This window comes from Cupressus sempervirens, chromosome 1 (genome assembly GCF_028749045.1).
Source record: "Cupressus sempervirens isolate cs-2001-9-10 chromosome 1, ASM2874904v1, whole genome shotgun sequence".
In the NCBI taxonomy this organism is placed as follows: Eukaryota; Viridiplantae; Streptophyta; class Pinopsida; order Cupressales; family Cupressaceae; genus Cupressus; species Cupressus sempervirens.
This window is the reverse complement of record NC_143118.1, coordinates 892251029-892387804: the sequence shown is the minus strand read 5'-3', so window position 1 is coordinate 892387804 and position 136776 is coordinate 892251029. Positions and strand designations below refer to the sequence as shown.

At 34.1% G+C, this 136776-nt stretch overlaps 1 pseudogene; it reads right to left on the bottom strand.

Moving 5' to 3' along the window:
* Positions 1 to 37018: 37018 nt before the first annotated feature.
* On the bottom strand, positions 37019 to 97272 carry LOC149580726 (ATP-dependent zinc metalloprotease FTSH 2, chloroplastic-like; annotated as a pseudogene).
* Between the last annotated feature and the right edge of the window lie 39504 nt (positions 97273 to 136776).

Here is a 136776-nt window from a genome sequence, read left to right as displayed (position 1 = left end):
CATGTTACATGCTAGTTTACTAAACATGAGTCATCTAATCTGTAGTCTTTCAAAACATAAAAGGGGGCCCAAAAAAATTGCTTAGACTGAGGAGAATGTGGGAGCATATATCAGAAAAATATTAAGGTAAATATGTGGGGACACAACTTAGAGTGATCAAATCTAACAAAGGGGTGCAACTTAAAAATGGTAAAAGGGTTTTTTGAAACTAAGAAAAATGGTAATGAAGAAAAAGAATGACTTGGGAAAAAAAATATAACAAGGGTTTTTCCTTCTCTAGGGTTTAAAGTTAGGGTTTTTTGATAAACAAGACAAATTTTAAGGCCAATACTAAGGAAAACTCTTCTAAAAACAAGGAAAAACTTGCAAAAATAGAGAAGTCACTAATAGTAGTAAGGTGAAGCTATTATACAATATTGTAGAAAAATAAAAGAAGTAGTGAATTCTATTAGAGCATCTAAAGGAAATATAACTAATGGGACTGTAATACGTAAGGAATTGAGGACTTTACTTCCTACCTATGAAATTAGAGTATCTAAAATTCAAGAACTGAGATGTACACTTGGTAATGACTTGACCTTGGATAGTCTTATTGGTAAACTAACTACATTTGAATTATCAAAATTGATAATTACTCCCTTTCTAGTGTTGATTTGACATTGAAAGCACAACTAACGGTTGATGGATCTAAGAAAAAGAAGAAAAGAAAGTATGTAGCAAGTGATAATGAGGTTGATAATGACCTTGTTGAACTTGAACCATTGTTAGTAAGAATACTTCCTAGAGGAAAAGGAAAATACAAAAGTAAACTTCCTATTATCTATTTTACATGTAACAAAGTTGGTCATATTGTAGCTAGATGCCCTAACAGATCTATGACAAAGAGGATAGGAAAGATTTGAAGTACAAAGGAAGAAGAGATGATGGAAGTAATAGAGACAAAAGAGACTACAAAGATAAAGGTAAGAAATATTACTATATTGTTGAAGAGAATGGTTTTCACAGTAATTATGATGATCATGATGAAGAAGTTGTTTATCTTGCAATGAAAGATGATTATGTTGTAGATGATAAAACTACATTGATCTCACATGTGAATAGGAATGATAGATGGATAACTAATAGTGGTTTCTCACATCATATGACTGGTGATACAAGTAGGTTTTTTAAGCTAGAACATTATAATGGAAGTAGTGTTTAGTTTGGTAATGATGCACCATGGTATGTGAAGGGTAAAGGATCAATTAAAATGGATGAAAAGATCAAGTATGACAATACATATTAGGTTCATGGTTTAAAATATAACCTATTGAGTATAGCACACTTGATAAGGTTAGGCTATAGAGTTGAATCCTAGAACAAGAAAGCAAAGATTTATGACACTACTAGTGAACTAGTTGGAAGTGGAGAGAAAATAAGAGGTAACTTGTTCTATCTAGACCTATCTGAAGATACTTGTCTATTTGCACAATGTGAATATTTTTGGCTACAAAATAAGAGGCTATGTCATGTGAACTTTGATAACTTGGTAAGCATTAGTAACATGAAAAGAGTTAGAGGGTTATTAAGACTATGTAAACCTAATAAAGTGATATGCAAACAATGTCAAATGGGTAAAATGATAAAGTCTATTTTCAAGAGAAATACATATTCTTCTAATGAGATTTTGGATTTTATTCATAATGACTTGTGTGGTCCTATTGGGGTATAGAGATATTATGGTGATAAAAACTTTGATCTATTTTTTGATGATTTTTCAAGAATGGTGATTGTGTTGTTTCTTAAATAACAATATGATGCATTTTAAATGTTAAGTGCTATCTTGCTAGAATTGAGAAAGAAATAGGTAAGAGTCTAAAATGTATGAGATTAGATAGAGGCGGTGAATTCATTTCAGATGAGTTCAACATATCTTGTAATGAAAAATGAACCAAGAGGAAAATGAGTGCACCAAGGACACCACCATAGAATGGTATAGCTGAGAAATGGAATAGATCAATTATGGATTTCACAAGAACAATAAATATGGAGAAGGATGTTTCACTAAAATACTAGAGAGAGTTTGTCAACATTGCAGTCTACACTCCAAACCATGTGCAAGTGAAGAAAGGAACGAATAAAATACCTTTTGAATTCTAGTATGGATATGCACCAATTTTAAAGTCTTTGGAAGAAGAACATGTAACAAAAGGTAAATTTGATGCTAAAAGTGATGAAGGTATATTCCTAGGTTATTCCACTAAGAGAAAAGCTTATAAGTTTTTGAATTCTAACACTAACAAAATTATGGAAAGTGAAAACATTAGAGTTGATGAATTTGAAAACAAAAAAGAATAAAAATACAAGAAAGAACCTAAAGATTATAGAAAATTTGTCTATATTTATGAAGGAAAACCTAGAACCTTACATGAACTAGAAAATGTGACTTCCAAGCATTGACAACTAGGCATTGTTGAGGTTCTACAAAAGAGTTATGTTGAGCATCAACAATCTATTGAGCATTAGGCTAAAGGAGTTAAGTCATAGACTATGACTTCCAAATAGTAAAAAGAGGAAGACAAGTTGCATCCAAAGAGAACAAAAGATGTTTAATATGCAAAATCTAGTGAACAATAACAAGAGGAACCAAGATATGAACCTATTTTTGCAAAGTATGTGAGAAGACATCATGCACTAGATCAAATTATTTGAGATATAGATTTAGGAGTCATGAAAAGAAGAAGATTGAAGAATGACACATGCTTATAAGTTATTATGTGAGTTTGAACCTAAATATGTCAAATATGCTATATTAGATGAAGGAAATGAATGATGAAATTGAGCAAATTGAGAAGAATAAATCATGGACATTGGTACCTAGACCAAAAGATTAAAATGTGATTGGAACTAAGTGGGTATTCATAAAAAAACTAAATCAAAAAGGTAAAGTCACAAGGAATAAAGTAAGAATAGTTTGTAAGGGACATGCACAAGAGGAAGGGGTTGACTATGGTAAAATATTTAGCCCAATTGCAAGGTTGTAAGGAATGAGAACTTTCTTGCATATGCTGCTTACATGGGATTCAAAATGTACCAAATGTAAAATCTACATTTTTAAATGAAATTTATGGAGGAAGAAGTATGCATTGAACAACCTAAAGGATTTGTTGATCCAACCAAAATAAATATGGTATGTGTTAGTTAACAAATTTTTCTTTTACAAAAGAACCTTAAAATGACTCCTAAATGCCCAAACCAGGAAGACAAACACATGAACCTCATAGATGGATCATTTTTCAATTGAAATACATAAGCATCCTCTAAATTGTCTCAGTATAGCTCCCCATACAAGATTTGCAATGAATTCACAAAATAAACTATAGAGATGCTTTTAACCTAAAAGAAAATAAAGTATAGAAACATCTATACATAGGAGTAGAATAGATGTGAAATATTTAAATACAAACAAAAGGTGAACATACGAATTTGATACACAAATGACTTCCTCACATCAACAAACTAGGATTAATTGAGAAACAATAAAGAGTCCATATCCCTTTTCAATGAGTGGTTTAATCTGAAGACAAACTCCCAAAACCAGCTGCATATCAAATATATACAATGATACTAGAAATGATTATAAAAAAATACAACTTAACATAACCCAAAGTAAACAATAATGGATGCACAGATGCATAAATTCTTTCTCTTTTTATTCAATAGCAAGAAAATGAGCTAACAGACTCAAAATATGCACGATAAATTACATTGAAAAGAAATACATATCCTCTCTATTACAATAAAATAAAATAAGAAACTCCCTCTTCCTATAGCTCATAGTCCCCATAAAAAGAAGTGGAAACCCTTGTCTATCCCTCTTCTTAAAATAAATAATCATGAGCAACTCCATTTAGGTATTGAATCTTGAAATTACATGACTCTTTTAGTATTATCTTTTATTTCCTATGATTTTCTATTCTTGGTTTTTTTGATTTTATTATAATGTTGTATATATAAAAATTCTTTGGAGTTTTTAATTACAACTTTATAATTACCTCTTGAATTGTATTCATGGTTTGGGGGTCTTGAGTCACCTTTGTATTTTGAATTTAAAATTGGATCTACACTTCTAAACCAATCAACCTTGAACCATGCCTTCAGATCATTGAACCTTTGAACTTGTTGGATTCATGAACCTCTTTGAACCATTTAGAATTTAGTTGCACATAAATAAACCTATTGAACTAGTTTGAAATTTATGAAGCTATTTAGACCATCCCAAACTAGTATATACTAGTGTGAACCAATCTGAACCCTTTGTACTAGTTGAACCAACTATACCCAGAATGAGGTGATTCAAAAATTGTTGAGCCATATTGATCCAATTTTTAACCATTGAACCATTTTGGACTCTATTCAATGTAAGAATATGCATTAGGGTAGAATTTCCACAAGAAATAAGAACTCAAACACAAGCACAACTGTAGACCAAAAAATGGAGAGAGTATGATCAAAATAACAATGTATTTAATACTTGATGCTAGAGTACACTAGGAGCTCCTGATTATAAAGGCTATAGGAGAGCTTCTAGAATGCATAGAAGTTAGCACCATGATGTGTCATACAACCAAGCACATGTCCACCAGATATGGATTATCCTCCATTAAGCAGGAAAGTAAGTGCGCTGATGAGAGGATAAGCCTAGAAGGATGGGACATGCAAAACAGTGTTGTAGACATCATGTGCTCAAATAGAGTTGCATACTCCTATGTTGTCAATATGACAACTCACAAGGTTGCACAAAATCCTAAGTGTCTCATAAATAAAAATAATAAAATAATGCAATATAATTAAATAATGCATTAACCTAAGTAAACTTAAGTAAGTGTAATAAGTAAATACTTATTTACACCAACACCCCCCCTTAAGTGCAACTTAGGGGAATGCCCTTAAGCTTATGATCTAGGATGGAGATGCATAATGGGTGATGCAAGAGCATCCAGAGGTATAAGGGCAATCCTATGTCACCCAAAAAAATGTACTTAGACTTAGTTTATGTTTCATGTCTTTACATTTTTGGATACCCATTTGGGTCAAATAAAGGTTCCAACTCTCACAGTTCCACTATCAGTGTGTTTGAAAATCCCAAAAAAATAGGAGCATGCAATTTGGCCATCATTTTGGTGACCTAGAAGGTGTAAATTGGCCAGATGAATGTAATTGTGATTTAGAGCATTCCAGAAAAAGAATCAGGTCAAAAGGCCCCACGGTTTGAAAGTTATTGCAGTTTTTCGAGTTTTGGAGACCTCCTAAGAATGCTTCAAAGTCAAGTTTTGGGCATTAAATGACCTTGAAAAGGGTCAAAAAATGGGGGACAAGAAAAGCTGGTCCATAGGGCTATAGAGCGCTTCGAGAGCTTTCCAAAAATGTAAACGGTTTGTCAATCAAAGCTACGGTCCAAAAGTTATGCCTCCCGAAAGTTCGGTTACCATTTCTGGATTCTTCTAGATTTGCACCGACTTCTAACGCAGCTTCCAGAACCTTCTATTTGGTTGGTGGATGCCTACTAGCACTTTCTAGAATGTACTCCTAGTCCTTAACCCTTCAGGGTCTATTTAAGGAGATTTTTGGCATTGTAAAAGGCAGTTCAGAGTGGAGTTTGAGAGGAGGTGCTAAAAGGAGAAATATTCTCTAAATTTATGCTATTGTAAGTCCTTAGGGCATGTTCTAAAGTTTATTTTCTCTATACTATTTGTACTAGCTTAGTTTCTCAGTTAATATAATTTCCCTTTTTCTATTGTGTCCATTTTGTTCTTGGGTTGTGTCCCCATCAAGTGGTATCAGAGCGGGTTTTCCTGAGTGTGTAGACAGAGCGCCGACTGTGAGGCAGTTTGCACCAGGACTGTGTGGTTATGGGTTCGAGTTAGAAGATGCCTCCACAAAGAGAGCATGGTGGAAGGCCCAGAGCTATTGATCTTGAGGAGGTTAGAGCCCTCCAGAGGTAGGTACAAGCATTGCAAGAGGAGCTTCGTAGAGGAGCAAATGTTGCCGCAGGTGACAATAGTGAGGATGACAATGAAGAGGAAGTAATGGGACCAGAAGAGGAAGTTGATGGGGAAATTTTGAATCCTGTAGAGGAAAGGCTTTTTAGGGCCATTACTAAGTTTGGGAAAAGACCTACAATTGAAGTGGGTATATTTTCAGGAAATCTGAAACCAGATGAGTTGATCGATTGGATCAATGAACTGGAAGAATACTTTGAGTATGAGGATATAAGGGACCTAGATAGGGTTAAGTTTGCAAAGGCCAAACTGAAAGGCCATGCCAAAATCTGGTGGCAAGAGGTTCAACTAGAAAGACTTAGAAGAGGAAAGGAGAAGATCACAAGATGGGATCGCATGGTGGACAAATTGCAGAAGCAGTTCATTCCTATGGACTATGAGCTTGATTTGTTTAAGAAGATGCATGGATGCAGAAAGAGGAGAGACCTTGGTAAATGAAAGAGTCCTACTAAGTGGTGAGAATGAACCAGGACAACAGAGGAGTTTTTTCCATACCAGATGCAAGTGTGAGGATAAATGTTGTGATGTGATCATTGATGGTGGTAGCACTGATAACTTGGTATCAAAAGAGATGGTCTCTAAGCTAAAGCTCAAGAGGGAGAAACATCCCCAGCCCTATCGGATTTCTTGGGTAAAAGATGATCATAAGGTCCTAGTAAGTGATCAATGTTTAGTAAAATTCAAAATTGGGAGTTACCATGATGAAGTTCTCTATGATGTTATTTCGATGGATGTTTTCCATATATTGTTGGGTAGACTATGGCAGTTTGATAGACATACAATACATGATGGACATGCAAACACATACTCTCTGAAAAAGGATGGAGTTTGCCACAAATTGAAGCCCATGAAAAAGGAAGGTGAAAAGGTATGTAGCAGTGCTAGGATTTGTCTTGTTGATGGAAGGAAGTTTTTAGATGGCATGAAACATCAGCATATGTGCTATGCTTTGATTCCTAGGAAAGATAAAGAAGGTAGTAGTGAAATACCATTTGAAGTTTTAGATTTACTAGGGGAGTTTGGAGATATTATCTCTGATAATGTTCCAGATGGATTGCCACCAATAAGGCAACTCAGTCATCAGATAGATCTGATTCCAAGAGCTAGTTTGCCCAACAAGGCTGCTCATAGGATGACTCCTAATGAAATAGAGGAGCTAAATAGACAAGTTTAGGAGCTGTTGAGGAAGGGCTTGATTCGAGAGAGCCTAAGTCCATGTGCAGTACCTGTAGTACTTGCACCAAAGAAGGATGGAGAATGGAGGATGTGTATAGATTCTCGAGCTATAAATAGGATCACCATCAAGTATCGATTTCCTTTGCCAAGGATGGATGATATTATGGACTGCTTGAGTAGAGCTCAGTACTTCACAAAGATAGATCTGAAGAGTGGTTATCATCAGATACGGATTCGAGAAGGAGATGAGTGTAAAATAGCCTTCAAAACCAAGGAGGGTCTTTATGAGTGGTTAGTCATGCCCTTTGGATTGACAAACGCCCCAAGCACCTTCATGCGGCTCATGAATGAGGTACTTAAGAAGTTCTTGGAAAAAAAATTTATTGTCTATTTGAATGATATTTTAATTTTCAGCAAGACTTTGGAAGAACATTTACTACATATTCGTAGTGTCCTTGAAAGGCTAAGGGAAGAGAAACTGTTAATTAATCTAAAGAAGTGTGTCTTTGCAAAAAGGGAGTTATTCTATTTGGGATTTGTTATATCACCTAAAGGTCTCAAAATGGATCCAGAGAAGGTAAAAGCCATCTTGGAATGGCCTACTCCAAGGTCTGCTACTGAGGTAAGATCATTTCATGGTCTAGTTAGTTTTTACAGGAAGTTTATTAAGAATTTCAGTGGCATATGTGCACCCCTAACTGATACAATAAGAGGGGATAGAAAAGAGTTCAAATGGACTGCAGCAGCTGTGAGAAGTTTTGAATTGCTAAAGAAGAAGGTGACTGAACAGCCTGTGTTGGCACTTCCAAATTTTAGAAAAGTATTTCAGGTGGATTGTGATGCTAGTGGTAGCACTATTGGGGCTGTATTAAGCCAAGAAGGTAAGCCTATTGCATATTTTAGTGAAAAATTGAATGATGCAAAGAAGAAGTATTCTGTTTATGATCAAGAGTTCTATGCAATAGTTTAGGCCTTAAAGAAATGGAGGCATTATTTATTTCAAAAGGAATTTGTTTTGTATACTGATCATCAGGCATTACAGTACCTAAATAGCCAAGGTAAATTGAATCAGAGGCATATGAAGTGGGTAGAATTCTTGTAGAGTTATACATTTGTGTTGAAGCATAGAAGTGGAAAATCTAATAGGGTTGCAGATGCACTAAATAGGAGACAGTTGTTGCTTACAACAATGCAGGTTGAAGTAGTTGGGTTTGATGAACTCAAGAATTTGTACCCCAAGGATCCTGATTTTGCTGAAGTATGGAAAGCTTGTAAAGAACCTGTTGATGTAGATAGAACCAAGTGGTTAGACTATTTGATTCATAATGGCATGTTGTTCAAAGGTAGTCAATTGTGCATTCCAAGGAGTTCCATGAGGGAAAATCTGATTAAGGAGAAACACAGTGGAGGGATGGCAGGACATTTTGGTCAGGATAAGACCATTGCCATTCTTAGAGAACATTATTATTGGCCTCAAATTACACAAGATGTGAAGAAGTTTGTACAGAATTGCCAGGTTTGTCAAGTTGCCAAGGGGTTTAGTCAAAATACTGGCCTATATCAGCCATTTCCTATTCCATCAAGGCCATGGGAGGACATAAGTATGTATTTTGTTCTTGGATTACCAAGGACAAAAAGGGGTAATGACTCAGTATTCATGGTGGTTGATAGGTTCTCCAAAATGGCACATTTCATTCCATGCCACAAAACTCATGATGTTGTCCATATTGCTGACTTGTTTTTCAAAGAGGTGGTAAGACTACATTGTCTTCCAAGGAGTATAGTTTCTGACAGAGATACTAAATTTGTGGGGTATTTCTGGAGGACATTGTGGAAAAAGTTGAGAACAGACTTGAAATTCAGTTCCATGCATCACCCACAAACTGACGACCAAACAGAAGTGGTAAACAGGAGTTTGGGCAATTTGCTAAGATGTTTAGTTGGGGATAAGCCCAAGGGATGGGATTTAATTCTACCATAGGCAGAGTTTGCTTATAATAACTCTATAAATAGGAGTACTGGAAAATCACCATTCCAAATTGTATATGGGAATAGCCCAAGGACTGCACCAGAGCTGAGGAAGATAGAACAAGGGGAGAGGACAAGTGCTGAAGCTGAGGAATTTGCTGAACATATCAAGTGTCTACATGAGGAGGTTCAAGAACACATTACCAAGATGAATCAAGAGTATAAAGCTAGGGCTGATCAAAGGAGAAGACATAAGGAATTCCAAGTAGGACATTTAGTCATGGTGCACTTACGGAAAGAAAGATTTCCAGCCGGTACTTACAACAAGCTAAAAATGAAAAAATTTGGCCCCTGCAAAATTCTGAAGAAACATGACTCAGGAAATGCATATGAGGTGGAGCTACCAAAAGATATTAACATTTCTCCCATCTTCAACATTGCAGATTTAATAGAATATCATGATGATGGTGCAGACAAGGAGCTGGTTTTAGAGCCATGTCCAATTCCTGCTTCTAAGAAGGAGGAGATAGACGACATTCTAGATCATCGTGTGGGTAGGAGTACTAGAAATAGGCAGTATGAAGAGTATTTGGTGAAGTGGAAAGGACGTCTGATCGAGGACTCAACTTGGATTTCAGCAGCTGAGGTTTCCCATTTAGGATTTCCTCTACCATCCATAAAGTGATAGGGTCACTTTTCAATCTACCCTGGGTGTCTGATGCAGGAGCATCCAGAGGTATAAGGGTAATCCTGTGTCACCCAAAAAATGTACTTAGACTTAGTTTTTGTTTCATGTCTTTACATTTTTGGATACCCATTTGGGTTAAATAAAGGTTCCAACTCTCACAGTTCCACTATCAATGAGTTTGAAAATCCCAAAAAAAATAGGAGCATGTAATTTGGCCATCATTTTGGTTATCTAGAAGGTGTGAATTGGCTAGATGAATGTAATTGTGATTTAGAGCATTCCAGAAAAAGAATCAGGTCAAAAGGCCCCACGGTTTGAAAGTTATTATAGTTTTTCAAGTTTTGGAGACCTCCTAAGATTGCTTCAAAGTCAGGTTTGGGGCATTAAATGACCTTAAAAAGGGTCAAAAAATGGGGGACAAGCAAAGCTGGTCCATAGGGCTATAGAGCGCTTCGAGAGCTTTCCAAAAATGTAAACGGTTCGTCAATCAAAGCTACGGTTCAAAAGTTATGCTTCCCAGAAGTTCGGTTACCATTTCTGGATTCTTCTAGATTTGCATCGACTTCTAACGCAGCTTCCAGAACCTTCTATTTGGTCGGTGGATGCCTACTAGCACTTTCTAGAATGTACTCCTAGTCCTTAACCCTCCAGGGTCTATTTAAGGAGATTTCTAGCCTTGTAAAAGGTAGTTCAGAGTGGAGTTTGAGAGGAGGTGCTAAAAGGAGAAATATTCTCTAGATTTATGCTATTTTAAGCCCTTAGGGCATGTTCTGAAGTTTATTTTCTCTATTCTATTTGTACTAGCTTATTTTCTCAGTTAATATAATTTCCCTTTTTCTGTTGTGTCCATTATGTTCTTGGGTTGTGTCCCCATCAATGGGTCCCTGCTACCAGGCCATGTTAGGTACCCAAGTACATAATGAAATGCAATCTCCTATAAAGCGAGGAAAGAGGGAAAACCTCATGGGAAAAACCCTCCCCCAAAAAAAGAGATAGAAAAGGATGCATCGATGGATGGAGTAATCAAGACCCCCCATTATGACATACATCTAGTATAAACAAAAGAGAATAAAAGAAGGAAGAGAGACAGAATAGGCTCCCCCCCTAAAAGAAGAATACCAACAAGTGAAAGCTCCTCTGATGAAGAAGCTAGTCCATGAATGCAGAATGGTGTTCCTCCCCTTAGGAAGAAACAATGCCCAAGGTATAGTCCTGAAGATGTGTGCTGGCCTGAAAACCTACTCAAGTATCCCTGTACTGATGCTAAAGTTCACCCCATCCAACTATGCTGAAAAGAATGAATGCAAATTTGTCAAGGATGTCTGTTGAACCTATTCCACTAAACCAACTATCTCCTCTACTAACAAAGAATTGTCCACTAATTTCTATTCATAAGGATCCACAATCATGCCAACCTGAGTAGATTGATCATGTAGAGAATGGACATGAGGGTCAAAGTGAGCCCTCGCAACAACTGTAGAAGTATCATCATCAATGAGAAGATGTGTGTCCTCAAGTCTGTCTCCCATCTCAAATGAAGCTGGAGCTTGAAGACAAGATGTACCATGCTGAGATGGACCTTTCACTGTGGCAATATAGGCATGTGGATCGAACTGATGTGACCTCTCACTGCAACTGTCGATAGAATCCCACATGTATGAAGCTATTGAAGCTCTATTACTGGTGTCACTATCAGTTTCCATAGTGTATGAAGTGTGGAGAATTTTTGTTAGGGAAAAATTTCCCCAAGAACTAAGAACTCAAACACAAGTACAACTGTAGACCAAAAAATGGAGAGAGTATGATCAAAATAACAATGTATTCAATACTTGATGCTAGAGTACACTAGGAATGCCTAATTATAAAGGCTATAGGAGAGCTTCTATAATGCATAGAAGTTAGCACCATGATGTGTCATAAAACCAAGCACATGTCCACTAGATATGAATTATCCTCCATTAAACATGGAAGTAAGTGCGGTGATGAGAGGATAAGCCTAGAAGGATGGGACACACAAAACAATGTGTGTTCAAATAGAGTTGCATACTCTTGTGTTGTCAACATGACAACTCACAAGGTTGCACAAACTCCTAAGTGTCTCATAAATAAAAATAATAAAATAATGCAATATAATTAAATAATGCATTAACCTAAGTAAACTTAAGTAAGTGTAATAAGAAAATACTTATTTACACCAACATTCAAGGTTGTCTAATGAAGTGAATTTTCTCATCAAACGTGAACTCTAAACATCTGTACTAAAATTCTTCGATGTAGTGCCTTTCATTTTTTCAATCTTTACCTTATCTATTTCGATTCAAGAGATACTTGATACTCTTTCTTTATATGTACTTTGAGATGACCTGAGGATTGGATGTTATACCTTGAATTAGTATCATAGATGTTATACTGCTATGTTGTTTAGTTTATCATATTTGCATGTTGATGCCATTTTGGGATTAAAATAGATGTATGATGATGTCTAATTATCTAATATTTGGACATATTTTCTAATTATTTTATGTGATGGATTTTATGCTATGGTTATTTACTTCATTCTCATATCTTTGTTCTTTATTCTTTATGCAAATGTGAGTGATGTAAATTGATTAATTAGTTATTTAATGCATTTTTCTTTGGCTGTGATATTATATGCTATTGCATTTGATTGTGTGTTTTAGTGTGCATGAATTATATCACTGGTAGTGGCACATGGAGTTAGTGACTCAGCTATTCATATTTTATGTAAATCAGTTTCTGGATTAGATTGTGTTGAGATTTTTACCATCAACATTTTGAATCACACTACATGATCCATCATCACTTACTTTGTTTGACATCTCTTGCTCTCTCATCTTGATGACTGATTACGTAGTGTGTTTCAAAATGTTAATAGTAAAAATCTCCACACAATCTAATCCATAAACTTATTTACATAACTATGATGGATTGTGGAAATCTGATCGCATTAATATTCATATTTTACCAATGTTATCATTGAATGGTTGACATATCCTTATTTTAATTCTTTAAATTAAAACCTTTTGATGATCATTAAATTTGAACTCATCTGCAATATGCGATTAGACTAGTGAGTGTGTTTGTACATTTATAGGTTCACATTGCTAGGAAAGTTGTTTAGTGATTCCTATGATTTTGGGTTTTTGGGCTTTAAATCTTCTCGAATTAATTTTTGGTAGCCTTTCCTTAGGTGAATTCCCATTATGAGGAATAACCTATTTCCATTTGGCTTCATTTAGAGTCTAGCTAGTCTAACTGGCTATTTACCCTAATATACTATTCACTTGAAAAGTAAATAAGTAGTGAAAAAGGGATTTTATTATTCATTGCCCACTTTTTGAAATTAGAAATTTGAGAGATTTTTTGGAATCCTCCTTCTAAAGGATTGCTTTCCTGCTCATTCTAAGAGTTGTGACCATGGGATATTCATGGGGTCATTCTTGTTGGATCTAGCTCAGGTGGACCTTGCTTTGTCATGATTTTTGGCAGCTTTGGCAAGTGTTTTATTTTTTTGTGTGGGTTTTGGTTTCTACCCCTTTTTCTATCAAGTAGGGCCTTCCCATTTTCTTTTTTCTACTTCATTTTAACTTTTATTTCTTGTTGTAGTTTGTTAGGAGGATGAGAACTAGTGTTCCCCTTCATTTCTGTTTGCTAGTTCTGCTCGATTGGTTGGGTATGAACATTTTCCCAATTTTTGGGATGGGGGTTTGGGGTCATGCCATTATGCTAGCCACATTTGTATACAATGTCAAAACCCAAATATTATTGGATTTTTAGGGTTTTTTTCCCAACGACCAAATGAGTTTTAATTTCCAAGTTTTTCAATTTTTAGGGTTTTTACCTCATTTTGCATGCCACCCTATTTTATCTAATTTTCTTAGCATGATGTGGGTCATGGACCTAGATGATCCATTTGGATATCAATCAAACCATTGTTACACTTTTATGTTGCATTGGGATACATGCCACATCTATCATGATGATTATATTTTTAGTTGAGTGATTTTTATCTTTTTGCTCTCATCTAGTCCTTGTGTTATGATCTTCATGATGGTGGTGCGCCGCACATGAGTACATGTGCATACATCTATCAAGTGACTTGCAAGGCCCAGTTTTCTATGGTACTTCTGGAAGTTATCATCATTGGGGTTGGGTTGGAAATTTGCATGCCTACAAGCACTCATAATGGATGAGCATGTGTAGGGTAGGGTAGCATATGGAGGGGGCTTCTATCTCACAACCTGGTGATCATGGAGCCATGGGTTGGCAAGGACCTTTATATAAGTGATAACTAAAGAAAATACACAGTGTTAGAGCCTTTCTTTGAGGAGTTGAATCAGCACAATCTGAGCTTGGGCTTGTCAATGGAAAGCAACTCTCCATGATGTCAATCCATACTTAGTAGCCCATTGAGTGTCTAACCAAGACCTATAATTTATGTAGATTCATTCATCATATTATCTAGTGTATGTGTTAGCCATGGACATTTTCTTTTTTTGTGTTTGTGGTTGGATCATTATCTCCATCAACATAGTTGGCATGGACCTATGCGTGCCACATGGTTGGGAGGCATAGCTACCTATAACATTTCTGGGAATTAGTTTACAGAGATGATCTATTGTCCTAGTGTGACCTTTGCTAGATGTTTTCACTTAGTACTTTGCATTCTAGAGTATGCTTTCTTATGACTCATGCTTTCATTGGGATGGTTGTATATCATGTTTAAATGATGTTAGTTATTGCTGCATTTCCTTATTATGATGACTAGCATGTGATAGATAATGTTATTCATACTCCTAGGATTATCTTATGCTTTACTCCTAGCATGTTAGATTTCCTTATGCTTATGTTGTAGCATGTTTTAGTAGTGATGTCATTATATGATAGTACCAATGATCTGATCGACAGCTTGGGATGTTATGCACAGAGGATGGATAGGGCCCACGATGGTCTTATGATGCTATTATGGTTAGAAGGAACTACGTACTTAGTTTGGTTGTACTTCTCATTGTGATGTTATTTCCATTTACTACAATGTTTCTGTGGTACTCTACAATGTTCCCTTTTATTCTTTCCCTTTGTTGTTTGATTAGATGGTTAGATGTAGTTTCTATCTTTTTTTCTTTTAGGTTTTATTCAAGTGTTCTTGCCTCGAGATGTGGTTTTGGTACTCTAAAATGTGGAGAAATTTCATTTCTAAGTCTTTTTGCATTTTTGATTCTTATGTGTTGTCTTGGGATCTCGTGCAAAATTACACTTTCTCACATGAGAATGCAAGATCTTGCATGATTCTTTGGGTTTCTTCACATGGACTTTGGCATGTTCTTGCACAAAACCCAACAACAATTGGTTGTTTAGCCAATTACCTTCTCACATGGTGTTTCACACGTTCTCACATAGAAGGCATGTTCTTGCATGGTGTCTTGCACATCTTTGTGCAAAAACCTATCAGTTTGTGGTACTCACACAAAAAATAGGGTGCATCTCCATTGGTTTCCTAGCATCAATTTCTACTGATTCTATTACCCTTTGGGATTAATTAAATTACCATTCTATAATAGATCTTATATTCCTTGTATTGTTGTCATTTTAGATTTTAATTTCCTATTGTGTGTGTGTGTGTGAGTTTGGGTAGTGGCGTTTGGATATTTGTTGGTTTCTAAGATGGTGGTTAAGTCTTCCATTATGATCTATATGGTCTATGTATGATGTTTCCATGTAATTTCATACTTGTTCAAAAAAAAATTATCTTGGCTTGTATTTCATCTTTGTTGCAAAGATCTCCAACAAAGATCTCCATGCAAGGCACTACATCTAAATTTCAACTTGACAAACCTATGAGCCTATGAACCTATTGAACTTGTTTATACCAATTTAACTAGTTTGAACCACTAAACTTTGCCTTCAAAATTGATCACTAAATCACTAGACCTCTAAACCCGTTAAACCTTATGAACCTATTAGTACCAATTGTACTAGTTGTGACCATTGAACTTGGCCTTCAAACTTGATCTTTGAATAACTAAACCCGTTGAACCTTCTGAACATGTTTGAATCTATTCAAACCCTTTAAACCAATTCAAGGGGTTCCATGACCTGTGTTTCCACTTAAAAATAATTATGAGCTTCTATTTAACAAGAGAAATAGTTATAGGGGTATAATGTGTAAATAAAGGGGGTTCCTTTGTATACCAATCTTTCTTTATTCCTCACAACCTCAACTTGTTCATTCATCTTATTTCTGTAAACCCATTTAGTTCCTATAACATTCTTGTCTTTTGGTCTATGAACCAATTACCATGTCTCATTCTTCACAATCTAATCTAATTCTTCCTTCATTACTTGAATCTAATGATCATCCTTGGATGCCTCATCTGCACTCTTTGGTTTAACTTGAGAAATCAAGTACAATTCATCATGTACTCTATTTCTTTTCATAACTCCTTTGTCTTTTCTTCCAATAATCTAATTCATAGGATGATTATTTGTCGAATTCTTATTAGTTGTAGGTGTACTTGTTACAATTCTTATTTCTTATCTAGGTTTAGATCTTGGTTCTTCTCTTTGTTCAACAATTTCAATATCATTATGCAAATCATTGTTAGTCTCAAAGAAAACTTCAATATTCTATCTAGTAGATTTAGGATTATCTTCTTTTTCATTAGAAATATAATCTAGCATTTTCTGTTTAACTCCAATTTTTTCATTCACTCAAAAATTGTCTTAGTTCTTTGATAAAAAAATCTATAAGATTTTATTTTCAATGAATAACCAAGGAACATGCACTCATCACTTCTTGTATCAAACTTACCAATATCATCATCCCTCTTTATGTAACACTTACTTCCAAAAATTATGAAATATTTTATTGAAGGTGTTGTTAGAAATAGATAATACTGTTGGGAGTGGGGGGGGGGGGGGGGGGGGGGAGTGAATCAACATTCTACAAACTTTTGCCCACAGTTGAATCTTGTTAATTACTTTATAACTTGCATATGAAAGTAAACCAACAATGCTAAATAGTAAACGTAACCATATACATAGAGAAATCATAACACCTTTATTTCTTAACTAGGGAGACCCTAGCCAAGGGAAAAGCCTGGTGGGGATGATACCCACAAGATTATTCACTAAACAATAGGATATTGTTAAGGATATTAACCTTTTTGGGAGTCTCTGAACTACATATAGTGTCTCAAGTCCTTATTAGAGGACTACACCTTGTTAGAAGCCTCAACCTTGTTAGGAGTTTCTTCAACCCTATTAGGAGTTGGTAGATAAAATACAAAGTATGCACGAAGAGCCCACTTCCCTAACATGCAATTATACAATTCAATTCTTCACAAGAATAGATATACATACAATACATTTTATATGTTTTATTTTGCACTTTCTCTAATCATACATAAAATTTAGTTCGCATATCATCTTATTAGCTTCACGTCAATCACAAAATATTGCATAGATCATACATATGTCGCACACGTGTCTTCGCAAGATAATATCTTTACTTATACCTCATACATTCATTATTCACCTGCTTAGTCAACCTTAATTCTTGCACATGCTTGGAATAATATAAAATAAATTATGGAATAATATCCCCATATTTGGATCATCAAGATTTAGTAATTATTTTGTTACCAAAATAACTCCTCAAGTCATATAATCTAATTCTTTGCTATAGTTTGTTTTGCATTGTTTAATACTTGTACTAGTATTTCAATCATATCTCACATCATTCTATTTGTACACACTTGTACACCAATATAGATAATCATGACACTATCATAGAACTTTCTCCAACTACATATAAGATAAATCACAATGAGTCATCTGTACACATCACACATGCTCTTTGTGTTGTTGCAAACTGTCTAACACTTTGTCAATTTTATATCTCTAAATGCATAAATAAAATGTTGAATATATGTTTCCATAAATGAATACTATCAAACATGTATCTAACCATATTGCCAACAATTTCCCCCTTTGGCATTGATGGCAACATTTGGGAAAATTGGCTAAGTCCCAAATTTATGTCATAAATAACAAAAACAAATAAAAGTAACTATACAAAATTTCCTTCAGAGTATAACAATTTTATTACAATTTTATTCATGTTCTGATGGATCATTACATTCCTTATATCTCCTTTACATTGATACATAAGTACATAAGTGTACTCCCCCTTAAATATACATTACATAAATTTTTCCTTTACATACTACTCCCCCTTTGACATCAATGAAAAATGTATCAAAAACTGTATCCAAAAACTATGTGGCCTATTGTTGATTAAATTGTCATTCTAGAAAAACAATCTACATAAACAAGTTTAAACCTATCCATTTCTTTCTTCCAATTTTCCTTTACTTAATCAAAAATATTGATTTGTGTGCATAGTGCATATGATGTCACTTCAACTACACTCAAGTATATGCAAACTTGTCGCAGGAAGTCTTAGTTGCAAGATAGTCCTTTAGTTGCCTCTTCAAAGTGCTTATCTTTGGTGATAAAATTTCTCTAAGACTAGAGAATCTATTTTCTTCCTTCTCCTTGTTAGATTTTAAGCCTCTTATTACACTGTAGATCTTTTCCACTTCTATTCAACAATCTCTAATGATGGTCTCTAGGAGCTGTAATTTCATAGTGAGTTCTTCAAGATCACTCAACTTACCCTTTATTTGACTCTCAAAGTTAGTCAGGTACTTGTATGATAGCATGCACTATCCATAGAACTTCTTCCCTTCATCAATGTATTTTCTGAGTTCCTTTATGCTTCCATTAGGTTCTTTCAAGTCAATTCTCACATTAATGCATATTGTATCAAATAATGATGCATTATGCTTCGCTTGTGCTTGCATTGAAGCTACTTCTACTAGAGTTGTTAAATCTTCATCAAATATATTCACCAACTCCTTGGCCTTTAACTGCAAGTCTGGATTGGCTATAGTTGCAGTAGTTGTCTTCTACATTTTTTCCAAGACTTCAGTTAGTGTCTTTTCCAAAGACTTTACTAATTTATTATTTTCAAATAACCTTCTTAGTGGGTTCATTAATCCTTTTTGATCATCTTCATCATCTGATGGAACTGACATTGTTTCTATTGATGCTACTACTAGGGTTACTATAGGAATAGTTGTAGCTACTTTTAGTTCTGTAATATTCTTCTCTTCCTTAGCTTTCTTCTTCTCGTCTTCCAATCTTTTTGCTTATTTCCTTGCATCTTCTTCAACTTTCTTCCTTTCCTCTTCTTCTTTCTTCTTCTTTTCTTCCTCTTCTTTCTTTTTATTTTCTTCTTCTTTCTTTTTATTTTCTTCTTCTTCTTTCCTTTTCTTCTCCTTTTCTTGTTTATTCTTCTCTTATTCTTCATCCTCATCTAAGTTGGTGTAAGTTGTAGCAATGCTAATATTGCCAACAATATTTTCTCTATAACCTACAAAAGGATTCTCCTTTGCATCTATAGTTATATATGTACTATCCACTTGCATGGATTCAATACCCATTACAATATGTGGTGGTGAGAGTGCCTATTGTGTTTCTTCTACTTCTTCCTCGTTACTAGAAGGTGTGTTCACTTGTACGTACACTAGGCTATCATGATTTGACTGTGCACTGACCTTAGGCATTGTAGTCATGAATTTTGCAATTTTATCCTCTATTTCCTTCCCAATATCCTCATAATTTACTCCCATTAGAATAATTTCTCTTCTCTTGTTCCTCAACAAGGGCTCAATACCCTTCAAAATTATGTCTAAATCCTCCTTAAAGTCAACTTCACACAGTTTGTTTATCATTGTGATCCTCAAATTCAAACCTTCTTCCAATACTCTCTTTTTCCTATGTATTTTCCGATTATATAGGTCTTCGGGTATCTTATTTTGAATTTTATCAAACTTCTTATATCTTAAAATCATGTTCCTTACAATAGCATTTTTGAATTATCTTCTATCCATGTTACTATACAAGTTATAATACTTATTTAATTGAACAAAATTATCATCTTTTATTATTTGCATGTTAAGGTTTTCTACCTTAGGCTTCCATGCTCTCTTTCTAGTTGTTGTTCTACCTTCTTGTGCATCTTGTTCAATTGGTCTATCTTCATCTTCTTCTTTTGATTCCTTAGAATCACTTATTTGCATCATTTTCCTTCTCTTTCTTGGTCCATTTGTGTCTTGCTTGACCCTTTTCTTGGTAGATGGTGTAGGTTCTTGCTTAACCTTTACCAATCCCTCATATTTCCTCTGTGATGTAGGTGCTTCCACCTCTTGCTACTTCCTTGGTTGATCATTTATTATCCTCACAGGTTGCACTTATGCAACTTCTACATATGGTGCAATGGGGATCTACACACATGGTTTTTTTATTGCCACACCTTTTGAAGGTCCTACAACAACAATAGGAGTTGTTGTTATCACTTTAGACTATCTTCTTGCTTTCATTTCTAGCACAATGCCTTTAACCTCATTAAATTCTTCTCTGGTCATGTCTAATTCCTTGAGCATGGAATCTATCACCTTTTCCACTTTCATCTTCCTTTCCTTGTTGTGTAGTTTTGACTGAACTATTCTCATTTTATCCTCATAGTTTCCCCATCTAGGGCACTCTATGTCCTTCTCTAATTGAGTATGATTTGTGCATACCCTTATATGAGCTTTGCACTTATCTCATATCCCATGGATCCTATGAACTTAAACCTTGGTACAATAGCTTTCATATAGGTGTTTTCTATCTCCACCATGAAGTATTACTCTTTCTTGTACTTTTATACCATTGAGGGAAGTATTCTATACCTCTATTTTATTTCTGACTGGAAACTATTCATCATTATGTCAATGTTATCATCTTTGACATTCTCCAACTTTAATTTGTAGCATTGAGTCACCACCTTCATTGCACACTCATTGCTATACCAATTTTTCATATCAAGGAACTTCCTTGAAGCATAGAAAAATAAATGAGTCAGCAGGGACTCAAATCTAAAAAATTGTGTTCTTTTTTTTCTTCACTTTGGTAATATTATCCAATTATTGCAGTCTAATAATCTCACACAGATTAAATTTTCTCCCTTGAATGACCATTACATAAGCCACATGTAAAAATCTAGTTGGTACAGATTTAACCCTTGATCCATGGTTGAACTTGTACCCTAATGTCTTTCTTAATAACTTTACTGCTTTGTCTTGAATGGAGTCTACCTTCATGTTTCTTCCATTAAACCTTGTACTGAAGTTTATTTCAACCATCTTTCTTACATTCTTCTCATTAATAGGGTTACATCCCTCATTACTCAATCCTATGACCTTATGAATTAGGTCATTGTAAATAATTATTTGGGCATCACCTAGCCATAACAAATCATTGTGTACCCTACTCAAAATAATTTGGGTCCAATCATGATTACCAAACTCTGTACAAGATATATATTTTACTAAACTCAACTCACTCAGGTGTCCACACATGGTTCCCAAATATTTGTGAATATCTTCATCTCCTATGCTTTCAATCTTATAGTGGATATAACTTCTAATATCCTCAACATGAAGCACATTCTCTAGAACTTGTGAAAATGTGCCCAATGAGTCATCCAAAAGTGAAATAAATAGATGTTTCTTGAACATATATCATTGTCTATCACTCACATCATAGATTGTCTAACTAGCCATTGAATAGTAACAAAAGGCACTTAAAAAATGAATTCAAAATTCATAAAATAACTTAAAATTATTTTTTAGGACTTCTACAACTTCACACTTGAAATCCCTATCAAATTTCTCTTCAATTCTCTCAAGACACTTCACATGAAAAAATGGTACACACAATCTTGTTTATGATCCTTAAATTATTTCAAATTGTACTGCACATTAAATGTGTATTTACCACAAATTCAAATATTGTCTCTATTTACTAGTAAGCTTGATTTTTAAATTCCTACTCATTGTGATTATATCTAGACTTACACACTCGACCATAGCTTTCTCTCTATGTCCTTTACCTTCTATTAACTATGCAACTTCCAACTCTCTCTCTAACATTAGTTCTCACCAACTGATGCTCTATGCCTTCTGGGATTTCTTAATTTAGGTAGGACAAGTCAAAAATAATCTGTGACCTCATTTTCTCATCAGGTGCATTGAAATAATATTCCTCCGAAACTATATAAGAGATTTATGGATCCTTAGCTTTCACAAATGCTTCTTTGAATTCATCAATACGTTCCTTCACTACTTCCTTCTAACTATTATCACTACCATTATTATTATTTCTATCATTTATATTGTTGTTCCTTTTGTAGTTGGGATTCCTATTAAAGTTATTTTTGTCCATTCTATAGAACATTTTTGTGTATCCAAAGCTATTGCATAACTAACATACATGTTCATTTCTCCTCTGATTGGTTCCATTCTAATTCTTAGGTGCTCTACAATTCCTTGCAATGTGTCCAAGATGGCTACACTTGTAACTTATAACCTATTTCCTTTCACCATTAGGTTTCTCATCATCATTGGATCTTCTCTAGGATCTACCTCTTTCATTACTTGTAGGGGTATTATTCCTAAACATTATACTATTTGCATTATTATCATCAAACTTAGGTTTCTTACACTCTACTACTCTATGTCCATAACCATGACAATTATAACAAGAGAAATTAGTAATATTTTTAAAACACTTACCTTTGCAATCTCTTTTCATTTGTCTAACTTTATCACATATGAAACATCTACCTCTAAACTCATGTCTTACTTCCTTGGGCGGTTCATCTTGCTTAGGTTTATCAACTTTCTTTATTTGCTTGGTTTCATCATGTTTCACTAATAAATCAATTAATTTAACTTCCTTTGATACTTTAGTAGATGTGTTTGATTATATCTTACTTAGACCAGATTCCTTAGGGGATTCGATAACTGGATATGCTTCTCTTATGATTTCAAATTTCTTGGTTGATTTCTCTCCAATAAGATATCCAAGTCCTATCTTGTCATAAGAAGGTCTCTGGTAAAATATCCATTCATCTATCTTCTCACTAGTAGAATAAAGTGTCTCTAACTATTGCTTAGCTTGTTTCAACTATCCTTTCACAATGATAATGTACATTTCCAATCTTGCATGCTCAATCTTGATAGTATATAGTTTAGATGTAACTTGACTTAACTAGGATCTAATGTCTACATTCTCAATTTAAGTTAATGTTCATTCTTGCCACCATTTTTCTTAAGACTCAACTTAAACTCAACAATTTTTAGTTCATTTTCTTTTTGGATATTTCTTACTTCATTTTTGTCACTAGTTTGTGCAATTGATTCCTTTCTAGATTTTAGATCATCAATCTTGCCTTTTAGTTTACCAATGAAAACTTGTGCATCTGAAATATCTATCTTTTAGGTTATCTCTTTATTGAGTAAGAAGGTCAACCTGCTCAAGATATTCTTGAAGGTTTTTCTTCAACTATTCCATATCCATAGAGATCTTACTCAAGTTGTTAAACTTCTTTAGAGTAACTATAATCTGATACCAATTTTTAGAAATAGATAATACTGGTGAGGTGAGTTAGTATTTTACAAACTTTTTCCCACAACTAAATACTTGTAATTAATTTATAACTTGCATATAAAAGTAAACCAATAATGTTGAATAGTAAATATAACCATACACATAGAGAACTCATAACATCGTTATATGTCAACTAGGGAAACCCTGGCCAAGGGAAAATCCCAGTGGGAATGATACCTACAAGATGATTGACTAAACAATAGGATGATGTTAAGGATATTAACCTTGTTAGTAGTCTGTGAAGTACATATAGTGTCTCAACTCCTTGTTAGATTACTATGCCTTTTTACAAGCCTCAACCCTATTAGGAGTTAGTAGATCAAATACAAAGTATGTAGGAAGAGCCCACTACCCTAACATGCAATTACAAAAGTCAATTCTTCACAAGAATAGATATACATACAATACTTTATGTTTGTTGTATTTTGCACTCGCTTTGATCATACATAAGATGTAGTTAGCATATCATTTCATTTACTTCACATCAATCAAAAAATTGCACATAGATCATACATATGTCACACACTTATCTTCGCAAGATAAGATCTTTACTTATACCTCACACATTCATAATTTACTATTTAGTTAGCCTTTATGCTTTCACACACTTGGCATAATATAAAATAACTTATGGAATAACATCCACATAATTGACTCATCATGTATTAATAATTATTTTGTTATCAAAATAGTTCTTCAAGTCATACAATATAATTCTCTACTATACTCTATTGTACACTATTTAATACCTATAATGGTATTTCAATCATATCTCATGTCGTATTGTCCATACACACCTGCACACTAGTATATGTCATCATGAAATTATCATAGAACTTTTCTCAACTACACATAAGCTAACTCACAATGAGTCATCCATTCACATCACATCTTCTCTATATGCTTCTGTAAATTGTCTAACACTTAGGCAATTTTCTATCTCTAAATTTATAAATAAAATGTTGAATATATGGTTTCATAAATGACAACTATCAAAATATCTATCTGACCATATTGCCAATAGGTGCATGTCCAAACTATATCTCATAGGGAGTTTTTTTTTTTGCATTTTCTAATCTACACTCAGTTCATGGTGTATAGTATTGTGTTGAATTCTTCTCTCCAAAATGCATTGGATACATCATTTTCAAACATCATGGCTCTTTCTTCTTTTATTACAAACCTATTTCTTCTTTCAGCAATCCCATTGCTCTCAAGAGTCTTAGATGTCGATAGCTATCTCTTAGAACCATTTTCTTCACAAAAAAATTTAAACTCTCTTGAAGTAAACTCTCCACCTCTATCCAATTTCATATATTTTATCTTTACACCAAATTCATTCTCAACTCTATTCTTGAACAACTTCGACTTTTCAAATTCCTCAAACTTTTCTTTAAGAAATGCTACCCACATCATTCTAGTAAAATTATCAACAAAAATCATAATGTACCTCTCACCGTAGAATCCTCTTGTTCTAGTAGGACCACTCAAATATGTATGAACAATCTCCAATTTTACTATTGTAGTGAATTTCTTGCTAGGAAAAGAAACTTTCTTATGTTCAGCCATAACACATTCTTTACAAACAACATTAGTAGGGTTCATAATTCTTGGTAAATTTTTGACAAAAAATGGACTACTATCCTTCACAATGTTATCAAAGTTTATATGACAAAATATTCTATGCCATAACCAACTATTATCAACCTTTGCAACCAAACAAGTCACCTCTGTAGGGTACAATTGAAACACATTACCACTAGATCTTGTATTATTTCCAATCAAATTACCATCTTTATCCTTGATAAGGCATTTCTTTTATGTGAATTGCAACATTTAACCTTTATCAACCAATTTTCCAACACTCAATAGATTGTTCTTTAATCCATCAACAAAATAAACATGATTAGAGTTAGTCTTTCCATGAAGACTAATAGATCCTATTCCATTGACATTTCAACTTCCATTGTTACCAACTCTATCAATTCCTCCATCATGATTACTAAACTTAAGAAATTTATTCATGTCTCTAGTGATATGTGTATATGAACAATGTTAGTATGCTAATAGAAACCAAATTTAAATAAAGCTTCTACAAACTAAACAAAATTCATAAACTTCAAGATAGACTAAGATGAGCTCTCAATTGAGAATATGAGCCATTAATGGACTCTCTCAATAAGAAGCTCTCTTGTTGAGTGGCTTTGTATAAATAGATAGGATGTATGCTCAAGCTTATGCTTCAAAAATGGCTTCAAATAGAGTTGGAATTTGGGTGTGAGTGTATGGTTTTGATGTAAAATGGCTTCTCAAAATGGCATTATGACTTTACTTCATGGATTTTGTTATTTTGAAAAGGAGAAGGATCCAATTTATAGGCAAGAGGCTTGAGGGATTGAGGGCTAAGATGCAAAGATGGGAAAAAGCTTATGGAGGGCTCAGATTGCATGAGAGGAGAGCACATGGATTGTGCTTCCTTACAACCAATCAAGGAGTGACACATGTCACATGGTGAGAGGATGGAGGAAAGGGGAAGGATGAGTCAACAAAAGAGACTCAAGGGATAAGATCTTCATAAAGACCCTCATAATGACTTGTAAGAGCAATAAAAGGGCTTGGAAGAGTCATTTATGGCCTAGTGGGCTTCATAAAGTTTTATGGTTGAGATATTTTGAGGGTGATGAGAGAAATTTCGACTTGGACTTGATTAGGAGGGTTTTAATCTTGTTTAGGCTTGTGCAAATGATTAGAGGATGGATTAGGATGGTTTAGGATTAGCTTAGGGATGGGCAAGTGGACGGCATTTAATGAGGGTGGGTGAAGGAGGAGATATTTGTTAACTTTGGCTTGGGTTAGTAAGTCTTAACCCATGTTTAGGGAATGTGACAAGGTTAGGAGGGGATCAGGATTAGGTTTAAAGACATCTTCTAGAAGAGTCTAGACTTTGGATGAGGATAAAGACTTTCTAGAATAGTCTAGAACTTTCTAGGATGAGGATGAAGACTTTCTAGAAGAGTCTAGAACTTCTTAGGATGAGGATAAATTAGATTTTTAGGAAATAAATAAAGTTTTATTTATTTCAAGGGTTTGGGTTGAGGAGATATTTATTAAAACTTTTTTAATAAACATGAGGATTAATATTTAATCTTAATTAAATATTTTGAGTTGAGATTAGGGGTAGGAAATGATGGGATTAGCCTTTAATCAAAATTAAAGAAGGATTAGAAGATTTTGGAAGAGGTTAGTGGTTTTAAGGAAATTGGCCAAGTTTTGGGCAAAAAATAATTTTTTTATTTATTTTGGGTTTTTTGGTCAATTTATTAATTAAATAATTAATAAATAAGGAAATAATGTTTAAATAAGATTTAACCATTTTTGGGAGGGATTCCTTAATTAAATATTTTTAATTAAGATAAAGGGATTTAATGGCATAAAAATAAATTAATTAATTAAATAAATAAATAATTAATAAATGATGATGTCATCAGGACTTTTTTAGAAAATAAAAATACTTTATTTTCTAAAGGTTTTTAGGTGTCTACAATATGATGCAAACATCCACTATCTATAATCCAATTAGATTTCTTTTTATCTTGAAAAACTAGAGACTTTTCTTCTCTAATTCTTTTTTAGGAGTTTCTTCTTTTATAGTCAAAGGTCAAAATTTATCATCACTTTTACTTTGATTTCTTTCTTCAAAATCGTCATCTTCATTTGCATACAAACAATCTCTAGGTCTTCTAGGATTGAAATTTTTCTTTTAACTTTTCTCTCTTTTAGGACACCTAGAATCATAATGACTAAATTCATTACAAGTACAACATTTAAAAATTCTCTTACCATATGGTTCTCTTCTTACAAGTAGGGAAATTCCTTCTTTAATTATTCTATCATCCTCAAATATGGATCTTCTATTGCTAGCATAATCTCTACTAGTTCTTACATTTCATGATAAAGAAGGATGGACAATCAATGCACAAAAAGCTATTTCCACTCTAAGAAGTTCTCTATATTGCTTCAATCCCACTTCTATCACTCCCAATATTCCAACTAATGTCTCTCTGGTAAATTTCTCAATGAAAGGTATCACTTGCTCAATCATTTATGTTGTCTATCTGAATGGTGTCGTCATATTTTACAAATCTTCCATATAATCTCATATTCATCTTTAGATTGCTAACAAGACTTAATTCCTACAAAAATCCTTGATATTATTCCAATATAGCTTCTCACAGATTCATCTTCCATCATTTTAGCATCTTGAAACAAACATATCCAATTATGTTGGCTGAGTCTTTTAGAAATCATAAGAAGATACACATACACAATAACACTAGATATGTTAACTAGGGAAACCCTAGTAGGGATGGTGCCCACAAAATAATGTACTAATCTAAAATTTTCTTGTAAAATTACGGACTCTATTAGGAGCCAATGAAATACATTCAACACATATCAGTCCCTATTAGAACTCTTTGAATCCTTGTTAGGATATTCTAACCCTATTAATATTTTTGCCAACCCTGTTAGGAGTTGTAGAAGGCATATGGATCCATTATCTAAAGACCTTCAGGAAAATATCACCAAACTCACCATCCAACTGATCTCTATATTATTCTTTGTAGAATAATAGAAATGGAATAACTTCAACTCCTTTGTCCTCTTGATTGGACCAAATTGCTTCTTATCTCAATACCATATCACCAACTTTGCATCCAAATAATCCCTTGGATGGCTTACACGCATTTACCAACTTCACATATCACTTGCACAATTTGCACTTGCAATATTTCTCTCATCAATTGCATACATCATGAAAAGGAAATTTAACTTCACTTATATCATATCTTCAAAATAATTCCTTGAGTCATCCTTTAGGATTTCTTAATTTATTATAATAGGACCTTATTAAGATATTAAAAATAGTACATCCTTTTGTAATTAGAAGTCATTGTCAGCTCACAGTCTTAACAACTTCTCATACGTGTGATCTTTGACCTTGCACACTTATTTATGTCATCATCATACTATCTTCTATCACTATCTAACTGCACTAAAAATGATTCTATCCTAATTAAGAGATACACATCAATTATTAGAAGCTGGTTATCATGTACTTTTTTTACTTACTATCTTCTATAAATCAAGCATATCTTCTACATTTATTCAACTCTCTGTATGTACACTTATCAATGTCGTCAAGATATAGTATAGAACAAATCATCAACCATGCTTGACTTGATCATCAATACATAGTCTGTACAACCTTATTCTCTCTCTGTTACTCTATTAGTTTGCATAGAAATAATACTATGTTGACATCAATGACTAACATAGTCATGAATGGAATATGTTAATTATGTTTAGACAATCTAATGCTTAAGATACTCCTACAAGGAAATGCCATTAGCATTTATGCTAAAAATATCCCCCTTTCACATTGATGATACAATAGATGAAAAAATCTAAGTTCCAAGAATACCAAATCAATCTCTACTATTATTGCTAAAAAAAAATTCAAATCCCCTTCATCAATCAAATTTGAAACTTATAGGAACACTGCTCTATCTATTCTTTCTCATTCTTAGGATTGACATTAGTCATTCACACTCCTCCCTAATTGATATTACTCAATGTTTCTTCCCATTGATATCAGTCACTCTGAATAGTGCATCTCCCCTATTGTTGTAAGCTCTCTCCTCCATTATAAAACTTCTCCCCCATACATAGGAGAATTTTTTCATGCATACTTATCCCCTATTGAAATCAATGACAAACACTTCATTATATCAATCATTTTTTCAAAGTCTTCAACTAGCTCAAGTGTCTAGAGATATTATTCTATAATAATTACCAAGATTCATTGATGACTCTTCTCATCTCACATACTTTCCTATATAGGAAGCATCAACATTTAGTTTAGATAAACAATAGTTCTCTATACGACTAGATTGATGCACAATCTACATCATCTACTCAAAAGTAGGAAGGGGCATAAACCCAATCATACATTTCAAATACTCAAATGTATCTTTAGGAAAAGGCTTCCTAAGGACATATGCAATCTACTCTTTTGTACTTATGTACTCTAATCTAATCTCTTCCTCTACAATTTTCTCTCTCAAAACTTGATACATAATAGATGTATGCTTAGTCTTAGAATGCAACACAAGATTCTTAGACATATTGTACTTGTATTATCACAATATATGATAATAGGTTCTAAAAACTCTATCCCAATGTCCTTTAACATCTTCTTCATCCACATGATCTAATTAAAATTGGTTTTTGTTTCTACATATTCTACTTCTATTGTAGTTTGTGAAATACAATCTTGTTTCTTTCTAATCCAAGAAACCAATTTTCCTCCAAGGAAAAATGCTCCACCATTAGTGCTCTTTCTTTCATCTATACTACTTGCCCAATCTACATCAATATATGCACAGAAAGTCAAATGACTTGATCTATCATACCATAGTCCAAAATTAGGTGTACCCTTCAAATATCTAAATATTCTCTTTATTGGTACATAATGTGATTCATTAGGATCATCTTGAAATATTGATACTATTCCAACTACATTTTCTATATCTAGTCTCATGTTAGTCATATATTACAAACCTCTAATCATAGATCTATACTTCTTTTTCTCAATTGTAGGTTTTTCATCTTTGCTAGATAATTTGTGACTAGTTATCATAGGTGTACCAACAATGTTACAACTTTCCAAGCCAAATATTTTCAATAAGTCTTTCAAATACTTATCTTATGATAAAAAAATAACATCACTATTATTTACAATTTTTAGACCCAAGACAAATTTCATCTCACCAATCATAGTCATCTCAAATTCATTATTCATCTCATCAACAAATTTATCACTTGCTACATTATTACATTTAAATATTATGTCATCAACAAATATCATAATGATCGAAAATCCATTCTCAATTTATTTTAAATATAAATTTCTATCTGTCATATCTTAGCAAATCCCAACTTTGCTAAATACTTGTCCAATCTTGCATACCAATTTCTAGGCACTTTATTTAGACCATAAAATACTTTCTTTAATCCACATACCATGTCCTTTACTTTTGTAAAAGGAAATCCTTAAGGATAGTCAATGTAGAATTCTTCTTCAAGTTCTCCATTTAGAATTGTTGACTTTACATCCATCTGATACACTTCAAACTTCGTATTTGCTACATAGGCCAAGAACATTCTTATTGCTTCAAGTCTGGCATTAGGGAAAAATGTTTCTTCATAGTCTATGCCCTCTTGTTGTGAGTATCCTTTGCATACCAATCTTTCTTTATAAAACACAACCTCCCCTTTTTTAGTCATCTTGTTTTTCAAAACCCATTTATTTCCTATAACATTCTTCTCTTTTGGTTAAGAACCAATTCCAATGTCTCATTCTTCACAATCTATTCTAATTCTCCCTTCATTTCTTGAATCCAATGATCATCCTTGCATTCCTCATCTACACTCTTTGGTTCAACTTTAGAAATAGAACAAAATTCTTCATGTACTATATTTCTTGTCATAACTCCTTTGTCTTTTCTTCCAATGATCCAATTCTTAGTATGATTCTTTGTCAAATTCATTTTCTATGTAGGTGTTTTTATTACAAGTCTTACTTCTTCTCTAGGTTTAGTTCTTGGTTCTTTTTGTTCAACAATTTGAACATATTTCTAAAAATTGTTGTTAGTCTTGAGAAAAGAAAACTTCAATATTCTCTCTAGAAGATTTAGGATCCTCTTATTCTTCATCATAAATATAAACCAACATTTTATCTTTAACTCCAAACTTTTCATCCACTTTCACATTTGTGCACTCAACAATTTTCTTAGTTCTCTGATTAAAACATCTATAAGCTTTGTTTTTCAATGAATAACCAAGGAACATTCCTTCATAACTTCTTTAATCAAACTTACCAATATCATCATCTCTCTTTATGTAACACTTACTACAAAAAATTCTAAAATATTTTACTAAAGGTGCATGTCAAAACCATAATTCATAGGGAGTCTTGTTTGTGCCTTTTCTAATCTGCACTCTCTTCACGATCAATAATTGTGTGTTGATCAATTCTCTCCAAAATTTCTTGGATACATCATTATCAAACATCATTGGTCTTTTTTCTTCTACTACAAACCTATTTCTTCTTTCAGCAATCCCATTTTTCTTTGGAGTCTTAGGTCCTGATAGCTATCTCTTCATACCACTTTCTTATCAAAATATGTTAAACTCTCTTGAAGTAAACTCTCTACTTCTATCTGATCTCAAACATTTTATCTTTACACCAAATTCATTCTCAACTCTATTCTTGAACAACTTAAACTTTTCAAATGCCTCTAAGTTTTCTTTAAGAAATACTACCCACACCATTCTAGTGAAATAATTAAGAAAAATTGTAAAGTACCTTTCACTATAGAATCCTCTTTCTCTTGTAGGACCACTCATATCTATATGAAAAATCTCTAGTTTTGTTGTGGTAGTGAATTTCTTGGTGGAAAAAGGAACTTTCTTCTACTTAGCCATAACACATTCTTTACAAACAACATTAGTAGGTTTCATAATTCTAGGTAAATCTCTGACAAAAAATATACTAATAGCCTTCACGATATTATCAAAGTTTATATGAAACAATATTCTATGCCATAACCAACTATTATCCACCTTTTCAATCAAACAAGTCATTTCTATAAGGGCCAATTGAAATACATTACCTTTGGATTTTGTACCACTTCCAATCAACTTACCATCTTTATCCTTCATAATGCATGTATTTTTTGTGAATTACAACTACTAACCTTTATCAACCAACTACCCAACACTCAATAGTTTATGCTTTAATGCATCAAAAAATAAACACCATCAATGTTAACCTTTACATTAAGAGTAATAGATTCTATTCCCTTGATATAACAAGATGCATTGTTACCAACTCTAACAATTCCTCCATCTTGATTACTAAACCTAACAAATTTATTCATGTCTCCAACCATATTATGCAAACATCCACTATCTATAATCCAATCATATTTCTTTTCAACTTCCAAAACTAGAGATTTTTCTTCTCTAATTTCTTTTTAGGATTTTCTTCTTTTATAGCCACAAATCCCAATTCATAATCACTTTCACTTTGAACTCTTTCTTTAGACTCATCATCTTTATTTTCCTACAAAAAATCTCTAGGTATTCACATTTAAAAATTCTCTTACCATCTGGTTCTCTTCTTACAAGAAGAGAAAATACTTCTTCAATTCTTCTATCTTCATTAGAGCTAGATCTGTTGTTGCTAGGATAGTCTCCACTGGTGCTTGTACTTCTTGATAAAGAAGTATATCAAGAAGTATAAAGACTCAAAGCATGAAAAATTATTTCCACTATGGGAAATTCCCCAAATTAATTCAAGCTTACTTATGTTGCTTCCAATCTTCCAAGTAAAGTCTCTCTAGTAAACTTTTCAATACAAGGTATCACTTGCTCAATCATCTGCATTATTTTTCTAAATGGTGGTGTCAAATTTTTCAAAATATTCCATATAATCTCATAGCCATCTTTATATCCCTAAAAATACTTAATTCCTACAACAATCTCTAAAATTCTACCAATACGGCTTCTCATGGATTCATCTTCCATCATTTTAGCATCTTAAAACAAACATATCCAATTATGTTGTCTGATTCTTTTATCATCCTTATCACCCTCAAAAGTAGATTCTAAGGCTACCTAAATTTCATGAGATGTCTTTAAGGATTTTACCTAACTATATTTTTTCTCAAGAAGAGCTTACAATAATGCCTCTCTAGAAATAATATTACACATAAACATATCTCTTTCAGCTTCACTACATTCCTCAAGTTTTCTTTCTTCCACAACCTAATTTTTCTTTTTGTCATCAGCCAATACCCTAGACCCATACATAGAAAATGAGTCTTCATCTTCTTCTTCTAGATGTCATAGTTAAATCCATGAAATTTAGGAGTTTGTTTTTTGAAGTGACCAACCATTGATCTCCTTAAGTTGTTAAGCTTTTCTTCTCAAAGACATGATGCTCTAATACCAATTGTTTAAAAGTAAAGTCCACCAAGATAATTGAGAGAGGGGTGGGGAGGGGGGGGGGAGGTGGGGGTGAATTAGTTATCCAACTATTAAAAAACTCATTGACCTTATTAATCCTTGACAATTTGAAAAATATAATTAGCAACCATAAGAAAACATATATACATAATAACACCAAATATGCTAACTAGGGAAACCCTTGATCAGAAGGAAAACTCTGGTGGGGAAGGTGCCCACAAAATGATGTATTAATATAAAAGTTTCTTGTGGAATGATAAAAAATTTTAGGAGCCAATTATATAAATTTAGCACATATCATTCCCTATTAATAGAATTTGAACTCCTATTAGGAGATTCCAACCCTGTTAGAATTTTTGCAAATTCTACTAGGAGTTGTGTAAGGCATATGGACCCATTATCTAAACACCTTCATAGAAATATCATTGAACTCAATATCCAACTAGTCTTTGTATTGTTCTTTGCAGAATACTAGAAATGGAATAACTTTAGCTCCTTATCTATCCTCTTGATTAGACCAACTTTTGATCTCAATACTAGATCACCAACTTTGAATCCAAATAATCACTTGGATTGCTTACACACATTTACCAACTTTGCATATCACTGACATAATTCCCACTTTTACTCTTGATCTAATCAATTGCATACATCATAAAAAGGAAAATAACATTCATTTGTATCATATTCTCAAAATAATTCCTTTGGTAGGCCTTCAAGATTTCCCAATTAATTATAATAGGACCTTATTAGGATATTACAAAAAATTACATCTTTTTGTAATTATAAATCATTGTCATCTCATAGTCTTAATAACTTCTTATATGTGTGACCTCTGACCTTGTGCACTTACCAATGTCATCATTAGAATATCTTCTATCATTTTCTAACTACACTAATCATGATTTAATGCCAATTAAGAGATACAGACCAATCATCAAAAACTACTTATTAAATACTTTGTCTACTTACTATCTTCTATAAATCAAGCATATCATTTTCATGTGTGACTCTCTGTATGGGAACTTATCCATGTCATCAAGATACAATATAGAACATATCTTCAACTATTCTTGACCTGATCATCAATACACAATCTATACATCCTCATTCTTTGTCTAGTAGTCTACTAGTTTTCATAGAAATAATACTACATTTACATTAATGAAAAAAAAACCACGAATGCAACATGTAAATTATGCTCACACTCTCTAATGCTTAGGATACTCTCACAAAGGAATACCATCAACATTCATGTTAACAAGGTGCACTATAATAAACCTATCGAACCAATTTGAACTTTATGAACCTATTCAGACCATCCTTTACTAGTATATTCTAGTTTAAACGAATCTGAACCCTTCATAATAGTTGAACCAACTATACCCAAAATGAGCTGACTTAAAAATTATTCAGCTATATGTATTTGCATTGATCCATTTTTTTATAGTAGAACCATTTTGAATTATGATCAAAGTATTTCAATCAAGTGAAGTTGTTCTTCAAACCTGGTCTCTGAACCTCTACACTGAACTTGATTGTATTTGAACTCAATGACCCTATGAACCTCTTGAACCTATTTATACCAATTGTACTAGTTTTACCCACTAAACTTGGCCTTCAAACTTGATCTCTAAATCACTGAACCCCTTGAACCTTCTGAACTTGTTCATACCAATTATACTAGTTTGAAGCACTAAACTTGGCCTTCAAACTTGATCTTTGAATCACTAAACCTATGAACCTGTCAAACCTTTTGAACTTGTTTGAAACTTCTTGAACCTATTTAAACCCTTTAAAAAATTTCAAGGGTTTTTATAGCATCTAATCCCACTTAAACATAATTTTGGGCTTCTAGTTAATGGGAGAAATGGTTATAGAGGTAAAATATGCAAATAAAGAGGGTGGACTAGAATTTGAAATTATGAGGCCATATGAGGACCTAGCATTGGCTCTATTGGGGGACTATTTTTATACAAAATCAGAGAACTCTAGAATCTATAATCAAGGACTAGTGCTAAAAACCATTGCACAAATAGAGTCACCAAAGAAACTAAAACATGGAGTTGCTTGTAAAGAGGTGGATGGGTGATTGGAAACACAGTATAATCACAAAAAAAAAAAAAAAAAACTAGAAATAAAACCAAACTAACTAACACTAGTACATCATAGGCCAAATTTTGACTTAAATTTTTGACCAACATATGACGAGACTTATTCAATACTTTTCTTTTTTTTAATGCCTGATTTGGTCAAAATTTTGACCAACTTAGGGTTGCCCAATTTGGTTGAAATTTTGACCAACTTGGGTTCAAATAAGAAAATAATGAAAAGTTTATTTGTTTGTTATTTCATTTCTATGGTGCTATTGGAGCTAAGGATTGCGGGAGCTATTGGAGCTAAGGATTTTGGGCATATCTCATGGGAGGTATGTGGTCGATTAGATAGGATTCATGCTTCTAGTGGATACAAATCAAAGGGTTCCACAAGCAAGCTATTCTTATTTGCATCTCCATTGAGGAGTACAAACCCCCTATGAAGAAAAGATCTCTTCCCATTAGCAATAGGTAATCCCCCTATACAAAGCCATAAGAAGGGATCTCCTACTGAATGATAGGCCTAGCTAGGGAGTTCTTCTAGTTGGCATTCATTAGTCCAAGAGAACCTGGTTGATTTCCCAACAAAAGAGTTGTTTAGTGGAAGGAAAACTCTATAAGAGGTATGGAACTCAAAATTGAAAGAATAGAAAGTGATTTTAGTTTTCCCTATTCTCATTATCCTATGAAGAAATTTTATTTGAATTATCCAAATTCTCATATATTTATATGAGAGTTAGATCTAAGATGGAATTTTTTGATTATGAAGGAATCTCTTAGATAAAGAAGAGGGATTCTTTTTTCTTTTTTAAGTTATTTATTTCAACTAATTTTTTCAAACAAAAAACAAAAAAGTGAACATGCAATGACCTATAGGGAAGAAAAGAAGGAAGATGATCAACCCATCATTCTATATAATCAATAGCTATATCCATTAACATATGGGATAATAGATAATACATGGTCTAAATATTCAATAAAATGACCACATAATACTCAAAGAAATTTAACTCCAATCCTAAGTTTTCTCAGTCTCATGCTTGTAAGAAATATAAGTTGTGTTGTGAGCTAGGAAAAGGCCTTAACTTTGGGAAGAAAACTAGCTAACCAAAATAAGATACATGGAATGCTAGAGTGTTTTATGGATTATATTTCTACTTAATTACATATTATAGAGCCACAACTCTCTATAAATCACATATAATAATATTTATGTTTTTATTATAACAAACTCTAAACATACTATACATAATGGCACATGTGTCTAACAAGAGACACAAAATCCCTCTACCTACCCAAAAAATGCAAGAATTCTTGCATCCCATTTCCCTATATAAATTTACACTATAGTCTTAGAATCTTCTTATCCATATCCATCAAGCTAATGCTAGTTGAGGAGTAGACTATACATCCTTCCTGCTAACTAGGATCTTTGTAAACTTAGATAGGATGGCCCTAAACTCATCCCCTAAAAAGTGTCTCTTTTTCTAATAAGATCTCCACAATATTATCCATTGCTGCCTGATTACTCTTGATGTGATTCTTAGCCACCTCATATGCTTTGTCTGAAATGCCTCTCACTGCTCTATCAATGTATTCTACTAGCTTCTCTGATATCGAATTCCTTGCCATCATGCATAAAATAATATCACCACTTTGGGCTATAGGGTCCAATAGATCCCATGAACCAATTTTAGAAATTCCAAACCTTGTAACTATCTACAAGTTATAGAAAAAAATACTAAGTTTCCCATTTGATGCCTCATTATAGAAATTTTCAAATAGCAAGGATAAAATTAGAGTTGACCTATGTTACTAGAAATGAGAAATGAGAAAAAAAAAAATTTAGAAGCATATATACCTACATACATACAGATAGATAGATATAATTTCATAATACATATATATATATATATATATTCATATTTTTAAAAAATTAGTTCTAGAATTAATGATTAATAGATTTTAGCTCTAGATTTTATCTGCATTTGGAAATGCTTTACAATCTCTACTTTAAAAAAAATACCTATTTTTTCATTTGTGTTGCTTGTTGCAAGTCATTGGTTGCACTTGATGTGACCTCAGGTTCACCAAATGTGACTTCTTCTATAGCTCTATCACCAAGAGCCCCCAAACTCCAAGCAAAGACTTGCTACTTGGTAATAAGACTTGGGTCATCTCCACAAAAAACCCATGTAAGACCACGTGCTTGTCCTCAAGGTACAAGAGTAACATTTTGAACTGGATCATGTCTAGGGGTCATCATGCTAACCTTGTAACAATTACCAAAAAAAGATTTAGTTTTCTCTGAAACACACATTGATATCATTATATTATTGCAAATCAAACTTCCATCTTGTGGTACATACACATGTGAAGGGTATACATAAAATCATACAATAAAGTACCAATAGATGTTTAGTTTTGGGTATTTACACACAAATTGCATGTCCAACTTCATGGTAAGCTACCAAACTCTTATTCTTTCCATCAATCATTGTTGTAACCTCAATACCAACAACAATCATGTCTATTCATCATCTATTTCCTTACTTGATATGTATTGTTTGCCTCCTCTTTCAGCAAGAATTGCTAATTCATTCAAGAGATTTACATGATCAACACCACTAAACTTGAGTGTTCTTGTGGCAACAACATCAAGTAAGACATATTTTCCCAAGATCTTGTTGCTTGCATGAACCTTAAGAATGATTGTGCAACCATTTATAATAGGAACATCAATAGTGACCTGCAAGTGATAGGTAGATGATTTTTAGCATTAGCATCATCATCTCTAGCTTCTCAACTATTTTGATAGTATTGAATGTCGTTGGAACAATTGCATTTTTTGAGGAATCCTATCTTTCTATAAAATGATCATCTAGATAGAAAAATCTAAATTCCTCATTTCATTAAAGAGTTTTTTATTGAGAACTAAATTCAAATTTTCTCATTTAAAAAGATGTGCAAATTGGTGAATGGAACAATAAAGGAATGCAAAAGACTTTCCATATTTTCTAAAATAACTTGTCCCTCATTAAACATATGTTCATATCATGTTCATGATGGATCACTAAGTATGATCTAAACATCAATAAAACATGCATAATTGATTCCAACAAAATTAATCTAAATATAGAATATATCACCTATGAACTTCCCCCCATTGATGATATGTCGGAATAACTCAAGGAGTTATATTGTGTCCTAATAGTGATGAATTAGAACTCTCTTCTATATACATTCTAACAATATCAATGGCATTTCCATAGAGTAGCTTATAAGAAGTGCCTCCAATCCCTTGGGCTTTAAAGTAATTTTTTAATTGTAGTGGCATCCACCATATATCTCTTGCAACCTTTGAGAGAAGTAATCCTAAACCAGCTAAAGCTAAAGCTACAACCCAAAAAACCCATTTCATGATCTTAACCAAGAATATTTTTATTAATAAAACCAACACTCTAAGTTCGTTGTCTACTTCAATTTAGTTTTCTATCCCCCAATTCCTAATTCTAAAGTGATCACTGAATATGCACGATAGACAGAGGAAAAAATGTGTGGATGGACTAGAAACCACAAGAAAAAGCTATCATCATCATGATATTGTATCATAAAAAGAAATCAAGAAGGCTTAGCTAGTTGGTAACAGAATCTATGATATTGACAATAGTATGTAAACAAGATTATGTTGTAAAATAAGACTTTTATATATTGATCATTGCATTACATCTAAAATGGATCTTTATTTGTGGGCTTAAACTCATTTCTCATGCTAGCTATCTTGAGGACATCCATAAATTTTTATTACCAAGATGTAAGTTAAAGCCTAGGGTGGGTCTATGAATTTTCTTTCATCCCTCCTATAAATTACATATGAAAATAGGCTCATAAGTGTTTCATCAACATTATTTTTTCATTTGGATCTTAGTAATTATGTGACCAATCTTTTCCTTTCAAACATCTTCATAGAAGTGGGTAGATCATATGATCCAAAAGAGTTTGAAAATTAATAACTTAAAAAGCTTCTGAGATGTAGTTGGATTGAAAAGGAGATAGATGACTTTTAGTCATAGTTAAAATATGTAAAGTTAAGGAAACAAGTCTATTTTTTAGTGTAAGACATTCATTTGGTAGGCTAAGTATAATTATAGAAAAAATTTAGATTATTTGTATTAACTTGATATTAAATCAGCTCTTCTCTACGAATTAAAATTTATTTTATATAATGATTTTCTATAAATGTTATGTTTCTTTAAAAATACATGCCAAATTTTTTACTCTATAATTTGGTTACCCAATTAAATGATCAACTCACTCTCTATAAGAAAGCAAGTGAAGCTCAATACTTAAGAATTAATTTAATCAATGGCATCCCTTTTCTCTTAAGATGCTCCCATGGGGGTTTTCTTTCTATCTAATTATTTGTTCTTCTTCCTTATCTACTAAAAAAATTAGTCACATCTTCCAAGAGTTGTCCTATAGCTAGGTGCGCCCACTACTTTCACTTAGCACACGAGAAAATTCAAGGTCATAGAATTTCTTTGATTTGACCTCTTAAGATTATTTTTTTGGAATTTAAAAGTGGGAAGATTTACTTCTTAGAGGGGGGGTGAATCAAAAGTAACAAACTTTAACCTCTAATTCTTTTTGACTGAAATCAATACATGCATGTAATATATCTAATTATCATGAAAGTAATGGCATGCATGAAAATAGATAACACAATATTTGATCACCTAGAAACCTTCCAAAATGAGAAGGTAAAACTAGGGTGGGGATGACACCCACAACTCATCACTGTAGCAATATGTAACTTGTCAAGGTTACAAAGTTTTACCATCATCAATGGTTTTCCCTATGAGAGGCCTAACCTGTTAAAGGCTCTAACACCTTGTTAATGGTGACCTATCTAAAGGATTTACAAACACTCACTTGGAATGTCACCCTATTAAAGGATTTACAAAATGGTTGTTAAACCAACCTATCTTGATAAGATTTTCATTCTCCTAATACAATGGCTAGAAAGTATAGTAGAATGTGTTGACCTGATGACTTACAATCTTCAATTGCTGATTTTAGATCCTTGTTTTGCCCAATCTGATATGATCCTTTGTTATCTGATATGACTCTATATGAATTACTAATTCTCTATTCTAATGTTAACTAATACTACAATGATTTCCTTCTTCTTCTAAGTCTTTTCACCCCTTTCACTTCCTTCAAACTTTAACTAGTATTCACTCCTTGCATGCATTCCCTTCACACATACTCTTTGTCACACTACTAAATTATGGGGTCTCACCTTCCTTAAAAAGGTTTCATGACTTAGGGTTAGGTATGAATCTACAATTGGGATTCATCCATCTTTCCCACTTAAATCATTCCATTTTTGTGATTGGTTGCATGTTGATTGCATAGGAAATTAAATAGATTTGATCTTATATTTTAATCCTTTGAGATTTATCTTATGTCAGGTCAAAAATGGTTTACATCTTAGTTTGTGAGGGCACACACTCTTATGTTGATTTTGTGTTACTCGACACTTACTAATTATTGATTCTTGACACATATAGGAATTTTGTCTTGCTTGGCTCCTATAGAAATTTGTCTTTCTCAGAACAAGTAGTTTACTCAGCACATATGTTGGCTCGGCATCTATTAGTCACTCGGCATATGAATGACTTGGCACCTATTGAATTTTTGGCTCAACACATACTGTGACTTGGCATCTATATTATACTCAACATCAACTTAGAAATTTCTTAAGTGTGTTGACACTCAATTGTCAAAACCAATCTGAGACCAACAATCTCCCCCTTTGACATGAGTGGAAAAAACACTTAACTAAACATTATGAATCTAATCTCTATGAGTATAATATACATTTTGTTTAGCATATGTACAAAACTTCAAAATTGTTCAAAATTTTGTGAAGATACCTCAAAATTTGTGTCTCCCCCTGAGCTGATGTGACTTTTCTATCTCCCAAAACTTCTCATGCTGGATTTGTCTCATGTTGATTATGATATACCTTGCCTTGTCATTCTTTCCCTTATCTACCCGTTGTTATTTGCTCTGTTCTAGCTCCCCCTTTCACACATCTTCCCTTGTAGCTATTCTTTCCTTTTGACATTTCTATTTTTCTCAAAATTTATCCGCTTATCTCCTCCTTAGTTTTATATCCTAGCTCCCCTTTTTATTATAATCTCCCCCTCTTTTTATACTTATGTCAAAGGGTTCTATACATTTACTGAATACTTAGCCAAAAAGGATTTATTTACCTCCATAACTATTTGGAGAGCAACATCCTAATTGTCTAGTGCAACATCTAGTAACTCAAGTTGGATGGTTGTCTCTACTACAAGGTGAACTAGGCCTTCCAATGTAGGATGATTGGGGTCTTTCTTTAAAACATTCTCAGCATAGGCTAGTTCTTTCTACAAAACTTCCATGTGTGGGGTGATGGTAGATTGAATCTATATTAGCTTGGAATTGATGTTTTCCTCATCTATTGTAAGTATGGCTAATTTCGTTTGTGTGTGAAGCATAGTAGCAAAATGCTTCTCACTTTGAGCTAGATCCTTAGGTAACTACATGATTGATATTTTCAAGTTCCTCTCCAAGCTCATTATCTTTTGGTTGGTCTCTTGTGTGAAAATTGATGTATTACATAGCTTTGAGTACAATGAGAATATGTTGTCAAGTACTACTTTTACCTTTTCTATCTTTTTGGCTAGCTCCACCTGAGATAGTGCTATTTCAATTGATATTCATTCATTCAACATCATTTGGAACTTCTTTTCAGACCATTCTAATAATTTTACGTTAGTGTCTAGGTCTTTATTCTATAGCTAGTCCACTATATTGGATAATTGTTCCATGATTGGCTTGGTTTCATCAGGTACTTGCAAGTTGTGTACATCTAAAAAGATGTCTTTGATTTCATTTCATGCTTGCCTTTGTTTATACTCTTTTCTAAGTATCTCTTATTTCTTCTTCTTCTCTAGTGCCTCTTGCACTTCATTTATCTATTCTATGTTTATTGTTTTATAGTCATGCCTAGGGATGACTATCTCTTCATTAAGAATAGGGTCTCCATAATGAAGTACCCTTGCAAAATTGGTAGAGTTTGAGCTTGGTGCTAAAACTTGAAGTGGTATTACTTCAATGCTTGGCTGTTGTTGTTCCTATAGGGTTCCCTGTTGTAGGCAAGTTTATTAGTGTTTGTATTGCCTCTTGTTCTTTCTCCTTAGGGTCTCCTCTTCTTCTTTTTTTCCTTGATCAATTATTGTGATCTAAGACAGTGCACCTTGTCCTTGTACAATAGGAATAAAGGTATCCTTCTATCTTGTTTGATCTTTTACTTGCTCCTCGGTAGTTGTTGTGACTATAACTATGGAATCAACCCTAGCTGGTGTGTCTTGTGCAGCTTGCTCTTGGGGTTGTCCACTTGTAGTTGTTTGGAAATGTGAAGGTCATTCTTGTGGATTCACCTTCTCCTTTGTGATATTAGCTACTTCCTTTTGTAGTTCTTCCACACTCACCAAGATTGGGTTAGTACATAGTTGTGATTTTAGTGTGGTCTAGTGGAGGATCTTTTTAAGGTCCTCTACAGTCAGTGGGTTTATGTTCTAACCATAAGTGTTAGGAACATCTTGAACTGTCATTATTTCTATAGGTGTGGGAGTTATATATGAAGGACTTGGTGGTGGCATTTGTGTGTCTTGCACACTCTGATCTATCTACTAATGTTCAGTAGTTGACATGTCATCTTTTTGTGTCTCCTTCTCCACTATAACATCTACTTTATCATTTTCTCCTTTATCTTCCTTATCATTCTCATCCTTTTCTTCTTCTCCATTGTTTCTCCCTTCAAAGGGATATTTTTCTCCTTCCTTTACAGTTGTGAGGCCATAGATTACTTTCCACATTCGAGTGGACTTCTTCACAACTATACTCGATTTTATTTTGTAGTACACTAGATGCTCTATACTTAGGTGCAAATTTGCTCCCATGCTTCTTATTTGCCTTACTTATTTTCCCTTTAGTAAGTTCAACCATAACACAAGCCAATTTTGACTCTCTTATTTCCTTTTCCATATTCAAAAAATAATGCCATTTATTCTCTATTATTGAATATTACTCCTTAGGCATTGTATTATCTAGTTCAAGTGGAGTATTCTTGAACTTTGCCATCATGGTGTAGACTAAATCTTCCACCATGTTTTTTTCTTCTCTAGTCAACTTATTAAAATCAATACTTTTCAAGTTTGATAAATCTAATTTATCTCTTATATTGTCACATGTATTCTCTAGATCAGATTTAGTGGTGTGACTTACCACTCTAAATTGGTCAATGTCCTCTGATTTAGTCCTCTCTTCATCTGATTCAAGAGGTGTGGCATATTTTCTTCTCTATTTCTTCTAGGTCGGTCCTTCTTAGTCAGTGGTCTTCTCCTTTTCCTATTCCTTAGCCACCTTTGTTGTAACTCTTGTGTCTATACTTGTGGTGGGTTTTACTAAGCTAGGTTTAGCTATTTTCTTTCCTCTAAGCTAAGTTGCAGGCTATTTTTATGCCTTTCTCTTATTTTCCTTAGCCTTAGGTGCTTCCTTGGTTTTCTCCTCCTTGACACCTTCTACTTCTTCAACATCCTCACCCATTCCTTGGGTCAATGCAAGTGGCTCCTAGCCCTATACTTCTTCTTCTTCATCTTCATCTTCTTCTTTCTCTGCTTCTGTTGTGCCTTCACCAAATTTAGCCTTGAGCTTCTTCACTAACTTGTCCTTTTTCTTAAGGGTTGAAGCAGTCTTCAATTCCATGTCTGCCTTGGATCTTACAACATAATAAGTTCCAAAGGGTTGGGCACTTTAATCATTATCCTCTACTAACAACATTGTTATTTTTGCTAATGCCTCAATATTGATCTCATAACCAAGTGGCCTTAGCCAAATTACCCTTGGTAGTACAACTTGAATGTATGTATAATCAATGTCCACTAAGAAACAAATGTCATTGATGTGCTAATCAACTAATGAAACAAGTATCCTTAGCCTCTATTTCATAGACTTCTTAAAGTCTTCAAGGTAGTTGGTCATTATAGTCTCAAAATTTTCCCCCATTTGTTCTATGTATTCATTCACCTAGACTACTATAGACCTATTTTTCTTCCAGCTTACCTTTTCAAAAGAAGGGAATTCATTCTATACATAGAAGAATAAGAATATCAAAATTGCTCCAACTTTGCATTGTGCTCCCTTTTTTCTTCTTATAGATCCAAAATTTTCCATAATATGTTGTAGTTGTAGTTTAGCTAGATCATAAGTATGATCCTTTTTGACAAGTTTGTAACCAACATCTACTGCAATACAAGGAACACTGTTGAGATAGCTTGATTGGTAAAATGTGTGGGATATGACTCTAATTGAAAATTCAACAAGAGGATCTTTAATTGTGTCTATTGTCATCCCTCTTTTGTTTCATTTTGCCCCAGTGTTCTTCTCAATTGCTTCTTTGGAATCACTCCTTAGGGTTTTAGGCCGTTCTAGTGTTGGATACCCTATTACCCTATGAATAATCCTTTTTGAAATTTTAACTAGGCCATATTCTAACCACAAGCATCCATCATGTATCCTTCTCAGCACAATTCTTACCCATTCTATTTTGAAGACTATAGGGAAATATAGGGCACGAGTTAAGCCCTTCCTCTCAACAATCTGAAACTCTTCCCTTAAATCCCTATTCTCACAAAGTTTATTGTATGCCTCCCTAATCTCCATATCCCCAATAGCACCAATCTTATAGTTATAAAATCTCCTAACATCTTGCACCATCACAACTTTGGGTGGAATCACAGATAAAGCTCTGACTGGGTTGTTTTTGTATGCTACCTTAGGGATAGTTCTGAAATTAGGTTGCTTAACTTCATTACTCACTAACTAAAATTGAAATGACTCTTTTTCTTGTGGTTTTCTAGAGCTAGAGGCCATTTCTTAAAACTAGGGTTCCAACACAAATAAATTTTATAACTACATAGCTCGGCACAAGCATAAATACCTTGATTTCATAGAAAATGTGCTAAATCTATGTTGGAATCTTTACAAATGCTTCAATATCTACTTAGAAACCATTTTTGCACTCTTCTTACTCTTACTCTATGTTCACGATGATGAAAAATGATCAAAAAATCAAACTAATACCCTTCAATACCTAGCATTAAATGCTTAGTGCTTATACAATTGTCCATTCGGCTCCTTAAGAATTTCCATTTCACTCAGATTCCATTGATTTTCAATTACTTGACATACACTGGAGTTTCCCTCACCTGGCATCCACTGCTAACTTGGCTCCTACTAACTTTGACAAATAACTTGGCATATACTAGAACTATACTCGACATCTGAGAACAACTTTTCTTACTCAGTAACACTTGTGAAATTTTTGAAATTTTAACTTTGCATCTCTATTCATGCTAATCTATCCTTTTCAATACTTACTTGTCTTTGATCTGATATATGATAAAGTATTAAGTATCAGTCCCATATTCCTTATTCTACTTAGTTGGGTGAAATGTGACCGCTTGATCTTTTAGGTGAAGTGATCCCTCCATTGGATGTGCTACCTCCATCTTTTCTTTTCCATGTTATATTAATCTCTCCTCTAACATGCTCAACATCAATTTTACCTTTTCCTTTGTTGAACTTAGAGTTGGGTGCTTTTCACCTTGTTGGGAAATTCTTGCCAATGTGACCAGTCTTCAAACAACTAAAGCATGCAGTGTGGCTCACCCATCTACTGTAGCTTCCACTGAAATGTGTTCTTTTGCAATTTTCAGGGATGTGTCCATATTCTTGACAATAGTGATGATGGGGACATGACCCAAGCACAGAATGGACACAACAGGAAAGGGAAAATTTAATTAGCTATAAAAATTTGCTAGTACACTTAGTGCAGAGAAAAAAACTCCAAAACATGCTCTATGGGCTTACAATAACATAAATCTGGAGATAAATTCTTCTCCCATTACCTTCTCTCAAACTCCACTCCTAACTGCCTTTTACAATGCTAGAAATGTTCTTAAATAAACCTCAGAGGGTTAAGGATTAGGAGTACATTCTAGAAAGTGCTAGTTGGTATCCACTAACCAAATAAAAGGCTCTAGAAGTCGCATTAGAAGTTGGCAAAAATTAGAAGAATCCAGAAACGGTAATCGAACTTCTGGGATTCATAACTTTTGAATCGTAGCTCTAATCGACGAACTGTTTACATTTTTGAAAAGCTCTTGAAGCACTCTATAGCCCTATGGACGAGCTTAGCTCATCCCCCATTTTTTGGCCCTATTCAAGGTCATTTAATGTCCCTAACCTAACTTTGAAGCATTCTTAGGATGTCTCCAAAAAATGAAAAACTGCAATAAATTTCAAACCGTGGGGCCTTTTGACCTGATTCTTTTTTTTGAATGCTCTAAATTACAATGATAATCATCTGACCAATTTACACCTTCTAGTTCATCAAAATGATGGCTCAATTACATACTCCTATTTTTAAAGCATTTACATGTATCCTAAGGTAATTAAAAAATCTAACCTAGAACACTAATAGTGGAACTGTGAGAGTTGGAACCTTTATTTGACCCAAATGGGTATCCAAAAATGAAAACACGTGAAACAAAAACTAAGTCTAAGTACATTTTTTTGGATGACACAGGATTTCCCTTATACCTCTAGATGCTCCTACATCAAGTGACAACCATGTCTAGTGTTGTAGTCCCAATTATAGGAATTTTCATGGCTTTTTCCCTTGTTTAGTGACCATGTGGGCTTGGATCTACATTCAAAAACTTTGTGTCCATACTTCTTGCAATTATAGTAGTGACCTTCAAATCTTGGTGTTTTGAAAATTCTAGTTCTGTAATCATGTGCCTGATGACCTTGCTTATTGCACTTGTGACAATGACCCATGTTTTTAGGTTTGTCATGCTAGTTGGCATTCTTGCTCCTACACATATTAATGGTATGTCCCTTTTTACCACAAAAATGGCAAGTTGGTTTTGTGTTCTTACCTTTATTATTTCTTTCTTCTACATTCTTGGATGACTCTCCTTCCTCAGTGCTGGTGTATCCAAGTCCTAAATTGTCATTACTTGATCTTAGTTATTTCAGTAGCTATTCAAAGTATTTGATAGCTTAATTAGGTTTTTTGAAGCTCTCTACAATTTCATTCTCTCTTCTCAAGTCAGTTTTCAATTTTTTGTTTTGCATCTTCAGTGTGGAGATCTCAATGTCCTTAACATTCAACTCACGATGGACATTCATCATTTGACTTAGGGTGTCTAGCTGCATGTTGGAAACTCTTGTAAGTTTATTTCACTTCTCCTCCAATCTGTTGACAAGATTTATCTTGTTGTCTTCTAGCATATCTTTATCTTCAATAACTCTGTTCTTTTGTTTAGTCACTTCACAAAGCATTATGGCTTTTGATTCTTGTTCAATCTTGAGAGTTCTAATCTCTTCTACTTGAGCTCTATTCTTCTCCATTAGCTCTACAATTGCTACATCAAACTCCTTGAAATGTCTATTGGCAAACACTTTTGCGGTGTCAATCTCCTTATATTGTGTATCATTTTCAGCTATGGTAATTTCTTTTCTTCTCTTTAGGGACTTCCTCAATTCTTCCCTAGCTTCTTCCAGAGAATGTAGAATGAGATGTATTTCAATCTCCTGATTCTTTATAATCTTCCCAAGCTTCCAAACCTCCATTTCTGGATCTTTTCTTCAAGTTGTGAGGCCTCCCCTTGTAATAACTTCACTCTAATACCAATCGTTGGAATTTACAAGTGGAAAGATTTACTTCTAAGAGGGGGGTGAATCAGAACTAACCAACTTTAAACTCTAAAACTTTTTGACTGAAATCAATACATGCATGTAATATATCTAATTATCATGAAAGTAAAGGCATGCATGAAAATAGAAAACCCAATATTTGATCACCCAGAAACCTTCCAAAATGAGAAGGTAAAACTAGGGTGGGGATGACACCCACAACTTATCACTACAACAATATGTAACTTGTCAACATTACAAAGTTTTACCATCATCAATGGTCTATCCTATGAGAGGAATACCCTATTAAAGGCTCTAACACCCTATTAATGGTGACCTATCTAAAGGATTTACAAACACTCACTTGGAATGTCACCCTGTTAAAGGATTTACAAAATGGTTGTTAAACCAACCTATCTTCATAGGATTTTCATTCTCCTAATACAATGGCTAGAAAGTATAGTAGAATGTGTTGACCTAATGACTTAAAATCTTCAATTTCTAATTTCAAATCCTTGTTCTATCCAATCTAATCTGATCCTCCTTGATCTGATATGACTTTGTATGAAGTACTGATGCTTTGTTTTGATGTTAACTAATACTGTAATGATGTCCTTCTTCTTCTAAGTATTTTCACCCCTTTCACTAGCTTCAAAATTTTTCTAGTATTCACACCTTGCATGTATTCCCTTCATGCATACTATCTCTCACACTACTATATTTTGGGGTCTCAACCTCCTTAAAAAGGTTTCATGACTTGGGGTTAGGTATGAATCTAGGATTGAGATTCATCCATCTTTCCCACTGATTGGTTACATGTTGATTACATAGGGAATGAAATAGATTTGATCTTATCTTTTAATCCTTCAAGGTTCATCTTTTGTCAGCTCAAAAAATATTTACATATTAGTTTGTGAGGGCACAAACTCTTATGTTGATTCTGTGTTACTTGGCACTTACTGATTACTGATGCTCGACACATATTGGAATTTTGTCTTGCTTGGCTCCTATAGAAATTTGTCTTGCTCAACACAAGTAGTTTACTTAGCACATATACTAGCTTAGCATCTATTAGTCACTCAATATATGAATGAATTGACATACTATGACTTGACATCTATATTATACTCAGCATCAACTTAGAAATTTCTTAAGTGTGTTGACACTCAATTGTCAAAACCAATCTGAGACCAATGTATTTATGTTCACCCTCCTCATAATCATCATCCTCGAATCAAACCAATGGGGGTCATTAATATCTCTCATGGTATTTCTTCTTAGATTGTAATTATTCTCTAGGCATCTTTTACCTAAAATTATCAAGGGATTATGTTGTTCTTCATCTAAGTTTACAAGAAATGTTGATACACTAGTTTAGATCCTAAATGTGTCTTAGATATGATATGTGCCACATTTTTTCCTTGTTGTTTTTCTAATTGTATCATCTATTATGTTGTTTCACATTGTAGTTATTTTTTCCAAGTTTTCTTTTATCCCCTTGTATATTGCCTTCAACATATAGCATTTTCCCCCTTCTTTATTTGGGTCCACAACTCCCATTTCTACAATTATATGTTGCCCTACTTTTCTTTTTGTACATCAAACATATAAGAATTCTAATTTTTAGGAAGATTTAACAATTTTGAATTTATGGAACCTTTTCCAACTCTTCTACTTCTCCATCTTACATTTCTACAAATTCTTTTTTTTTTGTTTCTGTGATTGGATTTTGGAGGTGATACTTGTAATGAAATCTTTGGCTTCTAACATTTGGACCTAGGACCTTCTAGTTTTTTCATATTGTCATTCTCTCTCTTTTGGTACTTATTTAGTTCAACAACTCACAATGGAAATTCAAAACTAGAAGTGTACTTTTCTCCTTGCTTCCTTACCAATTTCCTTAACAACAAATCTTTAACCACAAATAATGAGATTTTCTATTTTAAAATTACCAATAATTGGTTAGCTTTCATCATTATGACATCCTAAGAGTAAATATAACTAAAAAATATTGCAAATCCAACTTTCTCAAAAAATCTAGATATAAATATATTTCTTTCAAAACAATATGTGTAGATATAAACATTAAGTATAACATTTTCAATACTTTTTGCAAATATAAACATTAATTACACCAATTTTTTCTTTCAAAATTGTATGTGTAGGTATAAACATTAAGTACAACATATCCAATTATTTGGCACATATATTTTCTTGTGAAGAAAGACCACACTTGGCAATATTAACCTGAAACAAAATAACAAGACAATTGCTAGATTGTGGTCTCAATTCCAAAGAAAAGTTGATAAATGTAATTATCCTTACAAAAATTGTAAGGGCTTAAAGAATAAAACAATTCTAATTACAATAGCCCACAGTCACTGTAGGAAACATGGTCACATTGAAGAGGGTCATGATTTTTGTCAATTGGTGAATATGGATTTCCAACAAGAGGAACATAAAGGTGTGAATATCCAAGTTAAGGATAACACTCCAATGGAAGAAGATGATAATGTGCCAAAAGACATGATTGAAGAAGATGGTATTGTCATCGCTAATCAAGATGATCATGATGATGGTACCAATACAACTAATAATGATGATAAAGATGGTCTTGATATACCTATACTTGAGAAGGCATACAAGCCCCTATACCAAGGCTCCCAAAAAACTCTTCTATCTACTATAATGTTGTTGGTGAATTTGAAGGTTATGAATGGTTTATTCAATGTAGCAATGTCATGTATGCTAAGGTATGCCATTTTTGTATCTTTAATGTTAGCATACCATTACTATTCATTATATTAACATTCATATTTGTTATTGAAGGTTGATAGGTGATTTTTTGTTACCACCATAAAACATTTTGCCTCATTCATGCTAAGAATAATCTACCATTATGAATCAAATTGGGATGAAGTATAAGACAATACATGCATGTCCCAATGATCACATTCTATATCATAAACAACATGAATTTGCAACAGAATACCTTGATTATCATATTAGTAGATATCATTCATATCAAACAACAAAAAGAGTACCTCACAAGGTTCTTCAGTACATTCTCATTATTCCGCGTCTTGAATGATTATCCAAGTCCATTAGCTTGGCACAATTTATGGACTATCATACATGCAATATAACTCAAGATGACATTATGTGAATTCTTACGAATGGTTCTGCATTTAAAGATAGAAAAAAGATGGCCACACTTTAAAGAAGAACCTTGTAATCTCAAGCTTTCATTGGCAGTGAATGATGCCAATCCATTTGGAGATATAAGATCTTTTTACTCAGTGTGGCATGTTTTTGTTATTAACATTAACATTCCTCCTTGGATTTTCATAAAGAGGGAGCACATAATATTGTCAATGATTGTACCAGGTATTTTTTATTTTAATATTTATCTAAATTAATTTATAAAAAATGCATCAAAATGGTCATAATAATTATGTAATGTTTATCTTTATTCAATTACTAGGTAAGTACCAAGTTATAGATATGAACGTGTATATTGAGCCCCTTATTAATGATTTGTTGAATTTATAGAATGAGGTCACAATGTATGACATCTCTAGACCAATAGGACAAAGACAATTTCAATTCCATGTAATGCTTGTATGGACAATACATGATGCCCCTAGGCTAACTCATTTTTGTGGTATGTTATATTGTTAAGGTCACATATTTTTGGTCTTTTATAGTGTTTAAATAGTATTTTTGTATGTTTAAGTTGTGCATGATAATTATACATAATCTTTTAGGTCTTTAGAAAAAGGGAAAATTTGCACATCCAATTTGTGGTCTGAAGATGAAATCTTGTCATTCAACAAGTTTAGGAAAGCTGGTGTTCGATGAGTTTAGGCACTTTCTCCACAATAATAATAAGTACCGAATCACTAAAAAAAATTAATAGGGAAAAGAGACAACATCAAGGCCATAAAAATGACACTTCATATGTGAAAGTTGGAATACGATTGACTAAATTTCCAATCTAATGTACAATTTATGGTCTGAAATTTGAAATTTACATTTTGATATTGTCTTTTATTTGGTAATGATGTAGTTGATGCTAGTGAAGGTCATCAAGGCATCAATTACCAACTTCCTAGAGGAATAAAAAGTTATCCTAGACTCAATTTAGTACGTTACTATACTACAAGGATTTCCCAATCATGCATTTGGTTTATGCTATGTATATTGCAAAGAATGTAATAGAGACAGTATGAAAAATATTGGATGGAAGCCATGACAGAGGAAAATTGCCAAAACTTGTAATGACATTCATGAATCCAATCGTGCAGTAAAAAATTTATTGAATCAAATAGCAATGGAGACCACATAAATACAAGTGTCCTTCCTTGGTTATTAATGGAGCAACAAAGTGATGCATTAAAAGAATTCATATATATATATATATATATATATATATATATATATATATATATATATATATATATATATATATATATATATATTTCCTTCAAAATTTGCTACAAATATAAGTAGTCTTGTATCAAAGAAAGGTGATTTAGGGCCAAAGTTGAAAACACATGATTGGCATATGTTCGACAAGGTAAGTCATGCTCTCTATTTAAAATATATTTGTAAAATTGCATGTTCTATCTATTGTATTATTTCATAATATATTGAAAAGATCATTTTTTAATGATTGTAGTATGTCTTACCTCTATATCCCTCCCACACTAGTTTCAAAATGGTATTAAACAATTTATATATGATCTTGGAAAATACATGAGGTTCGAAGTGTTATTTCTTAGATTTTTTGTACATATATTCTATGTTCTTGCATGTTGAATCTCTTTTAGGTGGTTATCATCTACAGAAATTGATAAAAAAAAAATAGAAAATATTGGAAGAGAAAATTTCCATAACTTATGTGTGAAATGCAAAAGTATCTACCTTCAATTTTTTCAATGCTCATGAACACTACCTCATACATCAAGTTGAGGAGATTGAATTGTGTGGACATATACAAAATAGATCAATGTGGATGGTTGAGAGGCACTTGAAATTTATGAAGGGCTTGGTTTGACAAATAGCACATCATGAGGGTTCTATGGTACAAGGATATATGGTATACTAGACCATGGTATACATTAATGAATATCTTCCCAAGTTTTTATCTATGATCCATGTAGACCACATTTGGGATCCCAACTCCATTAATAGATTCAAAAGCAAGTAATTGATGGGGAAAGGTAGATTGAGGGAAGTGAGAGGTAATTATAAGATGTTATTGTAGTTTATTATTTCTTATCCACCATCAATACAAGTTGTTTCTAATTGGTCTACTTATTTTCTTTATAGTTGGTCATGAGTGGGATGCACTACATTTTTATATTGAAAACAATCTTGATTGGATGATGGTATGGATTCAATAGTCTCAATAAAATGGTTTCTCATTAACATGGGGCAATATTTTAGTATTGCATAACATTAAAAAATCACTTTGTAACTTTTCACCTTTCTCGCTCCTTTGAAGTTTGAATTGGATGAGTGGGAATGGCCCCCCAAGGTCATGTTAGATCCCTATTTCTTGCCTAGACCTAATACTTGTTCTAACCTTGACAAGAGATGCTAGAGGGGAGTTTACTTTGATCATCCTTCTTGTGGGGATCTAATGGAGTCTATTGTGCTTCCTATGGACTGTTAGAAGAGAGTTGTGAGTCCAAAAGTGGCTCAAGGATGGAAGGACATGATCCTTAGAGAAATTAAGACTTATGCCCCACTGGAAGCTCCCAAGGTAATCAATGGTGAAGAGTGAGTCAATATTGTAATTCGAGATAGTTTGGTGGATAGTGTGTTTGCCAATTTGAAACTATCCCTAATTTGTAGGTTTGTTGCCTTCCACCCATCAATTGAGATGACTATGAAGTGGGTAAGTCAGAAGTGGAAATTAAAAGGCAGTATGACTATTTCACAAATTTTAGGTGGTCTCTTTTGCTTCAAATTTATGATGATGGAAGACATGAAAATGGTGTTGGAGGGGTCTTGGTTCTATGGGAAACATAGCCTAATAGTGGCAAAATGGAACCCTGCTCTAGACCCAGTGAAAGAGTTTTAAAAAATGGCCATGTTCTAGGTTAGGTTCCCAGGACTTCCCTTGGAGTTTTGGGATGAAAGAATTCTCAAGTCTATTTGGAATTCCTTTGGACAGTTTTTTGTAATGGACATGGTTACCCTTCAAAAATCTTGTTTAGTATTTGCAAGGTTTAGTGTGAATGTTACAATTGGAGTCATGTTACCTGAATCCATTGTGCTTAGCTCTAAGTCAAGAAAGAAGGTGTAGCCCATTATCTATGAGAATGCAAGGCTTTTCTACCAAAACTATGCCTCATTTGAACATTTTTGTGTGGACTAAAAAAAGAAAAATACATCTTGAAGGAAGGAGGAGCTAGTTGAGGACAAGGAAGCCCAGGTTATCTCTAAAGATAAAGGGGAGGAAGAGTTGGGAGAGAAGGTGATTTTAGAATATTTTCCTAGCGAAAGGCTCAAGTTGGAGGTTGAAGGTTCCTTAGATGGGGATATGAATGATCTAGTGGTGGTTGTTAGTGAGACTATGGAACTGGGTGGGTCCACTAATGTGATGGAGCAAGGGGAGATAGTGGATAGTGAAGCTAGGGACTCTCTTGCTTTTTTTCAAGGCATCAAGGATCTCCTCATAACCCTAATGAGAAATATGGTGCTTGAGGAGGTGTGTGGAGGTTTGGAGGATAAAGGTAAAGAGATGGTGGAGGTTGCTAGAATGCTTAGTTGGAGTGACAATGTTCCCCCTACCTCTAAGAGGATAGATAACATCATTAAACCCTTGCCCCTCTTGGTGGATTAGGGGAGGATGGGGGGGAGGAAATGGAAAACCCAGAGAAGATAGACCAGAGTCTTAAGGAAACTTGAGGAAGAGAAGGAGGTAAAGTTGGATGTGAGGAAATTTGAAAGACAAAATAGAAGAACAAAGAAGATGGCAAGGGAAGTGGCTAATGGTAGGAAACTGACACTGAAGTCTCTGACTAAAGGTATAAAATGATCTTTCTATCTTGGAATATGAGGGGGTTGAATAGCCCTCAAAAATAGTTTTCTCTCAAGCAATAGCTATCTAACATGAAAGTCAATATGACTTTATCTAACCTGGAAAGTAATGCTAGTTAAATTTGGCTAGGGGATAATTTTTGCCATAGTGAGGTGGAGAGAGCATTGGGAGGAGTTGCTACCTTTTAGAACCCAAGTTTTAGTAAAGTGAATTTGATAAATTATTTGTAAAATTATCTTATTACTGAACATAGGAAAGATGACAGGGTCGTGAATGTCATTAATGTGTATCCTCCAAATTTAAGGCAAAGAAGAGGTCATCTTTGGAAGGAATTGTCTATTTTCTTTTCCCATACCAGGAATACCTTTTTTATGGGAGATTTTAATTCCCCCTATACCCCTTAGAGAAAATTAGGAGTGTGGAAAATTTTATAGAAAGTATGAAGGATTTGGCTAAATTCATTAATAAAAGTGACTTGATGACATGGAGATGTGTGGTGTAAAGTTTACTTGGTTGAATGATAGAAGGGGGGCTGACCTAATCTAAGTCAAGCTAGATAGACTTTTGGTCTCGGTGGGCTAGGAAGTTTTGACTTCATCCTCTCTCATGGGATTACATATGACTATCTCGGGTCATGCCCCTATCATTTTAAATTGGAAGGAGGAGATGCAAGGGGGACCCAAACCCTTTAGATATGAAATAATATGGCATACTCACACTGACTTTGGTGATTAGGTGGCGAAGTGGTGAGGGATACAAGTTAAAGGAACTATCATGTTCAGACTCTCCACCAAACTAGATAATATTAGAAGGAATGCTTGACCATGGAAAAATAAGTACTTTGGGGATATCCTTAAGACTAAGAAGGAGGTAGGAAAAAGGTTAGAGGAACTTAGAAAATGGATGAGGGACAGACCTTGGATGAAATGATAATAGAAGAGTAAAATTGTACAACGGTGTGGAGAGAAATGATGTTCAGAGAGTAGACCTTTTGGAAGAAAACATCAAGGGTTTTATGGCTCAAACTAGGTGATAGGAATACTGCATTTTTTCATAGATCAACCTACATCCACAAAAGAAGAAACACCATTGATGCTATGAGTGATTAGAATAAGACAATACTAACAAAAATGGAAGAGATTGGTAATTGGGCTACCACATATTTCAAAGATTCTCTTAAAGAGTATAGAACTACTAATGAGTAGAATAGACTATAGGTGATCAACTCCATGCCGACTACAATCTCAATGGAGGAGAATGAGGAACTGACTAAGCTAGCCATAGAGGAGGAGGTTTGTAAATCTATTTTTCCCATGAAAGCTTATAAATCCCCAAGCCCTAATGATTTTCCCCTAACCTTTTTCTCGCACTTCTGGGAGATGATCAACACTAGCTTGCTCTGGGTTGCTCATGATTTCTTTAGAACTAGAAAGCTTCTAAAGAGACTTAATAAAATGTTCATCTTTCTTATCCCCAAAGTCAAGGATCTAGGGGTTCTCTCTAATTTTAGACTGATAAGCCTATGCAACACCACTTACAAAATCTTTTCCAAGATTTTGGTGAATAGGTTGAAGTTGTTGTTGCAAAAATTCATTGGGAAACCCCAAAATGAGTTTTTCCTGGGTCGTTAGATCCTTGAGCTGATATAACAACACATGAGGTACTTCACTCAATGGAGAAGATTGGTAACCGTAGTATGACACTCAAGATTTATATTTCAAAAGCTTATGATAGAATCAAATGGACTTTTTTGTATGATATTATGGTGAAAATTACTTTTATTTAGGAAGTTATAAATCTATTTAAATCAATGATAGAGACTCAATTATGTTGTACTAGTGAATGGATCACCTTTGGATAAATTTGGAGGTGAGAGAGGCCTAAGACAAGGGGATCATATTTCTCCTTATCTATTCATGATAGTTGTTGAAGTGTTGGGAAGAGCATTCTTAAGGAAGATGAAGGAGGAAAGATAAAAGGTATTAATCCCACTACCTCACTATCAATTAAGGTGATTCAATAGTTCATGGATGACACTTTCCTAAGTGGGGACTCCTTGGTGGTAGAATAAAAATCCTAGAAATTAGTCTTGGAGGTTTATGCTGTCAATGCAGGACAAAAAATCAATTTGGGTAAAAGTAAGGTATTTTTCTTCAACATTGTGCTTGATATCCAAAAGAGGATCTTAAATATTCTGGGATGTAATACTGCCTAGGTCCTTGATACTTACCATGGGCTACCATTGACTATGAAAGAAGTAAGTAATAACTTTTGGAATACCATTCTAGAAAAGATGCAAATAAAGATGATTGGGTGGAAAGGGAAACCCTTGAGTAGTGTGGGTAAGCTACAACTATCTTCCCTCCAAGGAATCCCAGTTTACTTCCTCTCCTTGTTCAAAATCATGAAAATTATGGTGGAGAAACTGGAGAAAATTCAAAGAAATTTTCTTTGGTCAAGGGGTGAAGAGAAGAATAGATTAAGCTTAGTGAGATCTATAAACACAAAGGTAGAGGAGGTTTAGGAAATAGAAGGATTTCTAATTTGAATAATGTCCTTACTAAGGTGGGGTGGAAACTGTTGAAGGATGAGGCCAACTAGTGTAAGATTGTTAAAGAAAAGTATTTGGGAAATTTGAATCTTATTCATTGCATTTGGAGAAATGACCTCCCATCAGGTTCAAGGATTTGGGGTAATATCCTTAAGAAAATAAGTTTACTTACGGAAGGAGTGAGGTAGCTAGTGGGCGATGGCTTTCAGGTTCATTTGTGGGAGGATGCTTGGCTCATTTATAAACCTCTAGCTCATTGATAAACCTTTGGTCAAAATGAAGTATGGGTTACTATGTGACCACCTTTAGGAGTAGGTAGGGAATAATGTCTTCAATTATATTGGTCCATGGAGGAAGTAGAAAAATTTAGAATTACAACTTAACTTCTTAGATGGCAAGAAGCTAGTGGAGGAACTAAACAAGCTACTCAAGGGGTACAAAATCCTAGGAGGGGCTAAAAAAGATACCTTTATTTTGAAGGCAACCACAATGGGGGATTTCATTGTTATTTCTACCTATAAATTAATTTTTCAAAAAGAATTAGTGCATAAATACTAGGGGAAAGTTTTGTTTATCCATTTGATCCTAAAAGTAAATATTTTATAGTGGACCTCTATGCATGAGAAGATCCTTACCATTGATAACCTAAGGAAAACTGGATTCCAAATACCCAATAGATACTACCTTTGTAAGGGAGCGGAGGATTATATACCTCATCTATTTTTGGAGTGTGATTATTCCATACACATATGGGGTAGGTTTCTATAGAAGCTAGATATGGTTTGGGTTTTTTAATTTTGGGATGGACCAATTTGCTAAGAGTTGGCAATGCTTGTTCACTTACCCCCTCCTTATCCAAATGTGGGAATTTATCCCCCCCCCCTCATGTTTAGTGGGGAATTTGGAAGGAAAGAAACAACGAGGCATTTAGAAATGAAGAGAGGAGTGAGGAGATTGTTACTGATATTATCTGCAAGCTTTTGGTGGAATATATGAAAAGTTGCAAATGGAAAAAAACTAGTGATCCCCACCAATCGGAGTAAAGGATTTCTAGAAACTAGAATTTAGGTGATAAGTACTTGGAGATTGATAATTCCAAGAAACTTTCAAGGAAAAGGACAAGATGGAGACCACGTAGGGAGAAATGGGTCAAACTTAATTTTGATGGAATGGTGAGGAAGGAGGGATCTACAAGAAGTGGTATAGTAAGAGACAGTGAGGACAAAATGCTTTGAGCTTATGTAGGATACCTAGGGAAAGTCTCAAAAAATGTGGCAGAAGCAATGGCTTTGTTATGGGGTTTGAAATTGGTAATCAGTGTTAGATGGGAGAATGTGGAGATTGAAGGTGACTCAAAAATAATAATTGACACTATGAAAAGCATCATGAGCAAAGATTGGACAATAAAAAGGATTGCTGAAGATATCAAACATTTATTGATCATCCTGAAGAGATTTGAGTTGCACCATATATTTTGGGAGGGAAGTGGGGTGGAAAATGGGTTGTTGGTGATAGGACTGAAAGTACAAGGTCTATGATGTTGGAGAGATTTTTGAGTCTTACCAAACTTGGCAAGACTCTTAGTGAATAAAGACATTAAATCATGACTAAGTTTAGTTGGGAAGCTTTTTTTATTAATGATGATAGCCTGTTGTTGAGTGGGCAGAAGAGGATATGTCATAGAGGATAGATGGCAAGGCATGAAGCAAGGGGTAAATGTGATAATTATCTCATATTTTTTGAAAGGGAGAGGATATTAAAGAATGATACAAGTGTATATTTAATGATTTTCTTATGCATATTCTCATACTTAGTACTCAGTAAAACTTTAAATTTTAAAAGGTTTGGGTGTATTGGGAATGATGGAAAAATTGGAATTGGGGCAATCACAGGCAACATGTGACAACTCAGCATAGATGTTACATGGCTATTCATAACATTGAAGGCCTTTATGAATACTTAAAGCCACCAATTTCTTCACCTAAATGTGACTACATTATTAGTAATTTCCTTTGGTTTTTTAAAACAAAGAGCATTCTGGTGGAAGTTTCTACTATGGGTGGTGATCTTATGTGCATTGAACCTTAGATGGTGGAGGACACCACCCATAAATCACTGGTTTGGTATATGGTCAAAGAGGGAGGGTTTATCCCTTTTATGAAGGTGTTGAATGGTTATGATGAAATTTGTTCTCTACAATTTGTTAACTCATGGGAGGATATAAAGGTTACTATTAATAGTATTTCATTCCATATTTCTGAGCAAGTTATCTTTGTGCTTACAGGCCTTGCTATGAAGGGATGAAGTGGTAGAAGGTGACTATGGTTGCTGATGAGATGAGCCTAAATCATTTTTTTTTGGAAGGTGAAGAAATCATTCATCATAGGGGAGGGTTTGTGAGGTAAAAGCTCTTAGAGCCTTGGAATGAAGTCTACTTAGTGTTGATGAAGTATTCAATGCTTGAGGGAAGGTATGGTATCTGCTATTATTATCATTTTCCTCTTCTAAACCATTTCCATCACTATGATCACATTTCTATGCCATTTTTTTTGTTACATGATTTGATTGATACGGTTGCCAATGTTGAGGAGAAAATGAGGAAGGTGGCTAATTGTACCATTCTTCATCAAGGGTTGATGTTTCACCTTTATCAATTTCATCTTCCTCTGCTACCCCATAGAATTGTCAAGGTGGATATCCCTGCTCTCCATAATCCTCATTCCAACCAAATCCTACTCAAAATTATTGGACCCATAGCCCCCACCCCCCAGACTTTCCATACTAGGTCCCATGTGGAGAGGAAGAAGAAAGGTAAGGAGAAAGAGTTAGAGAACTTTGAGGATGAGGGGAGAAGTGGTAGGAGGAGGTCTAGGAGAATTGCTAAGTCCAATGCAAAAAGGAATTTGAGGTCTTAGGCCTCATAGGAGGAGGATTATTATTTAGAGGAGATGGCCCACCCTGCAAAGAGTTAAATAGAAGACCTCAAACTTTGGTGGGAGGAATATGGAGGTGGAGGTCTCAGACTCCTCAATGTATGGTTTAGGAGGTGTAAATAGAGGTGGGAAAGAGATGAATCATGTGTTAGACTCCATTGCACTGGTATGCATGGACCTCACATGGGACTAGTTCCATGACATGGTGGAAAGAGAGCCCTCCCCCATGATGATGTCTTCACCGATTAAGGTTACAACCAAAGACAATGTTTTCCCTAACCCACCAGTTTTGCAAGAAATTGCTAAGGATTAGGTGGATGGTAACTAGCATGGGATGTAGGAGATCCCCACGAAGGCCCATAAATTATCTAATAAAGAGTTTAGGGAGAAATTATATGTCATGGAGGAAGGAGTGAGACTTCTAGCCAAGTTCACTATCAAGGTCACTCACAATGTAGCCACCAACTTACACTTGCTGAAGGACAACTAGGAAGGTGATTTGACCAACGAGGACTATTATTTGGCTTCCTAGCTGAGCATTGAGCTAACATCCTCCTCAAGGGGAAGGATGACAAGAAGCCCAATTAGGGTAATTTCTGCTTTTTTCTTGATTTTTATTGTCTACTAGTTTTTGAACTTTGATAATTTTATGGCAGTTATGCCTTTGTTTAAAAAAGTTTATAGTTTATGTTGTTATGGTATAGGAAAAAGTAGTTTATTGCCATCTAAAACTCTTATTTTCATCTATCTGATTAATGTTTTTGTGATTGTAAGCATTAGGGGGTAATTTTTTTTGATGGTTATCTATTGGGTGTTGACCAGTTTGACTATTGTCAGGGAAAGCCCCCTTGTTTGGCTGCTTTATAATTTGAAAACATGGGGCAGTGTTGCATTAGTGGTTAAAGAAGCTCATAATAATGGAGATCCCAATGCTATGCCAATGGTACTTGATCTAGCATATGGATTAACAGATAGAAAGTTACATAGAAGATTACTAATCATAACCCATAAGTTCAATATCAAGTTAGAGATTGATGCAAATAATCTTGATATGTTTGAATAATTACAAATCAAACACCAAAAATCTATGTGCTACCATGGTTGTAAATTTTTCATTAAAAAGTTAGACAAAACAAAGAAAACTTGTGATTCTAGGATAAGTGTAGTCTTCGAGGTCACCAATATTTTGTCTAAAAATGACACACATCCTCGACAATCTAAAAATCAATACTATGGCATTTTGGATGATATACTTGAGTGCAACTTTAATTCATTCAAATTAGTTCTATTTTTTATCAACTAGTATAGGCTATAACTGAATTGAAATGATCCTGATAGGACTTTTATTGAACATGATAGTGGATTTACAATGATTGATACAAGGCCTTTTGAACCAATTGAAGATAAGCCCTATGTTCTTCTAAGCCAATGTGAGTAAGTGTTTTACTTTGGCATTTCACATAAACAAGGTTGGTCATTTGTTGTTAGACATGATCCAAGGGGAAGGCTACTAAAGTATAATGTAATGGAAGAAGAAGATACTGAAGAATCAGAAGATGAAGTAAATGATGATTATGAATGATTATTACACAATGATGAAGAAAAAGATGATGATGATGATTCAACTAATGCTGATGATGATGATGATGATGAAGATGGTCATGATCATGCTAATGAATATAGTAATGATCAAGGCAATGATGGTCATGATAATGATAATGAAGATGACAATGATGATGGCGATGAAGATGGTGGTGGTAGCAATCATGATCAAAGTGACAAGTATGATGATGGTGATGATGATGATGACATGAATGGAGATTATGATCAATGAAATGTATGTCAACGTATGATAATGTCAAGTATGATGGGGTCATGATTTATTTATAGAATTTTTTTTGACTTGTATATTTTTTCCATTAAGTTATTATGTGTTGAACTCTATTGGCATGGAGTATAGACAATGATATTGCATAGCTACCACACATAAAGTAGTGGTATAGAATTAAAAAATATATAATGATTTTGAAGAATGCATCATGTAATTTTTTTCTTTTTCGTAATTTGTAGCATATCTATCATGTAATTTTTGGCTAACTTAAGATAAATGATTTATATATATAAGTTATTCAACATTGACCAGGATCTTGTATAGTCACATGGATCGACAAGTATAAGTCAATAGACCCTATAGATACAATTTTTTATTCACATATCTTCTCTTTACCATCAACATCAACTTTAGTTCTAGTATATCTCTCATTTTATGGATTGCAAGTATCACCAAATAGGTATTTTTATAATCTATCTTCTTTGAGTGAGGAAAATACAGGAATAGAAGACAAAAGTGAGACATCTGGGTATGTGTAGGATCATGGTGTTGAAAATAATCAAGACTAGCCAGATTACTGAGAGGGGAGGGGTGAATCAGTAACCTCAAAACTTTTAACCAATTCAGCACTTAATCAATATAATCCATTGACCATTAATTCATCTGATCTATTGCATGCATGAGAAATAGAAAGATAAACATTCATGACACATGAACATAATATTTGGTGACATAGAAACCTTTCAATAAGAAAGTAAAACTGAGGTGGGGATGATACTCACAAAAGTTCAATTCTATAGTATAAAGTTTGCCTATTAAAGCTTACAATGATCACTTTTGATGATCTACCCTATTAGGAGAAATTAGGACTACTAGGTCCACCTTGTTAGATGTTTTACAAACATACGATGAAGTATGCACTTTGTTGAGAGATTTAAAGAAAAGACTGTTAAGTCTATCCTGTTAAAGGATTTGAATTTGATTCACCTATTAGGATGAAATAGTATATGTGACTTACAACTTAATTTTTGATTAGATCCTTGAAATGTTGATCACCTCTTGTGATAGATAAAACTTTACTACTTCTAATTTGACCTTGTTGTATGCCTTTCTCTGCTGCTGATTCACATTTACATTCTGATCATTCCATTCATTTTCACTCTTCTTAGAGACACACACATACCTACATTGGGTATGATATAATACATTACATATATACCATTCCTATTCTCATATTTTCAAGGTCAGCCAAAACACAACTTAACACAAATATTACTAAGCCAGCCCAAATGTAAAAACTCGGGTTCTATAAGCTGACTTGGTGACCTTCTGATACTTGGTGTCCACTGCACTACTTGGCATCATCATGAATTCGATAGAAGTAGAGGCTCAATCCATACTAATCACTCAACATAGCTTCAAACTTGGTGAAAATTGGAGACTTGGATATAGTGTAACTTGATAGAAACTGAATATTACGTTTACCTTGCTTGCACTCAGTAAACATTGTCCATTCATCACTCGATTAACACTAGCTTCAAATCATAGAAACTGATGACTCAGTAGACACTGTGAAGCTCGATAACAATTAAACTACTCGGTAACAATTGAACTACTCGATAACTGTTGGAATTCACACTACTTATTTTCACTCAGTAACCTCTTGAATGCTTGGTGTGAACTACTAAACTCACTTAGCAACCACTGAATGCTCGATAAACACTGGAGACTGAATGATGAACTCGATAACCATACAAAATTATGAATAAGTGTTGTCACTAATGACAAACATAACTTAATTCCAACAATATCCCCCATTGGAATTAGTGACAAAAACACTTATTAGCTATATTTTTTGTACAGTGTCATGCTGATTTTGATTTTTGAATTTTTTGAAAAAAATGTCTTTGTAATTCTACTATATATACATTTGCACATATCTCCCCCATATAATGTACATATTATAATATAATGTAGAGTGGATATACAAGTATTTCTTCTTAATTTCTCCTTCTTTGTTCTATACTATACATATGTCTCTCCACAAATATCTCTTTCTCCCCCTTTTTGATAGTAATGCCAAACAATTATACATCATACTATATATAGAGACACTGAAATGTGAGAGAAACTGAGAATGTACCTTAAGAATAAGAGCTAATGTCTTATCCTAATTTTCTTGCAAAATCTTTTAGGTATGAAGTGCCACTTGAACTTCTTCTGAGAGTTCAATCATATGATCTACAACTGAAAAATTCTTATCATGGATCAATGGTTTTAAACAAGCAATGTGCTTTTGCATTGTGTCCATGATTGGAAGGATCATGTTTTGGATGTCTATAAGTGTGGACCTAGTCCTTGCTTCCTCTCTCAACAATTTAGCCTGCATATTAGATAGGAATCTAACCCTTATGTGATGTGTTGAGCTTGAGTTAGGGTCAAGCTACAACTTTTGAGCACTAGGCTTTAGATCCTCATCTATCTTATTCAATTTTCTTTTTATCTCCTTAGTGTAATTGGTAACATCACATAGCTTGGAAAAAAGAGATGTCACATTTTTAAAATAATTTTCAAGTTTAGCCAAATTTAGGAAAGCTCTACCTAATGAATAGAAATGTTCTGAGCAATGTGCTCAAGCACTTGTTGTCAAACTTTTTCTCCGCCTTTTCTATCAACTTTTCTTGACTAGTAGAGTCCTCATTGAACTTATTTACTGCTTCTTCTAACTGTAATAAAATATGTTGAGTTGAATCAACATCCATGCCTACAGCCTCTATCAAGATATTCTTTTCACTTTCAATGATTATGAACTCTCTATCCCTTTCCTCTCTTAATTGCTTCTGTCTAGCCTTTTATTCCAAAAGTTGGGCGACCAATCTCATTTGTTCCACAATTGCATTATCAAAATCCAACTTAGGAATTTTAATTTCCTTATCCAAGTCTATATCTTCATCAATTTCTTTTCTAGTAATCATTTTTTTAAGTGGTGTCCTTGGTTTAGCTTATAATATTACTACTTTGGACTTTGAGACAGAAACAATGGTAGAAACAATAGGGCTTTCTGTAAAAACTTGTATAGGGCCTACTAAAGGAATATTGATTGGAGTTCTAAGAGAATCCAAAACTGATGTGCTACCCAAAATTCATGTAATTACAGGAGTACATACAATAGGAGCACTGGTAGAAGTATTTACAAATGAAGTACTTATAGGAGCATGCAAAATTGAAGTAGACAAAATTGTAGAACTGGATGTTGTACATATTGATGATGTCCCTGGTTCAAGAGTTGAAGAAGGGGATGGCTATAGCTTGATGGATGAAGTGGTAGACACTTCCGTTAGAGATACCTAGAGCCGAGAGGGAGCACATAGTGATTGAGTAGATGTATCTATTGAGGTTGTAATCACACTTGCTAAAGCTGTCTCCATGCCCGATGATGTAGTATTTTTTGGAGGAGAGTGAGGAAGGGAGGCTATAAATTGTGTAGATATCCTTACTATATCATTCTCTTCTTCTTCTCCTTCCTTATATTTCTCTTTAGCTTCTTCCTCTTTCTCTTCTTCACCATCCTTCAATAACTGATAATCCTCAACATCAATAGTGACACAAGGTGTATTATCATTTTTATTGTCACTATCATCATCATCATTTATTTCCACTGGATTCTCACTTGGCTTATGCATATGATAAACATTTTTACACATAGATGTAGCATCCTTGACTACATGCTCAATATCTTTCACCAAAATCAAACAAGTATGAAATCTCATCATCATCTTCTCTTTGTTTTTCTTCATTGCTTCATTAACCTTAGCATTGGTAAGATTTAGTAGAAATTGTCTCAATGATTGCTCATATATATCTTTGACTATTTGCATAGCTGATTCCCATCTAACCTTGACCTTGTCTAACAAAACTACAAGGATTTGTGAAGCAAACTAATCAGGAGAGAATTTCCATCTTCCTAACTTGTCCATGATTAGATCTTCAACCTCTTTTTTTCTGCTAGAGTCATGGTTTCATATTTGAGTACTTTGAAGTTATTGATTCCAGCATCTACTCTTAATTGGTTGAGTCTTTCCTAAAAAGTGGGAGGAGTTTTATTAAACACAACTTCACTATCTCCTTTCTTCTTAGATCTTTTGGTAAACATAGTTGTTGATGGCTTAGGTGGCTTAGTGATAATCACCTTGCCTTTCTTTTTCTGATTCCTACTCTTCATCCTCAAATTATTCTTCATCTTATCCTTTTCCCTCTATAAGTATGAGAGGAGCATTTTTTGTTTTCAACTTTTCTATGTTTCTCTTGCCTTTACTTATTGCCTATGGGAGCTTGATCTCAAGCTCTATTCTGACCTTTGGTTCATCATAAGTTCCAAATATGGGTACCTTTGGATCTACTAGCTCATTCAATAAGGATTCAATTATCTCCTTGGTTTCATTAATATTAACCTCATAGGGAAGAGGTTTCACCCATACTATTCTAGGCCTAACTGCCTAAATGTATACTTTATCATAGTCAACCATGAAACAAATGTCATACTTGTAATCTTCAACTAGTTTTGGTGGAATTCGGAACCTTTTATTCATCTTTTCCTTGAAAGCTTCAAAATAGTTTTCCATTATACTATCAAAATTCTCACCCATTTCTGTAATAAATTCATTAATTTGATACAAAACTGGAGTATCCTTTCTCCATACCACTGATCCTTTGGAGGGGAAAAAATTTTGAACATAAAAGAACAAACAAGTTAACAAAGAGCCAAATTTACAAGGATTATTCTTTGAGGTCCTTATACTTTCCATGTTTTTGTTCAACTATTTCAACATTAAATCTGCCAAATAAAATTCCAAATTCTTATTAACTACCTTGTAAGCTAAGTCCACAGCCTCACACAACACACTATTCAGTCGACTGGAGCTAAATATCTTATGTGCAATAATGTGAATACCAAGCCTAAGTTCCACATCAGATACACTGCTGATTTTTAGTCCTCTATCATCCCATTCAGCAAGATTTTTCTTCTATAGCTCATTCTAACCTAGGGTTTTGGTAACTTTTTCCTTATTGAGCATGGGGAGACTAGTGATTTTTTGAATCATCTTCTTCATTATCAAGACTGGCTATTCTAACCACAACTGACCATTATGCACATGGCTCAAAATATACCTAATCCATTTGATTTGGAAGTTTCTTAGTAGGCGCAAAATGTGGGTCAAGCCTTTCTCCTCTAAATGTTTATGCTTAGGTTTGAGGCTTCCATCCACACATAGTTCTCCTAGGGCACTATCCATTTTTGGGGTTCCAATTTCTCGCATAACACATTTGAAATGAGTACGAATATCATTTATAAGAAGTACCTTTGATGGAATTTTTGACTAAGCTCCATTAGGGCCGAGTGATTCTACAATTGTTGGTACCAGTTTGAAATTTGGAGCCTTGCATTTGACGCCTCACACTAACATCTCCAAACCTTTCTTTGTCTTGCTATTGCTACTGGTGGATGCAATGATTGCTCGATAGAATGAGAAAAAATTCTTCAAAATTTTTTCTACAAACTCTGTTCAAGATTGCTTGGATGCTCTGAAAATTGCTCTGCTCTAGATATACCGAATTCACAGTGAAAATGAAGTCAAAATTCTGCCTTTTTGATGAAAATTTCCATTAATGCTCAGTATGAAGAGAGCCATAATGACATAGTGTTTGATAGCATATCATCCACTATCTATCCAAATAACTCAGTAGAACCCTATAACTCGGTGATCAAACAAAATTTTGTTACTCCTGACCTCACTCGGTATGATCTAGCCTTGCTCAGTGAATACTGATGCTAAACTTTTATGATCCCTTTGTATTTGACATACTGATTTGGATCTTTCCTTCCATTGGAACTATTTAAGATGTGACCCTAAGAGTACAGTTCTAGTTCTTCCCTAAGAACTTAATTGGAAATGGTGGAATCACCCACTTCTTGAGTAACATGACCATCATTTGAACTGGCTTACTTAGTAGATTTAGGAATCCACTATTGTCTCATCTACTTCCTGATGTTATCAGCTTTAGCTTTCTTTTCATCTTCAACTTTACCTATGTTCATGAAATTCTTAGCTATATGGCCAAGTTCAGTGCATGTGTAACATCTTATTGTAGTATCCTTTCTTTTTAAGTGATTCCTTGCATAGTTTATGCCAATGTGTCAATATTCTCCATAGTAATGACATCTACACCAAGTATTGTAGTCCCAACCAAATATTTCCTTTACAAACTATTCAGCTAGATTGAATGATTTAGATCTGCAATCAGATGCCTTGTGACCTTGTTTCTTGCATTTGTGACATTTACCTTCCAACTTTGATTTTTCTTTGCATTCATTTGCTTTATGACCATGCTGGCTGAAAGTGTAGTATTTTTCATTGAATTTTTCCTTTCCATTACTCCAAAAAAAATTTGATGTATGACCTATCTTACCATAGTGATTGCAAGTAGGTCTTTGATTCCTTTGAGCACCTTGCTTGGAGGATTCACCTTCTTCTCTGTATCCAAGTCCTGCTTTACCCTTATGCCTATAAAGATTCTACTCACTTTGCTAATTTAATCGATCCATGTCTTCTTGGGATTTCATTATTCTTTCATTGAGTTGCTTTTCAAAATTTAGATCAACTTTCAATCTTTCAATTATTTTTTCTTTCAGTGCTTAACTCCTTCCTTAACCTTTCATTTCCAGATCTTAGACTCATGATTTCCTCATTTGCATTGGAGAGTTGATTGATAAGACTTTCTTGCTGAAGGGATTGATTTTGAGTTGCATTGTTCCTTGCCTCCAAGTCTTCATTTGCCTTATTTCTTTGTTCCAACATTTCACACAATCTTATTGACTAAATTTCTTGTTCTTTTTTTAATTTCATTACCTCTTCTTGTAAGGAGCCATTCTTTTCTATGAGTTCTTTTATTACCTCATTCGTTTCATCTAAACTACTTGAATGCAAAAATTCTTCAACATACTGGTGATCATTCATTTATTTTGCAAGTTCCTTCCTTCTTTTTAGGGATTGGGAAAGATGATCTTTTGCTTCCTTGAGTTGAGCTATGGTCATCTCCATATCTAACTTCTCATTGTCAATAGCTTTGTCAAGTCTGAATATCTCCATTGTCCTTGATCTTTGCTGAAGCTGTCAAACTTTATATTGAGAACCACAAAGCTTTGATACCAATTGTTGGAAATAATCAAGACTACCTAGGTTACTAAGAGAGGAGGGGTGAATCAGTAACTTCAAAACTTTTAACAAATTTAGCACTTAATCAATATAATCCATTCACCATTAATTCATCTAATCTACTACATGCATGAGAAACTAAAAGATAAACATTCATGGCACATGAACACAATATTTGGTGACCCAAAAACCTTCCAATAAGAAAGTAAAACTGGGGTGGGGATGATACCCACAAAAATTCAATACTACAATATAAAGTTGGCATGTTAAAGCCTACAATGATCACTTATAATGATCTATCCTATTAGGAGCAATTACGACTACTAGGTCCACCTTGTTAGAGGTTTTACAAACATAAAATGAAGTATGCACTCTATTAAGATATTTAAAAAAAAGACTGTTAAGTCTACCCTGTTAAAGTATTTGAATCTAATTCACCATTTATGATGAAATAATAGATCTAACTTACAACTTAATTTCTAGTTAGATCCTTGAAATGCTAATCACCTCTTCTGATAGATAAAACTTTACTGCTCCCAATTTGACCTTGTTATATGTCTTTCTCTACTACTGATTCACATTCACATTCTGATCATTCCATTCACTTTCACTCTTCTCAAAGACACACACATACATACATTGGGTATGATATAATACATTATATATATACCATTCCAATTCTCATATTTACAAGGTTGGCCAAAAAACAAGTTAACACAAATATTACTAAGTCAGCCAAAATGTAGAAACTTTAGTTCTATAAGCTAACTTGGTAACCTTCTGATACTTGGCATCCACTGGACTACTCGACATCATTATGAATTTGGTAGAAGTAGAGACTCAATCCATAATAATCACTCAATGTAGCGTCAAACTTGGTGAACATTGGAGACTCGATGGATATACTGTAACTTAGTAGAAACTAAATACTATGTTTACCTTGCTTGCACTCGGTAAACATTGTTCATCCATCACTCGGTTGACACTAGCTTCACATCATAGAAACTAATGACTTGGTAGACACTGTAAAGCTCAGTAACAACTAAACTACTTGGTGATAACTAGTGGACTTCACATTACTTGTTTTCACTCGGTAACCTCTAGAATGATCAGTGTGAACTACTGAACTGTTGAACTCACTTGGCAACCACTGAATGCTCGGTAAACATTGTAGACTAAATGATGAACTTGGTAACCATACAAAATTATGAATAAGTGTTGTCACTAATGACAAACATAACTTAATGCCAACACATGGTCAACCAAACTATGCTCTTAAGTGGCAATAAAAATTTAGCAAATCAAGGTCAGGTCATCTTGACATGCAATTTTCTACTTGTTATAAAATTTATATCAAAAAGTTGAGAGAAAAGAATCTTTAGGAAATTGAAATTAGTTTCTAAAGCACTAGGCCTTATTTGAAAAAACTAAAAATTGATTTGTCAATTTTTTTGAATTTTAATGCAATATTACAAAAAAAATCAAGACAAAAATAAGTAGATGTGTGTCTGACCACCTTAATCAAAATTAAATTATAATATTTTTTAATAATATTATAGATATAAGAAGTAGAATCATGCTTGGATGTGACACATATTTTTGGGTATTTTTATCCTAAACAAATTATTAATTATTAATTTTCTACTTTAATATTTTTGGAATAAAAAACTCTTGTGTCTGACCACCTTAACTAATTCAAAAATTTCAAAAACTAATCTTTTAATTTTTTTCCTTTTAGTAGAAGAAACATAGAATGTGATGCATCTTTTGGATTTCAAAAATGTTGTACCATTTTAAATTTATAGTTTTTTTTCAAGTAGTGTGTCAATCAATACTTTATATGTAAATCTATAAGAAAATAAGTAATAATTACTTATTGAACTCATAATTTGAGAAACTTTACATTTATGGAAAGATGAGATAGTTCTTAAGAAACCCTTTTCATTTCATCAAATTTTGGCTTAAAAAAATTTGTTAGCTATATGTTTGAAGTAAAAAAAACACACAATAATAGGCTAAAAACACATTTTTGGGACATTTTTTAAGTTTACCATATAGGGTTGGTATTGAAAGATAGAGTAGGCCTTATAAAGGTATTGATTGTTTTCTTTTAATAACAAGATGGGTGGGAAAAAAGTTGGAATAGATTTTGAAATGCTTTGAGGCATTTGAGAACTACATATTTTTTCGATCACCACTTTTTGGCACACCATGATCCTACACATTCCCATCTAGTAGCTATAAAATAGAAAGATCAACTAGAGGTCAAAAGATTAGAAGAAATTTCAATAAATGAATGCATTTTTTCTTGCTAAGGGGGGTCATGTTTTTATAATAATTAGAGCAAGGCAACAGGAAAGTTTGATTAAGGTACAAACATCTTCAGAAAGAATGGGTACCCAAGGAACTACCTCTAGTTTACATTGATTTTTCTATTAACAAAAGGATATATCACATAGTTCCATCTTCACTACATGGTTTGGGCCTATTTTCCATGGATGGCATAAAGGTTAGTTACAATAAAGTTATTGAATTGATGTAGTATGTAGGACCTTGTTACAATTACAAAAATTGGATACAAATTGTGCAATATAAAAAAAGTATGCATAGGTATGCATTGTCACCAAATTTTATACAAAGCAAAGAAAATGATCAAAGTAAAAGGCTCACTATGTATATTGATGGAAGGCCAAAAGCAACAAGGAATATTGTAGGATTTATAAATAGTTCTCAACCTATGTCAACTAAGAAGTGACCAAATTATATATTTGAGGCACGTGAGGGAAATTATGTTGTTGTATGTGTGATAAAGACAATAAGTGTAGGGGAAGAGTTTTTGATAGATTACAATTTGAATCATGTAGATAAAAAAAATTCCCTATCATGGGACCAATAAGTATAACATGTAAACCAATTGCCTCCAATTAATATTGTCTCCAATATACAATCTACTCTTTTATTAATTTTTTTTTTTGGTAAGTTTATTACTTTCATTTCATTGCTAATTGCTAAGAATTACTAATCTTTTTTCACAGGGTGACATGGACACACCACAAGGCATAGGTAGGGATGTATGTCACACACCTTCTTTAGTGAAGGTAAACCTTAATTAGTGTAATTTTACAAATTATATAGAAACAAATATCATATTATTATGTTCTTTTCCTGATGGCTTTGGAGTTATTTTGATGGAATTTTACTGATATTGATGTCACAACTTCATACTTATTGAAAGGGGAAAGAGAAAATGATAGAAAATCAAATGTGATTTTAAAATTAGGCATCATTTGTAAATGACATCATGTGTAGCACTAACCCCATCTTCATGGCCCATAAACTTATTAAAAAATATAGTGATGAAATTCTTAAGCTTGTCCTCAACTAAAACATAACCAAGGAAACTGAGGCACTAAAAGAAGAATTGGTACTTAGAGTTAATTCTTTGAAGGTAAGCATTAATTAATCTTAAGCAATAATAAAAGTTTAATATATGTTTATATTTTATAGTATCTTATGGATCATGATCTAAAATATTATGTGTTCTTCTTACAGGATTTTGTGACACCTATGAGACCACGTGGTCAATATGGTGAGGGTTGTAGCACATAGCCATCATTTAAATAATCCCTAAACCTTTAACCATTCATTTAACCTTCTGGATGCTTCTAGCTAATATGCCATTTGATCTTTATCCATTGAAAATGTCTATGCTAACAATATATTCTTCAGCTCATGATGAAGTGTGGACGCCTCCTTTGGTCACTGCTCCAATATTGCTAACTGCATTGTTGACAACAGGGAGTTTTCATACATCATTTACTAGACTAAGTACAATTGGTACAACCTTTTTTTGTTATATTTTGTAATGTGCTAATCATACATTATTTTTTTGTTGGGTATATTTTATATTCATGGACCTATTTTGTGCACTAGTAGATACACCTATAGTTGATAGAATAACAAAGACCACTACTAGTGAACTTGAACCATTTCCTAGAGTAGTCCATGTGACTAGTACTAGTTTATTTGTGGAGACATTGTTGTTGAACAAGAAAAATATGTTTCCATTAAAATTACCAAATCCTCCAAGTTCTTTAAAATAGTTATTATTTATAGTGTAATTTTAGTTTACTTATACATAACTCATTTTGGACTGATCATCCCATGATTTTTTGTAGGAAATGATGTTCTCCATGATTATCTTTTTGAAATGACATGGAAGCTATTTAGACCCACCATATGTAAAAGGTACATAGTTTCATATCATTGCTACAATATTTTTCTTTTTCTTCCATTCATTGTATTGTATTAAAGTTATTGATCTAACAAATTTCTTTCTTTAAAATGGTAGAATGAACATGGTCCTGAATTAAAAAATCAACTCATTACATCTTTTGAGGACCTCTTTAGAAAAAAACATTTTTGACAGTGCCCTACTTCTCAAAAGAGCATCCAAACATATAAAGACTATAAGGGACCAATATAGAAGGGGTCTAGAGGATAACCCACAGTATGACCTCCTCTTATGATTCCATTGATGGAGTGGAATGAAATAATAGAAGATGCAAAAGAGAAAAGGCTAGATGTTAAAGGAATTGAACTAGAAAAGGGAAAAAAAAGATATGTCATGATAGTATTAAGTATAATGTAATCATCCACTAATTAGTGATCTTTGTAAATATATAATCTAACATGTTTCAAACTTTTCATAGATTTTTGGACACATCAAAAGCTACAGGGGTGAGACTACAAGAGGTTGGCCAACACAAAATTGGCTCTGGGGGCTATATGAATCTTCACTCTCAACTTGTAAGTAGAAGCAATGGGATTTCATATAATTTTTTTAAATATAATTTTGCATGTTGCAAAAAAATTTATTTAATCAAATCATACATGCAAAAATGATTATATTAAGTAAAAAATACAAGACACAAAATTTAATGTAGAGCCCATGGAGGAAGGCTATAAAGTAATAGGTGCATGCCATGGCCATGAATCTGAAAGCTAAACCCAAGAATATGGTGCACCAAATGAGACATGGGTAAATTGGTCAAATAAAAAGTAAACCAAATTGAATAGTTGATAAATTTCATTTTTGGTGTTAGTTTCCAAATAAACTGACTGCATAACAATGTACATAAAATTTCCCTACAACCTTCAAACCCTATCATAGAACCTGCATGTGACAAAGGCCATGATGTAAATCATAGTGGTGGAGGTATTAATTTGCTATTAGAAATTAACTACACATTTATGAATAGAATTTAACATCTTCCATTGTAATTTTATGTGTAACCTTTCTTTGAATATTTTAGATCACATTGAACATCATAATGAATGAGTGAAGCATGTTCAAAGTGTTTAGCATGTTGAGATGGAGTGGATAAAAATGTTATTATACATGATGTGGCATGATTAGGTAAGAAAAAGGTATGTTATGTTCTATTGGTTAATGAAATACTTGTAATAGTGAAAAAATGAAAAAGAGTATGACAATTTAACCCATTGACTTGTTGTTGCAATAGAGCCCTCTTTAGTGCAGTAGCCTCATGCTCCTCCAAATGGGAGGAGTCTTCATAATTTGACATTACATGTGCCTCAAGAGGCCAATAATTAGGAAGACATTGATGCTCCTATCAACCTTTACCTTAAGAAAGCTAAGAAAAAAGAAGAAGAAATGATTTTTTAAAAATGACCTTTGATAAACCTTGTTTGACAAACTTTGGTGGATAATGAAAGAATGTTGTTTCAAGTAACTATCTATGAATGTTAAGGTGAATGGGGTTGCTGCAGTAGCAGAGCGGGAAATAAAATAAGAAATTTTTTATGTTTTCAATATTTAAATTTAATGTTTTCAATAAACGTCCTACATGTGGTGGCATACCTAGAGTAGCAGTTCGATGAGCTCTCCAGATATAGCCACCTAGGACTAGGTATAGGTTTTTTAAATTAGAATGTTTTAATTCATAGATAATGATTGTCAGATTCCAATAATAGGTAGTAGGCAGTTTCGGATTCTTATCCTTTTCTTGGATAGAAGACGAAAAAAAAATGTGGATATTTAAAATGTGGCCTACTGCATGATTGTCAGATTCCAATAATAGGTAGTAGGCAGTTTCAGATTCTTATCCTTTTCTTGGATAGAAGACGAAAAAAAATTTCTCATCCTTTTATTAGAAAAGGAGAGTTAGTTTTAAATAAGCCGATTGGCTATGTAAGAGAGGCATTCGAATTTGGGTAATAGAGAAAGTTTTAGTTTTTGCCTTAGAAAGGATATAGATAATCGACTATGGAGTTTGGTAGCAATTTGATCTTGGTCTCTCTTGTAAAAGTGCAAATATATTTTCTTTGAGGACATTCTAAGTTAAAGATCTTGGTGTGGGGGTGAAGATAAACTATGGTGATTTATATATTCTGATTAATCCAATCCTGAGTTTGGTTCGAGTTCGATCTCGGCTGATTGATGTCATGCCCCTTGAAGTAACTCAGTTGAGTGAGTATTCCTCCTGAGCTTTCCAAGGTGTGGCTCTGCATCATTTGTGGTATCAGATCTTGAGAGTTGCAGGTTGTGAAGTTATATGTTGAACGCCCCTGATCAAGATTCTTCAGTAGGGTCAAGCAAGATTGTGACCAATGCAGAGTTAGCGAAGAAGGTCGAGGAGCAAGAAGAACTTCTCCAAAACGAGAATAGAGAGTTGAAGGGGATAGTGGCAGAACTATCCAGTAAGTTGGAATATATGCAGAGTGTAGTTGAGAAGAAAGAAATGAAAGAAGAAATGGAAGAAGAGGAAGATGTACCTGACAGTGAAGAAGATAGAATAGTTGAGAACGAGAGGCCATTTTTTAAAGCTTTAAAGGCTTTGGGAGGAAAACCCGTTGATTTACCTATGTTTACAGGAAAGATGGACGTTGAATTAGTGTTGGAATGGATTGAAGCCTTAGAGAATCATTTTGAATGTGAGAAAGTTTTAGAATCACGGCAAGTTAAATTGGCCAAATCTAGAATGAAGGGAGCAGCCCTTACATGGTGGAATTTTGTGCAAGAAGAAAGGGTAAAGGAAGATAAGAGGAAGATCTGTTCGTGGATGAAGATGGTGTCAATGATAAGAGAGATGTATCTCCCTGAAGACTATGAGGTACAGTTGCATCAGAAGAGGAAAAATCTCAGACAAAGGGATATGGATGTCTATACTTATACAGAAGAGTTTCAGAAGTTAAGTCTAAGGTCAAAATTTGCAGAACCTGAGAGTATCAAGGTAGCAAGATACCTAAATGGTTTGAGGATGAACATACAAGAAGAGTTGCAGTTGCTAAGTCCTAACACGGTAGCTAAATGCTATTAGTTGGCTTTGAAGGTGGAAGAGAAAATCAAAAGGAGAAAAGAAAATAATAACAGAGGCAGAGGAAGATAACCATTCAGAGGAAGAGGTACATTTGCAGGAAGGAGTCCAAATTTTCAGCCACAAACAAAGATGCATAATGAAGTTAATAAGTTTGATAATTTCAAAGGAAGTTTCAGAGGTAGAAGGCCAAATTTCAGAGGAAGATCACCAGGAAGGATGAATGGACCAATAAGATGTTACAACTATAATTAGGAAGGTCATATGGCACACAAATGTCCAGCAAAAGCAAGCTCTAGTACTCATGGCATACATCTGGCACAAGAAGCAGATTTACAAGAAGATTCAAAAAACCATGGTTATTCAAAAAAAGGGGAAGCACTTATGATGAGAAGAACACTGTTGAAAAGGCCTATTAGAGAAGAACCACCACAAAGGAAGTCCATTTTCAGAACTACCTGTAAATTTGGAGGAAAAGTTTGCAAGGTACTAGTAGACTCTGGTTCTACAAAAAAAATTGTGTCTCTTGAAATGGTGGAAAAGTTGAAGCTACCAAGAATACAACACCCATATCCTTACAGAATATCTTGGTTAAATAAAGGGCAGCATACTATAGTAGAAGAACAAGCTTGGGTGGAATTTTAGATTGGAGCCTATAAGGACGGATTATTGTTTGATATTGTTAACATGGATGCATGCCATTTACTTTTCGGCAGACCTTGGAAATATGATCTCAAGGCACATCATGATGGAGTGAAGAATACATATACCATTACAAAGAATGGAAAGGTCATTGAATTGATACCTTTAGTTGAGCCAAGTCAAGAAGAAGCAAAAGCTGCAGAAGCCAAAGTTATGGTGATGGGTAAGAAAGAATTCTTGAAAGAAGTGAAAGAAAAGAAGAGCCCACACTTTGCACTGGTTCCTGTACTCAAAGACCAATTACAGAGTGATGCTGAAAATTAGACTGAGGAAGAAAATTCAGAGATGGAGTCTTCAAACTTGAAAGTGGAAGTGATAGAAAAGAACAATGAAAAGGTATCTGATGAAGTGGAACCAATTCTAGACAAGTACAAAGAAATTATAGCTGATGGAATACCAAAAAGTCTCTCACCAGTGTGAGAAATAAGTCATTGCATTGATCTCATACCAGGATCAACATTACCCAACAAGGCAGCATATAAACTAACACCACAACAAAATGAAGAAATGGCAAGACAAATTGGAGAGTTGCTAGAGGCTGGTTTGATTGGTAAAAGTCTAAGCCCATGCACCGTACCTACAGTCCTAGCACCAAAGAAAGAAGGAACATGGAGATTATGCACAGATTCAAGAGCACTAAACAAGATCACTATAAGGTACAGATTTCCAATGCCTAGAATAGAAGATTTACTGGATTGTTTAGGGAAAGCAACATATTTTTCAAAGATTGATTTGAAAAGCGGGTACCATCAGATAAGAATTAGGCCAGGAGATGAATGGAAAATAGCACTTAAGACAAATGAGGGATTATATGAATGGAAGGTAATGCCATTTGGATTGTCTAATGCTCCTAGTACGTTTATGAGGCTTATGAATGAAATTTTGAAGGATTTTACAGGGAAGTTTGTGATAGTATATCTAGATGACATTTTGGTTTTCAACGAAACAAAAGAGGAGCATCTAAAACACATAGATTTGGTGTTGAGAAGGTTACAAGAGGAAAAGCTAATGATCAATATTGAGAAGTTTAGTTTTATGCCAGAGGAAATGACATGCCTTGGCTTTGTGATCTCAAAGGGAACACTCAAGATGGATCAAGATAAGGTAAGTGCAATTCTTTCTTGGCTAACTCCCAGAACTATTACAGCAGTTAGAAGTTTTCATGGTTTAGCCACTTTCTATAGAAAGTTTATCAAAAATTTCAGCTTGATTTGTGCACCTATTTTGAACACCATAAAAGGAGGCCAAAAGTGTAAATTTTTTTGGATAGAAGAAGCCAATAAAACCTTTGAACTTCTTAAGCAAAAAGTGGCCCGACAACCAATCTTGGCATTTCCTGATTTCAATGAAGTCTTTCAGATAGAATGTGATGCAAGCAACATAGCCATAGGAGGTGTTCTTAGTCAAGAGGATAGACCAGTAGCCTTTTTCAGCAAGAAGCTCAATGAAGCAAAACAAAGATATTCATCATACGATTTGGAAATGTATGCACTTGTTCAATCCCTGAAGAAATGGAGACACTATTTGCTACCCAGGGAATTCATTGTATACACAGATAACCAGGCACTTAGTTTCATAAACAGTCAAGAGAAATTGAATCATAGGCACATGAAATGGGTGGAGACATTGCAAGCATTCACATTTTATATCAAGCACAAGAAGGGAGTAACAAATAAGGTTGTTGATGCATTAAGTAGAAGAACTTTGACTACGTCACAAATTCAGTTGGAAACTACAGGCATTTCAAATCTGAAAGGTATGTATGTTGATGATGCTGATTTCAAAGACATTTATCAGGCATGTATTAATCTAGATGAAAGGTACAATAGGGAATACTCTGATTTTTTGGTTCAAGAAGGATTATTGTTCAAAGGAGGACAACTTTGCATCCCAAAGTGTTCAATGAGAGATAATATCATACCGGAGAAACATAGTGGGGCATTATCTAGTCATTTTGGACTGGATAAGACTTTAGAGCTGGTTCGTAGACACTACTTTTGGCCAAAGTTACAAAAGGATGTGCGGAAGTTTGTGGAAGAATGCACCATTTGTTAGAAAGGTAAAGGTAAAAGTACCAATGCAGGATTGTATCAGCCCTTACCTATTCCTTCACGACCATGGGAAAGTATTAGTATGGATTTTGTTATGGGATTACCAAGAACTTAGAAGGGGCATGATAGCATTTTTGTTGTTGTGGATAGATTCAGTAAAATGTCACATTTCTTACCATGTAAATCCACCAAAGATGCATCATAAATTGCAGATTTATTTTTCAAGGAGATAGTGCGAATTCATGGACTACCACTAAATATTGTTTCAGATAGAGATGGCAGATTTGTGGGTCATTTTTGGAGGACTCTTTGGAAGAAACTAGGCACTTATTTATCATTTTTATCTGCATATCATCCACAGACCGATGGTCAAACAGAAGTTGTCAACAGATCTTTGGGAAATCTATTAAGATGCCTTACAAAACAACATGGAGAAAAGTGGGATTCCATACTTGCTCAAGCTGAATTCTCATACAATGATACAGTGAATAGAAGTACAGGGAAATCTCCATTTCAGATTGTGTATGGTACACATCCAAGAGGAATTCTCAAGCTAAGGGAACTTCCAAATACTTTTCCAAGTAGTTCACATGCTGAAGAATTTGCTGAAGCTATTAAAGAGGTCCAACATCAAGTCAAGTTGTAGCTACAAAATTCAAATCAAAAGTACAAAGAAGTTTCTGATCAGAAAAGAAGAGAAGTACAATTCGAAGTTGGTGATTTAGTATGGGTGTATCTGAAGAAAGAGAGGTTACCTCAAAGGAAGAATACAAAGTTACTACCTAAGAAAGTTGGCCCTTGTCAAATTCTGGAAAAATATGGACATAATGCTTACAAAATTCAGTTACCTATAGACATCGGTATTTCACCCATATTCAATGTTTGTGATCTCACACAATACAGAGGTTCTGAAACACAAGCCGTACATGAAGATTCAGTAACAGAAGATCTGCAACAACTACCTAAACCAACACCACCTCAGTTGGAGAAAATCCTAGATACAAAAATAAAGAAAACTCATAGACGAAAATACACTCAGTATCTAGTCAAATGGAAGAACAAACCAGTGACAGAGGCTATTTGGATGGATGAGCAACAAATTAGGAAACATGGTTCATCAGTACATGATCTCATCTCAAGTGGACTTGAGATTCTTTCTACAGGGGAGTATGCTGCAGTAGCAGAGTGGGAAATAAAATAAGAAATGTTTTATGTTTTCAATATTTAAATTTAATGTTTTCAATAAACGTCCTACATGTGGTGGCATACCTAGAGTAGCAGTTCGATGAGCTCTCTAGATATAGCCACCTAGGACCAGGTATAGGTTTTTTAAATTAGAATAGTTTTAATTCGTAGATAATGATTGTTAGATTCCAATAATAGGTAGTAGACAGTTTCAGATTCTTATCCTTTTCTTGGATAGAAGATGAAAAAAAAATGTGGATATTTAAAATGTGGCCTACTGCATGATTGTCAGATTCCAATAATAGGTAGTAGGCAGTTTCAGATTCTTATCCTTTTCTTGGATAGAAGACGAAAAAAAATTTCTCATCCTTTTATTAGAAAAGGAGAGTCAGTTTTAAATAAGCTGGTTGGCTATGTAAGAGAGGCATTCGAATTTGGGTAATAGAGAAAGTTTCATTTTTTGCCTTAGAATGGATATAGATAATTGACTATGGAGTTTGGCAGCAATTCGATCTTGGTCTCTCTTGTAAAAGTGCAAATATATTTTCTTTGAGGACATTCCAGGTTAAAGATCTTGGTGTGGGGGTGAAGATAAACTATGGAGATTTATATATTTTGATTAATCCAATCCTGAGTTTGGTTCAAGTTCGATCCCGACTGATTGATGTCATGCCCCTTGAAGTAACTCAGTTGAGTGAGTATTCCTCCTGAGATTTCCAAGGTGTGGCTCTGCATTAGGGGTTTCTTTCATGATCACTGAGGAGGTGATATCGACCATCTCTAAAATCTCGATTGAGGGTTTTAAGTTTTTTAGGGACAAGAAGCTCTGCGCTAACGTTGTGCGAGATTTTGTGAAGGATATGGAGGAACTAAAAGCTTTAAAGAAGATTGACATGTACTATGTTCTTGATACCATGAAGAAACTGTGGAGGTATGTTCTGAGAGTTGTAATCAAGTACATTACTCTGGACCCTAGGTTTGATTGGGCTCGTATACACCATTTTGTTCTTTTGAATCATTTTTGACATAGCTGTAAAATTTCTTTTCCTTTTTACTTGTTAACTTCAATGAGCAAGGCGGTGGTTAGCTTCAAAAAGAAGCCCATTGATAACCCCACTCTGCATGAGGGGCTCATGCTGCTCATTTATGAGCACTTTAAGGCTCATTCTATAATAAATTCCCCCCCCTTAGATAGAGAATGTGCCCTCTGGAAGCTCCAACTTCTCTTCAGACTCGGATGATATTCAAAGCTTTAGCTCTAAGGATGGCAGGATTTCTTTCATTGATAAAATTGTCACCTTTCAAGTCAAGAATTTTTCTTCTTCCATTACCACAACTAGGAAAATCCCTAGGGCTCATGGGTAGAAGCAACCTATGAAGGATGTGAAGGTTGACAGCAATGATGAGGAGGATTTGGAGACAAAAGAGGAGAAAAAGGAGATGCAGGAGGAAAATAAGGAAGACCAAGGAGGGAAGAAATGCAAGAGGGAAGGTCTGGAGGATGAGAGATTGCAGCAAGAATGGGATATGTCTTCTCTACCTCTTTCTCCTATCCATACTCGAACCCAACCAAAGGAGAAAAAAATGGGTTCTGAGATTGAGGGTGGGGAGGTGCAGGCTAAAGATAGGAGGAAAGCTTGGAAAAACATTAATGTTAGGACCTCGAAAATGGGCATTTTTAGAGAGGTCATGAACTCAAAGGTCCTTGTGGAAAACCAAGAAGAGGAGCAGCTTGAAGAACTTATTGACCCGATGATTGTGGCTATTTTGGATAATGCAAGGGAATCTAGGCTAAACCTCTTGAACAATGCCTGCAATAGTATGATTGATAACTTCAGATCAATCAAGTGTCTTTTCCATGAGCTGGAGGAGGTCAAAGAGTAGGTGGGTCATATGGAGGATAACACGAATGGAGAAAAATTTGATAATAGAGATGGCAATAGTGAGAGGCTCAGCCTAGAGGAGAGAAGGATTAACAACCTTGAAATCAACAATCATAATCTCTCAAACTAGATGATTTTTCTACTAAGCTCCATTAACAACAACAGTATTTCTTTAACTGGCTGGATCAAAGACAAAGCTACGAAGGAAGAAGAGGATGGAAAAGATAGGGAAAAAGCCAAACTGGAGGTCAACACTACAACGAACAACATCAACAATGGTCAGGACTAGGAGGATCAAAGGGTGCACCAGCAAGAGGCTAAGGAGAACCAAATGGCCTATGAGGCTGCTCAGGCCATGCAATACCTGGAGAGAAAGAACGAGGACTAACCCACTACCTGTTCTTTTGTCTCAATCTATTTTTTGGCTTTTTTTTAGGGCTTTTGCCTTTGCCAATTCTAAGTTGTTTCTATTCCTAGTATTTTCTTTGATCTTTGTATTTAGGTTGGGCCTTGGGCTTATTATCAACCTTTGAACTTGAACTCTTTTGGCTAAGGTTTTCACGCTTATTATCAGCCTTGTTATTGTTTTAACTCTTGGGTTTCAGGGTCCCTGTAAAACCTGTTTATCTAATCAAAAACTATCTATGAATGTTGCATATTAATATTGACTTTTATGTCATTTTAATGAATATTGTTATGTGTTGATGAAATCTTGATTAGTATTACATATTAATTAACTTTATATCGTATTAATGAATGTTATGTGATTGTATTGATTGAATGTTATAGTTCATAAATGGATGAACGAATGAATGAAATATGTAATTAGATGTTAATTGGGAATTTAGATTGATGTTAGGTGGAGGGGGGGGGGGTGAGGCCAAATGAGCTTCCACCTTCATGTAATTAGCCTTGTTAAGTAAAGAATATTAAAGTATGCTCGAAACCAAGTGAAGCTCAAACTAACATACCTTCATTAATTAATCAATTTCATTCATTGTAGATCTAGAATGATGGGATGATACTCTATGGTATATGTATGAGTATCTAGAGGAAGATTAGGTACTCAAACTTCTAGCTTCAACAACTTTACTAGTTGCCTCATTTTGGTTCTTGTGACTAGATCTAGATGGGAGTACCACAACCCTATCCCTACCAATTATTCCATTTCAGCCTTCTAAAACTCCACATTTAACTTTATATCTACAACATCCAAACCTTTTCCTTTACCATAGGTCTACTGCTCTCTTTCCAAATGCTTAAGTGGATTAAAATTCTATCTATGACTTCCTAGATTTCCTTCTTTATGAGAGTCTAAGTAGTTTCTAGAAGAAAACTAGAACTCAAAATGAAACCTATTCTAGTGATCCCATATTTACCTCTTGCAAATTTTGAAATGGAACTTTGCTAAATCTTGAAAACCAATGAATTCTACAATATAACATACCCATATTTTTTTTTTCTTGCCCTCCTTATCTCTAATTTTTGAAGAGACCTTCTTGTTGTTGTCTAAATTGGCCCTTGCTAAAAATCCCCCCTCCCCTCCCCACCCCACCCTTTAGATATTTCACTTCACCTTATGATAGATTGTTTCTCTTCTAGGAGGATTTTTCTTCAACTTTGGGAGGAGAACAATGCCTTAGATGAAGAGATATCGCTACTAATAAGAGAAGTCATTGCTAATTAACATAATTAAAACATCTTTTCTTTTAATGTTAAAATGAATTCATGTGTCCTTAATATAGGAAAGGAATACCTTCATGACGTGTATCCTTATGAAGGCTGACTTGTCCTATTTAAGCTAGTAAAAACATTTTATTTAATCATTTTATTCCTCCTATAGCATGATCAACTTGTTTTTACAATGAACTAAAGGCATGTTTTTATCTTTTTATCTCTCAAAGCATCTCCCTTCTCTTCCTTGGTCCTCTTCTTCATGGGGCAAAATTTGAGCATGAGGAAGGATTGATTCATCCCACCATCCCTCAAGGAATTATCTTGATTTGCCTCTAAACTTCAATTTCATTCTTCAAATTTTTTTCATCTTCCTTTTTATTCTATGTGAATTATGAGATCATTGATTATCTCCTTCCCTTTCCTCATGACTTTGAGAGCCAAAACATTTTCTACATTTTCTTAGAATTTTTTGATGATAGATTTTGCATGTGAGCTTTGGTTTTCTTTCATGTGGATGCTCTATCACAATATGTCATGGAAGTTTTTTGGGTATAATACATACTCAGAGAGGCTTGCGGAGAGGTAGAAATAAATGTTGTTCATTTACACATTTATTTTATTATAATAAAAAGTGGAGGTCTTATATGTTTATTTCTCTACGAGTGAAGGTCTTATATGTTTATTCATCTTTGAAATTTGGGTGTTGTGTTATGTTTTTATCTTCTAGATATAGAGGAGAATATGTTTCCAAGCTTCCTATTGTCAATTTTATCATCACTACAACAAGGAGCCCATATTGATTACTGCCAATATAGTTAAATTTTCTTGTTATATCTTAGATGATTGTGCATCTCCCATCACTTTATAATCTCTTCTAGAAACTTTGAACTTTGCCAAAAAAATGCATACCATTCTGCAAAAAGATCAAAATAAAGAGCAGGGTACCCTTTAAGTATTTATCCAAAAAGAATGAGTCATTTGATATTGATTTTTTTTTAGAATGTAAAGATATGAATGTGATGATGATGTGATTAAAATCCAAGAATCAATAGTTCTTTTGTTATTAAATCATCATGCCTCCTGATGGGAGTCAAAATTGCATTCCTATTTTGAGTACCATTCTAAAATTTTGAGTCAATTTGAACCCTATAAGTGCATTTTAATTCTTGTGTACTTGGCTGTCATTTTGAGACCTATGAGATATTTTATGTTTCTATCATCTTCATTTAGTGTATTCATGTATTCCATAATGATAAAATTTTATTTTGAGTCATTCTATGAAGTTTCATTTTGAGCAATGTTCAGTTCTACATTTATGCTTAAGTGTCAAACAACAACAAGAGACCTAGTTTAGATTTGAATATCTTGCACCTAGTTATGTTTTATGACTCACCAATTTGGGAGTTTTTACATTTGAATCCCTCAAAGTTGGTTGTTTACAATTGTCATGGTGACATAAATTTCTCAAAAATCTAGGAAGCCTTGTTTGACAAGTTGTAAATTTGACCCAATTGACTGAAATGATAAAATTACTTTTGTATTATACTCTATAGGTCACATAGTTTCTATTTTTTAGATTTGAGCCTATGACAAATCTTTTTGATTAGTTTTCAAATGTGATTCCAAATACAACGCATGAACTTTTACTGTTGCCTTAAAGTGCAGATTGATCAGTACCCCTATTCGGGATATCATAACTTTAAATCCATAATATATGAGATCAAATGGATTGTACCACTATGTTCTACTCTAAAAATTATTTAAGTGTTCCAATTTTCAAGTCTTGACGAATCCATCTGTACACTTTACTAGGTCCATTCCATTTGATAAAATCACTTTTTTACAAATGTTCCTTGTTCTACAAATCCAAGTACCTAACTTCACACACTTGCCAAAAGCACCCTGTTATCTTCCATAAGCCCAAATCAAAAAATTATATTCTTCCCATGATAGTGAATTAATGCCCTAGTTTTCAAGCCCTAAAGTACCTGTTTGACCTATTTTAAGAGCCAAAACCAAACACATTTTGTGGTTATCTGACACATTTACTTGCAGGAAATTTCACAACGGTAGCTTTGACAGTCAATATATTTTGACCCAAGTGTTGACATGACATGAAATTTGACAGGGTGCAAGGATGTGGAAGAAAGAATCAACATGTCAGCTTTCAAAGCCCTGTTATATCTTTCTATCAATTTTTATGGCTAGTCAGAGGACTCCTTGGCATGAAAATATCAATTTCCAAATAAGAGGTGAAATGAGTTTTTAATGACCAATCAGTGGTCAAATTTTATTTAAATCTATACCAATTGTTCATTGGATCAATTTTAGGGTCAGGTGTTTCAATTTGATTTTTTTCTTTTTAGTTGGACCCACTTTGGGGGCTCGACTAATTTCACAAGATTGGTAAAGCCTTGAGAGATTGAAGAGAGTTTAAAAGGGACTATAATATCTATTATCATTATATGTCTTCGGCACTTGTCATTTTCAAGATTAAATTGGTAAGTGGGATTTACTCATGATGAGCCACAGAGAGTTTGAACATTGGAGATAGTCAAATCTTTATGACAAAACTAAATGTAGGTTACTCATTGATTCAAATGTTATAAAATTAATGGAGCATTTGGCATAGTTGACTTTACATGTCTAAGGAGAAATGAATTATTTTCCAACTATATGCTTGTGTTGAGATGGTTTTGGAGTTTATGTTTGATGGCTATGTATTTTTGTGAATGAACCCCATGATACAATCAATGCCAAAATGAAAATCCCAAGCCCAAAAGGTATTAAAGAGTGATTTATACCATGTATGGGCATCCATAATGTATCCATGGAGTGATTTTGGTTGTTTGAATCATTGGAGAATAACTTTTAGAGGACAATCAAATTGTCTCAGATTACCATGTCATAAAATGCACATAGTCGTCAATTGAGGTAGTTGGAAATAGTTATGAAGAGTAGTTCATGGCATGGGAGGCATTTGATAAAGGGGTACAATCATTACAAGTTAAAGTTCTTAGCTTTCATCTTAATCACAATTGTAATTGAGCATGTACAAGATTTCAGTGAGCAGATCGATGGTAAAGGAAGTGTAGCTCAAGGTGGATGTAGTGTTGAGCTACAACATGATGGGATAAGTTACTATTGGCTTCAGCACATCATAATTTTCTAGATCATATAATTATGTGCTAGATGCTTGGGATCCAACAATGGTAGAATAAGAGCCTCACTTGCATGTTGCACATAAGACTAAGCCTTGCAACTACGACATTGAAGGAGGAGCAAAGCTCCATGAAAAAGCCAAATGCAGAACACTCATAGTAAAGAAAAAATGTAGAACATCAACGGCATTAAAGATTTGTAGCCCATGGAAGGGGAGGGAAGAAGGGTGTGAAGGTACATGGAATGAAGAAAGACATGCAAGAATGTGGCAAATGTGGCACCCCAACATGGAGATTCAGTAGGGACTCCTTTTACAACGAAGGCAAAGGACTACGGCTTGGTTTGGAAGGTAGGAGTAATGCTTCCTATCAAAACAACTATTGGATATCTAGACATTCACCACTAGATATGTCATCTTGATAGAAGAACACCATTATCTGAGTGTCTTCCATTGATCTTTCATCCTGCACAATCAAATTCCTATTTTTTTCAAGAAGGTAAGTCCCACATTCATGAGGAGATAGTTAGTTTTAATCTTCAAATATATGATCATGAGATTTTATTGTGCCTTATGAGACATGATGAATTTTGAAGCCATAATGCTCATACATAGAGGGGTCCACTAAGGTCAAGTTGGAAATGAGGTCAACGATGTTTTGACTGACTGAGTGTAGGAAATAAGGGGACCATGTGGTAGATTTAGGAGGCCCATCATAGGATCGAGAGGCTTAATTTGAAGAGGCATGATGTCATGAAAACCATGTGATCAAGAGATGAAATTTGAGAGACCTATGATGCTATGACGAGGAGGCCCATTGGGAGATTAGAAGATATATATTGAAGGTGTACGATGTTACAATGATCATGAGGTTAGGAGTCTTCTAGAAGAGACTTAACATGCTACACCCAAATTGTAAGATCAGGACTTCATGTGATTGGGAGGTCACATTTTTATTCTTCCAAAGTTATGCTTGGGAGGATGCAGGGCCTGCCTGGGTGAGATGGCCAATGAGAATCCACCACCTAGCATTTGGGGATTGGGAAATGAGGTAAAGAGAAATAAATTTAAATGCAAATATTGTGCGCACATTCACAAAAGTTAAAAAATTGAAAATTTGAAGTGAATTCGATTATTTATATAGTTCAAAGTATATAACTTTTAAATTTTTCAACTTTAATGTCTTGTTCATGGCCCTTGGCCTGGTTTTTCAAACCAACAGCAAAGGCACATTTTTTATCTAAAGTATGTAGTATATTGTACTACCAAAACTAGGAGAATATACATTTTTCATTTCTATGGTCAGATTTTGTACAGGTCTTCAATGGTAAATGTTATAGGCAGTTTTATGATTTTAGGGAATTCTCAGTGATAATGCAGATTTGTTGGTTTAGATGAAATAGAATCATATTATGATCAAATTGTGATAAGATTAGATGCACCGATTGCTATAAATAATTGGAATGAATGTTTTAAATGGGCAATTGGAAGTGATAAAGTTTTGTCAATAGCAGTAGTTGGAGTTTTACAGCAAGGGCAAATGAAGACAAACCAGATCAATGAGATTGAAAGATCTATGCATTTTGGGTGTGTATCTAATTTTCCTTCAAAAAGGGGGTTTTCTCATTTATTCTAAGAATATTTTTTCTATATTAGTATTAATGAGATATGATTCATGTTTGATGAGAGAAGAGACATTTAATATAGTAGCAAAAGGAAGAGTTTCAGTTCTACACTTGGCAAGATTAGATTTAGATCTTAGAGTCTTCTCCTTTTCTATATATTTCTCCTCTTTTCTCATTTTAAGGGTTCCAATTATAGTTCCATTTGATGCAACTATGAGACTATTTTTCTCAATATTTTTCTACTATGAATAATAGTTGTATTTACTTTTGAAGTAATTAGTTATACACTCATCTATTGTGCATCCTCTAATTTTTTGCATACACCATGATGTATTGATTTCAAGGAATTTAATATAAATCTTTATTGAAGGTTTCATTTTGGAATTTGTCTCTTTTTTGTGGGTCTATAGTTTTCTGTGATGTATGCCCAAAGCTCTTATTGTCGATTTGTAGCTTGGATTTGAAGTTGTATGCCACTATGTATCTGGTTGGCTTAAGGACCTGAGTAACTTGCCTAATATACATTGACATAATTGCAGGGATCATAGGAGGATGTGATAAGTGCAATTTTCATTCTAAAGATAGATGTTTATTTGCAAGATGAATAGACAGATAAGATATCTGAGTATATGAATATGTCTAGGGTATCCATGTGTGTGTTCTGAATTAGTTTATGCCCAATGGATATGGGACTAATCATCTTGGAGATAACATGTTATCATGGTTGCATACCTAGCTTATGTTGATATTCAAAAAATTAATCAAAGTCTTTTCCCTTTATGATTGAAGAGATGAAAAGAAGTTTCCCTCACTTTTTTTATCACATTCAAGAGTTTTGTTGTTGTTATTTCATATCCATGATTGTTTGTATAAGCATAGAAGATTCAGGGGGTTTTATCTGCTATATAGATTCAGTTATATGCTTTGATATTGGTACCATATAAAGAATCTGATCTACACCCACCTAGGTCTTACAAACCCTAAAGAGAAGAAGGAGAGTAGACAACCTTATAGTTGGCCCTGGTGTTTGAATAGGTACATTAAAAATGGGAATTAGCTGCCCCTAGGTGTATGTGTTCTTATTACTGGGTTATTAAAAAATTATTAATTCATTCCTTAAAATTGATAAATGATATTTTGTAGGATGAGTATGAAGGTTTCAAGAAAAGGATAAGAAAAACATTTTTTTCCTAATTTTACTTCTCATCACAGTTTTCATGGTTTTGTGTATATAAGTTAGGATGTTAGAAACCATACAAGTATAGTATAGGTAATAGGGAGAGAATGATGTTAAAATGACTATTTATAATGTTTTTATTGTATAAACTTTAATCAAGATAGTCAAAGATTCTCTAGAGGATGAATATCTCACACTATTAATTCTTTATATGTACAGGTTATTCATCAAAACAAAATGGTTCATGACAAGAAAGTTGATGCTCTACACCACCTGATATATGTTGCTAGAGAGAAATGCCCCAAGGTTAGCCATCACTATAAGGTTGGCACCATGAATTTCATGGTTAGTAGATTTTTTTTATTTATCTTTCTAGAACTTATTTTCAAAGTTTCTAGTATAAATTGTGATTGAAAAAGTTTTTGAATAACTGTTTGGAAATTTTAATAGTAATGTCAACAATTAAGAATAACATGAAATATATAATATTGTACTATCGACTATGATAGGTTTTGATGGTATTGAATATATATTGTTTCTTAACAAGATTTTTATTGATCTAATGTGATGTTGGGTTTTCAAGAAAGAGTCTCAACATTGATGAAAAATGCTCCTTTCACACTAAATCTACTCAAGGGACCCTACATTGACTTCTCTCTATATTTCTTTGACACCCCACCTCACTTGAACCATCAAATGAGCATTATAATCTATCATTTGACATTTCATTTAATCATTAATGAGATTTATTTCACACAGGTGTGTCAAAAACCTCAATCAATAGAAATTTTGTTTATTTTTTGGAAGTTTCATATACTGCTATAGTTATAGTGATTAGGCTTCATGAGTTAGGATACACTATAGTGATCACAGTATGGTCAAAAGAGATTTTGGGTACCACATCACTATATAATATAGTGAACTCTTCTACCACTATACTAAGAAGGCACAATGTCGACATAGCAATAAGCGATGAGGAAATTATATCACTATGACATATAGCGATCCATTTTATTGCTATGCAAAGAAACTGCAAAAACAATATAGAAATGAGTGATAAAAGAGGCTTATCACTATAAGATATAGTGATCATCAACAAATAAAAAACAAATATAATCATTACAGCGATGAGCAATGGAGATGTTGTATCATTATAAGTCATGGTGATGAGTGTTTGTGATGATTAAAAAGGAGAAGATATTGAAAATGCATAACAATTTCATCCATATTTTCATTATGTAATCTGATACATTTATACGATATGTGTTGAATGTTTTTAGATAGCTTTAGTTTTATCAAAAAATGTATTACAATTTCATCCATAATTGGATATTGTTATCAGGCAGTTAGGTTAGGGTTAGTATCTTGATGAGTGTTTTTGGTCATTATGAATATTATCGAAACCTCATTAAAATTTCATCCATATTTTGGTATTGTTAACAAGTCATAATATCAAAAATGCATAACAATTTCATCCATATTTTCATTATGTAATCTGATAAATTTTCATGTATAACAATTTCATCCAAATGCTACCTTGACTTCTCTATATATTTCTTTAACGCCCTGACTCACTTGAACCATCGAATAAGCATTGGAATCTGTCATTTGAAATTTTGTTTAACCATTAATGAGATTTATTTCACACAGGAACATTGGAAACCTCAATCAATAGAAATTTTTTTTCTTCGTTCAATGTTTCATATACTGTTATAGTTATAGTGATTAGACTTCATGAGTCGTGATACACTATAGCGATTGCAATATGCACAAAAGAGACTTTGGGTACTATATCACTATAGAATATAGCGAACTCTTCTATCACTATACGAAGAAGGCCTAATCTTGACATGGTGATGAGTGATGAGGAAAGTATATCACTATAAAATATAGAGATCCATTTTATTGCTATGTGAAGAAACTGCAAAAACAATATAGAAATGAGCGATGAAGGATGCTTATCACTATAACATAAAGAAATCATCAACAAATGGAACATTAATATAATCATTACAACAATTAGTGATAGAGATGTTGTATCACTATAAGTCATCAACCAATATGTCATCATGGGTTTGACATCCTAGTCGATCAAGGGCCAATATTGGTCAAAATTTTGACCAAAGCATTGACCAGGATGTCTTCATGGGTTTGGCATCCTAGTCAATGCTTTAGTCAAACTTTCAATGAAACTTGTTCAAAATTTCAAAAAATGGTCTCATTAACAAGGGAGGCCATTTTTAAACACATGCATCTTCAAAATTCTGACACCGACAAGAATTGGTCAAAGTTTCAACAAAAAAAATAGCAACAAAATAGTTTGTCAAAAATTTGACCAACATGAGTCCAAAATTTGACCACTTTTTGTCGAAAAATGAGTCAGGATGTACTATTGTAACCTACACTAAATAAAACTTAGCAAGCCAAAAAAATATTTACAAATATATACAAGAAAGAAAACTTACCTTATGAGATGATCAAGAAGGAAACTCGCATAAAACTATTCACTGGCTAGGAGAAGTATGTGTCATTGAGTGAAAGATGTATTCCTTCATGATGCATCCACACATTTAGGATTAGTAGTTGAACCCACCAAAGAATCACTACATGCACAAAGCCTCAACAAATAAAGTCTTTATTTGTAATCTCCTTTATACAAGATGCTCTATGTTTATGGTTCGTTGCAGCTCCACATTTTTTATTTTGCATAAACTTGATCCATTAATTTGTAGATAGTCTTCCAACATAATTTCATCTAGATCAACTTCATGTTGATCAAAATATAAAAGGCTGCAAGTTGTATTGAATTTGTTAAATATGGAATCAACCTTAAGAAATAAAGGTAGTAATTTTTCATCATTGATCACTCCAAGTTGTGAAACTTGGTCTAAATCACCTTACTTTCAGCAATCACTTTAGCTTGTTGATCTATTTTTGATGTCTCTATAAAATTCCCTTCCTTAGAGGCTAAAAAATAATTACCCATGGTTTGCATGTAAAGATCTTCTTCTATGCCACCATGAAGACTACCTTTAATAGGAACAAAAGAAAATGATTTTTTCATAGGTTTATAACCACCCCAAGCCTTAGGTTTGGCACATAAATTCCATTCCTCATCTTGTTCACAATATATTGTTTGGCATTATTTCCTCCTACAAAATCATTATGAAGCCCACATTTTTCTAAGCCTTCCAAATCTTCATTATCGTGTAACTCAAAGAGAGGATTATCTTTTTTTTCAAAGGCTTCACTAAAGTTTTCTGGTAAGAAGAGTGGATTAAAAAGAGGTGAAATATACCAACATTTTCACCCATGGTTATTCCATCTTCCTATTGTTCATTTTTACTAAATGGCATACCAATTACAACCTCCAATAGTGATTGAAAATCATTTATATCAATAGTAATTTCATATTGTTCCATACTAATGAGAGATTTTTTTCGTTCAATAACTACAACATTAATACTTTTACCAAGTGATGGATGTTGTAGTGATCCCTATTGGTCACTCAATGAGCCATAGAGATGAAGCCATTACAACTCTTTATACTTTAGAATGGTAGTGGAAACTAGTTATCAAAAATTATGGTTGGAAGGGGATTCTTTAAATATTATTAATATTCTAAATTAAAAAAATATAGTGATGTGGAATATTGAACAAAGTATTCTAGAAATTAAAAATCTGATCAATAAGTTGGATAATATCATAATATCTCATAATTACCAAAAAGGAAACAAAGTGGCTGATTGGATTTTCCAACAAAGTAGTGAATGTGAATAGTAAGTTGGCAAGGATTGAAAACCTTAGCAAGGGGAGTTAAAGGCAATCATTAATTATGACATGAATAATGCAATTGAAGGAAAATTTATTTGATATTTTGAAGATTAATATGGAAAGTGGTGGCATTAAGGAATGGTATTATCATTTTTTAAGGGAGAAAATTTTCTTGCATTGACTGATGGTCTCAAATGTGTTAATTCTTACTATGTTGAAGGACTAAGACACAATATTCTAAGTGTGGCATAATTGAACAACATTAGATACAAGAAAGAGTTCATGAATGTGAAATCCAAGTTTTTGGATGGTAAAGGAAATCTAGTTGGAGCTAGAAATTGGACTAAAGGTAATCTATTCTATCTAGATCTTACTAAAAGTTAAAGCTTTTTGGCACAAGTAGAGGAAAGTTGGCTATGGTATACCAAAATGTGTCATGTAAATTTTGATAATTTGGTTACCATAAGTAAGAACAAAAAAGTAAGAGGTATTCCAAGACTTAAGAAACCTAAATTAGCCATATGAAAACAATGTCAGATTGGAAAAATGGGCAAGACTAGCTTCAAAAGTAAAAACTACAATTCTAAGAAGTCTTGGAACTAGTTCATACAAATCTTTGTGGACTAGTAGGTATAGAAAACTATAGTGGAGACAAATATTTCATTTTTCTTGTTGATGACTACTCGAGGATGATGAAAGTAATGTACTTGAAAAAAAAATCTGAAGCTTTTCAAAATTTTAAGTGGTATTTGACTAGAGTTGAAAAGAAACAAGAAAGAATTTAAAATTCTCATGTTTAGATGAAGGAGGAGAATTCATCTCTAATGAATTTGTTGGTGTAAATACATACTTTACTATTTGCACTTACTTAAGTTTACTTAGGTTAATGCATTAGTTTATTATTTTGCATTATTTCATTATTTTTATTTGTGAGACACTTAGGAGTTTGCACACCTTTTGAGTTGTCATGTAGACAATACAGGAGTACGCAACTCTATTTAAGCACATGGTGTCTACAACATTGTTTTGCATGTCGCACCCTTGTAGGCTTATCCTCTCATCATCGTACTTACTTCCATGCTTAATGGAGGATAACCCATATCTGGTGGACATGTGCTTGGTTGTATGACACATCATGGTGCTTATTATGAGACATTCTAGATGTATCTCAAAGGCCTTTATATTCAAGCACTCCTAGTGTACTCTAAGGAACAAGTTATTGAATACATTGTTATTCTTATCATACTCTATCTATTTTGGTCTACTGTGTGCTTGTGTTTGAGTTCTTAGTTCCTAGGTGAATTTTTCCCTTAGGCAAATTCTTACATGGTATCAAAGCAACTTGGAGATTTTCTCATCACAAGTCATTCGAGACCTCTTGCTTGCTTCATCACCTCAGCCCAAATCCGGAGTGCGATAGAAATTGGGAGTGTTCAACACCAGATTTGACCTTGCCATTACGTCTAAAACACTGAACCAGTGAAAATCAACTATAAACTTGGCTACCTTGGCCCAAAGTCGACTATGAGAAAAATTTTTTTTGCAAATCAGAACCCGGAGGCCCCAATTTGCAATATGGGTATGATCTTTTTCAGATTTGTAATTTAATTTTTCAGATCTTTTATTTCTCTATAATTTTTGTCAATATATTTTGCAAAAATTTTTTTGCCCTTTGGGCACACGTCAGAGAAAAAAAAATTAACAGACCTGGGTAGTGACACCCCAAATCTTCCATTTGGAAGGTTTATTTTATTTTTCACACAGGTCTTTTGTGGACATTTTAATCGGATCGGGTCATACAACCAAATCTGCAACGAGAAGCATCATTCCACATTTTGTGGCCACACAGTGACCTGCCCAACACCCTCCATCGGCGAACTTTCCTCACCAACCCAATGGCGAGAAAGACCAGGCGAGCTTGCCTTTATCGAACAGTCTGCGGCTTCTATATTTTGAATAGTGCTTGGCACCGACCCACATACAATGTGGGACTAAAGACTTTGAAATCCGACGGTCAATGAAGAAAACTTTGGCACTGTTCAAACAAACCTGGCATAGAAAATCCCACCTGCAGACTTTCCTTCTCGGTAGGTACACTATACACAATGATGTTGCAGACTAGTCTTGCTATTTTTCTGGTGATGAGCAACATTTTTGGCCTTTTTTTTTTTTTTTTGGGTGTAGCAGAGTTTAAAATATCCCACGCCCATAGAATCTAAAATTTTCAGCTACCTACTATTTTTTTGACACCCACGTTAGTTTTCCCGGTAGCAAAGGTATCGATGAAATAGTCCAATGATCATTGAAAACTCCAGAATTGACAGGTTAAAAATTTGAGGATTATTTCCTGCCTCGACAGCCTATTCTCATCCCACCATGGGACGGATTTCAAATTGTTGTTCCCTGCATCAGGTAGACACGTGGCAGAGGCCACATCATTCGCCCGTCTGACACGTCAACACTTTTGCCAGCAACCAAAATTTCTACGTAAGCCTAGTGGATAGCCGATCTTGACATGTCATCATATGAAATTTTTGATATGTGTGTGTCCATACAGTACAGACAATCCAGTCATCTACCACGTTAACCTCGGAGCTATTTTTGCTGATGTCACCTTTTCCTAAGGTTAAAATTGACGACCATTTGACCGTCATTCTTAGGCATTTTACAACTATGTTGACGGTCATTTGACCGTCAAATTTAGACACGCAATTTCTCTTTGAGACCCCTCTTCAGATTGCTTTTCAGTTTGGCATCCTGACTTTGCAAACCCATAACTTGGACATCCGGACTCCGATTTAGGTGCAATTTTTTTTGAAATTAGGTCAACTTTCCAAGATTTTCTAGTGGTGGTGTTTTTTTTTGGTTTTGGTGCATAGATTTTGCAAAAATTGCATTTTTTGGTGACTGCACCTGTATAATCCTACATTTTGCAACTTCAGAAGCTCTGTACGACCACATCTGGTCACTTTTTCAGCTTCCATTTTTTTTGAAAGTGTGTTATTTTTTGTCTACTTTCCAGATCTGAAGTCAAATTCTAAGGCTGTGTGGACCAATTTTTCACTTTCAGAATTAGGCCTTCTTTGGCATTATAAAGCTTCAATTCTTTTTCAGAATATTTGTAAATCTAAGCTATAGTTCTTAAGTGACAAATTTCAGCCTTATAAGGCAGTTGTAAAAGAAAAATCAGATAGTCCACTTTGTTCATTTTGACAAGTGGTCCATTATAAATGCACTACTTATAAAGTGCCACAAGCATCTTTTTTGGGGGGGTCTTTTGATTGAGTGAAAAGGGGGGGGGGGGGTGTACTTTATTTTTTGTGTCTTTATTTTGTGCTCTTTTCATTTTTTCGTCATGGTTTTTAAATGTCCTCCTCTAACTTCACGCAACTATTCTACATGGAAAGATATTGCATGGAGTAGATTAATCGAAAAAGGATATAGTCTTTATGTAGATGGTACAATTACCAAACCTACTGATGCTAAAGAACTCATTGAATGGAAAAGACAAGACCAACAGGCTTTAGGTATTATCAGGAGTTGTGTACATGGGGATCTTCTCTTTCACATTAAAAATTATTTAGAATCTAAGGAAGCTTGGGATAAACTTGAACAGTTGTATAGTAAAGTGGATGAAGAAAAGGGATTTCATATTGAAGATGATCTACTTCTCTTGGATTCTAAGAATTATGACACAATTTACAATTATATCATCAAATTCAATGAGTATAGGGCACTTTTGAAAGATTGTGGAAATCCCATAAAGGATGATAGGTTGATCCATCACATCCTGAAGAAGCTACCTTCTAAGTACGCCAACTTTTTTTCAAGCGTTAATACTCATAGGTTGACCATGGGATCTACTTACCAGAAGCCTTCTTTTCATGGATTTGTAGACATGTTGATTGTTGAACAATCTCACTTGGTGGATTTTGGACTTCTCAAGTCATCTAAGACCAAAGCCTTAGTGGCTAGTGATGATCAAAAATCTAGTCAAAGGGAAAAAGAAACAACAAGAAGAAATAGTGGAAGTAGAAAACACAATCTGAGACACAACATGACTCCTCTCAACAAGGTGGTTCTTCTTCAAACAAGAAGGGAAGTAATGAAAAGAAGGACAAACTCTTTTGTGCATACTACAAAAAGCCAAATCATGACAAGCATCATTGCAAGACAAAAAGAATCGATGAGTTAGAAAATCTACTCAAGAAGAACAAGATTCACGTGCCAGGTACTTCCAAGGATTCTACTCCTACCTCTTCAAAGGTTAAAGGTCAAGCACTTATGGCAAACACAAATTCTTCTTTGGAACGGATACTTGACTCAAGTGCCTCATACCACATGGGTTCTTCAAAAGAAGACTTTTCTTCATTGAAGCAGTCAAAGGTACCACACATCTTTGTGGGAGATGATGCTAAGATGGAAGTTGAAGTGAAAGGACATGTAGAAATGCAAGATGGGGAATTCAAAGATTTTCTCTACATTTTAAATATAAGCTCCAATCTCCTATCAATTTACCAAATCACTCACCTAGGAGATGGTCATAAGGTTGAGTTCCTTCCCGATTTAGTGATGGTGTGAAGTCTCAAAAATGATTCCTTGGTAGTAGTAGGGAAAGTCAATGATGACAAGAGGTTATACTCCTTATCCCACTTTGTGCCTAAGAGTCCTTCCCAAGCCTTGTTAACTCACTCTACTTCACAAATAAACTTATGGCATGAGCAGTTTGGTCACCTTGACTTCCGCTCTCTTCTGCAACTTTTCTCAAAACGCATGGTCAAAGGTCTACCTAACATTAGCTTTTCTAAGGGAGAGTGTTCATCTTGTTCAGTGGATATGAATCTCAAGGAGAAGTATGATAAAAGGAAGTCTTCTCGAGCTCCAATTGTTCTTCAGCTAGTTCACATGGTATTAGCAAGACCCTTTGTAGTGACTTTAGTCAGCCAAGGCTGCTACATACTCACATTTTTTGATGAATTTTTGAGATTTACTTGGGTCTTCTTCCTTCATCATATGAATGAGGTGGTTCATAAGCTTCAAGACTTCAAGACTCATGTTGAACACAAGTCAAGGAAAGCCATCAAAGTACTAAGGGTGGACAATGAGAATAGATATGTTAATAGAAGACTTAAGAACTTTTGTAGAATTAAATGTCCCTTTTCTGATTCTATATGATATTTCATGCCTCTAATCATATTTTCAAGATCAAACAACTAATATCACAAAGATCCACCAAATTTCTCAAGAAACCCCAAATCGGGTATGCCAGAAATTGTGCCAAAAGCTTCACAGCTTCACCTATTATTAATAAATCTGAAAGTGGACATTTTTACAGAAATTTCAGCAGCATAACAGACTACAAAATGAAATTTCTAGATCCATATATCCTTTACACAACAATTCTCAAATGTAGGACAAAAACTATGCTCATCGAGCTCCCAAAATTAACACAAAAATGCCCGAAAACACCACAAAACACTAATAATCTATCTCAAAAGTTTAATCATGTCCCAATACATATATTCAGCTCTATTTTAACACCTTAAAGTCTGAAATACAGCAGCAACCCAAACTGATATGAAATACTCAACTGAAAACACCAAACTCATACAATAAACACACCCAAAAATCCACAAATCTGCACTGTTTAGCACAAAGGCAAACTCTGTATGAGCATGCACATGGAATGGCTTCAAAATCCCATACTTAGCCTTCCTAGAAACCTACAAACTCCCATTCTTGGGTCTCCCTAGAAACCTACAAACTCCCGTTCTTGGGTCTCCTTCTCCACAGGTTTGGCAGCCTCTGAAGAATAACAAAGAATGAGCAAAAATCAGGTTCTCCCCCCAGCCCAAAATGCCTCCAAACCCCTTAAAAGAGGGCATAACCATAACTCACATCCAAGAGAGGTTAATGAAACATATTTTAATAATAATTTTCATTTATTAGTCCAACGATTTCTAAAGATTAACCCCCTTTTTACGAAACTTCACTTTCTTGGGCCTGCCTACCTTAGCAAAGATTATTATTTTTTAATTATTTGAAAAGGGGACATGACAAGTCCTCCCCTCCCAAACATTGCTTGTCCTCAAGCAATGGCTGAACAATAAACCAATCAATCCACCTGGATCCCAAATGTAGTCATGAACTATACTACTACCAATTAACACAGGCTCCTGCAATATCCTCTGCAATATGACCAAGAGGAATCCATAATCAAACTAACAATTATAGCTCAACCAAACTCTGAAATCACCACTACCACAATCAAAAATCCATGAGGCACAAACTCTTAGAACATCAGAACCCAAGTAAAGTGGACAAATCAAACTACCAACACAGTAAATACCATCAACGCATCCCACTGGCCTATATAGAATGTACAATCCAACTCTGCAACAATGGTGAGCACTCTCGAATGAAACTGTACCAAGTATGGAGAATCCACACACTGTACAACTCCTACAGTCAACACAACTTTGCAAATCACTGGCCACTATCTCATAATCATAACTCCCATGCACTACTGATGGTGAAAAGACATTACAAGATAAAGAGTAAGAAATGGAATCCAAACCAAATTTTTTTGCCATCAACTCCTCAGCACAAGGATCAAATGCTAACTAATGTACATACCTTGCAATATAATGTTGATAAAAAAAACCAACCTCAGTCAACAGCTCACCATGAAGAAGTGATACAACCCACTGTGACTAATCACCAGCTAAGTCAGGAGATGTCATAGCCAAAGGAGTAGAATCAATAACAACACCTGCTGAAGCATCACTCCAAAACTCCTGCTCTAAGTCATGTATTATCAACCTGTCAACTGCAGAACCTATCACCATGTCATGCCCATCACAACTCTCATCCCGAGGCATCAAACTATCCCATAATTGATGATAAGCATTAGGAACCAAAGTACATCTCTGTATCATCATCTCATCAACATGGTCATCAAAGGTAGATTGATGAGCATACCTCACAGTGTAATGCCGATAGAATGCACCAATCTTAGTCAGTGGCTCAGACTGCAATCCAGATGTAACTAATTGCAATCGATCATTAACCAAGTTGGAACTGACTACTACCTCTGAAGACATTGTGAAGGGAGTAGTATTACTAGCAGGAACCATGCCAACTATCAGCTCACCAACATCACACATGGTCTTTGATACAACATCTCTAGTCTTCGTGACATTAGTACTAGAGGTCACCACCATGTCAGGCACACCACAAAAAATTTCTACAGCACCCAACTCAATTGAACCCGAATCTAGTGGGAATGAACCTGATATGCCAATGTTAGTATCAAGGATGGATGCATCCCCATCTCCACTGTCTTTAACAATCTCGGCCATGGACATCCTTGGATCACCAAACACCACAGCTTGTGACTGTATAGAATCAGGTAAAGACTGTAGTCGCTCTAACTCCATGGTCACCTTAGCCAAATGAAACTGTGGACAAGGATGTTCACTTTGAGAAAATTTTTCCAAGCTTATCCTCTACTCCTCTCCACACTTCATACATAGTGGAAACTAATAGTGACTCCAATGATAGTGATTCAATAGGTTCAAACATGTGGGATTCTATCAATAGTTGTAGTGAGAGGTCACATCAGTCTAGTCCACATGCTAATATTGATCAATCTTCACAGGTTGGTGTGATTGTGGATCCTTATGAACAAAAATTAGTGGAGGTCTTTGTCAGTTGAGGAGACAGATGGTTCAGTGGAATAGGTTTGACAGACATCCTTGCCAGATTTGCATTCGTTCTTTTCAGCACAGTTGGAAGGGGTGAACTTCAGCATTAGTACAAGGATACTTGAGTAGGTTTCAGGGCCACCATACATCTTTAGGACTATAACTTTGCCTTTATTTCTTCCTAAGGGGAGGAACACCATTCTACACTCATGGACCAACTTCTTCATTGGAGCAACTTTCACTTTTTGGCATTCTTCTTTTGGGGGGGGGAGAATATTTTGTCTCTCTTCTTTCTCTCATTCTCTTATGTATATATTGGATGTATGTTGTAATGGGGGGGTCTTGATTACTCCATCCATTGATGCATACTTATTCATCTCTCTTTTTGGGGGAGGGTTTTTCCCATGAGGTTTTCCCTCTTTCCCCACTTTATGGGAGCTTTGCATTTTCATTATGTACTTAGGTACCTAACATGGCCTAATAGTCAGGACCCATTCTACATCTTCATCCTAGTTTGTAAGCTTAAGGTCATTCCCCTAAGTTGCACTTAAGGGGGGTTGTTGGTGTAAATGCGTACTTTACTATTTACATTTACTTAAGTTTACTTAGGTTAATGCATTAGTTTATTATTTTGCATTATTTTATTATTTTTATTTGTGAGACACTTAGGAGTTTGCACACCTTTTGAGTTGTCACGTAGACAACATAGGAGTACACAACTCTATTTAAGCACATGGCATCTACAACACTATTTTGCATGTCACACCCTTGTAGGCTTATCCTCTCATCACCGCACTTACTTCCGTGCTTAATGGAGGATAACCCATATCTGGTGGACATGTGCTTGGTTGTATGACACATCATGGTGCTGATTATGAGACATGCTAGATGTATCTCAGAGGCCTTTATATTCAGGCACTCCTAGTGTACTCTAATGAACAAGTTATTGAATACATTATTATTCTTATCATACTTTGTCTATTTTGGTCTATTGTGTGCTTGTGTTTGAGTTCTTAGTTCCTAGGTGAATTTTTCCCTTAGGCAAATTCTTACAGAATTCAGTAAGTTTTGTAATGAAAGAGGAATCAAAAGACAAGTATCTAAACCTGGTACACCTTAGCAGAATGGCATAGTAGAAAGAAGGAATAGAACCATCATGGATTGTGCAAGAACATTGATGTTAGAGAAGAATGTTGCAATCAAATCCTAGAATTAAATAATAAGTACAACAGTTCATAACTTGAACTAAGTTTGACTGAATAAAGGTACAAATCAAACACCTTATGAATCATGGTATGGATATAAACCTAATGTCTATTATTTCAAAGTATTTGGAAGAAAATGTTACATTTAAAAGAGGCAAGGAAAGGCAAATTTGATCCAGAAAATGATGAAGCCATATTACTAGGCTACTCCAACAAAAGCAAAGCATATAATTATTTGAATCTTGATAGTCACATGTTTGTAGAAAGTCTACATGTAAAAATTGATGAGTTTACAGAAAAGAGTGAAGAACAAAGCAGCAAGGAACTTGAAGAACACATAAATATTGTTTACATTAACCCTGATACTTACCCAAGGTTCAAGAAAATGTGATTGAACCTCAGTAGACTGCACCACCTGAGTCAACTAAGTCTATAGTGAAAAATGAGTTGTAGCTAGTGCAACTTGAGGTAGAGATAGTTGAAATTGACTCTCAGATAGAGAAACTTGAGCCATAGACAGAGGGAACTGAGTCTTAGATAGTCGGAACCAAGAAAGTCTAGAAATCTCAAAACCTTTGAGCATGAAGAACCAAGTGGAATAAGTTTAGAATCTAGAAGAAAGAAACATGTACTTGTTGAGTATGTTAGAAGGCATCATGCACTTGATCAAATGATTGGAGATTAAAAAAGAGGCATAATGATAAGGAATAATCTAAAAGGTACATGTTTTCTTACTGAATTTGAACCTATAACTATAAAAGATGCTTTGAATAATGAAAGTTGGATAGAATCAATGATTGAAGAGATTGATAAAATTGAAAGAAACAATACCTAGACTCTTGTTCCTAGACCCAAGGAAAAAAATGTAAGTAGTAAAAAGTGGGTATTTAGAAATAAATTGAATGAAAATGGTGAAGTATCAAGGCATAAGGAAAGACAAGTATGTAAAGGATATTCTCAAGAAGAAGGCATAGCCTATGGAGAAACATTTTCTTCTATTGATAGACTTGAAGGAGTTAGAACACTACTTGCATATGTACATATAAAGGATTCAAAGTGTAACAAATGCATATAAAACCAGCTTTCTTGAATGGAATTCTAGAGGAAGAATTTTACATTGACCATCCTGAAGGTTTCATTGATCCAAACAAAAGAGACATGGTCTGCAAGTTACACAGCATTATATGGTCTAAAACAAGCTCCTAGAGTATAGTATAAGAGGGTACATATATATCTGGTAAGGATTAGTTTTCAAAGAACAAATGATAATAGTATTGTATATTAAAGAAGGACCACAAAATAAGATATTGTTAGTAGAAATATTTGTGGATGATATCTTATTTATAGGTCATGATGACTTATGTAAATCATTCCCTGAAGAAATGAGGAAGAATTTGAAATGTCAATGTTTTGAGAGATAAAATTCATTGTTAGTTTGTAAGTTCATAAAATGAAGGATGACATCTACCTTAGTCAAAATATATCAAGGAGATACTAAAGACCTTTGGAATGGAGGATTCTATACTAGTCTGAAACACCTATGTCTATTGGACATAAGCTATCCAAGAATGATGATTTAAAAGAGGTAAATCATGCAACCTATATATCCATGATTGGGAAAATTTAGTATGGTTCTCACAAGGCCTGACATTGCATTAGTAGTTGGTATAGTTACAAGGTTTTTTGCAAATCATATGATTATAGTCAAAAGAATCATGAGATATCTAAAAGGCATACAAGACTATGATCTACAGTACAAGAAAGGAGGAAACTTTGAGTTGAAATCCTTTACTAATGTAGATTGAGATGTGATAACCCCTATTTTCACTAAACTTAAAATTGCAAAATTTAATGGTGAAAATTCTTTAAAAAGAGTGTTGTGATAGCCCTAATAGAGTATTTTTCCCTAATCTAGTTATTTTCCTTACCCTAGTGTGAAAAATGATTTCCTAAGGGTTACTTTCTCATCTTATCTTACAAGAAATTTTATAAAAAGTGGAGTCTAGCCCTTACCTTGGGTTTCAAATCTAAGTAGGAACTTATTTGTCTTTTACATCATCTCTTATGATGCTACAACATAACGGTTAGTGGAGGATCATAGCATAATGTTATTAGTTCCCCAGTATTAAGATATGCAGTACATTGTAGTATCATAGATAAGAAAGTTAAAATGCACAATCTTATAATTCCTTTGTATCATATGGTCATATTTCATGTTGAAGAGATTCCAATTTTAATATGCAATGTTACAACAAAGAAGGTGATCGAGACATTGGGAGGTCTTTGAAAAGTTGTGATATGTTACAATGAAACCCTGGTCATAAGATAGAAGAGTGAGATTGAGAATGCTACGAGGTACTTATGATCATAATATTGTAAGGTGCCAAGTGATAGGGCCTAGTGGTAATACATTGTCAAATAAGTGATGGGTGTCTAATCCTAATTGGTCAATTGTAAAACATATACCAGGTGGAGGCTTAGTTGGACCAGTGAGGCCGATAAATTATTTTACACAAGTTATATTTTAATGTAACATAGTGTAATCTCTGATCTTATGATAAATAGTGTATCATAAGATCTTAAGCCAATGGATAAAATTCTATGGTGCTACAAAGAGCTTTGTGTTGTGAGATCATAAAGGTAAAGGACGAAGCCTATGATGCTATAGTAAAGAGAGGTAACAATTTCTTGTAGTATCATAGGGGTTTGGAGGGAAACATGAGATGTTATGTTTTGTAGTATGAATCACATATTGTGAGATCATAAATATTTTAAATGAAAGCTCTGATGCCATAGTGGCCAATATATTGTTAGATCATAGAGACTTTTTCCAAGCCTTGTGACAATGTGATAAGGGTTTTTGACTTTAGGAGATTGTAAGATCAAAGGGCATCTCTTCCCCACCTAAGGTATTATGAGGGTTTTTTACTCTAGGGTCAATCCTAGGGTCTTAAACCCTAATTTGACATTTTTTCCATTTTTTGAGCTAGAAATACCAAACGGTTCTTGACCAATGAAATTTAAGCAATGAATAGAAAGTACAACATTAGATAATAATGATGACACTTCCCTGAGGTGATAGAATAAGCTAATTTTATGGCTTGAGCATGCTGAGAATCAATGCAAAGATGAATGTTGTTAATATACATCAAGCTATAAAGACATCCTATCAATTAGTTATAGTTTACCATTTACAGAGAAAAGGATTTTGAGTAGTTGTAGAGTTTTCAAAGCATACAGATAATTGTTTTTAGCACCTTAGAGAAAAGTTCATATAGTGATTTCCAGTATATTTTCAAGATTTCTAATGAGGTAGAAGAAATTCAAGTGTTGGACATGGAAGTGGTAGAAACTTCAACTTCTAAGGGAGGGAAAATGTGACAAACAAAACCTAATAGGTTTGTCGAAGAATGGATTAAGATTTTTCCTAGTTCTCCAAATGCTAATGCTATAAATAACCATGCTTTCATTGACCCATATGCTCTATATAGAGATGCTACATGCCCTAGGGTCACAGGTTCTGAGCTATTCAAATATTTTTTATCATAACAGGGAGAAGAAGATCCCTTTGTGTAATCCATGGAAGAAGAACCTAGAAAAGTTGATCTTTTCAGAGGTCTTTGTGGATGTTGACTTGATGAAGGCCCTACTTCAATCATTCAATCTGGCCACCAAATCCTTCCATAGGAGAAATTGAACTATCATCTGTACACTTGATCATGCTTTATTCATTGAAGCTTTTGTATTGGATGGAGCCATGGGCCAACCTATAGATTTGGAGGATTTTCATAAGAAGTTTGAGAGTAATACCAAGGCCTACACTAGGAATTCTATGTAGTAACATATCCCTATGGATTTAGAGAGTTTGGGTGATTACCCTAAGAAGGTGGAAAGATAAAAAATTGATGACTTTGGATAAGTTCAAAATTTACTTTGTAAAAATAGTATATGGTGTCCACAAGGTGGCTAGAAAAGATGGAACCGATACGGTGTATGGTACTAAATTTATTATTTCCATAGATGTGCAAGATTTCTACCATGGATGGGAGTATGATTATGTTGAATACATTTTGGAGGTGATGAAAGAAAATATTGCCCTAGCTTAGAGTGGAGAATTAAAAGATTTCAAGTTCCATCATTATTCACTACTGATGCACCTGATATTCTACAAGAATGTGAGGTATGTGAGCTCTAATTTCCTTGATCATACCACTGATGCAAATGGAGAGTTGTAGTTTAGTTATGGACATGGGTATGGGACAGTGATTATAATTTTTTTTATTCTATTTATTTCTTTAATAATTTTAGTACTGTGATAATGAGAATGTTAGATCTGGGTAATTTTAGGCACTTGAGATTTTGAAAAGTTATTGAGACCCTATGCTTCCTGAGGATAAAAGATTAGACCATAATTGGGGGGACATTTTCTTATTTCCAAATTTTTCCTTGATGAAATTCTATGGTTGTCCCCAGCCACCCCACATATTACCAAAATTTATTCCCTTGAGGTTGGGTATAATGGAATTCATATGGAAATTTTTTATGGTCAATAGGGAGTATCTAGGCCCTAAAATCCATAAAGGAACTTTCTTGTGTAGATGTTTTAGGGTGAGGGACTTTTCAATTGGAAAACAGGCCCTTGATCAAATCCATTCTTTCTTCCACCACTAAAACTTGTCAACTGGTCCCTACAAGATGTATCATCCTGACAATTGGATGAAGGGAACCCTTAAGGAAATAAGGAATTATGTGCTACCTAGCACTAAGGAGCTACCACATGAGGATATTGTTCCAAATATAGGTGCAAAGGGTGAGGCAACTAACAAACTAGGAAAGTTGGATGATGTTTTGAGGGTGGAGAGGGAAATGAAGAGAGTAGATCCCAATTTCATGGAATTTTATATGGATGTCCCCTATCCTCATAAGATTATGAAGATGGTCATTGGCCATGCTGAAATTATGGACAAGATGCCAATGGTACCTATGGGAGAAGAAGAGAGGGTGTGCCCTAACAACCCTGAACTAGATGTCACTCTAGAAATAGAGGAAGCTGACACTCCTAAGGCATCATGGGTTACAAAAGGGAATAAGAGACAGAAAGTGATCCATGTCCTTGCAAAGGTGAAACAAGGGACCCTACAAATTTTACTAGGAAATAGTCAGTATTTTGTTGACTTAAGGGAAAGTTATCTCCATGATATAATTAATGCAACTAAGAGCATACTCACAAACTTGGAACTAGTAGTAGCAAGGTTGGATGATAGGATCATTCTAGCCCAAAAATTCATAGAGGATGATGAATTCATCAAATTGGTTGAGTTCAAGAGATTTTTATACAAGGTAAAATAGAGTGAGTTGGTGTTGAAAATGAAACTAGGAGAATCAAATGAGAAAAAGTTGGAACTGGTTGAGAAGCTACAAGCTTATGATCTAGAGAGTAAAATCACGACTCTAGAGGAGGCAAGGGACCTTGTGCAGAGGAGTGGTATGTTTTTAGTACCTAGATGGGATTTGGAGCAAGCATTTATGCTTGATCAAATAAGGAGACAAGAGAATGCCATCTCATATGAGGCATTTGGTGTTGATGGACTGCAAAGAGGAACTGGATTTAACATAGGTAAAAAACCTATGATAGTTTGTAGCATGGCTCCATCATCAAATAAACCAAAGTTGGTGGATGTACAAAGCATAGAATAGGTAACATGATTGTGGACTTTGTAGGGCACCTCTAGTATAGAAATCTCAAAGGCCATGAAGCATCGTTCATGAATGAGGATAAAGTAGAGGAGATTGAGGCTAGACTTTCTAAGTCCATACATGATGACATTGATATAAGGAAGCTCTATGGGAATGAGCTTATAAAAATCCATCTATATAAGGAGAAAATTGCAAAGCTTAAGGCTAAGGTCCAAGCACTAGAAGCTATGGTTGCATCTATCAAAGAGAAACTTGTAAATGCAGAGCAAGTGGTTGCTACAAAATAGAGGCAAGAGCAGAAATATCAAAAGCAACCATCCAAGGACATAATTGAGGCCCCAACACAAATAGATGGTTTGGAGGTAGAGGATAAAATAGAAACAAGAAGAATGAGCACTGATGCTCCACCTACTCAATATGGATATGAGGTAAGTACTATTTGTCCTTAAAATTTTGATGAGCTACAGGGTTGAGACTTTGAAGAATATATCACAATAGGCTCACAATTTTGATATTACTTTACAAAGTGTCAGGCAATTTTGCAATGAAGCACTTTCATGGATATTACCCAAATTCAATTTATGGGGGCCATATACACATTTTTAAGAGATTCTTATTGTATTGATGGCTAAAAAGCTAGATTTTCCTAATAAGATAATCACAGTGAAGAAGGGCTTAGAGGTAGTCAAATAATTAATTGGCTTATTCACTAGTAAATTGCAATTTATACAAGGCAAACTAAAAGTTTTATCTCAGGGATTATAGCCCTGTATACCACCAATTTTGGATGCCACTAGTACAGGGAGAGATTTTTAGGAATGGTAGGATTCCTTTGGTTCCATTTTGACTCAGGAGGCCACTATGACAATTTTTGAAGACAACTTTGATACCCAATATAATAAATTGATTGACTCCCTATTTAGAGCAGAGATAGACTTAACAAGTTTTCTATTGATTCTAAAGCAATTATAGATGCCAAGTGGACTAAATCCATAGAGGATCTAGAAGAGATTAGAAATATAGAGTGACCAACCAAGAAAGAGATCTATGTGTGGGAAGCAATGGGAGAAATAAAGGCCTTACCAGTAGGAAGTAGTTGAAACATTATTAAGATTAAAGGGAAATAAGAGATTAAAAGATAAGATTAGATACATTGATCACTTTATTGGAAGGTTAAAACTCTCATAAATAGGCCTATCAAATTTTGAAACTTTTGAGGAAGTGGATGGCAGAAGAAGGCAAAGTAGAGTAAAGATAAAGTTGCTGTAGTAAAATGCCACTTGCTGACTTTTCAACTACCCTCCTATTTTTGGATCAAGCACAGGAGAATGTTTTTATTAAAATCTTTTTGTTTATGTATTTCCTTTTTCTTTTCCATTGAGGTGATTACATGTGTCCTCCTCCCATCTCTAGCTTTTTGCAATCCTATTTAAGGATTTCCAAAATGAGGAGTTGAGGTTAGAAGTTTGTATATATTTTTAGTTTATGTTATATATACAGACTGTCCAGTCTTTTGTGATTGTATAAATGTATTCAAACTTGTGAATTTGAGAGAGTAATGAATATGAAGGATCAAACTACCAATTTTTGAGCTATATTGTGATTCTATATATAGTGTTGTATGTATTTTCAAAGGAACTTAATACAAAAGGGAATTTTTGCACATCTGTGTATCTGAATTTTGTCTCCTTCCTTGCATATCTATGATTTTGAGATTGAAATGAACAATGTTATTTCAGTTTAATACAATTCAAATAGATTGTATATCTCATGTTGATTGAATTTAGTTCAAGGAATTAAGTAATTGCTTTCAATAAGAGGTGGGGTTTTAGGTATATGAGAGGGATGTGATAAGAATCAATTTATAGTTCATTGTTGACAAGTTTAACTACAAGTCAATTAAATAGGTCTAAGACTACTAGTATTGACTCTATATAACAATGGGTAAGGCACTAATCACTTAATTTTAGTTGCAAGTTGATAGTTTATACAATTGCAAGATATATGCATCAATTATAACCAATTTTCCATTTCAAGTAATCAAGAACTAAAGTTTCTAGTCAATATTTATTTGTGACAGTTTTCCTATTGATTATAACTAGCTATTGTAGTCAAGGAATTTTTTGCAAACCTAAAAAGAATTTGTGACCAATATCTTCTATAGGGGATAGTCTTGAAGAGAATAATATCAAGTTAATAAGATCAATCCCTAAGGTTTTCAAACCTTGGTCCTTAGGGCCTAAAGTGAAGTGACTCTTGATGACTCTATTAATGTTGGCCCAGAACTAAGATTTAGCCATGTTGAATATAGGATTTGGATAATCCTTAGGTTGGTTTTTGTATTATGTTTTCTAGTATTGGGTTTAAAGTAGCTAGTAGTCTTAAAAAAAACCAATAGGATGGTAGCATTGATGACAACAAAAACACCAGTTGAAGGGAATTGTTTGCTGGAAAGAGGTTAATATCATGGGTCAGTAAGAAGCAGCATCACATATCTGAGTCTACATCAAAAGCATAATATGTTGTTGCAACAATTAATTATTCTAACATAGTCTAGATCAAGCAGCTATTGTTAGGAATGAAGGAAGAAATCAAGGATACAATGGTCATGGGTAAAAGTGCAAAGTTGTGTCACCTTTCAGGATGGCTTATCTGAACAACTGAATTTGAGTATTTCTATCTAAAAATATTTTTTTTTTAAACATATAATTTAGATAAATTCATCATAGCTAAGTTATATATGGTCTCACACTTTTTCAATTGGAAATGTCTATTAAATGTATGTTTTATACTAGTTTGTATCCAATTCCTAAAGAAATAAAATTATTTCAAAAAAGTGGCATTTCAATAACTCTAACTATTTCTTATGATATGTTTTTAATAATATGTAAACATCATTTTATAGTGCTCAAAGTCAAGAATATTCTCATATAGAATTTATAGTGTTTTAATTAGATATAGTATATTGTAATTAAAAAAATATACAACCACGTATTTTAACACTTGAAAAGATGTCAATTTTGAGAAAGATTAAATATTAGATCATATCAAAAAATTCTAAAAATTATATGAGGTTCTAGAGGAGAGAGTCCTCTTCTAAAATATATAATTTTTCTCTTGGTTAGAATAGATTTGTTTTTAAAAATGTGGTAGGCGATGAAAACTATCAATTTAAGATGAGTTGAGATTTCAATCCTCATAAAAGAGAAAATATAGGTCTAAAGCTGATTTTTATTTTTGACTGTTCTAGATATATATGTTATATATAACATAGTCTGAGATCAAAGGGAAATAAGTTTATTTCCATATAGTTTTGTGGTGGGAACTAGACCCCTAATTTTCCGCAATTTTTAGCACCTAGAAAATTATCTATAAAAATTAGAAAAATATATCAATTCTTATTCAAAATAATTATTGAAAATTATAATCTTAAATGTCATCCATTTCTTCACATTTCATTATTTTATTTCATTTCCAAATTCAAAGTAATAATACCAATTTTATGTCATTGAAGGTGAACAATTATACTTTTTTTAGCCTTTTCCTTTACAAAAGGGTGACACAGGTTTATGCTTTTACCCCCATCTACTATGATAACACAAGTGAAATCAAAATATCCAAGAATCTAGTGATGCACACCAAGACAAAACACATTGCAATCAAGTATCCTTTTATGAAAGAATTAGTTCAAGATAAAGAGGTTAGATTGGAATATGTGAACACAAAGGAGTAGGTTGCTAACATATTCACCAAGTCATTACCTAAAGACACATTTTTATATCTAAGAGATGAGCTAGGGATCATTCCCCTTTGATGTTGACTAGAGTATAGATTAGTAATGCATCAATAGAGCTTCATTGACAAAATTATCAAGTTGATGCAAGAATTTCAAAGCTTATTGCATATGACTTACTACATCAGGTACATTGCAAATTCATTTTATAAATTCTTTGAAATTTGATGTTAAAGAGGGAGAGATTGGAGCATGAAAATATCAAAAGAATCAAAGGATAGATTGATTGTTTTATGAATCAAAGGAAGTTATCTATAATGGGGAGATTTTCATCAAATAGAGTTTGATGTCAAAGGGAGAATCTTAAAGGGAGTTCTAATGAATGAAGAATCAAAATGAAACTAAGAATATTATAAAAATTCTATAAATCATTCTATTGCTGTAATTTTTCTTTTCTTATGACATGTTGTATTTCCATCAATGCCAAAGAGGGAGATTGTTGAAATCAATTATTCAATTGTATATTGTCACTAATGTTACACAAATGTCACATTTTATTGCTAGTAGTAACCGAGCTCAAAAGTTTCTTATATCAATCGAGTAGGATTTAGAAGGTGCCAAGTTTAGAGAACTAGTGTAAACCAAGTTAGGTCTGTCAATGAAAGAGCTCAGTGTTAACCGAGTGACTCAGTTTTAGTATCAGTCAAGTGACAATATAATGTTTTAGTGTCAGCCAAGTAACGACAGAATCTTTTTTTCAGTTATGTAATTATTGCTAGCTGACCTAGTGGATTTTGATTGTTTATTTGAAAAGGTATTCAAGATTACTTGACATTAGGTTTTGAATATATATGAAAGATCAAGTTGTGAATTTAAAAATACATGTATGAAGAAGATAATAAGATACGAATTAAAAAAGATATCTAATTAAGGGGAAAATATCCAAGGAGCTACACAAAATATTCTAATTAGGGAGGATCTACAGGATAAGCCAAAGGTTAGTGATTTGAATTTGCAAATAAATTGCTTCATCGATCAAGTCAATCATTTTACTCTCTAACAATTGTAGTAGTGAAGAAATCTCTTAACAGAGTTGACTTAAAAGTTATTTTGTAAATCCTCTAACAAGGTGGCATTTCTAGATTGAAGTGTCTTAAGACCTCTAACAAGGCCACTCCTAAAGGGTGATTCAAATCCTTTAATAGGTTCACACCTAATAGTGTGTTTGTAACCTTTAATAGGGTTGGCTCCTAATAGGGCTCACTTTAGAAGATTGAAAAGTTGAAACTAGTTGCATTGGTGGTTTTCCCAAATTGGGTTTAAATGTTAAATCTTGGTGTCACATGTTTTCATGTTATTTTCTTAGTTCTTTATCTTTTTGCAACTAATTTACTAAAGGTTAATACACATTTACTATCTTAAGATTGCTTTGTTACCTGTGTTACAATATATATCTTGTTCTAACTGAGTAGTGCAAGGTTTTGGCCTACAAAGAAGTTTGTATTAACATCTAAGGGTTTTGGACTTATTTTTGTGGTAACCAATTCACCCCTGCCCTCTTAGTTACTCCTCTTATATCTAAAAAATTTATTGACCATATAACTCTTCTCTCACCTATCTAACTACATTCTAACTAATCATACCAAAAATGTTCACTAAATGATTGTTGGATGAGAACATTTTGTTGTATCACAACTTACATTTTGACAACCTTGTGGAATAGAAAAACTTTCACTATTTCACAAGTTACCCATGCTCCCTCTTGTGAAATGGACTATAAACATGAAGATGTGCTCCTAAAACAATAAAATAACATGTACAAAAAGGGACCTCATGTTGTAATCTAGTTTAGTTACAGTCCTATATGACCAATAGAATCATTTGACTCATGGTCTTAGAATGCTTTATTACATTTCCAAAAAAAAAAAAATAAGACCACCTAAATAAATTGGTCATTCTCCTAGGTGCTCCTACACCACAAAACTATCAAAACCTCTTCTAACTTCCTACATGAGCAAGGAAGTAAGTATTATTGTATTTGTGTGCCCTAGTGTGATCCAAGCTTGAGGGCTTCCTTTTAAACTTTAAGAAGATTAGAATATGAAATGAAATCTAATATAGAGACTTCTTTTCTATGCCAAATATATTATGTCCACATAATATGTTGATAAAAATACATTCTCACTTTAAGATGTATTTTTCTAGAACCAATTTAATTAATTTTTCTCATTATGGAAAAGGAGATAATCATTTTTGGTTCCAACTAAGATCCCAATAGAATGCATCAAAAGGCAAAGGAAAAAAATTTACGAAGATCTACAGATGGTGAGAATACAGTAGTTTTTCAACAAATTTTATAAATATTTACAATACTAAGGATACATACCAAGAATATCATATAATTAATTTTTAGGAAAATCCATGTTGTGCTTTGCACATTTTTTAATGTATGTTTTTTAGGAAGGATAGTCATGTAATTCATTTTTAGTGACTAATAAATTCATAATTTCTTAGTAGTTTAAGGCTTTTACAAATGCACACATATTGAGGGTTTTCCTTTAGAGTGATTCAAACTATTACATATATTATAGATATTTGAAACCATATTTTCACCTCATCTACTTATATTAAACCATAAAATCCCAGATAGAAATACTCATAACTTTAATGTTGTCAAACATATACAACTAATAAAATCTCAAAGTCCTCATAGCTTGGTAAATGTAACCCAAGATTATGTTAATATAAGATTTTTTTGAAGTGAAGAACTTGTAATGGAATAATCATTATTGTGTCAATGATGTCAAACTTGCTACTTGCTGGTGAGACAATTGCTTTTTGGTCTAAAATCTATCATTTAGTTGATTGATGAAGAGGACTTGAAAAAAGGAGACAACAATAGCACCTAGAGAAGGGTTGAGTTATTTGGTATGTAAAAGAAGCACTAAGACCAAGTGAGACATTGATACTATAGTGTATTTCTTATCTACTTAAAGTCTAGAATGAAAGATTACTCAAGTTAAGACTAGAAGAAGATCAAGTAAGAAAAGTGTCTACCAAGACTTGCCAAGCAGTTAGTGGAAGCTGAGAAAAAATCAATAGAAGCCAAGTGAAAAACAAGAGGTGCTGAGAAAAGATGAAAATTTGTGCCAGCCAAGTGATTGTTAGTATATGCCAATTAAACTTTAGTGTTTGCAGAGTGAACTAGTGTTGGCTAAGTGACAAAATAGTATAGTTGTCAAGTGACAAAAAATAGTGTTAAATCAAAGATTTTCCAAATTTGAGTTTACTATTTTGTTTTCTTGAATTGTGTGAAGCTTGTGGAAGATAACTATGATGAGCTGGTAGCACAGAATTCAAGGTAAACCATTTTGATGTAAATTCAAGGAAGATTATAGAAGAAGTTTATAGAGGAACCAAATGGAAAAGTGGGTAAATTCATTGTATCATACCTAGTCATACCTAACCCTAAGATGGACGATTGTGGTTAAGCAGAAAAAGATTTTAATTCTCGATTTATAGAGATAGTTGGTTAGAAGAAAAGGTTGTCATGTATGGTAATCTAAGGAAGACAAGGAGTCTAGGGTATTGCTTCATTTAGTGGCTGATCAGAAGTGACTGCAGTTGGCATGCAAAGAAAGAAGGCTTAAGAGTATGAATTATTGAAGGGTGAATAAGCTATCAGAGCTCAAGTGTGTGAAAGCCAATAAAAATGGAGGGCTGAAATAAAGATTTGTAATATGAAAATGAGTTGTAATTTTTTATTAGATCAAGCCTTACTGTTACTTTCTAATCATTCTATCAGTCTATGGTAAATCCTTTGGATTAAGGTTGACCCAAAAATCATTTTTGAATCCTTTAACTAGGTGACACTCTAATGGAATGGTCTAGAGTCCTCTAACAAAGATCGCTCCTAACAAGGTGATTGAAATCCTTTAACTATGTTACATTTAATAGTGTGTATTGTAACCTTTATTACAGTTGGCTTTTCATAGGGCATCACTTTAGAAGAGTGAGAATTTGTTGCATGCTACTAGTGGTTTTTCCCAAATTGGGTTTCCACGTAAAATCCTTGTGTCAAATTGTGTGAATGTTCTTATGTTGTTTCATATTTACATGTTTGCAAGGTTGTTTTGACCTATGACAATAACCTACAAAGTTTAAATATTGTATGATCTAATGGATGCATTTATGATAAGGTTTTATGGATGTGGGTCTACTAAGCATTAAAAAGTTTTATTTGTACATCTAAACCTTGGATAACTAATTCACAACCCCCCTCCCCTTAATTATTCTAGAGAATTCCAACAAATTATGTGTTTCTCCTTATTATTAAAATACCTCCAAGAGATGTTTCTTTGTAGAATTTTTTTAGACTTTGTATTGAGTGACTTGCCTCATGAAAAAAAAACTTGCTAAAACATAATGCTCTTGGGTAATGTTTCAAATTCAATGATTCAAATTAATTACATCAATGTTTCAAAACTAAGCATTGAAACCATACAAGTTTATAATTTTTTTGGATAGAATATATATAGTTAACATTGTATTAGAAACTTGACTATTCCAGGCACCAACAAGGGATTGAGAAAACACAAGGAGGTATAAGTTGTTCACCACCTATGTAAGAGTAATTTCCCCTAGCCACTAGCTTCATTGATATTTTGTATGTTAGTAACAATTTCTAAGTCATGAAGAAGAATAAAGTGATAGACAACGATGTGGAGGACCTTGTAAATTTTGGCAACATCTCACACCCAACCATGTGTTTGTAGAGTAAGAAAAAGGACTCCATTCCCCTAGAAACCATGCACTTGAAGAGCAATAAAAAGGACTCCATTCCCCTAGAGAGGTTATTTTTTACACCTATGATAACCTCTCTCACTTTTTGGAGATCGGATTCCATTTTGATTTTGTGGCCCCATCTCTGGTAATGCTAAAACTTGTAGTGTTGGCCAATACAAAGATGCTAACTAGTGAATTTCTCCAACCGTTCATTGTGGGATCAAACTATCTATTTTGTTAGCTCCAAGTGGCAGTGTAGACTCTATTCCCAAATTTGTTCTATCCCATTGAGTGCTTGAATGTTCTTGGACATGCCAAGCCAAATTGACCCTAAGAGTCATTAAATGTCATAGGGAAACAATATTTGATGGGGCATATCTCGAAGCTCATGTAAGATATGGATGCAATTCTAGGTGCTACAAGATTGTGTTTTTGAAACCTAAAATAACCTCTCTCACTTTTTGGAGATTGGATTCCATTCTATTTTTGTGACCCCATCCTAGGTAATGTTAAAACTTGTGGTGCAAAGCACCTAGGTGGCACCTAGATATGACATCTCATCCAGTGATGGAGACTCGTGATAGAAGGTAAAGGGGTGATCATACACCTCATTTTTAACATGTTATTTTTAATGGTAATTATAAGGTAATCCTTGTTTTTAAGGTCAAGGAACTTGAGGTCACCTATAAACCCAAGTTGGTAGGTAGTCCTAAGGACTTTTTTTTATTTATTTTTTGTTAATAAGTTGATTCAATAAGTGCTTTGACAGTCATTACACCTTATGTGTTCCAAAAACCACTTGGTTAAGTTCTGGGAAGATTCAGTGCAAAAATTACATTTTGCAATAAAAGTTGCTAACAACTTTTTGATAATTTTATAAATCTTTTGGAAACCATTGAAATTAACCTTGTGACCAATAAAACCAACTAGTAATCAATTGAAATAGATGTCAAATGATGAAAATAACATGTACGAAGTTAGAGGAGGCATAAGGTGTTGGTGATTATTAAGTTCTTTTTATATGGCAAGGAATCAATCTTGATGTTAAAATTGTATATAGGATCATTGAGTTATTGTCAAATATCATTACTCCCTATTTTAGAACAACAAACTCGTACTTTGTCAAAATGAAACACCACTTTAGTTGCATGTTATCACTGAATGGAGTTAGTCAAATATGTTAAGGATCTTCTTGGTTTTCTTTTAAGCTATTTCATGAGTTTGAAACATAATCACTTCCCTTTGTGAAGAGTTGGCCAAAAATTAGTAAATTACATGTTGTTGTAAAGAAAATACAGTCATAGGATTTTGAAGAATCTCTTAAAAGGATAGAATAGATGACAGAATGAATTTTGTGAGATAGTTATTAGGTGTTCCTTGAAGTTTCTAAGGTGTTAGTTTGAAGCAAGAAGTTGATTATGATCCATTTCTCAAATTTGCTCATTTTTCCCTTATTGCTTCCCAAGTCTTGAATAGGGAAAGTGATCAAGTAATTTTGCAAAGTTGGGTAGAAGTTTGTTTAGTGCTATAACCAAGTTGGAAAGAGTCTTTGAAGACACTTAGGAAGGTGGGAAAGGTAGTTTTCCTTAATAGTGTTCTTGTTAAGAATAAACTAACCTTTGGTGTGAGTGCCCTGCATCATTTTAGATGCAAATTACATTAAAATGAAATACATGAAATGTACTTAAAACATAAACAATAAAAACAAGATATATATTATGATAACCAATAATATCATAAATCTACTAATGGCATGCATCAAATATATGGCATACATCAAATATAAAATGTTATATATACATCAAATGTATGTCAAATATGTCCACTAACATAAAATCCAAGATATATGTCCACTAATGTCTATACATATGTGTCTATCCCTATATCTTCTCCTTCCCATGAGTGGAAGGAAACAAATCCTAGAGGGATATGATGGGGATGATGGGGTCTTTCTCACATGCTCACTTGTCCTCTTGTTTAGGATCCTCTCTAACTGGAGCTAATACAAACAAAGTAGATAAAAATAAATAATTATTATACATTAAAATAAAGTATATGTACATATAAAATTAATTATTTTCTTACCACCATCAAATAGTCACTACATACATCCACCTCAAAGGCTTGTGGATGATTAGGAGTAACAAGGCCCTACAACAATCCAGTCAATATAATCACTCGATCATACTTATAAATACCATTTGAAATTTCAATACTAACTATTATAAATAATAACTAAAGCTATGAAAACTCTTTCATACCTCAGTTAATGGCTCTGAACTAGCCATCGTAGTAGCAACTCCATGATCGATGGATTGGTGAAGATGAGGATGAGTCTTGGACATCAACAAATACAAATAATATAATATAGTTTACATGTAACATGAAAGATGAAACAAATATAATCAAATGAATTAAATTAACATGAAACAAGTGTACCTCTACAAAGCTTGTATCATGCCTAGGCTCAGAGTCCCTTGTGAATGTCAATGTTCTAGTAGAGAATTGATGGACATGGATAAAAAAATTGTCAATCCTTCATATGATTACTTAATAAAGATATGTATTAATTTAAATGATTAAATCAATATATACCTCTCAACTTTTTGACAACAAAATCTATACTAGAGTCATCAACACTCTTGCCTTAAATTTTGAACAATGTCACAACATGCTAATTGATTAGTCATTCACTATACATATGAAATGTGATCAAATTAGTTTATTATAATTGTAATTTACCTATGTGTCAATACCAAATGTGTCACTCAAGAACTTATCACTAACTAGCCCATCAATCCAAGATGATGTTCACATGTGATTTTGATGCAAAGAAGGCTCCTCAACTAATGGACTGGCAAAATGAATGAGGGTTTGTGTCAAGGCATTGATAGTCCCTAGAGTACTGGTATCTACATGTTCCTTCACTACTAAAGGAATAATCACATGCCCACCCTATTTACATTAGGGTCATGCCGTACACCCAACCTCTCAAATGATGACCCCCCACCTCTACCCCAAGAATCTAACATATCAAAATAATTGGGGATCTCCCCAAGGACAAATTCACAATACAATTTCTTTAAGAAATACATTGGAACCTCATGATTATTTTAGGGAGGGGCATCAGAGATCATCCACCATCCATCCCAAAAGTTATTTCTAATATCATCATGTGTGCACCAATGGATGGGGAACCTTTTAGTTGTATGTTTAATAGTGTCTTTTCTCTAGGTTTTTTAAATAATGCACATATGCTACCTTTTGCTAATTCCTTTTTTCTTACATCTTTATAGGATAATTTGTTTCCATAATATCTAATTTTTTATTCTCTCTTAACATGCCAAAGATCCAACTGACCACCAATAGAAGCTACATGGCTCATTTTGGACTCAAGAGAGGATGCCAATTGTGCTCTCATGCAAGCTTTCAACCTACCAATGATTTCTTATAATTCATTTTTCCCTCTATCTATTTCATTCATTATATTATCTTGAGTACTAGGAGGAGGTCTTTGAATCGGTGGAGCTTGCAAAAGTTTATTTTGATCTTATAGAGGGTTTTGATTTTGATCTTGTGGAGGGTTTTAATTTTGATCTTGTGGAGGGTTTTCATTTTGATTTTTTTGATCAAGCTAGGGATTTGGTGGTTGACTATTCACATTTTCTAATAAGAAATCAATTGCATTTTAAATAAATAAAAAAATTTGAAGCAAAACTTAAAAAACATACATAAAAATGCAAAAATCAGAGTAAAAAACTTACTACATGATCCTAATCTTGATTTGTAATTTTGAGGAGGATATTGATAAAATTCTTCAACTTTTAAAAACCATATGCACACCATTGATGGGAAAGAATATAGTAGCAAAAAAAAATTACATGACATGAAATGGGCAGAGGGTGTGCAACCCATATATAAAAGCTTGTATGTTTTTAAAGCATGCACATGCTTTGTGTTGGGTTCCACAAGCCTAAAGCTTGTGGAGCCCAAGCCAAAGCACGTGCACCCTATAGTGTGTGCACACTATAGTGCATGCATGCTTTTAGAACTATAAAAATCTTAGGGTGTCATATTTTCGGTACCACAACTTGGTGCATTCACCCATTTCTTATCTACTTAAAGTTTGAAATGAAAGATTACTCAAGTTAATTCTAGAAGAAGATCAAGTAAGAAAAATGTCTGCCAAGCCTTTTTGAGAAATGAGTGGAATTCGAGTGAAAAATAAGAGGTGTTGAGAAAAGATGAAAAAAATGGAAGCCGAGTGATTAGTAGTATATGCTGAGTAAGTTTAGTTGGTGCCAAGCATCTGTAAACTTTAGTGTTTTTAGAGTGAACTAGTGTTGGCTGAAGGGCAAAACAATATAGTTGCTGAGTGACAACAAACGATGTTAAATTGAAGATTTGATGAATCTGAGCGAACTATTTTTTTCTTGAATTGTGTGAAGGATGCAGAAGATAACTATGATGATTTGGTGGCATGAAATTCAATATAAACTATTTTGAGGTGAATTCAAGGAAGATTATACAAAAAATTTCTAGAGGAACCAAATGGAGAAGTGGATAGATTCATTATATCCTACCTAATTCTACCTAACCCTAAAATGGATGATTGTGGTTAAGAGAAAGAAGATCTTAATTCTCTATTTATAAAGATAGTTGGTTAGAAGCAAAGGTTGTCATGTGTGAGAACCTAAGGAAGACAAGGAGTCTAGGGTATTACTTCATTTACTAGTTGGACATAAGTGATCGTAGTTGGCAAGCAAAGAAAGAAGGCTTAAGAGTATGAATGCTTGAAGGGTTAACAAGCTATCAGAGCTAAAGTGTGTGAAAGCCAAGTAGAATGGAGGACTAAAATAGAGATCTTTAATCTACAAGTGAGTTATAATTTGTTATTATATCAAGCCTTATTGTTACTTTTTAATCATTGTATTAGTCTAGGGTAAATCCTTTGAGTTAAGGTTTACCTAATACTCATTTGTAGATCCTTTAATTAGGTGACATTCTAATGGAATAGTCTAAAGTCCTCTAATAAGACTCACTTCTAATAGGGTGATTGAAATCCTTTAACTAAGTCACATTTAATAATGTGTATTGTAACCTTTAACAAGGTTGGCCTTTCACAGGGAATCACTTCAGATGAGTGAGAATTTATAGCATGTTATTGGTGGTTTTTCTCATATCAGTTTTCCACATAAAATCCTTGTGTCAAATTGTGTGAATGTTCCTATGTTGTTTCATGTTTACATTTTTGGAAAGTTTTTTTGACCTAGGACAATAACCTACAAAGTTTAAATATTGTGAGATCTAATGGATCCATGCATGATAAGGTTTTATGGATATGGGTCTACTAAGAATTAAAAAATTTTATTTGTACATCTGGACCTTGGATAACTGATTCACCCCCCTTAGTTATTCTAAAGAATTCCAACAGATTATGTGTTTCTTCAAACTATTCAAATACCTTCAAGAGATGTTTCTTTGTAGAAGTTTTTGACTTTATATTGAGTGACTTTCCTCGTGAAAAAAAACTTACTCGAACATAACGCCCTTGGGTAACCTTTCAAATTCAATGATTCAAATTATGAATTGCATTAATATTTTAAAACTAAGCAATGAAACCATATAAGTTTATAATTTTTTTTGATAGAGTATATGTAGTTAACATTGTATTAGAAACTTTACTACTTCAAACATCAATAAGGGATTGAGAAAATGCAATGAGGGGAGATAAGTTGTTCACTACCTATCTAACAGCAATTCCAACTAGCCACCAACTCCATTGATATTTTGAATGTTAGTAACAATTTCTAGGCCATGAAGAAGAACAAAGTGATAGACAATGATGTGGAGGACCTTGTAAATTTTGGCAACATCTCAGGACCAACCATGCATTTGTAGAGCAAGAACAAGGATTTCATTCCCCTAGATACTATTGTAAAGAAGGTCAAGCATATTAATGAGGACATTAATATTAAAAAAATAAAGTTTTAGTTGGTAGTTTGTAGGATGTCTAGGGGTTTGTCATCCTATATTTTTTGCTACTTGTTGGCATCTGCTTATTATCTATTTAAGACTCCTTTTTATGTTGACAAATTTTTTTTATTGGCTATAAAATTTTGGATTTCTAGTTGCTATAAAATGAATTTTCCTCTACTAAAATATATATCATTATCCTAATACTAATAAGATATTGATATTAATATTTTTAATAAAAGATTCATTATTTATCAATCCTTATCTCCTAATTAAACATTTGACTAAAATGTAAAACCTTCTAATAAGGTTAGTATATCCAAACTAACCAAACTATCCAAAATATCCAAACTAAAACATGGATAGTTGAAGATATACACACACACACACACACACACACACACACACACACACACACATATATATATATATATATATATATATATATATATATATATATATATATATATATATATATATATATATATATATATATATATATGGATACAGTGCAAGGTAGGAGAATCCCCAAAGGAGATTTCCTAGCCCCCAGAAAATAACCACACAACACAAACACAATAAAAATGCAATATTTGATACCAAATCACAACTCTTTATTCATAAAATAATTGTTACATGCAATGTATCGAGCTATAAGGCCTTCCTGGTTATGGCCAAATAAAAAGCAAGTAATAGTTCTACAAGATCCCTCAAGATCCAATCCAAATCCTAGCTAGTCTAGATCCCTTGATGTAATGCAAGGTAGGAGAATCCCCAAAGGAGATGTCCTAGCCCCCAAAAAATAACCACATAGTAGAAACACAATAACAATGCAATATCTAATACCAAATCACAACTCTTTAATCAAAAAATAAATGTTACATTTAATGTGTTGGGCTGTAAGGCCCTCTTGATTATGACCAAATACAAAGAAGAAAATAATTCTGAAAGATCCCTCAAGATCTAATCCAGACCCTAGTTAGTCCAGATCCACACTCTAGTAGAAACCTCCAAGGAAAATCTAAACTTGTGCTTGCAAGGCACCAAGCAATCTCCTTGTTTCCCAAGTGTCAACTACTAGCTCTCTACAAAATTCACTCCTATACTACCTCCTCTTCTCTGATGGATGAATAATCACAATCTTACTATAAACTACTTCACATTTGGCACTCTATCCATAGACTCAGGAAAATCTCACTCTTTAGCTACTCTCCACACTCACTTCTCTTCTAAATGAATGAATAATGACTAACAACTTCACCACAACCCCTACGTATACCAATCTAAGCTACAAGTCAGCCCAAAATGCTACAAATCAAATATCCCTTACATTAAGTACTAAAAGAGCCACAAATTGGCCTCCAAGAGAAATTAAATGTCAAATGCCTTTAAAGGCTTAGAATAATTATTAAATACATCAAAATTAACTACCCAAGACCCAAATAGGTCCACTCAAGCCCACCAAAATCCCTTAATCATGCAGAATAGCCAACTACCCTAGGATGCTCCTGCATCAGACTCCCTATGTGTGAAAAGAAAAGTGTGTCCCACACTTTGATGCTCGATAAAAAAAATCCACAATTGTCTTCGTCTTCACCAAAGGCTTCAACTCTAATAGGGAAAAGAAAACTAACATGTGAATCATCCACATTTTCATCACTTTGTCAAACACCAAAATCTCAACCATCCAATCAGCATGCTCTGTCCTAAGAACAAACTGAACATAATGCTTCAACAACAAACCCTTATCCACATTAGCAACTAGTGAATGCACACTAGCAAGAATAAACTCCATATCAACAAAAATTAACTCCATATCAGTAGAAATATGTAGATCTCCATCAACAAATTCCAAACTCAAAACAATAGTAGTCTCATTACTCATAATAAGATGCTTTGTAACATACAAAACACCAATAATAACACTTAGATCATCCACGACCAACTCCTCTGCAATCTCCATGTCAGACTCAACCAACTGATCATGAAAACTAATCTCAATCCTAGCATCAACAAGGTTATTAATATCCTTAGCAACAAACTCAAGTTTCTCTATAGAATCTATATCAAACTCCACAAAATGATCAACAAAACCAACCTCTTCCACCTTGACCTTGCTATGCCATCTTCTCTCTTGAACAAGTCTTCTAACTAGATAGTAAACTCTCTTCTAGATAACTAGACTCCAACTCTAGTAGCATACAACTTCCTTCTTTGGTTCCTCAACTCTTTTAGAAAAAGTAGCATCCACAACAACATCCACTCAAGCTATTGTCTCATTAATCCTCCTCTCTACTATATCACAGAGACTCACAATCATCCTAGGGTCCAATCCTCTTGGAGCCATCTTCCAAGATCTTTGCAAACCCTCTACAAAAAATCACCAACAGATCAATCTAACTAAACAAGATCAACCTTCCATCCTCATAACCATAGATCCATCTGCATGTTCTCCCAAGGTCCCAATGCAAACCACCTCAACTTTGATGATCTATCTACACACTCAGGAACAACCTTTTCTCTAATACCAACTGATGCAATGCAAGGGAGGGGAATCACCAAAGGATATGTCCTAGCCTCCAATGAATAACCACACACCAAAAACATAATAACAAAGAAATATCTGATACTAAATCACAACTCTTTATTCATAAAATAATTGTTACATGCAATTTATCGAACTATAAGGCCTTCTTGGTTATGGCCAAATACAAAGCAAGTAATAGCTCTACAAGATCCCTCAAGATCCAACCAAACCCTAGCTAATCTAGATCCCTTGATGTAGTGTAAGGTAGGAGAATCCCCAAAGGAGTTTTCCTAGCCCCCAACCAATAACCACACAACAAAAACACAATAATAATGCAATATCTAATACCAAATCACAACTCTTTATTCATAAAATAAGTGTTACATGCAATGTGCCATGTTGTAAGGCCTTCCTAGTTATGACCAAATACAAAGCAAGTAATAGTTCTACAAGATCCTGTTGGAATATTCAAATGGGAAGAGTACTTCTAAGAGGGGGAGGTGAATCAGAAGTACCAATTGTTATCCTTTCAAACTCTTAATAACATATAACTAAAATTAACATGCATGCAAGTAAACAAACATAAAATGAGAGAATGCATCAACACATAACACAAGAGATTTTGGTGACCCAGAAACCCTCTAGGAATAAAAAGGTAAAACTGGGGTGGGGATGACACCCACAAAATTACTACAGCAATGAGTACAACCACTTCTGATGGGTTTCCATGTTAAAGGCCTACCCTATTAAAGGCTTTACATTGTGTCAATAGTGACCTATTGAAAGGATTTACAAACACTTTACAAGAAGTGTCACCCTGTTAAAGGATTTACATAAAGGTTGTCAAACCTACCTAATAAATAGGATTTTCTTGTCCTTCTCCAAAGACTCTCCTACCTAGTTGTTAAGCTAACCTATCACCATAGGATTTCAACCTCTAATACAATTATGAGAGAGTATTAGAACTTTTGACCTAATTGAATGCAATCTTGAATTGCTGGGTTCAGGCACTTGGTCTGCTCTTTCCCTTTTGATCCTTGCTTGATTTGATCTTTGAATATGTCCCCTATTCTGCTATGATCAATAGAATATAAATTCTATTCCTTTCACTAAATATTTTCATTTCATACTAAAATTTAACTATATTCTCCCCTTATGCAACTTGTCTTCCTTTTATACAATGGTGCATTCGTCCTCCTTATAAATAATGTGAAGATTTAGGGTTAGGTATGGATCTATGATCCAAATTGAATCTTAAATTTTCACTCATAGTTTGCATTTTTCTCATTGGTTGCATGCCTTCACCATTTTTCTAATTGGTTGCATGCAGATTTCATATGGAATACAAATGACTCATCCTTATCCTTTTTCTCCTTCGAAATTTCTCTAAGTCAGCTCCAAAAATGGTTTACATCTTAGTTTGTGCAAGTACAAACTCTTGTGCTAATCCTGTGTTGCTCAAAACATGAAGTATTATTGATGCTCAACACATACTATTTCTAGATTGCTCGGTATCAACTACATTTCTTGGTTCGCTCGACACCTATTATATCCTGTATCACTTGGCATATGTTGTTCTGAGTTGCTCAGCATCTGAATGATTCTATTACTCAACACATGAACAATTCCTATATTGCTTGGCACATACTATACTATAATCTACTCGTCAGTAACTATGACTTGGCACCTATTGAAATTTTGGCTCGGCATCTATTGTGTACTTGGCATGTATAATGAAAATGGTTAAGTGTGTTGACACTCATTTGTCAATACTATTTATTTGACCAAAAATCTCCCCCTTTGACATGAGTGTCAAAAACACTTAACTAAGCATTGATGATCCTAACCTTATTGAGTGCATTCTTTACTCACTCAACTTTCATGCAAAAATTGAAAAATTTTCAAAAATCATGAGTGGCAATATACCTTATAGGTCCCCCTAAGTTGATTATGCCTTTGAAATTTGAAATTATGTACCAATGTGCCTGATCCTCTCTATTCTTTAATCTGTTTATGCATTCTGACCCTGTATGTTGTATCTAATCTATCATTTGATTACCAAAAGTTTACATCTCTTCTTCACTCATTTATTCCTTGTCTCCCCTTTTTGGCTATTTAAAATCTTCCACTTTATTCTCAAAATGAAAGAATGATCAAAATTTATCAAAATTTGGCAATTACCCATAGTATTTACATATCTCCTCCTTTTCTTATTACTCCCCCTATAATATATATCTCCCCCGTTGTTCATTCTCCCCCTTTTTGACACTAATGTCAAAGGGTTCTATGGAGTAATACCATATTTAGCCAAAAAATTTCTATTTACCTCCATTATTATTTTCAAAGCTGCATCTTAATTCTCCAAAACAATGTCCAATGACTTGTGCTGGATGGTAGTCTTTGTAGCAAGGTGTACAAGTCCATCAAGGGTAGAAAGATTGGGATCTTTCTTTAATACTGTCTCAACATAAACTTGTTCCTTGTGGAGGACCTCTAAATGAGGAGTTATAGAGGACTGGATCTGCATTAATTTAGCCTTTATATTTGCCTCCTCTACTATTAGCACACCTTACTCCCTTTGTGTGTGAAGTGTTTGTGCAAAATGCTTTTCACTTTGAGTTGGATCTCTAGGTCATTACATACTAGAGATTTTCAAGTTCCTTTCCAAGCTCATTATTTGTTGATTAGTTTCTTGTGTGAAATTTGAAAAATCACACAACTTGCTACATAATGAAAAAATATTTTCAAGAACAATTTTGGCCTTATCAATTTTCTTGGCCAACTCTACCTGTTCAAGTGCAATGCCACTTGATATCTTCTCATTAACCTTACCTTGAAACTTTCTTTCTGACCATTCCATTAGTTTAACATTGGTGTTCTGGTCCTCATTTGTCACCTGATCAACTATGTCTGATAGTTGCTCAATTATTGGTTTTCCTTCATCTAGTGACTACAAACTGAAGGCATCCATGAAGATGTCCTTGATACCATGAAGTGCTTTCTTTTGTTTAAACTCTTTTTAGAGAATTTCTTGCCTCATCCTTCTATCCAATGCATTTTGCATTTCAGTCATTTGTGCCATTGTGATAGTTTTGGAATCATAGGACGGTATCTCAATTTCTTCATCTAGTTCAAGGTCCCCATAGTGAAGTACCCTAGCCACTCTTGTTGAACTCGAGCCTAGCGTGGAAAATTGCAATGGAATAGCTTCAGTGCTTGGCTCTTGAATAGTCTTAGTAGGAGTGCCAGTCTTTGGTAATTCTACCAATGTTTGAATGGTGGCCTGCTCCTTTTCTTTTTTTGCATCATCCTTCTCATCTGATTTCCTCTCCTCTATACTCAACATCTAAAAATTATATGTAATTACACTTGGTGGAGGAGGTGGTGGCAGCATCAAAACTTTAGCTTTAGTGTATGTAAAAGGTTGTACCTTTGGCTTCACCTTCTATCTTTGTGGTGCTGCTACTGCTCTTTGTATTTCATCTACACTCACCAATATAGGATTTATGCATAATTGTGCCTGTAGAGTAGATTGGTGAAGGATCTTTGAGAGATCCTCTACAGTGAGTGGGTTGATGTTTTGAGTTGTTTTGTCAGTAACATCCTTTATAATGACTATCTTTTAGGTGTAGTAGTTGAGTGAGGAGGGCTATGAGGTGACAATTGTGTGTCTTGCACACTTTGTTCTTCTTCCTGCTATTGGTCAGCTATTGCCATAATTTATTCTCCCTTAGTTGGTTCCTCTTCTCCTTTCTCTTCATTCTTCTCTTCTCCTTTCTCTTCATTCTATTCTTCTGCTCTCTTTTCTTCTACCTTTTCTTTGGCACTTGTTTCTGCCTTATTTGTTTCTTCCACCTTACCATCAATTATCTTGTATATTGTCTTCCATATTTGTGTGGATTTATTTACAACATCTTTAATTTTATTTTGAAGAATACAAAAGGCTCTATATTTGGGTACAAACTTCCCACTATGTTTCTTATTAGCCTTGGTTATTTGAGCCTTTGACATGTTAGGCTTCACTTGTGCTAGGGTAGATTCTCTAATCTCCCTTTCCATTTGTAAACAACAATGCCATTTATGTTCTACTATCTCATACAATTCCTGTGGCATAGTGTTATCAAGCTCTAGAGGTGTGTTTTTGAATTCTGCCACCATGGCATACACAGATTCCTCTATTTTATTATGTTCCTCCTTAGTGAGCTTAATAAAATTTAAGGACTTCAAATCATTCAAGTCTCCATTTTTAATTTTGTTGCAAAGTTTATCTATTGCAGATTTTGGAGGATGGCTTACCACTTTGAATTGACTTATATCTTCAGATTTTTTCCTTTCATCATCTTTGTCTGGTTGAGCCACATATCTTCTTGTTTTCTTAGGCTCTTCTGTTGGCTATGCAGTAGCTTTCTTCTTTTCTTTTACTACCTCTTTGGACTTTTTATTTGATGCTCTTGTTGTGGCCCTTGTTGGTGTTGGCTTAGTTGGAGCTAGCTTGGTTGGGGTTGATTATGTTACCTTCTTGGGCTTTGACTAAGTTGTAGGCTATTTTTTTGCCTTTCTCTTCTTTTGCTCAGTAGGTGTAGGTGATTCCTTGGCTTCCTCTTCATCTTCTTCTTGCCCTTGTGTAAACTCTTCTATCTCTTGCCCTTTCTCTTCTTCTTCTTCTTCTTCACTATCTCCTTCCACTTCTTCCACTTCTTCTACTTCACCTTCAATATTTGCTCCAAATGTCTCTTTATTTTCCTCACCATTTTATCCTTCTTAATAACTGAAGTATTTTTTAGTTCTGTCTCAATTTTGGACTTAACAACATCATATGTTCCAAAGTGAGGAGTTTCTTTATCAATTTCTTCTACTAACAACACTGTGACTGCTGCTGAGGCTTCATCAATATCCAGTTCATATCCTAATGGCATTAGCTATCTTACCCTTGGTATTGTAGCTTGAATGTATGTGAAGTCAATATCAACCAAGAAGCATATGTCATTAACATGTTTCTTAACTAGTGAGACTGGTATCCTCATCCTTTGCTTCATAGACTTCCTAAAGTCTTGAAAATAGCTAGTCATTTGGGCTTCAAAATTGTCTGCCATTTGATCAATGAACTCATTAATTTGAGTGACTGTTGTCTTGTTAGAATTCTAGTTTACCTTCCCAATTGAAGGGAATTCTTCCATCACATAAAAGAATATGCACATGAGAACTAAGCCAAATTTACACTTTCCACCTTTTGATCTCCTTATGGCTCCTAAGTTCTCATTAATTTGTTGCAACGTGAGTTCAGCCAGATCATAGGTGTGATCTTTCTTTGCCAACTTGTATGCCACATCAATAGCTATGTAGGGAATGTTGCTTAGTCTACTGGATTGATAAAATTTATGTGAAATTATCCTCACAACAAAGTCAAGTAGGGGATCATTCACATTATCAATAGTCATTCCCCTATTGTTCCATTTTGCACCTGTGTTCTTCTCAATTACCTCCTTTCTATCACTTCTTAATGTTTTTGGTTGATCTAGGGCTGGAAGACTAGTAACCCTATGCACAATCCTCTTAGTAATCTTGACTGGTCTTGACTCTAGCCACAAACATCCATCATGAATTTGACTCAGAACAATGCAAATCCATTCTGTTTTAAACACTATGGGAAAAACTAGGGTTTTAGTTAAACTCTTCTTCTCAATGATTGAAAACTCATCCTTCAATATCTTATTCTCACATAACTTATTATAGGCATTGAAGATTTCTAGGTCACCTATGGCACCGATTTTACAATTGTAGCATTTCCTTACATCTTGAACCATGATGACTTTGGGTGGAATGATAGATAGTGTGGCAGCTGGGTCATTTTTATAGGCTACTTTAGGGATTGGTCTGAATTTGAGCTATTTAACTTCATTGCTAACCAGCTGAATCTCATGATCTCCCTTAGCCTTAGGGTTTCTTGAGCTAGAATCCATATTACCAAACTAGGGCTTTAAAATGTATTAAAAATTGAAACTCTACGTAGCTCGACACTTAATAAATACCTTCAGATCGATGAGTTCATTTTGAATCTTTGTTGTATTTGATGTGAATGACAATAAGGTAGCTGCTTGATTGTCTCTTAGCTCTTCTAGTTTTTGCTCTTCGTTTGAATGCCATGAAAATGAATGATTTTCACTTTTATTAGGCTTGAAACCTAGCATTTATTGCATTCATGCTTTACACCTGTACACTTGGCTTCTAAAGGATTTTCTAACTCAGCATCAACTATATTTCACTCACTCGGCAGCTATTGTTATCTCTTTACTTGGCATCCACTAGACTATTTAACTCATCCTGTACTAGAGTTTTACTCAACAACCAAAGATAGCTTGGCATCATCTTCCAACTTTTATCCTGGCATCTTAACTTATGCAGATTTCTTCTTTGCAGTGTTCCTATGTTCCTTTTGGGCTAATGTATGATACATCTTTATATGTATCAGCCCTATGTGTCTTTCTAGTGCTTAATTTGATGAGGTGTGATCACTTGACCTCTTGGTGAAGTGATCTCTCCATTTCATGTGTTGCATTCACCTTTCTTCTACCATGTCTTGTTCATATCTTCCCTGATGTGTCCCGCATTAACTTTTTCTTTGCCCTTACTAACTTCAGTTTTGATAGCTTTGACTTTTGTTGGACAATTCCTACTGATATGACCAGTCTTTAAGCATCTAAAACAAGTAGTTTGATTTAATCATTTGCTGTAATTTCCTTTAAAATGTGTTCTTATGCAATTTTTAGGATTGTGTCCATACTCTTGCCAAAGTGACAGCTATACTTGGTGTTGTAATCCCAATTGTAGTGATGTGCATTATTGGTTCTTCTTGCAAGTTGATTAGGTGTCCACATAGGCTTTGATCTGCACTCAAAAGCTCTATGTCCATATTTTTTGCAATTGTAGCAGTGACCTCCAATCTTAGTATCCTTATAATCTTGGTTCTACATTCATGTTCTTGATGTCCTTACTTTTTGCACTTGTGACAAAAACTTGCATTTGTAGGCTTAACATGCTAATGACTATTCTTGCTTCTGCACATATTAGAGGTATGTCCCTTTGTACCATAGAAATGACAACTGTGTTTGGTGTTCTTACCTTTGTTTATTCTTTCTTCTGTAGTCTTAGATGATTCTCCTTGTTCAATGTTAATGTAGCCAAGTCCTAAAGTATCATTACTAGCCCTTGGTGATTTTAGCAATTGCTCAAAATACTTGATGGCATCATTGGGTTTGTTGTAGCTTTCTACTATTTCCTTTTCTCTCTTCAATTTATTTTGCAATTGTTCATTTTGCATCTTCAAGGTGGAGATCTAAATGTCCTTCATGTTCAGCTTATGATGAGCATTCATCATCTGGCTCAAGGTGTCTAGCTGCATATTTGAAATCTTTTCAAATTCAATTGTCTTCTCTTCCAATCTATTGATGAGATTTCTCTTTTCATCTTCTTCCATGACCTTGTCTTTAATAGCTCTTTTCTTTTGTTCAATTACTTCACAAAGCATTGTGGCTTGCTATTCTTGTTCAAGCTTGAGTAATCTGATTTCTTCATCTTGTGCTATGCTTTTCTCCATTAATTCTACTATTGTTACATCCAATTCCTTGGAATCTCCATTGGCAAATACATGTGTGGTATCAATCTCCTTGTAATGTATGTCATTAACATGAACAAATTTCCACAATCAAATAAAGTAGAAAGATGCGTATTCTGGATTCGATTGTGTGCTATATTTTTACATCAAGGTTTTGAATCACACTCTGTGATCCATCATCAGGATGTGAAGAGCTAGAGGAGAAAAAATGAGAGCTATGGCTATCTCCTTTCTTCTCTTCAAAGATTTTCTCAGTTCCTCCTTGGCTTCCTCTACTATGTGTAGAGCTAGTTGCACATCAATCATATGATTGTCAATGATCTTCCCAAGTTTGAAGACTTCCATCTCCTGACCTTTTTCTCTAAGCTATTAGGCTTCTCCTTATGAGAACTAGAGCTTTGATACCAATCATTGGAATATTCAAATGGGAAGAGTACTTTTGAGGGGGGGGGCTGAATTAGAAGTACCAATTGTTATCCTTTCAAACTCTTAATAACATATAACTGAAATTAACATGCATGCAAGTAAACAAACATAAAATGAGAGCATGCATCAACACATAACACAAGAGATTTTGGTGACGTAGAAACCCTCTAGGAATAAGAAAGTAAAACTAGGATGGGGATGACACCCACAAAATTACTACAGCAATGAGTACAACCACTTCTGATGGTTTTCCCTATTAAAGGCATGCCCTGTTAAAGGCTTTACACTATGTCAATAGTGACCTGTTGAAAGGATTTACAAACATTTTAGAAGAAGTGTCACCCAGTTAAAGGATTTACATAAAGGTTGTTAAACCTACCTAATACATAGGATTTTCTTGTCCTTCTCCAAAGTCTCTCCTACCTAGTTTTTAAGCTAACCTATCACCATAGGATTTCAACCTCTACTACAATTGTGAGAGAGTATTAGAACTTTTGACCTAATTGAATACAATCTTGAATTGCTGGGTTCAGGCACATAATCTGCTCTTTCCCTTTTGATCCTTGCTTGATCTGATCTTTGAATATGTCCCCTATTCTCTTATGATCAACTGAATATAAATTCTATCCCTTTCACTAAGTCTTTTCATTTCATACTAAAATTTCACTATATTCTCCCCTTATGCAACTTGTCTTCCTTTTATACAATGGTGTATTTGTCCTCCTTATAAAGAATGTGAAGACTTAGGGTTAGGTATGGATCTACGATCCAAATTGAATCTCAAATTCTCACTCATATTTTGCATTTTTCTCATTGGTTGCATGCCTTCACCATTTTTCTGATTGGTTGCATGCAAATTTCATAGGGAATACAAATGACTCATCCTTATCCTTTTTCTCCTTCAAAATTTCTCTAAGTCGACTCCAAAAATGGTTTACATCTTAGTTTGTGCAAGTACAAACTCTTATGCTAATCCTATGTTGCTCAACACATGAAGTATTACTGATGCTCGGCAGATAATATTTCTAGATTGCTCGGCATCAACTACATTTCTTGGTTTGCTCAGCACCTATTGTATCCTGTATCACTTGGCATATGTTGTTTTGAGTTGCTCAGCATCTGAATGATTCTGTTACTTGGCACATGAAAAATTTATATATTGCTTGGCACATACTATACTATAATCTACTTAGCACTAACTGTGACTCGACACCTATTGAAATTTTGGCTCGACATCTATTGTGTACTCAGCATGTATGATGAAAATGGTTAAGTGTGTTGACACTCATTTGTCAATACTATTTATTTGACCAACAGATCCCTCAAGATCCAATCCAAACCATAGCTAGTCCAAATCTACACTCTAGTAGAGACCTCCAAGGAAAATCTAAACTTGTGCTCACAAGCCACCAAGTAATCTCCTCGTTTCCCAAGCCTCAGCTACTAGCTCTCTTCAAAATTTTCTCCTCTACCACCTCCTCTTCCCTAAGATGGATGAATAATCACAATCCTACTGTAAGTTTCCTCACATTTTGTGGTCTATCCACAAACTTAGGGAAAACTTTCTCTTCAGCTACGCTCCACACACACTCCTCCTCTGAATGAATAATGACTAAAGACTTTAGCACAACCCCTACTTATACCAATCTAAGCCATAAGTCAGCCTCCAATCAAAATTAAATTTCAAATGCCTTTAAAGACTTACAATAATTATTAAATACATAAAAATTAACTACCCAAGACGCAAATAGGTCTACTCAACCCCACCAAAATCCCTTAATCATGTAAGATAGCCAACTACCCCAGGATGGTCCTACATCACATGCACGTGTGTACACATGCATGTGCATGCACACACACACATCAACATTTAATTGAATGCCAACTTGTAATATTCTAATCCCAAACTAAATACAAAGCTTGAATTACAATATGTATTCCAATATCAAACTAAATACCGCACTCTAAAAATGGCTAAATTGACCAAAGCATGCCAATATCGATAGTGAACACTTCAACCAAAACTTTTATGACATCAATAGAAAAAACCTATGCTAGCATCTAAAGACAACTCCATGCACACTTAATAGATAAAATATACTTTTTTCTCAATTTTATAGGGGTTCTTGATTATTGTTGGAGATGAGAGATTTAATAGGCTTGGCAGAAGATATACAACGCAACAAATGAAAAGGGTTCATCCATCCATTCATATCCAAAATTGCCTCTTCCTCTATTATTTCTTCCCCCTCTCCCTCTTCCATTTAGATCATTCATCCTCTTAATTTTCTCCTCATCCCTTGAGGATAGCTTAAAACATTCATCCACTATCTTGGGTAACAACATGCTTATCTCATCTTGAATGGAATATCTCAACCCATTCAAATATCTAGTTACTTTCTCATGTTCATCCTCATTGTGTTTGGCCCTCATGCTCAATCTTTGGAAATCTTCAATGTAACTTGTCACATCCATATCATTTTGCCTCTAG